The 144,179-nt window shown below is 44.6% G+C and overlaps 1 protein-coding gene across 1 annotated transcript; it reads right to left on the bottom strand.

Moving 5' to 3' along the window:
- Positions 1-78,393: 78,393 nt before the first annotated feature.
- On the bottom strand, positions 78,394-139,504 carry LOC122546659 (adhesion G protein-coupled receptor E3-like). The gene is made up of 19 exons (XM_087983467.1): positions 139,384-139,504; positions 137,169-137,237; positions 129,654-129,698; positions 122,991-123,308; positions 121,977-122,096; positions 120,265-120,384; positions 119,015-119,067; positions 113,195-113,290; positions 112,185-112,362; positions 107,475-107,594; positions 104,881-105,080; positions 99,876-100,046; positions 97,257-97,460; positions 95,090-95,325; positions 90,658-90,724; positions 84,360-84,451; positions 83,044-83,212; positions 80,798-80,899; positions 78,394-79,605 (listed from the first exon to the last, which is right to left on the bottom strand). Exons 2-19 carry the CDS (start codon positions 137,197-137,199, stop codon positions 79,489-79,491), a joined length of 2,439 nt encoding a protein of 812 aa, XP_087839593.1. The 5' UTR covers positions 137,200-137,237; positions 139,384-139,504; the 3' UTR covers positions 78,394-79,488.
- Positions 139,505-144,179: the final 4,675 nt, after the last annotated feature.

The raw sequence follows: 144,179 nt of genomic DNA, 5'->3' as shown, positions 1-144,179 counted from the left end.
ACAGATTGCACATTGTCCAGGCTAACCTCCTCCCTGACCATTGTGTTAATCTCCCTTTCCTTTCCGTCTATCTATCCTGAAAATTGAACAGCCTGGATATTGAGTTCCCATCCTTTTGGTCACCCTGGTGTCGGATTTCTGTGATCCCCAATTACAACATACCCATTAACAACTGTCTGCCCAGTTAATTCATCCACTTTATTATAAATATTCTTCACATTGAGACACACAGCCTTCCGGCTCATTCTTTTTCGTCAATTATTGCCTTTTTAGAATTAGGATATATATAGAACATAGAACATTATAACACAATACAGGCCTTTCAGCCCACAATGTTGCGCCAACCTATGGAAACAATCTGAAGCCCATCGATCCTGCATTGTTCCACTTTCATCCATATGTCTATCCAATGACCATTTAAATGCCCTTAAAGTTGGAGAGTCTACTACTGTTGCAGGAAGTGCGGTTCACACCCCTCCTACACTCTGAGTAAAGAAAATACCTCTGACATCTGTCCTCTATCTATCACCCCTCAATTTAAAGCTATGTCCCCTCATGCTAGCCATCAGTATTCGAGGAAAAGGGCTCTCACTGTCCACCCTATCTAACCCTCTGATTATCTTATATGTCTCATTAAGTCACCTCTCAACCTTATTCTCTCTCACGAAAACAGCCTCAAGTCCCTCAGCCTTTCCATGTAAGACCTTCCCTCCATACCGGGCAACATCCTAGTAAGTCTCCTCTGAACCCTTTCCAAAGCTTCCACATCCTCCCTGTAATGCGGTGACCAGAACTGTACACAATACTCCAAGTGCAGTCGCACCAGAGTTTTGTACAGCTGCAGCATGGCTCCGAAACTCAATCCCTCTACCAATAAAAGCTAACACACCGTATGTCTTCTTAACAACCCTATCAACCTGGGTGGCAACTTTCAGGGATCTATATACATGTTCATCAATATCTCTCTGCTTATCCGCACTACCAAGAATCTTACCATTAGCCGAGTACTCTGTATTCCTGTTGCTCCTTTCATAGTGAATCACCTCACACTTTTCCACATTAAACTCCATTTGCAACCTCTCAACCCAGCTCTGCAGCTTATCTATGTCCCTCTGTAACCTGCAATCCTTCAGCAATATCCACAAATCCACTGACCTTAGTGTATCTGCAAATTTACTAACCCATCCTTCTCATCAAAGCCATTTTAAAAAGTGACAAATAGCAGTGACCCAAAACAGATCCTTGCCGTACCCAACTAGTAACTGAACTCTAGGATGAACATTTCCCATCAATCATCACCCTCTGTCTTCTGATACAAACCCCTAAATCGCCCTCAATCCCATGCGTCCATATTTTCTGCAATAGTCTACCTTGGAGAACTTCATCAAATGCTTTACTGAAATCCATATACACCACATCAACCACTTTACCCTCATCGACCTGTTTGGTCAACATCTCAAAGAACTCAATACGGTTTTTGAGACACAACCTCCCCTTCACAATACCATGTTGACTATCCCTAATCAACTTATTCCTCTCAAGATGATCAGAAATCCTATCTCTTAGAACCTTTTCCAACACTTTACCCATAACCAAAGTAAGGCTCACTGGTCCATAAAATTACCTGGGTTGACTCTACTCACCTTCTTGAACAAGGGGACAACATTTGCAATCCTCCAGTCTTCTGGGTCTATTCCTGTAGACAATGATGACATAAAGATCAAAGCCAAAGATTCTGCAATCTTCTGCCTGGCTTCCCAGAGAATGCGAGGATAAATCCCGTCCAGCCCATGGGACTTATCTGTTTTCACACTTTCCAGAAATGCTAACACCTCCTCCTTATGAACTTCAATCCCATCTTGTCTAATAGCCTGTATTTCAGCATTCTCCTCAACAACATTGTCTTTTTCTAGTGTGAATACTGACGAAAAATATTCACTCATCCCTTCTCCTATCTCTTCGGAGTCCAGACACAACTTTCCACTACTATCCTTGACTGACCCTAATTTTTTTTCTGGTCATTCTTTTATTCCTGATCTACCAATAGAAAGCTTTAGGGTTTTCCTTGATCCTACCTGCCAATGACTTCTTATGTTACCTCCTGGCTCTCCTAGGTCTTTCCTGGATAACGTGCAACTCCCAAGACCCTAACTGAGCCTTCACGTCGCATCCTAACATAAGCGTCTTCTTCCTCTTGACACGAGATTCAACTTCTTTAGTAAACCACTGCTCCCTCGCTCGATCACTTCCTCCCTGCCTGACAGGTACACACTTATCAAGCTGTTGCTTGAACAAGCTCCACATTTCAGTTGTGCCCATCCCCTGCAGTTTGAACTATATTCTTAGTTAGGGTATTGATAATGCTTTTATCTTCTCCTACCTTTTATCTTCTCCTGCTGAACACTCTCTGCTCATTCCTGAAGAAGGGCATGTGCCCGAAACGTCGAATCTCCTGTTCCCTGGATGCTGCCTGACCTGCTGTGCTGTTCCAGCAATAAAGTTTCAGCTATTGATAATGCTAACAAGCTCATGTCTGGATTGAATAAGTGCCTGTCAGCTCACAGTTTGCTACAAAAATTCATTTCAAAGTCCTACTATGGTCTTCGGGCATGTTGGGATACAAAATTTGGTCAATTTCTTATGGTTGCTAAATTTGCAAAACTGACTCAGCTGTTTAACCTTTGAACTCAGATTGCTCTCACTCCAGGACTGACCGCGATTCTCCAACCTGATGTCAACTTCAGTGTGGTGTAAAATCATTATTTTTCACAATCCCGCCTAATGAAATAGTTCCATCTTTATACTGTCAATATTCAGCAGGAGGTTAATATGGCTTTAATTATTAAAACGTCTTACCTTATTCTTCTTCAATTAAATGTTGGGCTGGACACTAGATGAAAATAGAAATTGCTGGATAAGATGAGCAGGTCTTGCAGCATCTGTGAAGAGAAATCAGAGTTAATGTTTCGGGTTGAGTGACCCTTCCTCAGAACCTGAGTTCTGAGAAATGTTCATTTGAACCGAAACATTAACTCTAATTTCTCTCTACAGATGATGCCAAACCTGCTGAGCTTTTCCAGCAATTTCTACTTTTGTCTCTGATTTACAGCATCCGCAACTCTTTTGGTTTTTATCTGGACACCGGATCTTTACTTCAGCCATCTAGCTCCTCAGCTCTGAATCTCTCTTCCTCAAACCTCTCCACCACTCTGAATTCCTTTATAATGGACCTCAAAACATAGAACATAGGAACAGGCCCTTTGGCCCATGATGTTGTGCCGAAAATGACGTCACGTTAAACTAATCCCTTCTGCCTGTCGTTGGTCCATTTCCCTCCATTCCTTGTGTATTCATGTCTAAAAGCCCCTTAAACAACCCTATCATATCTGCCTCCACCATCACCATTGGCAGCGCGTTCCAGACTCCTCCCACTCCCTATGTAAAACACATGCCCCTCATATCTCCTTTGACCATGCCCCCCTCACCTTAAATTCATGCTCCTTAGTATGAGACATTTCAACTCTGGGAAAAAGATTCTGACCGTCAACCCTGGATAAGCAGCTTATAACTTTATAGAATTCCATCAAGTCTCCCCTCAGCCTCTGCTGCTCCAGAGAAAACAACCCGAGCTTTTCTCGCCTCTCCTTATAGCTCATACCCTGTAAATCAGGCAGCATCCTGCTAAACCTCTTCTGCACCGTCTCCAAAGCCTCCACATTCTTCCTGTAACATGTGACCAGAAATGAACGTAATACTCCAAATGTGGCCTAACCAAAGTCTTATAAAGCTGCAACATCACTTCCTGACTCTTGCACTCAATGCCCTGACCAATAAAGGTAAGCATGCCTTACGCCTTCTTTACCACCCTATCGTCTTGCATGGCCACTTTCAGGGATCGATCTCTACCTCTTTGACCAAGAATTTGCTCATCAGTGTCAAAAGACTCTTCAATGGTGAAAATTTGGTTTGATAACACTTCTGTGAATCAGCCTGGGAAGGTTAACTATCTGGCTGGCGCTACATAAATGCATAGTTGCTGAGACGTACAGGGCAACTTTCCATGAGTATGATTTGCAAGTGATCTGTTAGTCAGAGACGGTAGAAGGTAGCTCAAAGCCAAGAAAGGTTAATGCTGAAGGATTCTGGCGGATTTGCATGATTTTTTAACCCAGTTGGAGCTGTACAGTGGATTTCAGTGATTCTTGGGCATTTTCCTCTGTCTGTGAGTTCATCCAGAAGATCTCTGACTTAGTTACAGGTTCATTCACCGTGTTAAGTATCTATGGCAACAAAATATGAGAGAATTTCAGATCTGCGCTCTCCTCACCTTGGAGCATCTAATCAATGAAGCACCATCGTTAATGCTCACTCAAGTTACATTCCTGCTTTAGTCTGGGGTCGACTGGTGAGGATAATCTCAGGCCGAGCATCAAACTGTTTCATTAAATCTTCACCATCGAGGGCTATCCTCCTGATTCTGGGGCTGCATGGTGGCTCAGTGGTTAGCACTGCTGCCTCACAGTGCCAGGGACCCGGGTTCAAATCCCATTCTTGGGTAACTGACTGTTGGAGTTTGCACATTCTCCCCATGTCTGGGTGGGTTTCCTCTGGGTACTTTGGTTTCCTCTTACAATCCAAAGATGTGCAGGTTAGGTGAATTGGCTATGGGAAATTGCCCATAGTGTCCAGGGATATATAGTTTGGGATATATAGGTTATCCATGAGGGTTACAGGGTGGGGGTGGGTCTGGGTGGGATGCTCTTTGCTGGGACAGAGTGGACGTGATGGGCTGAACGGCCACTTCCACACTGTAGGGATTCAATGATGGAGGTAAAGGATATGAAAGCAGAATTAGATGATTAAAGAAAAGTTGTTTTGAGCTTGTATCTGTTAATCTGAATTGTCTATTTCTCTTCTTCAAATAAGGGTAAAGTTGCCATTAGATTACCTGACTGTAGAATTGCTCTCTCATGAGAAAGAAAGATGACTGGTGGTGTTTTGACATATTGGTCAACCTTTACTTCAAATACAATATAAGAAAAGAACAGGTTGTTCCCATGGTTACTCACCATGACATTGGATGTATTCATGGTATAAGAGCTTGATTGTGGCATTTCTTGTTTCTGTGGGCTGTAAATTCTCTTTAACAACTTGTGGTATTCTCTCCTTATCTGGTAATGTGAGACAATGTGGAATATACCTGGTATTAATTCGGCCAAAAGAAACACGAAACTGAAAGGCAAAACCAGCCGCTAATGCACATGAAGGTGAAAGTCAATGTTTAACATCAACCTGCAAGATGTGAGATTGGATAGCACTACATGTTGAACTTTGACCTCCATTTGTGTATGTCAACAACAACCACAGACTGTCAATAGGAGAGTCCCAGGTTCTATTCTCCAGCAATGCACACATATTCAGACTGTGTTGAATGCTAAATCAATGTGTGGGGACTTATATTTACCAAAGAAAGGGAACATAGAGTCAGAGGCTGCATACCACAGAAACGGTCCCTTCGGTCCAACTCATCCACGCTGACCAGATATCCCAAATGAATCAAATTCCATTTGCCCAGCATTTGGGCCATATCCCACTAAACTCTTCCTATTCATATACCCACACAGTTGCCTTTTAAATGCTGTAATTAGATTAGATTACATTACAATGTGGAAACAGGCCCTTCGGCCCAACAAGTCCACACCGATTGTACCAGCCTCCACCACTTCCTCTGGCAGCTCATTCCACAAATGCACCACCCTCTGTGTGAAAAAGTTGCCCCTTAGGTCCTCTTTAAATCTTTCCCCTCTCACCTTAAACCTTTGCCCTCCAGTGTGGGACTCCCCTACCCTGGGGAAAAAGGTCTTGGCACTTTATCCTATCTGTGCCCCGCAATCTATTACAGGGGGCAAACCATACTGTGCTCAAATGCAGCCTGCCAAAAAAGGGTGGCCCTATTGGGATGGCCAATGTATAATTCTTGGCAAGAAAGTGATATCCAAATGCAATTGCAATGGAGGAGCAGAAACTTTCCGACAATGGGTCATGGAGATCCATAATTCTGCTCCCCAAAAGATTGTGTGTATTGCTGGGCATTTGGAAGTTTGAAGACTGATCGTGATAGACGTCTTTTTTGGGGGTATTAGGGAATAAAGAGCAAAGACACCTGAACAGAGCTGACATGCAGATTAGTCGTGATCAGACTGAATGGCAAGAACAGGCAAAAGGGGCTGAATGGCCTCCTCCTCTTCTTAATATTGCTAAAACAAATAAGTGTGGCAAATGCACAGACACAGCTTTGTCCTTGGTTATGGTTTACTCCATCAGGGTCAGCTTCATTCCGTCCTGTCCTGTGAAGATTTTTAAAAGTTTCTTCATGAGTAGCTATCACTGGCTGGGCCAGCATTATTGTTCCTAGTTGCTCCTTGAGAAGGTGAGAACGAGCTTCCTTTTTGAACTGCTGCAGTCCAGGTGCTGTACGTTGACTCACAATGTCCTGAGGGAGGGATTTCCAGGATTTTGACCCAGCGTTATATTTCTAAGTCAGGATGGTGAGTGGCTTGGGGGGGAACTTGCTTGTGGATGTGATGCCAATCAAGCAGGCTGCTTTGTCCTGGATGGTGTCAAGCTTCTTGAGTGTTGTTGGAGCTGCACTCAGCCAGGCAAGTGGGAAGTTTCCATCACACTCCTCACTTTTGCCTTGGAGGTGCTGGACAGGCTTTGTTGAGTTACTCGCTACAGGATTCCTAGCCTCTGACCTGCTCTTGTAGTCTGTATATTTATGTGGCTAGTCCAGTTCATTTTCTCATCAATGGTAACTCGCAGAATGTTGATAATGGGGAATTCAGTGACGGTAATGCCACTGAAGGGAATGGCTGGATTCTCTGTTGTTGGAGATGGTCATTACCTGGCACTTGCAACAAAGTAGGTCGACTGAAACCTCTGTAAAGAATAGAAGTATTCACTTTGTGGTACAGATGACCAAGAAATATTTTCTCATCTTATGTTATAGGGTCTGTGTTTCAGAGACTTGAGCTAATAATTCAGAACCATAAGTTCAAAACCCACCACAGCAATGGGGAAATTAAATTCAGTGAAGAAATAAATAAGAAGATCCATTCAATGATAGTAACCATAGAAGTTATGCTTAGTCATACGCAGCCATTAACATGCACGCATTCACATGCACAGACATGCTCACATTCGCGCATACATAGACACAACCATTAACATACACTCTCTCACACACATGTACACACACACACTCCTACAAACACACAGGCACGTGAACAAACACATACCCACATTCACATATACACACACACACACCCACAAACACACTCTCACTTACACACCCACACACACACTCACATATACACACAAATACACACCCACATGAACACACACCCACAAACACATTCTCACTCACACACAGACACGAGCACATCAATATGCACCACATATAGACCATACATGTGTAACAGTGCACACACACACTTGTAAATACAAATACACACACAAACACATGCTTACACACACACATACACACACACCCACACACACACCCACTCACACACACACACCCACACACACACCCACTCACACACATGCACACACCCACGCACACACACTCACACACCCACACACACACACCCACACATACCCACACACACACACCCACACCCACATACACACACCCACTCACACCCACGCGCACACACACACCCACTCACACACCCCCCCACACACACACACACACCCACTCTCACCCACGCACACACACACACCCACACACACACACCCACACACACACACCCTTCACAGTAATCCACAATTGCAACCATACACAGACACAGACATACATTTCTACTGAATTACGCCTATATGCATTGCCTCATAAATCTAACCCGGAATGACTGGAAATGTATCTGCGAATATCTATTCAGAGCAAACCATGGAAGAAAATTCAAAGTTGTCTACCTGTTTGTTTAGCAAGCAGTAAACGCAGAAAATGAATATGCCCTGGAGAACATTTAATATGGTGAACAGGTAGGTCATACCAATGGTCCCCTCCTTAAACTGAAACAAGCCGAAGACCCAGAAACAGCCGAGCAGAATAAACTGGGCCATTGCTTTGAACGTGAGTACCCTGTGAAGAGACAGGAGTAGACTTTGGGTTAGAGCTTCTCGTTGATCCTTCTAGATGTTGAAAGAAATTTTTCCATTCCATCCTAAAAATGCCGAATTGCAGAGGAGCACAGATTTAGCAATAACAATCACTCCCCAAAGTCACGCTGAAATGACTTTATTCCCCTGATTTGGACAGGCCATTTGACTATGACAGGCAATCCCAACGAGACAATGTCACACATATAGATACAAAACAAGAAACTGTGAATTGCTGGAGATCTGAAATGAAAACAGAAACTGCTGGAGAAATCTGAAGAAGGGAACGTAGAAATCAAAATATATAAAGAGCTGTGTTTGAGTTTTTCAGCTTCTATGGTGAGATGCGATCTCGTGTATCTGGAGAATTCAGTCAGTATCAGAATCATAACCAGTACACTTCTGAAGAAAAGTCATATCAGACATAAGAAATTCACTCTCTTTCTGTCCTTCCACAGATTTTACCAGACCTGCAGAGTTTCTCCAGCATTCTCTGTAAGTGCTTCTTTTAGTCTGACTGGTGTTTGATATTTAATTATCGTCACGGATTACTGGACAAAGATTCTGAGGTGAAACCCTCCAAAGGCTCCTTTCCCACCTGATTAAATACTTTCCCCAGCTTCAAATGGAATGGGAATTACTTTCTTCCTCATTTCCCTGAAATGTTATCAAGTCCCTTCAGCATTAAAGCAGGCCATTCAGCCAATTGGGCCCATTACTGACCTTCCAAAGAGCATCCTATCTGGACTCAGCTCCTACCCTATCCTTGTAACCTCTGCATTTACCATGGCTCATCCACCAAGCCTGCACATCCCTGGACTGTAGGAGGAAATTCAGGCAGACCCAGGGAGAATGTGCAAACTCTACACAGTCGCCCGAAGGTGGAATCGAACCCGGGTCCCAAGCGCTGTGAGGCAGCAGTGCTAACCGTTGAGCCCATTATGTCACAGCCTATGTCATGCACTGTCATGGACAGATCATGTTGGACAATTGCTGAAACCAAAAGAGAAAATGCTGGAAAATCTCAGCAGATCTGGCAGCAGCTGTAAGGAGAGAAAAGAGCTGACGTTTTGAGTCTAACTGATCCTTTGTCAAAGCTAAAAAAAGGGAAGAAATAGAGAGGTATTTATACGAGTCCTCAATTTTGGACAATTGCTGATCTGTGCTAAGAATGAACATGATCTCAAGGAACACTCAATCCTGGGATGGGTAAATAATGCTTTGTCCATTTTCCCGTGGGGTGTTAACACCTACCTGGATTCCTTAATAGTTGAAACATCCGCATTCAGACTGGAAATCTTCTCTCTCAGGATCCAGAGTGATAGTGACAACAGAATGAAATTCACCTGCAAAATAGGATTGTTCAGTTCACCCCGATAATCCTTTCTCAGAGGCATGGTGATAAAATTCACGTATCAACACGTCATACGCTGCAGACAATGTGGAAGAAAAGATTTGATTGGTGTGGGACTCAGTCTGAGTCCTCAATTTTTGTTTTACTCATTCACAGGATGTGAGCGTCACTGACGAGGCCTACATCATATTTCCCATTCCCGAATACCCTTGAGAAGGCCACGATTCATCACAGCCATCTAAAGTGGTTTACTGGGCCTTTTCAAAGTCAAATGGCACAACAAAAACAGAGATACACTGGAGAAACTCAGCAAGTCTGGCAGCATCTGTGGAGAGAGAAACAGAGTTACAGTCTCGAGTCCGGTATGATTCATCTTCAGAATTACTGCTCTACTTCAGTTCTGAAGAAGGGCCTCTGGACTCAAAATGCTAATTCGGCCTCTCTGTCTCTCTCTCTCTCTCTCTCTCTCTCTCCACAGACGCTACCAGACCTGCTGTGTTTCTCCAGAAATTTCTGTTTTGATCTCAGATCTCCAGCATTTGCAGAGTCTTGCTTTCATACACATGGAAGCCAGACCAGGTAAGATCCGTAGATTTTCTTCCCTTAAAGACATCAGTAAAATAATTGCTTGCTTTTTTAACAGCAGTCTGATATCCTCATATCCATGCTATACATAAACTTTTTTTTAATTCCAGATTTATTCAACTGAATTTACATTCCCCAAATGTCAGCATTTATGGCTGTCTGTTGATGGGCTTGGATGCAGGGGGTTAGAGGGCTGGAAGAGTAGTTGGAATTTGGGTTGGGATAACTATAATAGGATACTAGTGATGCACCACAAAGATCTGTCTTAGGGCCAGTGCTGTTTGTCATTTTTATAAATGACCTGGATGAGGGCATAGAAGATTGGGTTAATAGATTTGTGGACAACTCTAAGGTCAGTAAAGCTGTGGACAGTGCTGAATGGTGTTGCAGGTTACAGAGGGACATAGATAAACTGCAGAGCTTGACTCAGAGATGGCAAAGGGAGGTTAATGCAGTAAAGTGTGAGGTAATTCACTTTGGAAGGAGTAACAGAAATACAGAGTGCTGGGCAAATGGTAAGACTCTTGGCAGTGTGGATGAGCAGAAAGATCTTGGTGCCTATGCACATAGATCCCTGAAAGTCGTCACCGAGGCTGATCGGGTTGTTAAGAAGGCATATGGTGTGGTAGCTCTTATCGGGAGAAGGATTGTGTTTCGGAGTCAGAAGGCCATGCTGCAGCTGTACAAAACTCTGGTGCAGCTGCAGTTGGAGTATTGTGCACAGTTCTGGTCACTGCATGAAAGGAAGGATGTGGAAGCTTTGGAAAGGGTTCAGAGGAGATTTTCTAGGATATTGGGATGGAGGGAAGGACTTATGAGGAAAGGCTGAGGGACATGAGGCTGTTTTCATTGGAGGTTGGCAGGCCACTTATTTGAGACAAATAAGATAATCAGAGGGTTAGATAGAGTGGACAGTGAGTGCCTTTTTCCTCGAATGGTGATGGCTAGCATGAGGGGACATAGTTCTAAATTGAGGGGTAATAAATTCAGGATAGATGTCAGAGGTAGTTTCTTTATTCAGAGTGTAGTGGAACGCACTGCCTGCAACAGTATTAGACTCGCCAACTTTATGATCATTGGATAAACATATGGATGAAAATGGAATAATGTCAGAAAGATATGCTTCAGATTGGTTACCCAGGTCGGTGCAACATTGAGGGCCAAAGGGCCTGTACTGTGCTGTAACGTTCTATGTTCTATGTCATCGTGGTTAGCACTGCTGCCTCAGTTTTGATTCCACTATCGGACGACTGTCTGTGTAGAGTTTGCATATTCTCCCAATTCTGAGTGGGTTTCCTCTGGGTGCTCTAGTTTCCTCCCACAGTTCAAAGATGTTCAGGTGAAGTGAATAAGCAATGGGAAATGCTGGGTTACAGGGATAGGGTAGAGGGTCTGGGTGGGATGCTCTTCGGACTGTTGGTGTGGACTCGCTTGGCTGAATGGCCTGCTTTTGCACTGCAGGGATTTTATTTTTCTGTCAAGGGCATGTAGAATGGCTATCCCTGAAGGGACAACTGCAATAATCAAGACCCTCATTCATAATGAGTTTACGCTTCCAGCATTCTGGAGCCTTGCCAACTTAGGGAGAGTGCCTGCTCCACAGAGCCAAGATGGCAAGGGCAGGGGGAGGTATCCAGACCAGAGGCTCCTGTTCCCAATGAGCAAGCCCCAGCAGCAGCAGCATGTTCTGAGTCTGAGACCCAAACACCGACAGAGCTTCCACTCCACTCCCTGGGACTGCTGTGTCAGCATTTCATAGTTGGCGGCTGACGCCTCCATGTCGAGGGTTTCCCAGCATGCCTCAGCAGCGCCCTTCTCTCCCCGTGGGGATGTCCAGGTTCTTGAGCGGCCAGCACTGCCTTATTGGGGATAGCAAAGGCAGCTCCCACTACCCGCTCCCCCAACATCCCACACCAGTTTACCTCCCAGAAAAGCATGGCTCAGGATCACTATGTGGTTTTGACATTGAAGCTCCTTAGAATGATAGAATTCCTATAGTGTGAAAAGAGGCCATTTGGCCCATAAAGTCATTACCAACCCTCTGAAGGGGATCCCATCTGAAGGCGATGAGCTGGATAGAGGGGAGTGTCATAGTTCAATCCACTGAAGTGTGGGAATTAGTTTTCTGTATAGTTCGATATTTTCAGGGAGTCAAAACAGATTTTTTATGGGATTCATTTATCTTAAGATGGTATTTCCATTTTGCTATATTTCATTTGATTCCATCCATCTTTCCTCGTGCACAAAGCCATGGGAGAGTCCAAATCCATGACTTGGCTCACTGGCTGCATTATCTGTGAGATACCAGTTGAAGTGTTCGATTGCTCTGTGCTCAATTATGTGGGTTGGATCACTATTGATGCTCACTGGGCTTGATTGGTCAAGCCTGGGTGTGGACTTGGAGAAAAATAAGCAAAGCTGCAAAAAGATTTGGAAGTCTGAGCTGGAAGCAAGGGTACAGGAGGAGATATTTAATACCCTGCAAAGGAAGATCTTTCATACATCCAGAAGGACAACACTTCTGCTTAGATCTGAGATATAACAAGTACAACAACGACCTCTCCAAGAGCTGAAGCTTAATCCTTGGAACTGTGTAGTGGGCAGCTCAGGAGAAAAAAACAATGATCCAAATGGGAAAGGACAAAGGGGGGATGAAATTGGAGGTAGGGAGTCACCCAATGCAGCCCCCAGGAGTCAATGTGACCAGGGTTAACAAGGCTCGGTGCCACATTATTGCCAAGGCCTTGGTAAATGCTAGTTTTGGGAAGGTAGTTGGCATGACTGTCATTCTGAAAGGCTGAGTAACCAAGGGGACACAGATCTTCATTCACCCAAACCTCTCCTGTGATCTCAGTTCACAGGACAGGGAGCCATTCTGTTAGCAGCATTCCCTGGGGCTCCCAGAAACATTGAGGAATCAACATCAAACCAGGGTATGTGTGAAATTCCCTGGATGAAAGGAACAGAATATATCACGGCTCAAACCTAGATAACTTGGGCAAGAAGCATGAAGATAAATTGTCAAAGAATTAGAGTGGGTGCAGACGAGAATGGCAAAGATGTTGCCAAGATGGAGAATTTCATTTAAGAGGAACGATTGGATAGGCTGTTTGATTTGGAACAGAGGAAGCTGAGGGGAGATCTAACTGAATGCATTAAAGTTATGACCATCCAGTATAACAGAAAGGAGGTTGCCTATCCCCTGGATTGAGAGGTTCATAACCAGGGCAGAGTAGATTTAGGATAAGAGGCAGGCAGTTCAGTGGGGTTCTGAGGAGAGATACCTCATCCAGTGGTCGGTTGGAATCTGGAATTCTCTGTCTGAAAGAACAGGGGGGAGGAACAGGAACCCCCGCTACATTTCAAACAACGTACTTGAATTTTGTACTTGAACTGTCATAACCTGCAAGATGGTAGACCAAGCACAGCTAAGTGCTGTTTGATCACTTTTGTTGAGGTCTGTTAACATCTTTATTGAAGATGAAGAGAAACAAGTGGAGGTTGTTAATTAGTTGAGCACCCATTGGTTGCAGCATGCGAGAGGTAAGACTGAGCAAGTCAATCAACTCTCGCCATAAAGGAAAGGTCTGCCAGTCTTAGTTTTAATGTTACCTACTGCCTTACATTCTGTTCACAAATGGGATTCTGCTGGAGGGCTATCTGTTGGTCTAGCCTGGCAACATGGGCCAAATGGATACCTTCCATCAATGTGTCTGCTTTCCAAGCTGATGGTAGATGATTGTTCAGCAAACCTTGAAAAGGTAGCTTAAAAAAACTAAGTTTCCATGATTTTTGCTTTGAACAAATCTGCTTAACCTGATGTAATAATACAGACAATAAGATGAGGGAAGCACTCATTAAGGATTGAACGATCCTTAAGAATTAAAAGAGTTAAATGGGTACTTCAGATCTGTGTTCACTGGGGAAGACACAAGCAATCTCCCTGAGGTAACAGTGGCTGAAGGACCTGAACTTAAGGGAATTTATATTTGCCAGGATTTGGTGTTGGAGAGACTGTTAGGTCTGAAGGTTGATAAGTCCCCGGGGCCTGATGGTCTACATCCCAGGGTACTGAAGGAGGTGGCTCGGGAAATCGTGGATGCGTTGGTGATTATTTTCCAGACTTCGATAGATTCGGGGTCGGTTCCTGAGGATTGGAGGGTGGCTAGTGTTATACCACATTTTAAGAAAGGTGTGAGAGAGAAAGCAGGAAATTATAGACCAGTTAGTCTGACCTCAGCGGTGGGAAAGATGCTGGAGCCTATTATAAAGGATGAAATTACGGCACATCTGGATAGTAGTAACAGGATAGGACAGAGTCAGCCTGGATTTATGAAGGGGAAATCATGCTTGACTAATCTTCTTGAATTTTTTGAGGATGTAACTCTGAAGATGGACGAGGGAGATTCAGTAGATGTAGTGTACCTGGACTTTCAGAAAGCTTTTGATAAAGTCCCACACAGGAGGTTAGTGAGTCAAATTAGGGCGCATGGTATTGGGGGCAAAGTAGTAGATTGGATTGAAAATTAGTTGGTTGATAGGAAACAAAGGGTAGTGATAAACGGCTCCATTTCGGAATGGCAGGCAGTGACCTGTGGGGTACCGCAGGGATCCGTGCTGGGACCGTAGCTTTTTACAATATATGTTAATGATATAGAAGATGGTATCAGCAATAACATTAGCAAATTTGCTGATGATACAAAGCTGGGTGGCAGGGTGAAATGTGATGAGGATGTTAGGAGATTACAGGGTGACCTGGACAAGTTAGGTGAGTGGGCAGATTCATGGCAGATGCAGTTTAATGTGGATAAATGTATGGTTATCCACTTTGGTGGCAAGAACAGGAAGGCAGATTACTACCTCAATGGAATCAATTTAGGTAAAGGGGCAGTACAGAGAGATCTGGGTGTTCTTGTACACCAGTCAATGAAGGCAAGCATGCAGGTACAGCAGGTAGTGAAGAAGGCTAATAGCATGCTGGCCTTCATAACAAGAGGAATTGAGTATAGAAGCAAAGAGATTCTTCTGCAGCTGTACAGGGCCCTGGTGAGACCACACCTGGAGTAGTGTGTGCAGTTCTGGTCTCCAAATCTGAGGAAAGACATTCTGGCTATTGAGGGAGTGCAGCGTAGGTTCACGAGGTCAGTTCGTGGAATGGCGGGATTACCTTACATGGAAAGACTGAAGCGACTGGGCTTGTATACTCTTGAGTTTAGAAGACTGAGAGGGGATCTGATTGAGACATATAAGATTATGAAAGGATTGGACACTCTGACAGCAGGATACATGATGAATGTGAGCACTCTGGGAAGCACAGAGGGTTAGAGGGACCTTAGTGACCATGTCCCTTAATGTATCGGGACAGGTGGGTAGTTAAGAAGGTGTTTGGGATACATGCCTTTATTATCTAAGCCATAGAGTTTAAGAGCAGGAAGGTGATGCTAGAACTGTATCAAGTTTGGTTAGGCCACAGCAAGAGTATTGTGTGCAGTTCTGGAATCCACATTATAGGAGGGACTGGAGAGGGTGCAGAGGGAGATTTACTGGTATGTTGCCTGGGCTGGAGAGTTTCAGTGAGTTTGGACAGACTGTGCTTGTTTTCCTAAGAGCAGAGGAGACTGAGAGAGGATGTGATTGAGATGTGCAAACATATGTGGGACATGTATAGGGTAGAGAGGTAGGAACTTTTCTCCTTGATGGAGGGATTAGTGACCAAGGGGCATAGATTTATGTACTGGACAGGAGGTTTAGAGGGGGATGTGAGGTTATTTTTCACCCAGATGGGAATGGGAATCTGGAACTGTCAGGGTGGGAGATGCAGAAATCCCTATCACAGCGAAGAAGTAATTAATTGCAATTCCAAAGCAAGCAAGGTTCTGAGCCATAGTCCAGTGGCTATTTTAGACTAGCAGAGACTGGAGGGGTCATTGAGCCGGATGGGATCTATCCTAGGATCCCCTGGGAAGCAAGGGAAGAGATTGCCGAGCCTTTGGCATTGATCTTCAAATCATCATTGTCTACAGGAATAGTGCCTGAGGACTGGAGGATAGCAAATGTGGTTCCCCTGTTCAAAAAGGGTAGTAGAGACAACCCTGGTAATTACAGACCAGTGAGTCTCACTTCAGTTGTTGGTAAAGTGTTGGAAAAGGTTATAAGAGAGATAGGATTTATAACCATCTAGAAAAGAATAATCTGATCAGGGACAGTCAACACGGTTTTGTGAAGTGTAAGTCGTGCCTAACGAATCTTATTGAGTTTTTTGACAAAGTGACCAAACAGGTAGATGAGAGTAAACCGGTTGATGTGGTGATTATGGATTTCAGCAAGGCATTCGATAAGGTTCCCCACAGTAGGCTATTGTACAAAATGCAGAGGAATGGGATTGTGGGAGACATAGCAGTTTGGATCAGTAATTGGCTTGATGAAAGAAAACAGAGGGTTGTAGTTGATGGAACATGGTCATCTTGGTGTCCGGTTACTAGCGGCGTACTGCAAGAGTCGGTGTTGGGTCCACTGCTGTTCATCATTTTTATAAATGACCTGGATGAGGGCTTAGAAGGGTGGGTTAGTAAATTTGCGGACGACACTAAGGCCGGTGGAGTTGTGGATAGTGACGAAGGATGTAATAGGTTGCAGAGAGACATAGATAGGATGCAGAGCTGAGCTGAGAGGTGGCAAATAGAGTTTAACGTGGACAAGTGTGAGGTGATACACTTTGGACGGAGTAATCGGAATGCAAAGTACTGGGTTAATGGTAAGATTCTTGGGAGTGCAGATGAGCAGAAAGATCTCAGTGTCCATGTACACAGATCCCTGAAAGTTGCCACCCAGATTGACAGGGTTGTTAAGAAGGCATACAGTGTTTTGGCCTTTATTAATAGAGGGATTGAGTTCTGGAACCAGGAGGTTATGCTGCAGCTGGACAAAGCTCTGGTACAGTCTCACTTGGAGTATTGTGTACAGTTCTGGTCACCGCATTATAAGAAGGATGTGGAAGCTTTGGAAAGGATGCAGAGGAGATTTACTAGGATGTTGCCTGGTATGGAAGGAATGTCTTATGAGGAAAGGCTGAGGGCCTTGAGGCTGTTCTCGTTAGAGAGAAGAACGTTGAGAGGTGACTTAATAGAGACATACAAGATAATCAGAGGGTTAGATAGGGTGGACAGGGAGAGCCTTTTTCCAATTTTGGGGACGGCAAACACGAGGGGACACAACTTTTAAGTGAGGGGAGATAGGTATAAGATAGATGTCAGAGGTAGTTTCTTTACTCAGAGAGTAGTAAGGGTATGGAATGCTTTGCCTGCAACGGTAGTAGATTCGCCAACTTTAAGTGCGTTTAAGTCGTCATTGGACAGGCATATGGACGTATATGGAATAGTGTAGGTGGGATAGGCCTCAGATTAGTATGACAGGGCAGCGCAACATCGAGGGTCGAAGGGCCTGTACTGCGTTGTAATGTTCTATGTTCTATGTTCTATGTTTTCCGTGCTGTAGATCTCGATTATTACCAAGGACGGGCTGTCGCACTGTAATTCCACCTCCCTGCCATCAGGAGGAGGCATTTGCCAAACATTTCTGACTTTTATAATGAGAGCTGAATCTGCCCATGCGGCACAATCCCAGCACCATCACTCCTCGAAGCTTCCTCCATCTGATGGCGTGCTGCCAACAACTTCATTTATATAGCACCTTCATTGTGGCAAGGCATTCCCATGGATGGCACTGAGATACGTCAGGAGAACTTTGTGCAGACCATCGGCATGGCCAAAGAGGTTGGTTTTAAACAACATGTTCAGGACGGAGAGCCAAGCAAAACGTGATCTCCAGAGCTTTGAGATGTTCCTGCCGATGGCATGGCCACCCATTGGTGGAACGGAGAACATTCAGGATGCAAAAGGGATCCACACTTCAAGGGGGCACAGAGATTTTGGGAGATTATACACTTGGAAGAGGCGGGTGGGACAGGGAGGACTGACAACCTAGCGGAAGGGAACACATGGGGAATGATATTTTTGACATTGCTGGACTCAGAACCAACCGAGGCGGGGTGAAGACAGGGCAGTGGGAGAACTGGGCACGGTGCAACTTAGAATATAGGCGACAGTGATTTCAATTAACAACTCGTTATCACTAGTGTAGTCTTATGAACCCCCCCTCAAAATATATGAAGGAGAGATTCTCGACCCTAACTTTTTCTTGTTTTAAAGGCACTGTGTTCTGAAAGCAATTTGATTAATCAAATAACCAGATTTGAAGCAAAACACAGTTTTTCCTTAAGCTACAGTTAAAATGCAACAGAACAAAGAAGAAATTGGAATAACTTAACTCTGTTGGAAAGCTTAACCAAATAGTAGATTATTTAACTACTGAACTGTAATTGTTCATTAAGTTGGGATAATCTGTCGGGATTTCGGATGGGATAAGTTATTCCGTATTCTGTTTTCTGTGGTTTGTGTTTCATTCAGTAATGTTGTAGATAAATTCCATTTTGTTTAAAACAAAATGATTTGACCAGCTGATCCTCTCCTGGAATATCCACTTTACACCTACTTAAAAAAATTGGCAAAGTTAGGGTCTGGGCTACTTTCTTGAAATGTTTTTGAGAGGTCTGGCCTGGTCCATAACACCTATCACTGATAAACCCATTTTCTTCCAAATGTAAATAGATCCTATCCCGCAGTACCTTCCCCAGCAGCTTCCCTACCACTGACGTCAGGCTCACTGGTCTATAATTACCTGGAATATACCTGATACCCTTCTTAAACAAGGGAACAACATTAGAAATGTTCCAGTCCTCCGGGACCTCACCCATGTTCAAGGATACAGCAAAGATATCTGTTAAGATCCCAACTATTTCCTCCCTCATTTCCCTCAGTAACCTGGGATAAATCCCATCCAGACCCGGGGATCTGTCCACCTTAATGCCTTTTAGAATACCCAACACTTCCTTCCTCCTTTGACCTAGAGTAATCAAACTTCCAACGCAGAGTCGAGGCAAGATTCACACCATTCTCCTTCCGCCATCTTCACACAATCAAAGATGGAGCAATTAAACACTGCAGCCCATAAATATAATTGTTATATAAATGCAGGTGATAGGCTTCATTTGCCACTGACCAAATTGAAGTATCCATGGTGCTCCAATCAGTGATTAAACCATGCATTGACCATGACTGATTCTCAGATTCCAGATTCACTCGCTCCTTAGTCGTCAAAGACACCTCCTACCCCAGTTATAATCTTGCCCCATTAAGTGGAAGGTACACATCCCAACAGATTCAAGAACAGCTTCTTCCCCACTGTTATTCAACTTCTGAATGGACCTCTCAAATATAATAAGGTAAAAACAATGACTGCAGATGCTGGAAACCAGATTCTGGATCAATGGTGCTGGAAGAGCACAGCAGTTCAGGCAGCATCGAGGAGCTTCAGCAAAATCGAAGTTTCGGGCAAAAGCCCTTCATCAGGAATAAAGGCAGGGAGCCTGAAGCGTGGAGAGATCTAAATATATTGAAAACTGAGACAGACAGATTGATTATCTCAATTAATATTGGGGAAGTTGAGGTTGGGTCTTCCCTGCTTTTTCCCTCTAACCCCTGATTCCATCAATCTGTCTGTCTCAGCCTTCAATATATTTACTGACCCAGCCTCAACAGCTCTCTGCGGTAAATAATTCCATGGAATCTCTACCCTCTGAGTGATGTAATTCCTTCTCATTTCTGAATTAAATAGGTGACCCCTTACATTAAGATTGTGCCCTTGAGGTTTGAGAATGAAGGCTAATGTCATGGAATTCGGCAGTATGGAAGTGAATCCGGATTTTAGGAATGACCATTGATAAGACAGCGTCATCAGGGTGTAGGGGGTCAAAGCAGCTTTACCGTGCTTTTGTTAACGGAGCTTGCTACCAGGAATAGCAGTTCTGCCAGGAACAGACTCAGACACAAGTGTGCCTTGATGGTGGTATTGATGTTTTGAATGGCCTGGCAGCCGAAGAAGGTCACAATTGACACCAGGAGGCACAGCAAGGATAGAGACAATCCAAAATAGGTGATCCAGCTGAGAATGGAGAGGTGCAGCTGGTCCTGAGAAACAATGGATGCAATTGAAGACAAGTTAAATACAAGACATCGGGTTGCATCATCCCACATGGCTGAAGGCAAACTTGGTTGTGGGACAGTTTCTGAATTTGTAACCCTGTGATATTGTATTCCAAAGAAGAAGAGCAGTATAGCACAGGAACAGACCGTTCGGCCCATCAACTCTGAGCTGACACATGATGCTTTTCTAAACTTGTGTCTCTACATGGTCTGTATTCCTCTGTTCCCTGCCTGTTCATATCTGTGAAGATGCCCCTTAAACATTGTTATTGTACCTGCTTCCATCACCTCCTCTGGCAGCACATTTCAGGGACTTACCACCCACTGTGGGAAAACATTGCCTCTCACATCTCCTTTAAATTTTCCCCTTTAGCCTTCACCTGATGTCCCCCAGTAATTGAACATTTCTATCCTGGGAAAAATACTTTATCCAGCTGCAAGATGACTCGCCAATTTTTATACTCCATGCCCCGACCAATGAAGACAAGCAAGCCATTTGGCTTCCTGACCACCCTGTGCACTTGTATTACCACTTTCAGGGAACTGAAATGTTGATACTGCTAAGGGTGTTTACTGTATACATCCCCCCTGAATTAGATCTTCCAAAATGCATTTCCTTGACAGGATAGACCAAATGGAGTGCTTCAGATGGTTAAAGGATTTGACAGGATGAATATTGAAATAATTCCTCTCTTGGGTGGTGTCTAGAAAAAGGGACTATGACATTAAAATTAGAGACAGGCGATTCGAAATGTGATCCCCTTCTTTCCCCCAAAAACCTTTTGATGGAGTTTCGACAACACTAGCATTTGACACCAGCAGTGCTGGGTCCACTGTTGTTCATCATTTATAGAAATGATTTGGATGGGAACATCAGAGAAAAAGGCTTGCAACTTTGAAGATGACACCAAAATTGGTGGTGGGGTGGAGAGTGAAGGAGGTTATCTCAGAGTTCAATGGGACCTTGATCAGATGGGCCAATGAACTGAGGAGTGGCACATGGGACTTTAATTGAAATAAATGTGTTGCCTTTTGGAAAGGTGAATCAGGCAGGACTTATAAACTAAATGGTAAGGTCCTGGGGAGTGTTGCTGAATAAAGAGACCTTGGAGTTCCTTGAAGATAGAGTCACAGCTAGATAGGATAGTGAAGACGGCGTTTGGTACGCTTCCCTTTATTGGTCAGTGCATTGAATATAGGAGTTGGGGGATCATGTGGCAACTGTACAGGACATTGGTAACGCTACTTTCTGAATTCTGTGTTCGATTCTGGTCTCCCTGATATAGGAATGATGTTGTTAAACTTTAAATGGTGCAGAAATAATTTAGAAGGATGTTGCGAAGGTTGGAGGGTTTGAGCTGTAGGCTGGGCCTGTTTTCCCTGGAGCTTTGGAGACCGAGGGGTGACCTTATGGAGGTTTATAAAATCATGAGGAGCATGGATCGGGTAAATGGTCAGGGTAGGGATGTCCCAAACTAGAGGGAGTAGGTTTAAGGTGAGAGGGGAAAGGTTTATGGGGCAATTTTATTACATCCCATGATCCTAGACTTCCTGGCCCATCAGTGCCTTCATCCCCTGCCTGTTCTTAACTCCACCCATATAGATCCTCTGAGCCAAGCTTGTTCTTTCCTGTTGGAGCATAGAACAGTACAGCACAGTACAGGCCCTTCAGTCTGTTATGCTGACCTTTTACCCTACTCTAAGAACAAAATAATCTATATATCCTACATTTTACTATCACCATGTGCCAATCCAAGAGTTGTTTAAATGTCCCTAATGTATCTGATTCTACTACCAAGTCTGGCAGTGCATTCCATGCACCCACCACTCTCTGCGTAAAGAAACCAACCTCTGACATCTCCCCTAAACCTTCCACCAAAACACCTTAAAAATATGTCCCCTCATGATTGTCATTTCTACCCTGGGTAAAAGTCTTTGGCTATCCACTCCATTCACACCACTCATCATCTTGTACACCTCTTTCAAGTCACCTCTCATCCTTCTTCGCTCCAAAGCCCTAGCTCTCTCAACATTTCTTCATAAGATATGCCCTCAAGTCCTGGAAGTATCCTGGTATATCTTGACTGCACCCTTTCTGAAGCTTCCATATCCCCACTATAATGAGGTGACCAGAACTGAATACAATGTTCCAAGTGTGGTCCAGCCAAAGATTTACAGATCAGCAACATACCTCCTGGCTATGAAACTCAATCCCCCTGTCAATGAAAGCTAACACACCACATGCCTTCTTTATAACCCTATCAACTTGGGTGGCAACTTTGATGGATCTATGGACGTGGACCCCAAGATCACTCTGTTCCTCCACACTGCCAAGAATCCTGCCTTTAACCCTCTAATCTGCATTCAAATTCAACCTTCCAAAATGAATCACTTCCCATTTTGTCCAGGTTGAATTCCATCTGCCACTTCTCATCCTGTCAATGTCCCGTTGCAACCTGCAACAGCCCTCCACACTATCCACAACTCCACCAACCTACATGTCATTGGCAAACTTACTAACCCACCTTTCCACTTCCTCATCCAAGTCATTTATAAAAATCACAAAGAGCAGAGATCCCAGAACAAATCACAGAACCCTGAAGATTACCACTTGTCACCAAGCTCCAGGCTGAATACTTTCCATCCACTATCACCCTCTGTCTTCTATATGCCAGCCAATCCTGTATCCAGGCAGCCAAATTTCCCTGGATCCCATGTTTCCTTACTTTCCGAATGAGTCTACCATGGGGAACCTTATTAAATGCCTTGCTAAAATCCAAATGCGTCTCATCCACTGCTCTACGTTCATCAATGTGTTTTGTCACATTCTCAAGAATTCAATAAGGCTTGTGAGGCATGACCTGCCCCTCACAAAGCCATGCTGGCTATGTCTAATCAAAATATAATTTTCCAAATAATCATCAATCCTGTCTCTCGGAATCCTCTCCAATAATTTCCCCACCTCGGATGTAAGTCTGTAATTCCCAGGGTATTCCCTGTTCCATTTCTTGAACAATGAAATACGATTTGCCACCCTCCAATCATCTGGTATTACTCCAGTTGTCAGTGAGGATGTAAAGATCATCCCTCATTCCCTGAGGATGTAAAGTCTCATCCCTCGTTTCCCGTAGTAACCTTGGGTACAAAGGTGTAAATTGTTCTTTGCCATCCTTCCTTTTAAATATCTTCTCTGCAATGTGGAACCAGGCCATTTAGCCCATTGAGTTTACACTGACCATCCAACAGCATCCCACCCTATCCCTGTAACCCTGCAATTCCCTTGGTTGACCCACCTAACCTGCACAGCCCTGGACACTATCGGCAATTTAGCACATCCAATCCAGCTCACTTGCACATCCCTGGACACATTGGGTAATTTAGCATGGCCAATCCACCCTCATCTGCACATCTTTGAACTGTGGGATAAAACTGGATCACCCGGAGGAAATCCAAGCAGACACATGGAGAATGCTTACACTCCACACAGGCAGTCACCTGAGGGTGGAATTGAGCCCCGGTCCCTGGTGCTGTGAGGCAGCGCTGCTGACCACAGAGCCACCATGCCACCCCTATCCTACATTAGCAAAGCCAGCCCAACACATTCCATTCCTGCCTGTCCTTTCAAAAAGTCACAGAATCCTGAATGTTTAGTTTTTGACTTTGACTGCCCTGCAACTATGTCGATGATGGCCATAAGCTCATATCTGGGCAAAAGTGAGGACTGCAGGTGCTGGAGATCAGAGGTCAAGTTTAGAGTGGTGCTGGAAAAGCACAGCAGGTCAGGCAGCATCCGAGGAGGAGGACAATCGATGTTTCAGGCAGGAGTCCTTCATCAGGAATGTGCTTTTCCAGCACCACTCTAATCTTGAGTAAGATCATATCAATTAACCTCAATCTGTGTTGCCAATTCACTTACTGCCCCTGTTCTCAGACCAAACTTGAATTGCCCCATCTGATTGATGTGACTGTCTCCAGGAATAAAATGTCTGAGTCACGTTGCTCCTCCCTGATGTTAGAAAGGTTCTCGAGCTCAGACTTTAGTTCCTTTATTCAGTTCCTGGAGCTGCAAACACAAAATACAAACGTGTTCTTCTGGATCACTTTGGTGTCCAGCAGCTCTTACGTACTGCTGCAGCAACGCATCACCCATCACTATCATTTCATTACTCTAGATCCCTGCTGTTTATACTTTATTGTAATTTGCTTGGAACAAAATCAAGAATATATGAAACAGATTCTTTTTTTAAAAATGGAGAGCAAAAAAAGGACATGACTTAAATGAAAGATCTTACTGTAAAACTCATAAATGCCAATCTTACTCACCAGCCAGCTTTATTCCCTGCACTTGCATCACACTGAGGTTCATCATTTCACCACTGGCTTTATTCCAGGTAACCTCTGTATCTTCTATCTTCTGCTCACCTCTCATTCTTTACTTTTGGCAATTAAGCTGAATTGAAGCACCTCTTTCCCCCCTACACAAATTTCCACTTTGAACTAAATATCTGGATATACTCTGCAGAGATTGTAACAAGGTCAGTCAGGTGGTCCTCATAGAATCTGAGTTCCCTGATTGGGACTGTTGACCAGGTCCAATCAGGGAGCCCAGGCTGACAGATAGGAACAGGAATATCATGACTTGGGGTGTTGGGATACTGGCCGCTGTGCAGTTATTTCAATCTCTGAACAGATTGACAGTAAAAATAGGTGAAATAAAAAATAAACAAAATTTGAGCTGAGGGCCCTCTTATGTCACAGTGGTAGTGCCCCCATTCCTGCACTAGGAGGCATGGGTTCAAGTCCCGGCTGCTCCAGATGTGTGTAAAAACATCTCTGAACAGGTTCACTAGAAAAATATGTCAATTTTTGTAAAAGTTAAAGCTGTATTTCTGTGCATCTTATTTAACCATGTTGGATGGAAGTGAGAACAAAAACAAAACATCAGGAGAGGAAGCGGCCCTCTTATGGAACAGAAGTAGAGTCTCTATCTCTGAACTGAGAGACTTGGGTTCAAGTCCCAGATGCTCCAGATCTGTGTAAAAACATCTCTGAACAGATTAGAAAAATAGGTTAAATTAAAAAGAAAGATGAATGGGGCCCTCTTGTGGAACAGTGGTAGTGTCCCTAGTAATGAGCCTGGAGGTTCAGGTTCCACCTGCTCCTGAAGCATGTTGCAACAAGAAATAAACAGGAGTGTCAGACATCCTGTTTCACTCTGAGAGAGGACTCTGACGGAGTGAATCAGTGTCAAGGACTCTCTACATTTAAATCAAGGGTGACTCAGTGATGGGGAATACCAGTCTCTGTGGAGTTATTTCATTCTCACTTGGTCTCTTTTTCACTCAGGTAACTGACTGCGCACCTTTACAGCTGAAGTATGAATTCTACCCCCTTGTACATAGAAAAGCTTAGCTATTGTGAACCTTTCCTGCTTAGTTTCTATATCTGTTCATGACATCACTATGATTCATGAAGCAGGAAGCTCAAAGACCTCTTGGGCCTTGACTTTCCAGATTTACATCATTTCAGTAGTACCTTGTTCTGTCCTAATTGACCACACCTTCACCAATTCACTCGACCTAACAAAGCCGTCTGTGTTTTTTATAACACAGCTCATCTTTTTTGATCTTCAAATTTGGGTATTTGCCTTTTACACCATTACAAAGGATGTTAGAGTCATAGAGTCCTACAGCACTGAAACAGACTCTTCCAGACCATGTCGTCCACAATCCCAATCGAGTCCCACCTGCCTGCTCCTGGCCCATATGCCTCCAAACATTTCTTGTTCATGTACTTAGCTAAATGTTTTTTAAACCCACATCCAGCACTTACTCAGGAAGTTCAATCCACACACAAACCACCCACCCATTTGCCCCTCAAGTCTTTCTTTAGGTCTCTCTTCCTCTCAATGCCCCCTGGTCTGAAATCCCCCATCTTAGGGAAAAGACAAATACCATTAACTTTATCTAAGTCTGTTCATTATTTTATAAACTTCTATCAGGTCGCTTCACAACCTCCTACGCTCGAGTGAAAAAAATCCCAGCCTTTCTTCATAACTCAAACCTGCCATACCAGGCAACATCCTGGTAAATCTCTTCAGTATCCTCTACCGCTTAACATTTTGCTTCCTATAACTGGGCGACCAGAACTGGACATCGTCCTCCAAAAGAGGCCTCAGCAAAGTCCTGTACAACCTCAAAATGACATCCCAACTCTGAGACTCAAAGGTGAAGGCAATGTAGGCAAATTTGCCAAACGCCTTTTTAACCACTCTGTCTATATGCAATGCAAACTTCAAACAATTATGTACATGCACTCCTATGTCTCTCTATTTTACAACACTTCCTGAGGCTCTACCATTAATTCTATAAGCCCAATCTTCAACACACTGATTACTTGAGGCTCCAACACATACTTTCACAGGGTGTAGGCAGTGTTGCTCTGCCGATATGATTCCACGCACAATGACCATATTCTCTGTCTCCTTCCACCATTTATTGCAAACTTCTGCCACATCGATACATTGTGGTTGCAAGTATAAAATAACTGATACAGTCGTATGCTTTAGCACTGCGTAAAAGGAGTGGGTACTATTGACAAAAGGACTCCAAACTGAAGAAGAAACTAAAAGTTTCATGTCTTACCATATCCGTCAGTGCTTTCATTCCAGATAGTCCAAAACAGCAATGCTAGGAAACAAAAAAATATATAGTTCCTAATTATATGGGAACAGATTTTGGAAAATACACTAATAAGGGAGTGAATCAGGAAATGAGATTTCTTGTGGTGCACTGAGTTGTTTAGTTTACGTGGGCTTCATGATTCTTTTCCTTTTACACAGTGGGTGGAATAATTAGATCAAACAACAACAACTGCAACTTGCATTCACGTAGCAGCTTTGACAGCCCCCAAACCATGTCATGGGTGCAGGCACAGAAAGAGATAGCAAGATGGATGAGTTTTAAGGAGATTTGGAAAATGAGAAGAGAAAGGTAGAGAGACAAAGATGGAAGCATTCCACACTATTCAGCCTATTCCTGAAAGGGCTTTTTAAAATTTTTTACACAGGATGTAGCTGTCACTGGCAAGGCCAGCATTTGATGCCCATCCCTAACTGCCCTTGAACTGAGTGGCTTGCTCGGCATCCAGGAGAATTGTGAAAAACCAAACATTTTGCAGTGCATCTGGCATCACATTTAGGCCACTCCAGCAGGTTTCATTCCTGCAAGGACACCAGCGATCAAAAGAATTATGCGTTTAACCAGAGGCACAATTAGTTGGACTTACTTTCAATAGTCCCTTGAAAATGGAGTTGCAGGTAGACAGGGTGGTGGAGAAGCATTTGGCATGCTCCTCTTCATTGGTCAGTGCATTGAGTAGAGAAATTGGAACATCATGTTGTGGCTGTACAGGACATTGGTGATGCCACTTTGAGAATATAGCGTACACTTCTAGTCTTTCTGCTAAAGTAAGGATGTTGTTAACTGGAAAGAGTACAGAGAAAGTTTACAAGGTGGTTTCCAGGTTGGAGGGTTTGAGCTACAGGGAGAGGCTGAATAGGCTGGGGCTTTTTCCCTGGAGCGTCGGAGGCTGAGGGGTGACCTTAAAGAGTTTCATAAAATCATGAGAGGCATGGAGGAGGTAAATAAGCAAAGTCTTTATCCCAAGGTGGGTGAGTCCAAAACCAGAGGGCATAGGTTTAAAGTGAGAGGGAAAGGATATAAAAGATATCTGAGGGGCCACTGTTTTATGCAAACAGTGGTGCATGTGTGGATGAGCTACCAGAGGAAGTGTTGGAGGCTGGTATAATTCCACATTTAAAAGGCATCTGGATAAGTATATGAAGAGGAAGAGTTTAGGGTGATCACCCTCGCTGCAGAGTCAGTTTCTGCGGGTTGATTTACCTTTGGTATGTCGTGGCCCAAACATATGACATGAAACGTTCCCGAACAGGGACCAGGGGGCTGCCGAGAAGGTAAATTTCCCATTTAAATAAAAGGGTTCACTACTATCCACGGTTTCGGTCTTCCATGGTAGGTCTCGGAACATATACCCCACAGATATGGGGGCGGGGGGGGGGGGGGGGGGGGGGAGGGGGGATTACTGAACTGCATTCAATTCTGGCCGCCCTGATACAGGAGTGATGTTGAGAAACTTGAAAGGGTTCATCAAAGATTTACACTGGATGTTGCCGGGAATGAAGGATTTGAGTTATAAGGAAAGGTTGGAAAGGCTGGGACTGCTTTCCCAGGAGTGTCGGAGGCTGAGGGGTGACCTTAGAGAGGTTTATAAAATCACAAGGGGCATGAATAGGGTAAATAGACAAGGTATTTTTCCCAGGATAGGGGATTCCAGAACATAGGTTTAAAGTGAAAGGGGAAAGATTTAAAAGGGACCAAAGGGGCAATTTGTTCGTGCAGAGGGTGGTGTGTGTATGGAATGAGCTGCCAGACGAAGTGGTGGAGGTTTCAAACACTTCCTCTGAACATTCATTCCTTACACAAACTATTCCCTGTGCAAACAAAATTGCCCCCCCAAGTCTTTTTAAATCTTTCTCCTATCACCTTAAAAAATGTCCCCTTGTCTTGAAATCCCCCACCCTAGGGGAAAGACACATATCATTCATTTTATCTATACTCCTTATGATTTTATAAACCTCTGTAAGGTCACCCCTCAGCTTCCCAGGGAAAACAATCCCATCCTATCCAACCTCTCCTTTTAACTCAAATCCTTCATTCCCAGCAACATCCTGGTAAATCTTTTCTGAACTCTCTCCGTTAATAATATCATTCCTATAACAGGGCGGCCAGAACTGGATACGGTTCCCCAGAAGAGGTCTCACTAACATTCTGTCCATCCTCAACAACATCCCAAATCATATACTCAAAGAACTGACCAATGAAGGCAAGCTTGCTAAATATTTTTGAAGTTACCTTGTCTACCTGTGATACAAACTTCAAAGATTAATGCACATGAACCCCTAGATCTCTCTGTTCTACAACACTACCCAATGTCCCATTGTACCCTTTTGTTTTCAGATGGTTGTTAATGCCGATGATTCTGCTGTTCTTATTTACACCTTCTCCAGATCGTTTTTAAAATTCCTTTACTTTTCCCTTTAAAACCTCTTTTTACTCTTGCTGAAGCTGAATGGATATTTCATCCCTCTCAACTTCCCCCCTCATCACAGAACTTCCATTTTGCTCATTGCCACTCCTGAACATCAACCAATCTGTCCTGACTCAAAACCTACTTCGTCTCAGACCTTTCCAGTTCTGGCAAGAGGTTATTGACCTGCATTGTTAACACTCACTGCGTTTTGGTTCGAACACTCCCATCTCTTTTCTCAAATTCTTCTGTGGTCCTGCCATTCCCTCTCTCTCCACAATGTCCTCCAGACCCATAGGCCTCTCAGTCCTATCCAATAGTCTCCAGTGCATTTCCATTTTAACCACCCTCATCCCTCTGAGTTGTCAGCTCTGGAATGACCTCCGTAAATGTCACCACCTCTCCATCTCTCTCATCTCCTGTGAGATGCACCTTTGCTGCATTGAATGTGGCACATAAACCTGAAGTTGCTGTTGTCCCTAGTTCAACCCCTCTTCCCTGAAGAATGTAGATTCAGAAGTCAAATGTAATTGTATATACATTCCAGAAAATGTATATTTACAAGCATTTCATTGACATTAGGTTAATTGCCCAGAACATTTGACATTTGGATTATAAGTAGTTGTTGTCTGAAATATGCTATTAGTTGAAGGAATAAGTTAAACTGGAAGAAATTTTCAAGGATGCTACCTGAACTCAATGGTCTGAGTTATAGGGAGAGGTTGGACCTTTTTCTTTAGAGAGTAGGAGATGGAGGGAGCACCTTATAGAAGTTGTTGGGTTCTGTTCACCGAGCTGGGAATTTGTGTTGCAGACATTTTGTCCCCTGTCCGGGTGACATCCTCAGTGCTTGGGAGCCTCCTGTGAAGCGCTTCACAGGAGGCTCCCAAGCACTGAGGATGTCACCTAGACAGGGGACGAAACGTCCGCAACACAAATTCCCAGCTCGGCGAACAGAACCACAACAACGAGTACCCGAGCTACAAATCTTCTCCCAAACTTTGAACCTTATAGAAGTGCATAAGGTAATGAAAGGCATGGATAGGGTCAATGCACTCAGTCTTTTTCCCAGGGTTGGGGAATTGACCACTAGAGGGCATCAGTTTACGGTTAGAGGGGAAAGAATAAAAGGGAACCTGAGGGGCAACTTTTTTATAAAGAGGGTGGTACCCATATGGACTGAGCTGCCAGTGGGAGTAGTTGAGGTGGGTACATTAACAACATTTAAAAGGCATTCGGACAACTACATAGATAGGGAAGATTTAGAAAGATACGGGCCAAGTGCAGGGAAATGGGGTTAGCATGGATGGACATTTTGGTCAGCATGGCCTAGTTTGAGCCGAAGGGCCTGTTTCTGTGCTGTAAGACTCTACGACTCTGTGACTTTGTTTGTGATTTCCAGCATCCACATTTCTTTTTGTGTTTACTTACTCACAAGGTGATTTACACATTCCTGTGGATGTTCCTATGGCTTAATGTCTCAAACATCTTGGATCACTGTCTCCTAATAGATTAGGCAGATGTTTGATGACCAACACAGATACGATGGGCCGCAGGGCCTCTTTCCCAGCTGTAAAGACTCAAAAATCTTCTATGACTCTGAACTACAGGTCAGTATTAGTTGAAGGGTTTATGCGGTGGCAAATATTATCCCCACTGTACCGTGGCTGGTTATCAAATTGTGATTTGAACTGATTGACAGATGGCAGCAAATGAACTAATTATTGTTATGGGGTCCTCAGAAGCAGAGTCAGGCAGCATGTGGCATGGTGGCTCAGTGGGTAACACTACTGTCTCACAACACCAGGGTTCTGAGTTCAATTCCACCCATGGGCAGCTGTTTGTGTGGAGTTTGCACATTCTCCCCGTGTCTGTGTGGGTTTGCTCTGGGTGCTCCAGCTCCCTCCGGCAGTCCAAAGATGTGCAGGTTAAGTAGATTGGCTATGCTAAATTGTGTCCAGGGATGTGCTGGCTAGTGGGTGGGCTGAATGGCCTGTTTCCTCACTGCCGGGATTTTATGCTGCAGTGTTTCAAGAAGCTATCCCCTGTTATGATGGACTGCAATAAATGTTGGACTTGCTAGCTCTCTCTCTATTGCAGAATTGAGGAAAAGGGATAAATCAATTCAAATCCATGGCTTCAGCATCTGCCATCTACAAAGCGGATGACAGCAACCTGCCAAAGCTTCATTTAAGGAGAGCCTTTCAAGCTTGCTCAGAGGGGCAAGGGCAGCAGATACATGGGAACACCACCACTAAGTTCCCCTCTGATCCACATAGCATCCTGACTTGGAAATATATCACCGTTCCTTCATCAAGTCACTGAGTCAAACGTTTGAACCTTCGCTCCACATCCCCCTTGGCCCACAACCCAAGTATTACAGCAGTTGAAGAAGGCAGCTTTCCATCACCTCCCGAAGGGCAGTTAGGGATAGGCAATAGACACAGCACTTGTCAGTGTTACCACCATACCACGAAGGGGAAACAAAAAATAACCATTTGCCTGTGTAGGGAATACACTGAAGGACAAGGTTAATGGCTCTTACATTCCAACACTGTGTAACATTGTAAAACGGACATGCATCATCTTGCAGGTAATATCAGACAATGGAAGTAATTGGACCAAACATACCATGAGATGCAAAACAATACCAGCTCTTCATCTTCCTTGTCCTCCTCGCACTGAAACACCCTCACAGATCTGCAGATATTTCAGAACAGTCATCAGGCAGCTCACATTTCACAAGTGCAATTGCAGCAACATCGAGGTGTATTGATAATATTAATTCAATTGCAGTTGGCTGTTTCTGTCTCGTCCCAGGTTTGGAAGTTCAAATCCCTCTCATTTATGTCACTCCAGCATTGCACAGGGGGAATTCTGCTGTTGGAATTGTCTCTTGGATGTGATGTCACATTAATTAATTGATCGACCATCTCAGCTCAGCATGGAGTAGGCTCTACCCGCTGTCCCAGCTCGGGGTAGAGTGAGCATCTTCTCACACATCATGGCTCAGTATAGAGTGAGAATCTACTCACCATCTCAGCCCAGTATAGTGTAGGCTCTACCCACTGTCTTGGCTCAGTATAGAGTGTTCCCAGGGCAACATTTAAAACAGAAGGTTCCCACTGGTACCCTGGACAATCGTTGTCCCTTAACCAATGCCAACAACTGGTGATTGCCGCATGACGGGATCTGAGTGAATCATAGAATAGAATCCTTACCTTTAGAATCATTGAATCCCTACAGTGTGGAAACAGGCCCTTTGGCCCAACAAGTCCATACCGATCCTCCGAAGAGTAATCCACCCAGACCCATTCCCCTATTACTAATGCACCCAACCTACACATGCCCGAACACCATGGGCAATTCAGCTTGGTCAATTCACGTTACCTGCACATCTTTGGATTCTGGGAGGAAACCGGTGCACCCGGAGAAAATGCATGCAGACACAAGGAGAATGTCCAAACTCTACACAGACAGTCACCCGAGGCTGGAATCGTACCCGTGTCCCTGGTGCTGTAGTGGCTAGCCACTGAGCCACCGAGCTGTCCTGAAGCATCCCACTGAGACCCACCTTCCCTACCCTATAACTCTGCATCTCCCATGGCTAAACCACATAGCCTGCACATCCCTGGACATTATGGGCAACTTAAAGACAGCCAGTCCACCTAACCTACACATCTCTGGGCTGTGGGAGGAAACTGGAAGGAGACACAGCGAGAATGTGCAAATTCCACACAGACAGTCACCCAAGGCTGGGATTGAACCCAGGCCGCTGGGGCTGAAAGGGAAGTTTTCTGCATTACAGCTGTATTGCAGAAAGCAAGAGGAATTTGAGGGGAAACAGCAGTGTTGTCCGTTCAAGGATGTGCTGGGTTCAAGTCTCACCTGACGACCAGACAAAATGTGTCACAGCATGGCCAAGCTAGTTCGCTTCTCAACCTGTAAATTGATCTGATGTGCTCCACACAGCAAGACTGGGAGGGGTTCCTGGTTAGTGCTGAAACTGTGTTGCTGGAAAAGCGCAGCAGATCAGGCAGCATCCAAGGAGCAGGAGAATCGACGTTTCGGGCATGAGCCCTTTTTCAGGATGCTGCCCGAAACATCGATTCTCCTGCTCCTTGGATGCTGCCTGACCTGCTGCGCTTTTCCAGCAACACATTTTCAGCTCTGATCTCCAGCATCTGCAGTCCTCACTTTCTCCTCGAGTTTCCTGGACTGTCTGCAAGTTCTAGGGAGGCCTCAAATCCCACGGCACACATTAACTGACAGGATGTTCTAAGGGACTTTACCACCTGCAAAACACTTCAGGACTTCCTGGAGTGGTGAAAAGTGCTTTACAAATGCAATAACCACCATTTAAAAATAATATATAAAGATTTGTTATTCACATCACCATGTGAGCCAACACACACATTCACACACTGTAAGCCAACGTATTATTTACTCCTGTATCACAGTAATCAGCTTGAATCTTAGAACCATGCTTTTATTTCGAATCTTTTCAGCCTGGATGTCGGCCATTCAGCCATACCAACCTTCCAAACAGCACCCACCTCCCTTCCCCAATAACAATGCATATCCCATGGATATTCCAACGAGCCTGTGCATCACTGGACATGATGGGCAATTTGAGCACGGCCAGTCCATCCAAACTGCACATCTCTGGCAGGAAACTGACACAGGGAGAACATGCAAACTCCACATAGACAGCCCCCAAGGCTGCAATTGAACCCAGGTTGCTGGCACTGAAAAGCAGCAGTGCTAACCACTGAACCACCATGCAATCACATTTCTTTCCTGTTCAAGCATCGATGAAGGTATTAGTTTCCTGAGAAACTGCATCAGGGAAGGGAAACTACACAGGTCTGCAAAGTAATTGCATTGAAACACTGCATTGGAGCGACTGTGGCCCACTGTTTGTATGAGTCGAAAAATCAGCGGGGGTCAGAGAGGACACTCTCCAGATACCTGTTTGTGTTTTTTTCAGCAGAAACTTGGGGTGAAGCTCAGAGATTGATGGCATTGAATAGTACAGTAGTGGTATTTTTTAAAAAAACTGTTTAAAGGGACTATAAATCTCATTGAAACATGTCAGATTGTTGAAGGGATTGACAGGGTCAACGCTGGGAGGATATGCCTCTCATGGGAGAGTCTCGGGCCAGAGGATACAGTCTCAGAATTAAAGGGCTTCAATCTAAGACTGAGATGAGGAGGAATCTCTTTTTTCAGTGGGTTGTAAGTCTTTAGAATTCCTGGGTGCGCAGAGACCTTGTGTATATTTAAGGTTGAGATTGAGAGATTCTCGATCAGTCGGGGAATCAAGTGCCACAGGGCAGTGAACATGAGGTTAGGATCAGATGTTTTGGGCCACAGCCCTTTATCATTCCTGATGAAGCGATCTGGCCTGAAACGTCGATTCCCCTGCTCCTCGGATGCTGCCTGACCTGCTGCGCTTTTCCAGCAGCACACTCTCGACTCTGATCTCCAGCATCTGCAGACCTCACTTTCTCCCATGAGGTTAGGACCAGCCAGTTGAATGGCGGAGCAGGCTCAAGGGGCTGAACAGCCTACTCTTATTCCTATTTCTAAAAATATTGTCTTAAAAATATGTGGCACCCAAAACAACACACAATCAGCAGCACAGAAGACTTATAAAGAAGAGGCATTGTAATTGACCTGATGTTGGAGCAGTCCTGTGAGCTGAAATCATGCCAAGAGATGGATTGAGAGTGACCCTGATTTGTGGGACTTCTAAGCAACCATCATCATTATAAATGTGTTGCTTACTTCAGTCAGAATGGAGGGCCATGTTAAGTCCAACTGTGTGCAGTTCGTTGTGTGCCATTGATATTTGGTCAACACCTTCAGATGCAAAAGGGTTATCTTTGACATTCCACAGAGTACAAACCTGTCTGCTCCATGTGGGCAATTTTAATATTCAGTGAAGTTAGCAGTTCACTTATTTTAGTGCAGTTAATCTATACAAAGTATTCTTCCTCAATTTGCGTGACAAACTGAATATGCATCATGACCCCAGTTCTCTGATCTGTAGGAGGAAGGGATCAAATGATCAGCAACCAAACTTACAGTTTTGTAGAAAATATGAGTTTTCAGAGTGGGTAGTGTAATCAATCGATCTTGCAGTCTTGCAAACTCTTCTGGGAAGAGATCCCGTCTTCAATGCCACTTGTGACAGTGAAGATGTGAGGGTATCTGCAAATTCATTCTGTGTAATGCATTCTATGCAATAAGAATATCAGTCTGAGAGTCACATGATAGGTGTTTGTGATGTGATCATAATCTGTCCAACTCAGATAAGAATAGAAGTCAGCTGTGATACAAGATTGTTTGTGAGTTGATACAGTATTTGTTATCTAAAGGGAAATGCTTTTTTTGTCCAATGACAAAAGTCTAATGAAGATAATTGTCGGCAGATATTATGTATGTGGGACGCAAAGTTCCCATAATCAAAAGCACCTACATCCATCTTCTGTTGCAGAGCCATATTCTGTACTGCAGCACAGAAAAATGCCTTTCAGCTCATCAAGTCTGCTCCAGTCAAAACAGCAACAGAAATATTCTCATCCCATTTCCCAGCACTTAGCCCACAGCCTTGACATCACAAGCACACATCTAAATCCTTCTTCAATGTGATGGGGGTCTCTGCCTCTCCCACCCTGACAGGCAGTGAGTTCCAGATTCCCACCACCCTCTGGGTGAAGAACATTCCTCACATCCCCTCTGTGCCTCCTGCCCAATCCCTTAAACCTATACCCCCCTGATCATTGATCCCTCCAACAATGGGATACATTTCTTCCTATCTGCTCTATCTATACCCCTCATAATCCCATACATTTCCCCTCTCAATCTCCTTTGCTCCATGGAAAACAGCACCAGTCCGTCCAATCTCTCTTCATCACTGAAATTCTCCAGCTCAGGCAACATCCTGTTCTAAAATCATAATGAGCTTTTCATTCTGTGAGACTTCAGTCAAAATGCTTCTTACAATGTTTTAAAACTTGCATTCTTTTTTAACGGACGCTGATGAACAATTTCAGATATGGCTACCAAGTAGGATCAGTTGACGTTCACAAATTCAGTGCGGACTTATGGGTCACTTTTGAACAACAGCAAAAGAAATCTCTTGGCAGCATAGTGGCTCAGTGGTTAGTACTGCTGCCTCACAGCACAAGAGGGCCAGGTTCGATTCCAGTCTCAGGCTACTGTCCGTGTGGAGTTTGCACATTTTCCCTGTGTCTGTGTGGGTGTGCTCTGGTTTCCTCCCACAATCAAGCTTGTGTAGGTTGGGTGATTTGGCAATGCTAAATTGTGCAGAGTGTTCATGAATGTTGAGGTTAGGTGCATTAGGCGGGGTAAATGTAGGGAAATAGATCGGATGGGACGCTTTTGGAGGGTCGGTGTGGACTCGTTGGGCCAAATGACCTGCTTTCACACTGCAGGGATTCTATGAAAAATGCGGGGAGAAACTCTGATCTCCACTCAGCCTTCTTCTCGCTGAGGAGAACAATCCGAAATTCTTCAGTCTATTCTCATCACCAAAGTTCCTCATCCCTGGAACCAACTCCTTCTGCACTCTCACACATGTTCATATCACGCCTATAAAGTGCCTCTCGGTACTGTGCAGAGATGTGGTCTGACAAATGTCTAACACAAGATCAGCATCGCTTCCTTCTCTTGTATCTATGACCCTATTAATAAAACTGAGAACAATGTGTGTAACCTGACATTCCAGTATAAATGTACTTGCCTCATCTTCAGTCTCTCTCTCTCACTTTGTATAATAGAGTCAGGACAGTTGGTCAGCTATGTTTGGGTAATATATAGTAACATTAGTAAGGAAGGAAACCAGACTAGGTTTCTGTTGTGTGGTTGCAGATCCATGCAAATAATTAATCTTGTAAATATACTTCAATTATCCAAATGATAAGAACCTATTTCTGGTATATGTTACTTGGGCGACCATGTAGTAAACCTGAATGCCATCAGCTGGGAATCCTCCCCCAGAAATTACAAGAAGCTGTCACTATCACAGAGTGAGCTGGCTAAGGCTTAGGTAATTTACATGTGACAATGAGGTGGCTCATCTCCAACCCAGAATTGTAAAGGTACAAGCACTCGGACAGTGTCTCAGCCTCAACGCAAAATGTGGAATGATGAGATTTTTAGGTGTGTTGGGAGGTTTTTAGTTGATCATGATCTTCAATGTTCTGGGTCCCCTGCTTACTGCAGAAGAAAGGAAAGGTGGTATGGGCCAAGAAACACAATTCAGTTTTTGAGAAACTGAAAGTCTTTTAGAACAAAAGGACTAGGAGCAGGAGTAGGCCATTCGGCCCCTCGAGCCTACTCTGCCATTTAATTCTGATCGTAGCTCATCTCACCTCAGCCTCAATTTCTACTTTCCTGCTCAGTCTTCATAACCTTTCAATAAGACCGTAAGACACAGGAGCAGAATTAGGCTATTCGGCCCACTGAGTCTGCTCCACCATTCGATCATGGCTGATATGTTTCTCATCTCTATTCTCCTGCCTTCTCCCCGTAACCTTTCATCCCCTTTCCAATCAACAAACTGTCTATCTCTGTCTTAAAGGCACTTAGTGGTCTGCCTCTGCAGCCCTCTGCAGCGATGAGTTTCACAGAGTCACCACCCTCTGGGCTGAAGAGATTCCTCCCCATCTCAGTTCTAAATGGTCGCCCCTTCACCCTCAGGCTGTGTCCTTGGGTCCTAGTTTCTCCTATTAGTGGAAACATCTTCTCCACATCCACTCCATTCCAGCTTCTCAGTATTTTCTTAAGTTTCAATCAGATCCCAACCCTTCCTTTTAAACTCCATTGAGTACGGACCCAGAGCCCTCAACTGTTTCTCACATGACAAGCCCTTCATCACCGGAATCAGTCTTGAAAATCTCCTCTGGACCTCCCCAACGCCAGTATATCCCCTCCTCAGACATGGAGCCTAAAACTGCTCACAATAATCATATACAGTGTGTCCTGAGCCTTATACAGCCTCAGCAGTACACCTCAGTTCTTGGTCTCTAGCCCTCTTGAAATTAATACTAACATTGTATTTGGAACTAACCTCCAATTGAACCTACAAGTTAACCTTAAAATAATCCAGAACTAGGATTCCCAATCCCATTGTGTTTAGGATTTCCAAAGCCTTCCCCATTTAGAAAATAGTCTATGCCTCTGTTCCTCCGACCAAAATGTATAACTCCACACTTTGCCAAATTATATTCCATGTGCCACTTATTTGTCTACTCTCCTAGCCTGTCCAATTTCTTCTGCAGCACCCCTACCCCTTCCCCCGCCCTCCGCACTTCCTCAACACTACCTGTCCTTCCCCCTTTGTGTCATCTGCAAACTTTGCACCAATGGCCTCAGTTCCTTTGTCCAGGTTGGTGATGTATAATATGAATAGTTGTGGTCCCAACACTCAAACCCTGCAGAAATCCACAAATCACTGGCTGCCATCTGAAAACCTATTTCTCTCTACTCTCTGCCTTCTGCCAGTCAGCCAATCCTCTATTCATGCCAGTATCTTGCCCCTAACACCATGTGCTCTTATATTATTTAGCAGCCTCATGTGTGGCACCTTGTGAAAGGCCTCTGGAAATCCAAATCATGTCCATTGTCTCTCCTTTGTCTAACTGGTTTGGAACCTCCTCAAAGACTTCTAACAGATTTGTCAGGCATGACCTCCCCTTGATGAAACTATGCTGATTCAGCCCTATTTTACAATGCACTTCCAAGTACTCCACTATCTCATCCTTAATAATGGACTCTAAAAATCTTACCAACTGCCAAGTTCAGGCTAATTGACCTCGAGTTTCTTCTGCCTTCCTCCCTCCCTTATTAAACAATGATGTTACATTAGCCATATTGCAGTCCTGTGGCATCCTTCCTGACTCCCCTCCCAATTCCTGAAAGATCACCACCAATTCCTCTGCAATCTTCTCAGCTATTTCCTTCAGATCTCTGGGTGTAGTCCATTGAAATGGATGATTTCTCCACCTTCAGACCTTACAGCTTCCCCAACACCTTCTCGGTAGTGATGGCCATGATACACACTTCTGCCCTCTGATTCTCTCAAAGTTCTGATTTGCTGCTTGTGTCTTCCAAAGATGCAAAGTACCTCAGTTTCTCTGCCATTTCTTTGTTCCCCATTACTACATCTCCAGCCTCATTTTCCAGTGGTCCATTATCCACTCTTGCCTCTTTCTTATCTTTTAGATATCTAAAAAATCTCTTGTGACCTTCTTTCATATCACTAGTGAGCTTACTCTCATATTTCATCTTCTCCCCTCTTATTGCTTTTTTAGTTAATCTGCTCATTTTTAAAGACTTTCCAATCCTTTGGCTTCCCACTAATCTTCACCAGATTATATGCTTTTTTTAATGCAGACTCTACTTTCCTTTGTCAGCTCCGGTTATCTCCTCCTCCCCTTACTATGTTTCTTCTTCCTTGGGTGGAGTTTCTGCTGTGTCTCCTGAATTACCTCCAGCAACTCCCAGCATTGCTGCTCCACTGTCTTCCCTACTCTGCTCCCTTTCCATTCAATTCTGGCCACTTCCTCCCTCATGTCTTGTAATTATGTTTGCTCACTTCTAATACTGTTACATTTGATTCCAACTCCTCCCCTTCAAACTGCAGAGTGAATTCTATCATTTTATGGTCACTGCCCCCTTGTGATTCCTTCACCTTCTGCTCCCAATCCAGAATTGTCTGTTCCCTCGAAGGGTCAACCACAAGCTGCTCCAAAAAAATCTCATAGACATTCCACAAATTCCTTTTCTTGAGATCAGCTCCCAACCTGATTTTTCCAGCCCACTTGCATAATGAAGACCTACATGATGATTATAATGGTATTTTCTTACATGCCTTTTCTATCTCCTTCTCACATCCTTCCTACTGCTCGGAGATTTGGATCACACTCCCATTTTGTCTCTTTTGCGGTTCCTTAACACTACCCGTGCAGATTCTATGTCTCCTGACTTTATATCAATTCTTGCTGTTGATTTAATTTAATTTCTTACTAACAAGGTAACCCTAGCCTGTTATGGACCAGACCAAACGCCCTCCAAATATATTAAGAACATAGCCGAGACCCTAACCTTTTCTTATTTTGATGGCAAGTGCATGGTGTTGCATTCTGTATGCAATGTAATTGGTCAGACTTGCTGATCTGAAGCAAGACACACTTTATTCATACACTATCAACTGCTTCTATTGTTCCAACTTTTAAATAAAAGGCCTCATAAGCTGTTCACTTTATGGGCTCTGAGTAGACCGCTCAACACCTCTGTCTCAAACTTTCTTCATTCAAAGAGAACAGGATAAATGCACCTCTCCAAGCCATTAGTATTGTAACAAGCCATACCCTCATCGACCTATGCTTTTGATAGGACACATATCCTTGGATATTTAGTTCCTGGTTCTGATTCCCTTGAAGCCACGTCTCTGTGATACCCACAAAATCATACTTGCCAATTTCAATTCCGCTACAATCTCATTTACTTTGTTTTGTATACTATGTGGATTTAAGTGAAACACCCTCAGTCCTGTATTGACTACCTACGGTCTTACGCTGTCCCCAACTGCTGTGCCTGAAGTTAGATCTCCGGCACTTCCCATACTCTCCGTCTTATGACTTTTCCTGCTGAATCTTCTCCCCCATAACTCTTTCCATAATTTTCCATTCAGTTGAAACTGGCCTTGTACCCAATATTTAGTTTAAAGACCTTCAAACTCCTCCTTAAATTCATTCAGCGTCCCAGCAACCACCGCTCTCTGGGGCAATGAATTCCACAGATTCATGACTCTTTGGGAGAAGTAATTTCTTCTCATCTCTGTTTTGAATCTGTTGCTCCCTACCTTAAAACAGTGACATCTTGTCCTAGGTTTCCCTACAAGAGGAAACATCTTCTCTACGGCAACGTTGTCAATCCTCTTTCACACCGGAACGTAGGAATTAGGAGTGGGAGTAGGCAATCCAGCCCTTTGAGTCAAGATTAGAGTGGTGCTGGAAAAGCACAGCAGGTCAGGCAGCATCTGAGGAGCAGGAGAGTCAACCTTTCTGCCCAAAGCTCTTCATCAGGAATAAGAGGGCTTTTGCCTGAAATGTCGATTTTCCTGCTCCTCGGATGCTGCCTGACCTGCTGAGCTTTTCCAGCACCACTCTAATCTTGACGTTCATCTCCAGGATCTGCGGTCCTCACTTTCACCTAATTCAGCCCTTTGAGCCCAATCTGCCATTTAACATGATCAAGATTGACCCTATCCTGGTCACACCTCCACTCTCCTGCCTGTTCCCCTTCGCCCTTTATTTCGCTTTATATCAGAAACATATTGATTTTTTTCCTGAATCTGTTGATTGATTCTGTCTCCACTGCACTGTGGGGCATTGAGTTCCACAGTTTCACAACCCTCTTAGAGACGTAATTTCTCCTCATCTCGGTTTTGAACCGACCTCATTTCACTCGATATCTATGACCTCTTGTTTGAGACTTTCCCACAGGAGACGTACTCCATGGAATCAGACTCTTTGGACTAACATGTCCGTTTTGACCAGACATCCCAATCTGACCCAGTCCCACCTGCCAGCATTTGGCCCATATCCCAACAAACCCTTCCTATTCATATACCCATCCAGATACCTTTCAAATGTTGTAATTGTACCAGCTTCAACCACTTCCTCTGGCAGCTCATTTCATACTCGCACCACCCTCTGCATGAAAAAGTTGCCTCAAAAGTCCTTTTAAAATCTTTTCCCTCTCACCTTAAACCTATGCTCTCTAGTTTTAGAATCCTCTACCCAGGGTTATTCCCCCTACCCATGCTCCTCATGCTTTTATAAACCTCTATAATGTCACCCCCTCAGCCTCCGACGCTCCAGGGAAAACAGCCCCAGCCTATTCAGCCTCTCCCTATAGCTCAAAACCTCCAAGACTGGCAACATCCTTGTAAATCTTTTCTGAACCTTCTCAGGTTTAACAACATTGGTTTAGTGGAAGGGTGACCAGAACTGTACACATTATTCTCGAAGTGACCTCACTAATGTCCTGTACAGCCGCAACATGATGTCCCAACTCCTGTACTCAGTGCTCTGACCAATGAAAGCAAGTGTACCAAAGGCCTACTTCAACACCCTGTCTTTCCACCTGTGATTCCACTTTCAAAGAGCTATGCACCTGTACTCCAAGTCTTTGTGATCAGCAACATTCCCTCGGGCTCTACCATTAACTGTATAAGTCCTGCTCTGATTTGCCTGACCAAAATGCAACACCTTACATTTATCTAAATTAAACTCCATCTGCCACCCCTCGTCCATTTGGCCCATCTGATCAAGGTCCCATTGTACTCTGAGATAATCTTCTTCACTGTCCACTGCACCAGCTATTTTGGTGTCATCTGTAAACTTACTAACCATACATCCTATATGACAAAAAGTAGTGGACCCAGTGCCAATCCTTGTGGTATTAGGCTTCCAGTCTAAACAGCAACCCTCTACCATCACCTTCTGTCTCCTACTTTCAAGGCAATTTTGTATCCAATTGGCTAACTCCCCTTGGATCCATGGGATCGAACCCTATTAACCAGACAACCCATGCGGAACCTTGTCCCATGGCCCACGGGGTTGTGACAATATTAAAATGAATTTTGTTTACCATCGGAACTGTTGGACTTACAACTACCTAAAAAGAGTTGTTGACAGGGCTCTTGACAGCGTGCAGTCCATCTCCCGCGCCACACCCCTCACCCCCTCCCTCACCTCCCAGAACAAGGATAGGGTCCCTCTTGTTCTCACCTTTCACCCCACCAGCCTTCACATGAAAAGAATAATCCTCCACCATTTTCACCAAATCCAACACGACGCCACCACGAAACACATATACTTCCCTCCCCCTGTCTGCATTACGCAGAGACCGTTTCTTCCGGGAAAACCAAGTGCACTCCTTCATCACACCTAACACCTCTCCCATCACACACAGCACCTTCCCATCAAACCTAACACCTCTCCCATCACACACGGCACCTTCCCATCACACCCGGAACCTTCTCATCACACCTAACACCTCTCCCATCACACACGGCGCCTTCCCATCACACCTAACACCTCTCCCATCACACACGGCGCCTTCCCATCACACCTAACACTTCTCCCATCACACACGGCACCTTCCCATCACATCCAGAACCTTCTCATCACACCTAACACCTCTCCCATCACACACGGCACCTTCCCATCACATCCAGAACCTTCCCATCACACCTAACACCTCTCCCATCACACACAGCACCTTCCCATCAAAGCTAACACCTCTCCCATCACACACAGCACCTTCCCATCACACCCGGAACCTTCTCATCACACCTAACACCTCTCCCATCACACACGGCGCCTTCCCATCACACCTAACACCTCTCCCATTACACAGGGCATCTTCCCATCACACCCAGCTCCTCTCCCATCACACACGGCACCTTCCCATCACACACGGCACCTTCCCATCACACCCGGCACCTTCCCATCACACCCGGCACCTTCCCATCACACACGGCACCTTCCCATCACACCTAGCACCTCTCACATCACACATGGCACCTTCCCATCACACCTAACACCTCTCCCATCACACACGGCACCTTCCCATCACACCTAACACCTCTCACATCACACACGGCATCTTCCCATCACACCTAACACCTCTCCCATCACACACGGCACCTTCCCATCACACCTAACACCTCTCCCATCACACACGGCACCTTCCCATCACACCTAACACCTCTCCCATCACACACGTCACCTTCCCATCGCACCTAACACCTCTCCCATCACACACGGCACCTTCCCATCACACCTAACACTTCTCCCATCACACACGACACCTTCCCATCACACCTAACACCTCTCCCATCACACCCGTCACCTTCCCATCACACCTAACACCTCTCCCATCACACCTAACACCTCTCCCATAACATACGGCACCTTCCCATCACACTTAACACCTCTCCCATCACACACGGCACCTTCCCATCACACCTAACACCTCTCCCATAACATACGGCACCTTCCCATCACACCTAACACCTCTCCCATCACACACGGAACCTTCCCATCACACCTAACACCTCTCACATCACACACGGCATCTTCCCATCACACCTAACACCTCTCCCATCACACACGGCACCTTCCCATCACACCTAACACCTCTCCCATCACACACGGCACCTTCCCATCACACCTGACACCTCTCCCATCACACACGGCACCTTCCCATCACACCTAACACCTCTCACATCACACACGGCATCTTCCCATCACACCTAACACCTCTCCCATCACACACGGCACCTTCCCATCACACCTAACACTTCTCCCATCACACACGGCACCTTCCCATCACATCCGGAACCTTCTCATCACACCTAACACCTCTCCCATCACACACGGCACCTTCCCATCACATCCAGAACCTTCCCATCACACCTAACACCTCTCCCATCACACACAGCACCTTCCCATCAAACCTAACACCTCTCCCATCACACACAGCACCTTCCCATCACACCCGGAACCTTCTCATCACACCTAACACCTCTCCCATCACACACGGCGCCTTCCCATCACACCTAACACCTCTCCCATTACACAGGGCATCTTCCCATCACACCCAGCTCCTCTCCCATCACACACGGCACCTTCCCATCACACACGGCACCTTCCCATCACACCCGGCACCTTCCCATCACACCCGGCACCTTCCCATCACACACGGCACCTTCCCATCGCACCTAACACCTCTCCCATCACACACGGCACCTTCCCATCACACCTAACACCTCTCCCATCACACACGGCACCTTCCCATCACACCTAACACCTCTCCCATCACACACGGCACCTTCCCATCACACCTAACACCTCTCCCATCACACACGTCACCTTCCCATCGCACCTAACACCTCTCCCATCACACACGGCACCTTCCCATCACACCTAACACTTCTCCCATCACACACGACACCTTCCCATCACACCTAACACCTCTCCCATCACACCCGTCTCCTTCCCATCACACCTAACACCTCTCCCATCACACACGGCACCTTCCCATCACACCTAACACCTCTCCCATCACACACGGCACCTTCCCATCACACTTAACACCTCTCCCATCACACACGGCATCTTCCCATCACACCTAACACCTCTCCCATCACACATGGCATCTTCCCATCACACCTAACACCTCTCCCATCACACCTAACACCTCTCCCATAACATACGGCACCTTCCCATCACATCTAACACCTCTCCCATCACACACAGCACCTTCCCATGCAATCGCAGAAGGTGCAACACCTGCCCCTTTACCTCTTCTGTGCCCTCCATCCAAGGCCCCAAACACTCTTTTCAGATTACGCAGCGTTTCACTTGTACCTCTTTCAATTTAGTCTATTGCATTCATTGTTCCCAATATGATCTCCTCTATATCGGAGAGACAAAACGCCGACTGGGTGATCGCTTTGCTGAGCACCTTCAGTCTGTACGCCATCAGGTCCCAGACCTTCCCGTGGCTTGCCACTTCAACACACAATCCTGCTCCCATGCCCACATGTTTGTCCTTGGCCGGCTGCAATGTTTCAGTGAAGCTCAACGCAAACTGGAGGAACAGCATCTCATCTCCCGACTAGGCCCGTGACAGCCGGCCGGTCGCAACATTGAATTCAACAACTTCAGATGATTATCCCATCTCAACCCCTCTGTTTTCATTCTGCTCCGTAATTTTATTTCATTTACTTTATTTACCTTTTTGTATATATTTCTTTCACTGTTCTGTACCTCTTATTTCTTGATTGTCTCTCTCTCTCTTTCTCTAGCTCCCTACACTCTCATCACCTTTTTCCTCTTCCCCCTTTGCGACCCTTCTCCCCTGTTGTCCAATTTTTGCCTCTGCTTCACCCATCCCCCCCATCTCCCACATATTTTGTCACATAGCACTGGTTTCAGCCTTGGTCATTCACAGCTCCTAATCTCCCTATAATCTCTCTATGCACTGTCATTATCATCTCTTTATTGCTACCTTTGGTTCTGGAGCCATGACTCACCTTCTCTCAGCCGAGTATAAATACCTCCCTATTTCTCCCTTTTTTTTAGCTTTGACAAAGGGTCAGTTAGACTCGAAACGTCAGCTCTTTTCTCTCCTTACAGATGCTGCAAGACTTGCTGAGATTTTCCTGCATTTTCTCTTCTTTGGTTTAAGATTCCTTCTAACACATCTAAGTGCTAATTAAATTGCCAGTTTAGGATTATTTAATAGCAGGAGTATTACCTGAAATTCGACAAAATCCATTTTATCATTATTTCATAAGCTGTGTCGCATATTAATTAAATCATTGCAATCATGAAGAGACTACATTTTTATTAATTTGACCGCTTGATCCAGTTTAGTATGAGATCGTTTTATGAGAGAACAGGCAGTAGATAGTTTAAATTCTGGTTATGTGAACAACATCTAGATATAGCAAACCTTTAAATTTGTATTTATCGTCATAGAGTTGTACAGCACAGAAACAAAACCTTCGGTCCAACTCGTCCATGCCGACCAAATATCCTCAATTAATCTAGTCCCATTTGCCAGCACTCGGCTCATATCCGTCTCAACCCTTCCTATTCATGTCCCCATCCAGGTGCCTTTTAAATGTTGTAATTGTACCAGCCTCCACCACTTCCTCTGGCAGCTCATTTGATACATGCACCATCCTCTGTGTGAAAAGGTTGCCTCTTAAGTCTCTTTTAAGTCTTTCACCTCTCATCTTAAACCTATGCCCACTAGCTTTGGACTCCACTACCCTGGGAATTTCCCTGCAGCTCAAACCCTCCGATCCTGGCAACATCCTTGTAAATGTTTTCTTATGTTCATTACAATAACTCCAATGAAAGGTTACAGCCAAAACTTTAAAACTTGTTTTTTTTTTCTCCATAGAAACCTGCTGAGTACTTGCAGATTAAGTTTCATTTATTACTTTTGTCCCTCAAGGTGGGCAATTATAACATATTTACCCATCTGTTTGTAAATAAACTATCTCAAAACCTATGTGACGGATTTCAATAAAACCTGGAACACAGTTACCACATAGCCCAAGAAAAATCTGATGAGCACTTTCAGATCCTCCAACCTTTCGAAAGGATCCTTTGGAAAATATGACAAATTGACTGGGGAATGTTGCGAAACAAAGAGACCTTGGAGTGCAGGTTCATAGCTCCTCGAAAGTGGAGTCACAGGCAGATAGGAGAGTGAAGAAGGCATTTGGTTTGCTTTCCTTTATTGGTCAGAGCATTGAGTATAGGAGTTGGGAGGTCATGTTGCGGCTGTACAGGACATTGGTTAGGTCACTTTTGGAATCCTGCCATCAGCTCTGGTGTCCCTACTACAGGAAAGATGTTGTTAAACTTGAAAGAGTCAGAAAAGATTTACAAGGATGTTGCCAGGGTTACAGCGTTTGAACTTTTGGGAGAGGTTGAAGAGGCCAGGACTGTTTTCCCGAGAGCATCAGAGGCTGAGGGATGCCCTGATAGAGGTTTATAAAATCATGAGGGGCACGGATTGTGTGAATAGTCAAAGTCTTTTCCTCAGAGTAAGGGAATCCAAAATTAGAGAAAATAAGTTTAGAGTGAGAGGGGACAGATTTAAAAGGCATCTCAGGAACATTTTCATGCAGAGGGTGGTATGTGTATGGAATCAGCTGCCCAAGGAGGTGATGGAGGCTGGTTCAATTACAGCATTTAAAATGCAAGGGTTCATGAATAGGAAGCGTTTAGAGGAATAAGAGCCAAATGCTGGCAATTGGGACTAGATTCATGCAGGAAATCTGATCAATATGGGTGAGTTAGATCAAAGGGTTTATTTCTGTGCTGTACATCTCTGTGACTGTGACTCTATGATATTTTCCTTTTAGAATATTATGGGTTGTTTCAGCTGCTGTGGTGCAATTTGCCAGAACATGATCTGAGATTTCCAGATGCGAATTGGCCTGAACCCATCACAATGAAATGGAACCTCTCAAAAATATATTCATTTTGTTTCAATGTTGCAGTTACAGGTTAGCTCAGACAGCCGGACGGCTGGTTTTGATGCAAATAGAAAGAGTTCATTTCCCACATCGACTGAGATCAACAAGAAAATCCCACCATCTCAACCTCACCACTTGCGTGAGACATTGTGACCCTGAGGGTAAACTCACCACCAGTTACTTCTCTCTGGGACTATGGCAACTTTACAAGTAACAGAGTTTCAATCAGGCACAGGGAAAGCCTCAAGAAACAGCTGGAGTATTGTAATAGCGTTGGGTGAACAGCATTGTGGAGCTATGCCCAGAGTGACTTCAACTTATTATACCACACTGTCACACCTTGTATTGCCATTTCAATTTATTGACTTTGCGCATTTCTGCAGCAAAGCATAGAATTATGCTGCTCATTCACATTGTTATTAATTTGGGAAAGCCACCCTCCCTCTGAGATGTAACAAAAACAAAGTGCAGGAGAAACTCTCCATGTCCATCATATCAATCTCCTTTAGCATTTTCTTTACCTCAATTCGATACCCCCATCATTCCTCTGCACTCTAGCGAGTATAAGCCCAGGATATTAAACAGCTCCTTGTACAACAGCCCTTTCATTCCTGGAATCAAATTGGTAAACCTCCTCTGAACTGCTTCCAGTAACACCACATCCTTCCTCAAGTAAGGAGACTGGATCTGAACACAATATTCCAAATGCTGTCTCGCCAACGCCTTATATGATTGTAACTGCACATAGAGTCATAGAGTAATTGAGATGTACAGCACGGAAATAGACCCTTCGGTCCAACTCGTCCATGCTGACCAGATATCCCAACCCAATCTATTCCCACATGCCAGCACCTGGCCCTCTGCGCGAAAAAGTTGCCCCTTAGGTCCCTTTTATATCATTCCCCTCTTACCCTAAACCTATGCCCTCTAGTTCTGGACTCCCCCACTCCAGAGAAAACACTTTGTCTACTTATCCTATCCAAGCCTCTCATGATTTTATAAACCTCTATAAAGTCGCCACTCAGCCTCCAACGCTCCAGGGAAAACAGCCCTAGCCTATCCAACCTTTCCCTGTAGCTCAGATCCTCCAACCCTGGCAACATCCTTGTTAATCTTTTCTGAACCCTTTCAAGTTTCACAATATCTTTCCGATAGGAAGGAGACCAGAATTATATGTAATATTCCAACAGTGGCCTAACCAATGTCCTTTACAGCTGCAACATGACCTCTCAACTCCTGTACTCAATACTCTGACCAATAAAGGAAAGCATACCAAACACCTTCTTTACTATCCTAACTACCTGCGACTCCACTTTCAAGGAGCTAGGAAGCTGCACTCCAAGGTCTCTTTGTTCAGCAACACTCCCTAGGACCTTACCACTACGTGTATAAGTCCTGCTGAGATTTGCTTTCCCAAAATGCAGCACCTCACATTTATCTAAATTAAACTCCATCTGTCATTTCTCAGCCCATTGCCCATCTGATAAGATCCTATTGTAAACTGAGCTAACCTTCTTCGCTGTCCACTACACCTCCAATTTTGGTATCATCTGCAAACTTACTAACTATACCTCTTATGCTCACATCCAAATCATTTATATAAATGATGAAAAGTAGAGGACCCAGCACTGATCCTTGTAGTACTCCACTGGTCACAGATCTCCAGTCTGAAAAACAACCCTCCACCACCACCCTCTGTCTTCTACCTTTGAGCCAGTTCTGTATCCAAATGATTAGTTCTCCCTGTATTCCATGAGATCTAACCTTGCTCACCAGTCTCCCATGGGGAACCTTGTTGAATGCCTCACTGAAGTCCATATAGATCATATCTACTGCTCTTCTCATCAATCCTCTTTGTTACTTCTTCAACAAAACTCAATCCAGTTTGTGAGACATGATTTCCCACGCACAAAGCCATGTTGACTATCCCGAATCAGTCCTTGCCTTTCCAAATACACGTACATCCTGTCCCTCAGGATTCCCTCCAACAACTTGCCCACTACCGATGTCAGGCTCACTGGTCTATAGTTCCCTGGCTTGTCCTTACCATCTTTCTTAAACAATGGCACCACGTTTGCCAACCTCCAGTCTTCCGGCACCTCACCTATGACTATCGATGATACAAATATCTCAGCAAGAGGCCCAGCAATTACTTCTCTGGCTTCCCACACAGAGTTCTAGAGTATACCTGATCAGGTCCTAGTGTTTTATCCACTTTTATGGGTTTCAAGAGATCCAGCACTTCCTCTTCTGTAATATTGACATTTTTCAAGATGTCACCATCTATTTCCCTACATTCTATATGTTCACTTTTACAATCTAGTCCTTTTGCAATAAATGTCAGGATTCCATTTGCCTTTCTTATTATATGCTGTATCTGCATGCACACTTTCTGCGATTCATGCACAAAGTTTGGTGGCACGGTGGCTCAGTGCTGAGCATTGATACCTCACAGCGCCAGGTACCCCAACTTGATTTCAACCACGGGTGACTGTGTGGAGTTTGCACATTATCCCCATGTCTGCATGTGTTTCCTCCAGGCACTCTGGTTTCCTTCCACAGTCCAAAGATGTGCAAGTTAGGTGGTTTGGCAATGCCAAATTCTCCATAGTGTCCAGCAAAGTGCAGGCTAGGTGAGTTAGCCTTGGGAAATGCAGGGATATAAGATAGGGGAAGTGAGTCTGGGTTGGATGCTCTTCAGAGGGTCAGTGCGGACTTGATGCGCTGAATGGTCCGCTTCCACACTGTAGAGATTCTATGATTTTAACTGGAGATGTCCAGGTCCCTCTGCACTGACGCATTTTGAATCTGTTTCCCATTTAACGAATAATTTGCACTTTTATTGAATCTTGTAAACTCTACAAGTATACGCCCAAACTGTTCAAACTCTCTTCAAAAGACAAATCAATAATCTCTGGCATCAATCGAGAAAACCTCCACTGAACTGCCTACATCCCTCCTTAAGTAATGGGACCAAAACTATTTGCAATACTCTATGTGCTCCCTTATGCCTTGGACATTTGTGGCAATATTTCCAGACATTTATCTGAATAAATTATATTTAGATAATATTATTTATCTCGATGGAGATGAAGTCAATGGATGGAAGTTTGGTTTGTGTGATGAACTGGCCTGTGTTTACAACTCTCCACGGTTTCTTACAGTCGTGGGTAGAACGGTTGCTACACCAAGTGTGATGTATCCAGATGAGAATGCTTTCTGTGGTGCATCTATTAAAACTGATAAGAGTCTTTATGGACATGCCAAATTTTCTGAGCCTGCTAAGGTAGTATAGGCATTGTTGTGCTTTCTTGAACGTCAATCTGGGTGATCCAGGACAGATTGTTCGTGATCGTCATTTCGACAAACGTGTTGCTTTCCACCCTCTCCACCTCAGCTCCATTGATGTAGAGAGGGGCATGCCCTCCACCTTGCTTCCTGAAGTCAATGACCAGTTCTTTGGTTTTGCTTACATTGACGGAGAGATTGATATGCTTACACGATGCCAACAAGCACTCTTTCTTTCCTGTATTCCATCTCCATCATTGTTTGCAATCCAGCCTGCAGTGGTGCCATCAGTGAACATGTAGATGGAGTTAGGATGAAACTTGGGTGCACAGTCACGAGTGTACAGGGAGTACAGTAAGGAGCTGAGGACACAGCCTTGTGGGGCGGCGGTGTTGACCTTTGTGGAGAAACTCAAAACTGAGAGTGCACATTTATCCAATTGGAGTTTATTTCTCCAGACATCTAATCTAAAAATAATCTCTTTACAAATTAAATCATCCGATTTTAATTAATGTACGTTTGGGGGAAGATTGACACTGTTGTGTCAGTTTTGGCTCAATGAGTTTCACTCTCACCTTGGGGTCCACAAAGTCGGGGGCTCAAGTCCCACTGCAGGGTTTGAGTGAATCACTGCTGCAAAGGGAGAGGTGGAGGTGCTGTCTTTCAGATGCAGTGTTACCCTGAGGGCCTTCCCCAGCTCTCAGACATATCTGAAAGATCCCATGATGTTATTTTGGCCGAAGAGCAGACTTTCATCCCTGGAATCAAACTGGTGAACTTCCTCTGAACTGCTTCCAGTGCCACCACTTCCTTCCTCAAGTAAGGAGCCTGGAAGTGAACACAATATTCCAGATGCTGTCTCACCAATGCCTTATACAATTGTAACAGTATGTCTTTACTTTTACAATCCAGTCCTTTTCCAATAAATGCCAGGATTTCATTTGCTTTTCTTATTCAATGCTGTACCTGCACACCCACATCGAACTCTCAACCAATGTCACACAAAAACGAATCAGGCTCTCTGATCATGATCACAAAGTTAGCCACATTCTCAAACTTGTTTAGTTTGTGAAGCCGGCATAAGCAAAGTTGAAGCGTCTCTCAGCCTGAGTGTGGCTTTGTAGATGTTTGCTGCACACCCCTCGACTTCCTGAGGGGTCAGCACTTGCTACACTTCACACAGCAACACATCCTGAAACAGAAACAGCGTGGGCAAGTACCAAATGCCAGATACAGCTCATCCACAAGCTACTAAACACAAGCACTCCCTGCACTCCCCAACACAATCATCTCACAAACCTTATAGCCACCAGCCCAACATCAATCTTCCTTTCACCAATCTTCTTCTAGGCCAACATAAAGGATCTTGACTACACTTGAAGTGAAACTATTAACTCTTCAACCATGTCAATAAACAATTTTGTGGCCAAGATGGTCAAGTTCCGAGGTGTGACAATAATCTACAATCTGTCATTGATGCAACAGGCAGGAAGGTACAACAACACCTCTGCTTCCTCAGGAGGCCAAGGAAATTCAGCAGGCCCAAGAAAACTCTCACCAATTTTTACAGATGCGCCATAGAACGCATTCTATCTGGAGACGTCATGGCTTGGGATGGTAACTGCTCTGCCCAGGGCTGTATGAAACTACAGAGAGTTGTGAACACAGCCCAGTCCATCATGCAAGCCAGCCTCCCATCCACTGACACCATCCATACTTCCCACTGCCTCGGGAATGCAGCCAACATCATTAAAGACCCCTCCCACTCCGGTTACAATCTCTTCCAATCTCTTCTGACAGGCAGAATATAAAAAAGCTAAAACACACGTACCAACAGGTTCAAGAACAGCTTCTTCCCTGTTGTTATTAGACTTCTGAATGGACCTCTCAAATTTCAAATCTAATGCTGATGTTATTCTTGTGCACTTTCTTTGCAGCGTAACTGCGTATTCCTCGCTCTGTTCTGTCACCTTCTGATATTGTACGGTATGATCTGCCTGTACTGTACGCAAAACAAAACCTTTCACTGTACCTAGGTACATGACAATGATAAATCAAATCAAGTCAACTTGTCCACTCATTTAGTTCCAAATATCGTGAAGATATAACAGAAATAACTCATGGAGCATCTTCATATAATCCCTTCATACCTGCCCACTCCTTTACAGCGAGGTAAAAACAATGACTGCAGATGCTGGAAACCAGATTCTGGATCAGTGGTGCTGGAAGAGCACAGCAGTTCAGGCAGCATCCGACGAGAGACTCCTTTACAGCAACCAGCCAATGTATTGTCTCAGTGAAATGTGTTGCTGGAAAACACATTTCACTGTGTTGCTGGAAAAGCGCAGCAGGTCAGGCAGCATCTAGGGAACAGGAGAATCGACGTTTCGGGCATTAGCCCTTCTTCAGTGAAACAAGGGTCCAGGCCAGAACACAGTAAACAAACTTGTGAATGTCAAACCATATCCTTGACTGTTAAAAAAAGTCACAAACAAATTTGTGGAGTTCCTTTCCAATTGCTGTGCTGGTAATGAATTTCTGAGAAATATAGGGGCAGGAGAGGGTGGGTCAGTCCCTTGATCAATTAAATTAAGCCATGTTTGGATCTCCATCTTCACTCCATCCCTTTGCATCAGTTTCATATACTTTAATATCCTGCCTAATAAAAGTCTGCAAATCTCAGTTTTTAAATTTTCCATTGACTCTGAACCTTAATAGCTTTCTTTGTCGAGTTATATAGCCATACAACACAGGAACAGACCCTTCAGTCCAACTTGTCCATGCTGGTCAGGTTTCCCAAACTCAACCAAGTCCCATTTGCCTGTATTTGACCCACATCTCTCCAAACGTTTCCTATTCATATTCCCGTGCAAATGTCTTTTAAATGTTGTAACTGTATCTGAATGCACCACTTCCTCTGGCTATTCACTCCATTTACGTACCACCCTTTGCATGAAAAAGTTGCTCCTCAGGTTCCTTTTAAATCTTGCCCCTCTCACCTGAAACCTATACTCTCCACTTTTGAATTCAGATTCCAGGTTTCGTGTCTTGAAGAGATGTCACATTTAAGGACTCTCGGTGTGTTGCATATCTTCTGATCAATCTGTTTGCTGCTGGGAGGTTTGCTTTTGCTGTTGTTAAGTTAACCAGCCACAGAGTTCATCAACAGAAAAAGGGTCACTGCACCCAGAATGTTAACTCTGTTTCTCTCTTCACAGATGCTGCCAGACCTGCTGTGTTTCTCCAGCAATTTCTGCTTTTATTTCAAATCTCCAGCATTCACAGTGTGTTGCTGTTATTTGAGTCTTAACTCAGTCACCCTTTGAAATTTCCAGCCTGAAGGGACTACAAGTCCAGTGTAGGCAAGGTGATCCTCGGAAGTGAGCCCTTTAATCCTCAGGATTGTTCTTGTGAATCTTCACAACACTCCGATCTTCCCCAGAATGGAGCATAGTATTCCCAATCATATCTAACCAGAGACTACTGTAACATAACTCCCACAGTTCTGTTATTCAGCCTAACAGAGACAAAGACTAACATTCCATTCACCTTTAAAAGTCTTCATTCTACTTGTTCACTGCCTTTAGACGATTTCTTTGCCTAAACCTTACTGCTCATTCTCAGTTTCAAACCTTTCACTACTTAGAAAATGCCCTCAATTATGCCTTTACCCACAATGAATTCCACATCTTCTCTGTTAATCTATAAATGTGCTAAGAAGTCTACATTAAGACTGAAGAGAGGAGGTAGATGTAAATAAAAATGTTTTTTTGGTCCATCATTGCTAATGCTGATTCACTGGAAAAGCTGTTTGACATGCAGGGATTTTTCTCCACCTTGTAAAAGACACAATTGAATGCATTTCCAGCATCTTCCTACCAGTGAAAATATTAAAAAATATATTCTTCATCCCCTGCTTGGATCTTTTGGTCATCATCTTCAATCTATGTCCTCGATCTGCAACCATTTTCCCAGGGGTAATCGTTCCTGAATCAAAATCCTTCACCACTCTGATTATAACTCCCCGTAATCTTGTCTACTTTAAAGAGAACAATTCCTGCTTTACTAATCTCACCACGTAACTGCGTTCTGTCAGCCCCGCTCTAATTCTGGAAAGGTCCCTCTGTAAGGTCTCTAAGTTCTTCACGTCACCGTAGTCTGTAGTGTTCAGTGTTTGACAATGATACTCCAGCTAATGCCTAACGTGACAACACTGTGGCTTTCAGTGGTGTATTTAGTTCTGTATTTTTAATGAAGAAATGTTTTAAGACAGTGGTAATGATCTACTTGCATCCAATAAAATAAACAGCTTGTGAAGCCTTGGTGTATTTTTAAATGTTGCAACAATAGAAACAGCCTGAATGAGTGGGGTCAATTCAGAACCAGGATTTTCCATTGTAGTTTTTCGGCAGGAGTTGCTGGGGTCTTGAAGCTGGGTTTGGAAACTGCAATCCATCTCTCTCTGCTCTCTCAGAGATTTCTCTTGATGGTTTTCCTCCTATTGCTTATGAGACAATCTATTTTACTGAATTGGCCTTTGCCAAGGGTGTGTTTTTGGGATGTTTCTGTACTGGAGCAGTTAAATAATATATTAGATTAGATTCCCTATAGTGTGGAAATAGGCCCTTTGGCCCAACTAGCTCACACCGACCCTCTGAAGAGTAACCCATCCAGACCCATTCCCCCTGAATGATGCACCTAACTCCATGGGCAATTTAGCATGACCAATTCACCTAACCTGCACACCTTTGGACTATGGGAGGAAAAAAGAGCACCCCGAGGGAGAATGTGCAAACTCCACACAGTCAGTCGCCCAAAGCTGGAATCGAACGCAGGTCCTTGGCACTGCAGTGCTAACCACTGAGTCCCAGTGCCACCCCCACGGTGGCTCAGTGGTTAGCACTGTTAATATTATTCTGTTAAGTTTTCCAGAAGTGTGAAGTTATTCCAATTTCTTCTTTCTTTTGTGAAATTTTAATTATAGTGTATGAATAAAGTCTGTTTTGCTTCGAATCTGGTAGTTTGACAATCAAATTGTATCCAGAATGCAAAGTTTAGCAATTGCTTTTAAAATAAGATAAAGTTAAGATCGAGACTGTCTTCTTAATATATTTTGAGGGGGTTGGTTTCGCCCATAACACTAACCAATGATTTACAAAGAGCTAGTCAATTTTCTGGTTGAATGACAGAATTGTTGCCGTGCAGAAGGTGGCTGTTCGGCCCATCCACTCTGTACCATCTGTCTGGATGAACCACTATAATCCATTTTGTGCCACCATGACCTCTTTTTCTTCTAGGCCTCCTCTCCATGTCTATGTCTGTTCTTCTTCTCCGATTGTCTTCAAATTTCCTTTTTCAATGTCTTGATTGAACCTGCCTCCACCACAGTCTCAGGCAAAGCATTCCAGATCCTAGTCACTCACTGCTCATAGGATCCTGATGGAGCAGAAAGAGACCATTCAGCCCATCGGGTCTGCACCGATGCTCTGAACAGCATCAGATTCACACCCACTCCCAACCAATCTCCGTAAACCTGCACTGGGGTTTTTACTATGGCTAATCCACCGAACCTACACATCCCTGGACACTATGGGGTAATATTGAACATGGCCAACACATCTAACCCGTAAATCTTTGGATTTGGATTGAAAACTTTTCTTGCCATTTTCCTTAGACTAACTACTTCTCATTCACGAAGTAACGTGTGTCCCGTTTCTGACCTGACTGAGGTTCCTATGAAGGACTTTCCTTCCCAATCTCTCCCCTTGCCTGAGCTGTATTGACCCTCAGGTTAAACCACCATGCTAGTTGTGCCTCTCTAATGGGAGAGTGGGGCAATAGTAACTTTATACTTAGTTTTCACTTATCCACATTGAATTCTATTTGTCCAGGACCTGACTATGTCACTATGAACAGTGATTTAGCGTTTCTACTTTCAACCCTATGGCGCTACTGTTGCATCAGAGTGCAAGGGCTTGAAAGAGTTAATCCTGAAGAGTGCACTGCCCACTATGATAATATCACCCACATTCAGGAGACTGTGGTGCAGTGGTACTATCACCAAGCTCATAACCCAAAGACCCAACGAATGCTCTTGGGTTCAAATCCCACCATGGAGAGCGGTAGAATTTACTATTGAAGGAGTAGACACCTGATATTGATAAACAGTCTCCAAAGCCATCACTGATTGCAGTAAAAACCCACCTGATTCACTAATGCCCTTTATGGAAGAGAAAATGTGTTGTTACCCCATCTGTGTAACTCCAGATCCACACCAAAGCCTCTTCACTATTCTGTAAAGTGGCCTAACCAAGTCATTCAAAAGTAATGAATCCCACATCCCATGAAAAAATAGATTTTTGGATCGAAGGGTCTGTTTCCATGCTGTACATCTCTATGACTCTATGACTCATTTGGGGAACAACTTGAAGGAGCCTTTACATCAAGGTCTCCTCATAATCTCTCACAATGTCCCTCAGATTGGCCTAACTTGTACCTAGTTGCTAATATCAAATTAACAACATGTTGTTAAGGTAACAGCCTCTTCTTGTTATAGTACCAGGTGGTTTTCCTTTACAACACTGGACCAAAGAAGCTCAAGTGGGAGTGAAGATGGTGGCTGCAAACATACATTGTACATCCCGATGAGCACTGGTGAGGACCCATTTTACAAAAAACACCACTGTGTATTTCCCTTCAGTCTGTAAAACAATGGTTCACCACTGCTCTCTATCTCTTCCTGTGCCTTGGCCAGGCCCATACTCAACGTGCCTTTGCCCAGCAATCCCAAGGACTTGCACTTTGCTAACAAATCGAACAGTGTCACTTTAACAAATGGCTTTCGCAAAATTGGTTCATGGGATGCGAGCATCACTGAGCTTTCAATCTCCATCTCTAGCTGCCTTTGGGATGATGGTGAGCCACCTTCTGCATCACCATAGTCCATTTCTAAATGCTACATTGGATACACAATCCTCATTGTTGCGTATTTCGGATACTTCATAGGTGAGACTTGGATTTCCGAATTAAAAGTCACAATGTTAGGCTCCTTCCAGAATGTTGGTCTCCATTTTTACCTATCATGGCACCCCCCACACCTTTTCCACTGTGCATCGATATCCAAGTTCAATAAGCCTCTTAAACTACATGTTCTAACTCTCGTCCTGACCATCGACTGTCCACTGTCCATGACAGATTCCCTGGTTCTTAAACATCTGCCCCGTTCCTAACTGAGTTCTCCATTTCTGCAGCAAAATGCAAATGAGTGCAGAAATAAAATCCAAGTAAAGAAGTTTCATTTTGACCAGGACTCTCAGTAAGTCATGACTGAATAAATATCCAGCATTGCAGTCTCTGGGAGAAGGCGGAACACATGCGAACAAATCACAAGCTGAGAGATTGAAAAGGACAAAAGCACTTCAGCAGAATGTGTTGGGCTAACTTTCTGGGTAAGTCATTAATATCTGTTGACCAATATACCTGATGTAATTGCTTGATATACAGTTCTGATGTAAAATATTCCCACAACATTATCCTTTCTAAGTTCCTGCTGCAGATTTGCAGCATTGTTTTCTTTTCTGAATCTATCAATAGCTTTTGTTTTAAGTATGGAAACAGGCCACCTTGGCCCAACATGTCCACACTGACTCTCCGAAGAGTAACCCACCCAGACCTCTAGTTTCTAAACTCCCTGGGAAAAACACCTTGGCTATTCATCCAAACCATGCCGCCCATGATTTTAAAAATCTCTACGAGGTAACCCCTCAGCTTCCAATGCTCCAGGGAAACAGCCCCAGCCTATTCAGCCTTTCCCTATAGCTCAAATCCTGCAAATCTGGCACCATCCTTATAAATCTTTTCTGCACCCTTTGAAGTTTCACAAAATCCTTCCTAAAGCAGGGAGACCAGAATTGAACACAGTATTCCAAAGGTGGCTGAACCAATGTCCTGTACAGCAACATGACATCCTATACTCATCCTACCCTCCCACAGTACTGCATTGGGAAACATCAGCTTAGCTTTCAGTGCACTAGTCTCAAAAGACTGGGGCCAAAACCTGACTTTCTGTCTCAGAGTCAAAGGTGTGTATCACCGAGACAGAATGGACACTTCTAACCACTTTAGACAGACTTTTGTTTGTACTAAAAATAGACATTATCTCAAGAACTTGCTTTGTCTAACTCACTGGAGGAGAAAATGAGGACTGCAGATGCTGGAGATCAGAGCTGAAAATGTGTTGCTGGAAAAGCGCAGCAGGTCAGGCAGCATCCAAGGAACAGGAGAATCGACGTTTCGAGCAAAAGCCTTCCTGAACAAGGGCATATGCCCGAAACGTCGATTCTCCTGTTCCTTGGATGCTGCCTGACCTGCTGCGCTTTTCCAGCAATACATTTTCAGCTCTTGTCTAACTCACTGTTTGTCTCATCCTTTTTGAAGGGGCGGAGAAGAGTCCAGGAGACAGAATTGACATCCAGTGCAGTTCATTGACATAGTTGTGAATTTGTTGCGCTATAACGTCTTGCTGTACCTCAGTTATTGTGGCTTCTGGTTTTACCACTTGCTGCTATGCACTCATCAAGCCCCAGGCAGCCTGGTTTATAACTGTTATGAAGATGTGGGCGAACTGTACCTTTAGGAAAGTTAAAAGCTAGCAGAACTATCTGACAGCACCAAGTGTTCGTTCTCAACAAGATACAATGTGGCATGTGGTCCAGCAGTTCAGGTAGCTGGTTGCCTGGAGACAAAAACAGATTCGAATTAGGCCAATCAGTTTAAATTATACCCTGGAAAATATTAAATTCCAATCAAGATTGAATTTAGTATATTCACAATCTGAAAAGCCAATGACACAATCCAATGTTTTGGGGGTAAAAGATCGGGGAAAATTGAACAGTTGAGAGGAAAACTGCCATGCCGCCAGCATGTAGAATAGCTGCCCAGAGAATTGCTCTCTTAAAGGTACCTGTATCGATCAGTAACCTGTGAAGCAGAAATCCCTAAGAAGAAGAAAAGAAGATTTGGTATCTAGCTGGTTTTGAAATTTGAATTTTTTTCAGTAAATCATAATCAGCAGGGGGTGGGGGGGTGGTTTATCACGCTACTGTTGTAGAAGGGGAAGGTATTTGGATTGGTTCGAGGACCGAGTTGTAAATAGTTGTTAGTTAATTATTCTCTGTTACACTTCAAGATAAAAAATTGTTACTTTGACTTTAACTAGTTCTTGGCCTCTCGAATTTTCACAGATGACTGCATGGGATAAATCTCTTCTGTGTTGCAGGTTTAAATTAAGCAGGAGGGATTACCTCATGTTGTAACAGCTTGGAGACTTGTCACTGGGATTTGAGTGGTTTGAGGGGTTTTTGTCTGCGATTTAAAACTTTGCATCTTGGACTTTGGATTTGAACTAGTTTAAACAGATTTGAAGGTACAAATGTTCCCAGCAGATTTTAACACTTGCAGGTTAATGTCCGAGATCCTTAAATAAAACAGAGGTGAGACAATTTGTTTAATTTCAGTGACTTGTGGTTGATAAAATTAAAAGTGAGAGAAATCGCTCTTAAAGCTGCTAAAGAGGTTTTGGGATTTGAAGATGATTCTCAAATTTGTCAAGAAAGTGTAGAAGGAATGAAAAAGGCCACACTTTTAGAATTAGGAAATTAATTTAGTTTGGGTTTAACCAAGGACAAAAGTAAAGCTGTAATTGTAAGGGAATTACTCAAACACTTAGGTATGTCAGAGAAACAGACAAGTGCAGGGGAGGTAACAAAACTGAAATTACAATTGAAGAGAGAGAGAGGAAAAAGAGAGAGAAGGTTCTTACCTGAACAAAGAGAGAGGAGAAAGGAAAAGACAAAAAAAGAGATAATTTGAACTTGAGATGTTGTGACTGAGCAAAGTCAAGTTAACAGGATGGAGGTTAAAAGAGAAGGTAGCGATCTGTACAAATATGTCAAAACTCTGCCACATTTTGATAAAATGATGTTGAAGCCTTCTTTATTTTATTTGAAAACTTGGCTAGGCAGATAGAGTGGCCCAAGGATTTATGGGTAATGCTAGTTCAGACTAAACTGGTCGGCAGAGTTAGTGAGGTATTTGCCGCGCTGTCAGATGAGGGGTCAAGAGATTATGAAGAGGTTCAATAGGCTATTTTATGTGCTTATGAATTGGTACCAAAAGCATATAGACAGCGGTTCAGAAACACAAAGAAGGAACCAGGTCAGACTTATGTTGCTGTGGGAAAAGAAGCTAAGCCAGTGGCATTAGTGAAGGTAGTGAAGGAGACCCCAAGAAGAGCCGAGGAGATGAAGGAGAGTGCACAGCCTAGGCAGGAGCTGGGTACGGTGTTAGTACTTGATCTCTACAAAGAATTTGCCTCTGTGGGTAAAGTTTAATCAGAAAGAAAGGGGGAGAAGGACAAGAAGTTATAATTTTGAGAGGTACAGGATCTAACCAGTCGCTAATAGTAAGGGATAAGCGAATCTGTCACCTGAGAGTGTGGTAATTTGTGGGATATATGGACAGAAATGTAGAGTTCCCCGATGTAAGACAGGTTGGAGTGCAAACTCAAGATTGGGAGAGTAACAGTGAGAGTGATTGACAGAATGTCAATTCCAGGAATTCAGTTTGTTCTTGGGAATGATTTGGCAGGATCCAAGGTTGGAGTGACACCCCTTGTTGTGGAGAAGTCCAAGGAAGTGAGTAGTTAAAACAGAAATATCCTAGTATTTTCCCAGACTGTGTGGTAACCAGATCCCATTATCATAAGTCACAGCACGAAGTGGAGGTGGAGGCCATGCTCAACGAGGACATCATCAAACCAGGCCGGAGCGAGTTAGTTCACCAATCGTCTTAGTTCCCAAACCGGATAGGACTGAACGATTCTGCGTGGAGTACTGGAAGGTCAACACCATTACAAAATTGGACTCATATCCAATTCCTAGATTGGGGGAATGTATAGAGAAAGTCAGACAAGCCAGTTACATTACCAAGTTGGACTTAATGTGTGGTTATTGGCAGGTACCTTTATCAGAATCGGTGAGAGAAATTTCTGCGTTTGTAACGCCAAATGGGCTATATCAATTTAAAGTGACGCCTTTTGGAATGAAGAACGTACCTGCCACATTTTAAGGAACCATGAACAAGAGTTGTGGCTGGGTGAACAACTGTGCAGTTTATTTGGACAATGTTGTGATTTTTAGTGCATTCTGGAAAGATCACATGGTACAGTTGCCAGAGCTCCTTGAATGACTCCAAGAAGGAAAATGGTGCTGAACTTAAATAAAACTGAATTCGCGAAAGCAGAGGTAACATTTTTGGGACATAACATCGGTCTTAGAAGGTTGACCCCACGGACTGCAAAGATGACAGCCATCGAAGAATTTCCACGACTGACCTCGAAGAAAGAGATGCTTCAATTCTTAGGACTCAGCGGATTCTATCGAAAGTTTATTCTAAACTTCAGCAGGGTAGTGGCACTGTTAACCAACTTGCAGAAGAAGAACACAAAGTTTCGGTGGACAGAACCACGCCAGGAGGCATTTGACCATTTGAAAGCCATATTAACCACCAAACCAGTTGTAGCTACACCAAACTTTTCAAAACCTTTTAAAGTCGCCATCGATGCTCGTGACGTTGGAGTTGGAGTTGTACTCCTACAGGAAGATGAGGGTAGGATTAAACTGCCAGTTGGTTACTTTTCAAAGAAGATCACCATCCACTAGAGGAAAAAGTCCACATCAAAAAAGAACTATTGAGTTTGATACTGGCCTCACAACATTTCAATGCGTATGTCATGAACAATGTGTCAGAGGTGGTTGTGTACATAGGTCACAATCCATTTACGTGCTTAGAACGCTTTAAAGACAAGATTATGAGACTATTTCATTGTAGTCTTATGTTACAGACTTTTAATTTAAAAATCGTCCATGTTGCGGATCATAAGAATATAATCACGGATGTGCTACGTGGAGTTAACTGATAAAGTTTAGATGGGAAGAAGTTAAAATGAACTTAGATTAAGGTTACCTGCATGTTAGGGTCATGTACTTAAGCATTAGAGAAAAGAAAAGCCATCTTTTCATTCTGATTGTTCATTTTTTTCTTAAGGGGGAGGGGTTATGAAGATATGGGTGTACTGTACCTTTAAGAAAGTTAAAAGCGAGCAGAATTACCTGACAGCACCAAGTGTTCTGAGCAAGATACAATGGAGTATGTGGTGCAGCAGTTAAGGTAGCTGGTTGCTTGGAGACCAAAACATATTCAAATTAGGCCAATCAGTTTAAATTAAACCCCAAATAATGCCAAATTCCAAACAAGTTGAAATTTAGTATATTGACAATCTTAAAAGCCGATGCCACAATCTGATACTTTAGGGGGGTATAAGATGAGGAAAAATTGAACAGTTGAGAAGAGAACTGCCACTCCACCAGCATGTAGTGACTGCCCAGAGAATAGCTCTCTCAAAGATACCTTTATTGATTACTAACATAGAACATAGAAAAGTACAGCACAACACAGGCCCTTCACCCCACAAAGTTGTGCCGAGGATTATTCCTAATCTAAAATAAAATAACCTGATATACTCACCCCTCAACTCACTGCTATCCATGTGCATGTGCAGCAATCGCTTAAATGTCCCCAATGACTCTGCTTCCACCACCACAGCTGGCAATGCATTCCATGCATTCACAACTCTCTGCATAAAGAATATACCTCTAACGTCTCCTCTATACCTCCCTCCTAATATCTTAAAACTATGAACCCATCGTGCCAATCAATCCTGCCCTGGGAAAAATCTCAGGCTATTGACTCTATCCATGTTTCTCATTACCTTGTATACTTCGATCAGGTCACCTCTCTTCCTCCTTCTCTCCAAAGAGAAAAGTCCGAGCTTAGTCAACCTCTCTTCGGAAGACAAGCCCTCCTGTCCAGGCAGCATCCTGGTAAATCTTCTTTGCACCTTCTCCAAAGCCTCTGTATCTTTCCTATAGTAGGACGACCAGACTGGACACAATATTCCAAGTGTGGTCTCACTAGAGTCTTGTGGAGCTGCAGCAAAACATCGCGGGTCTTAAACGCGATCCCTCTGTTAATGAAAGTTAAAACACCATTTGCTTTCTTAACAACTCTATCCACTTGGGTGGCAACTTTGAGGAATCTATGCACTCGAACGCCAAGATCCCTCTGTTCCTACACACTGCCAAGAATCCTGTCTTTAATCCTATATTCAGCATTCAAGTTCAACCTTCCAAAATGCATTACTTTGCATTTATCTAGTTTGAACTCCATCTACCATTTCTCAGCCCAGCTCTGCATCCTGTCTATGTCGTGGTGCAGCCTGCAATAGCCCTCAATACTATCAAGGGCACCTCCAACCTTTGCGTCATCAGCAAATTTATTAACCCACCCCTCAACCTCCTCATCCAAGTCATTTATAAAAACTACAAAGAGCAGAGGCCCAAGAACAGAGCCCTGCAGGACACCACTCACCACTGGCCTCCAGACAGAATACTTTCCAACTACAACCACTCTCTGCCTTCTGTCAGCCAGCTAATTCTGCATCCAGACAGCCAAATCTCCCTGCATCCCATACCTCCTGACTTTATAAATGATTTTACTGCTCCTCGGATGCTGCCTGAACTGCTGTGCTCTTCCAGCACCACGAATCCAAAATCTAGTTTCCAGCATCTGCAGTCATTGTTTTTAAACTTTATGAATGAGCCTAACATGAGGAACCTTATCAAATGCTGAAGTCCATATACACCACATCCACTGCTCGACCTTCATCGACCTGTCTTGTCACCTCCTTAAAGAACTCAATAAGATTAGTTAGGCATGACAAAGAAGATTGATGAGGGCAGAGCAGTAGATGTGATCTATATGGACTTCAGTAAGGCATTCGGCAAGGTTCCCCATGGGAGACTGATTAGCAAGGTTAGATCTCACGGAATACAGTGAGAACTAGCCATTTGGATACAGAACTGGCTCAAAGGTAGAAGACAGAGGGTGGTGGTGGAAGGTTGTTTTTCAGACTGGAGGCCTGTGACCAGTGGAGTGCCACAAGGATCGGTGTTGGGCCCTCTACTTTTTGTCATTTACATAAATGATTTGGATGCGAGCATAAGAGGTACAGTTAGTAAGTTTGCAAATGACACCAAATTTGGAGGTGTAGCGGGCAGCGAAGAGGGTTACCTCAGATTACAACAGGATCTGGACCAGATGGGCCAATGGGCTGAGAAGTGGCAGATGGAATTTAATTCAGATAAATGCGAGGTGCTGCATTTTGGGAAAGCAAATCTTAGTAGATCTTATACACTTAATGGTAAGGTCCAAGGGAGTGTTGCTGAACAAAGAGACCTTGGAGTGCAGGTTCATAGCTCCTTGAAAGTGGTGTCGCAGGTAGATAGGATAGTGAAGAAGGCATTTGTTATGCTTTCCTTTATTGTTCAGAGTATTTAGTACAGGAGTTGGGAGGTCATGTTGCGGCTGTACAGGACATTGGTTAGGCCACTGTTGGAATATTGCATGCAATTCTGGTCTCCTTCCTATCGGAAAGATGTTGTGAAACTTGAAAGGGTTCAGAAAAGATTTACAAGGATGTTGCCAGGGTTGGACGATCTGAGCTACAGGGAAAGGCTGAACAGGCTGGGGCTGTTTTCCCTCGAGCGTCAGAGGCTGAGGGGTGACCTTATAGAGGTTTACAGAATTATGAGGAGCATGGATAGGATAAATAGGCTAAGTCTTTTCCCTGGGATTGGGGAGTCCAGAACCCGAGGGCATAGATTTAGGGTTAGAGGGAAAGGATATAAAACAGACCTAAGCGGCAACTTTTTCACGCAGAGGATGGTACTCGTATGGAATGAGCTGCCAGAGGATGTGGTGGAGGCTGGTACAATTGCAACATTTAAGAGGCATTTGGATGGGTATATGAATAGGAAGGGTTTGGAGGGATATAGGCCGGGTGCTGGCAGGTGGGACTAGATTGGGTTGGGATATCTGGTCGGTATGGACGGGTTGGACCGAAGGGTCTGTTTCCGTGCTGTACATCTCTATGACTCTATGACCTGCCCCTCACAAAGCCATGCTGACTGCCTTTAATCACTCTATGCTTTTCCAAATAGTCATAAATTCTATCCCTCAGAATTCTTTCCAAAACTTTGCTGACCACAGATATAAGACCACAGATTATAGACCAACTGGTCGAGAATTGCCAGGGATTTCCCTATTCCCCTTCTTGAAAAGAGGAACAACATTTGCCTCCCTCCAATCCTCTGGTACGTTTCCCGTGGAGAGTGAGGAAGCAAAATCTTTGCCAGCCGCTTAGCAAACTCCTTTCTTGGTTCCCAGAGCAGCCGAGGATAAATCTGGTCTGGCCCTGGGGACTTACCAATTTTAATGTTTGCCAAAATTTCCAGCACATCAACTTCATCAATCTTGATCTGGTCAAGACTGTATCCCAGCTCCTCAAAGTTCTCATTCACAACAAGATTCCTTTCCTCAGTGAAAACCGAAGCAAAAAACTCATTTTGGGCTTCCCCTAGCTGCTCAGATTCCATGCACAAGTTCCCTACGCTATCCCTGACCGGCCCTACCTTCTCCCTGATCATTCTCTTATTCCTCACGTATGAGTAAAATGCCTTTGGGTTCTCCCTAATCCTTCCTGCTAAGCTTCTTTCCTGCCCCCTCCTGGCTCTCCTCAGTCAATTTCTGAGCTTCTTTCTCATAAATCCTCTAAAGCTGTGCGAGATCCTTGCTTCCTCCACCTTACATAAGCTGCCTTCTTCCTTTTGATGAGAAGCTTCTCTGTTCTTGTCATCCAAGGCTCCTTATCCTTACCCCTTCATGCCTGTCTCAGAGGAACAAATTTGTGCATCACTTGCAACAACTGCTTCACATGTCTGTTGTGCCTTTTCTGTGGAACAATTGCTCCCAATCTGTACTTCCCAACTCCTGTCTGATAGTGTCATAATTTCCTTTTCCCCAATTAAGTGTCTTCCCTTGGTAACTGCTCCTTTCCCTCTCCAAAGCTATGTTAAATGTTAGGCAGTTGTAGTCACTGTCACCAAAGCATTCTCTCACCACAAGATCTGACACCTGTCCTGGCTCATTGCCAAGCACCAAATCCAAAATGGCCTCTCCCCTCATCGACCTGTCTACATACTCAGTAAGGAAACCCTTCTGAACACACCTGCTGCTGTGTCATCTAAAGCATAACCTGTGAAGAATAAATCCCGAAGAGGAAGAAAAGAAGATTCGAAATCTGGTTGGTTTTGAAATTTGAATTTTTTCAGTAAATCTTAACTGGGGGGTTTCATTGTACTAGTATTGTAGAAGAGGAGGGTAAAAGATAGGTCAGAGGAAGGAGTTGTAAATATTTGTCATTTCATTATTCTCTGTTACACTTTAAGAAACAAATTTGTGCTTTGACTTGAACTAGTTCTTGGCCGCTTGAATTTTCACAGATGACTACACAAGATAAATCTCTTCTCTGTTGCTGGTTTAAATTAAGCAAGAGGGTTTACCCCATGTCATAACATAACAGACCAGGGCTACACAGGAACACTTTCTCTCTCTATTGTAATTTGGCACTTCTCATTCTCAAACACTGGGAATTCCCAAAAATGGGTAACAATTTGGGGAATATAACATGGGACTAGCTGCCAATAGGCATTCTCCCTGGTTTATCTAGGTTAACACTTGTCACTCATCCAATATCTACAAACAAATTTTAGTTCATTGTTGCTTTAGGGACCTTGTGGTATCCAAATGGGTTACTGTGTTTCCTTCACTCTGTTGGTGACTGCACTTTGAAAAGTACTTTATTAGCTGCAAAGCATTCTGGGGTATCAGTAGATTATCAAATGCAACTTCTTTCTTTAAATGAAGTTTAAAAATTGTCAACATCTGTACTATAACCTGGTAGGCTCATTCAGAAGGTCAGGAGGAATGGGATACAGGGGAACTTAGCTGTCTGGATGCAGAATTGGCTGGCCAACAGAAGACAGCGAGTGGTAGTAGAAGGAAAATATTCTGCCTGGAAGTCAATGGTGAGTGGTGTTCCACAGGGCTCCGTCCTTGGGCCTCTACTGTTTGTAAATTTTATTAATGACTTGGATGAGGGGATTGAAGGATGGGTCAGCAAGTTTGCAGATGACACAAAGGTTGGAGGTGTTGTTGACAGTATAGAGGGCTGCAGCGGGACATTGGCAGAATGCAGAGATGGGCTGAGAGGTGGCAGATGGAATTCAACCTGGATAAATGCGAGGTAATGAATTTTGGAAGGTTGAATTTGAAAGCTGAGTACAGGATTAAGGATAGGATTCTTGGCAGTGTGGAGGAACAGAGGGATCTTGGTGTGCAGGTACATAGATCCCTTAAAAAGGCCACCCAAGTGGACAGGGTTGTTAAGAAAGCATATGGTGTTTTGGCTTTCATTAACAGGGGGATTGAGTTTAAGAGTCGTGAGATCTTGTTGCAGCTCTATAAAACTTTGGTTAGACCGCACTTGGAATACTGCGTCCAGTTCTGGTCGCCCTATTATAGGAAAGATGTGGATGCTTTGGAGAGGGTTCAGAGGAGGTTTACCAGGATGCTGCCTGGACTGGAGGGCTTACCTTATGAGGAGAGGTTGACTGAGCTCGGACTTTTTTCATTGGAGAAAAGGAGGAGGAGAGGGGACCGAATTGAGGTGTACAAGATAATGAGAGGCATAGGTAGAGTCGATAGCCAGAGACTGTTTCCCAGGGCAAAAATGACTAATATGAGGGGTCATAGTTTTAAGCTGGTTGGAGGAAAGTATAGAGGGGATGTCAGAGGCAGGTTCTTTACACAGAGAGTTGTGAGAACATGGAATGCATTGCCAGCAGCAGTTGTGGAAGCAAGGTCATTGGGGACATTTAAGAGATGACTGGACATACATATGGTCACAGAAATTTGAGGGTGCACACATGAGGATCAGTGGTTGGCACAACATCGTGGGCTGAAGGGCCTGTTCTGTACAGTACTGTTCTATGTTCTGTGTTCTACATTAGAATCTGTAACATATAGCTCTGATTTGCCTCTTTTGTTAAATGATATTTTCACAGTGGAGATGCTAGTTTTGGAGATCTGTAGGCACAGAAGGGATATGAACATAAAGAATCTAAGTGGTGCATTTATCTCCCCAGGTTAAAGTCTATCATTCTGTTGCTGTTAATTCAGATTCCCAGGAGGTAATGGTGTTTTAGACAGAACAGACATTAAAGGACACATAATTCTCACAATATGATCACTGATTACCCTCCGTCCAGGCAGCATGATTTCAAATCCTACCATGGCATGTTTGAGAACTTGAAATTGGCTTAATCAAAAAAAAAGGAATAACCACAAACTTATGTAAATTGTCGTAAAACCCCAACTCGTCCATTGAAGGCTTCCTCCCCCAATCCTATCTGTACATGAATTCAGAAAACTAACAGTGGGCTGCATTGAATGGTCCACCACCCTTCTCTCAGATCAACTGGATGTGGCAGCTTCCTAAAGATGTTCAGATCTGAGGGTAAAAAAGTTCTTTATTTCAGCACTTGCTCAGAAATCTCGACACCATCCAGGACAAAGCATCTCGCTCGCTCAGCACTCCATCCACCACTGCCAATAGTCGCTCCCTCCACCACCGACGCTCACTATCAGCAGTGTGTACCACCTGAAGGATGGACTGCAGCAACTCACCTTTGACAGCTTCCAAATACCACCACCACTTGAAAGGACAAGGGCATCGGATACATGGGAACACCACCCCCCTGCAAGTTCCGCTCCAAGACACTCACCATCCTGACTTGGAAATGTATCACCATACCTTCACTGTCACGAGGTCAAAAGCCTGGAATTCACTCCCTGATTGCATTCAGAGTTGACCTACAGCACGTGGACTGCAGAGGTTCAAGAAGGCACCACTTTGTTGAGGATAATTAAAGTTAGGCAAACATGCTGGCCCAGCCAGTGATGCCGACACTCAATGAACAGATATATAGAGAAACGCTCATGTGGACTGCAAGTGCTATAGGAACAAGTACCCCCCCATAATTCACCCAAACAGCCAGAGTAAGCTGAAAGAAAAGAATAACATGTGTGGGCTATTTACCTCTCAAACCTGATGCGTCATTAAGTTCAATCTTGATGAGTGGCAGTCCAACTCCATTTACTCACATGGGCTCTGTAACACTTACAGAAAAACTCGGAGAATGTGAGGAGTGCAGGTGCTGGTGATCAAGTAGGTAGCATCCGAGGAGCAGCAGAATCGACATTTCGGGCATAAGCCCTTCATCAGGAGTGAGGCTTCTGGGACGGGGCTGAGAGATAAATGGGAGGGGGAGGGGTTTGGGGGAAGGTAGCTGAGAAAGCGATAGATGGATGAAGGTGAGAGAGAAAGAGATACGTTGGGGGGGTGATGCACTGGTCTGGAGTGTGGTGCCGAGTTGGAGCCTTGGGACTAGGATAATATGGAGGGAGAGAAAATGAGGAAGCTGTTGAAATTCACAATTATCTCATGTGGTTGCAGGATCCCAAGGTGATTGGTCCCAAGGCAAGTTCCTTCTCCAATTGTTGGGTGGGAACAGTTTGGTGGTGGAAGAGGCCCAGGGCCGGCATGTCCTTGATGGAGTGGGAGGGGGAGTTGAAGTGTTCAGCCATCGGGCGGTGGAGGTTGGTGGGTGCGGGTGTCCCAGAGATGTTCTCTGAAATGACCCACAAGAAGGCGTCCTGTCTCCCTGATGTCGAGGAGTCCACACCAGGTGCAATGGATGCAGCAGGTGACATTGATAGAAACACGGGTAAATTTCTGACGGATGTGGAAGAATCCCTTGGGGCCTTGGACAGAGGCGTGGGGAGTGGTGTGGGGGCAGGTTTTGCACTTCATTTGGTGGTGGGGAAAGTTGCCAGGAGTGGGCTGTGGGCTGATGTGGGGTGTGGACCTGACGAGGGAATTGCAGAGGGAATGATTTTTTTCGGAATGCTGATTGGGGTGGGGAAAGAAATATATCTCTGGTGATAGGGTCCGTTTGGAGGTGGCGGAAGTAACGGAGGATGATGTGTTATATAAGGAGGTTGGTGGGGTGGAAGGTGAGGATCAGGGGGGTTCTGTCCTTGTTGCGTTGGGAGGGGTGGGTGTTCAAGGACAGTGGTGTGTGAAGTGGAGGAGATGTGCTGGAGGGCATTGTCAACCACGTGGGAAGGGGAGTTGCAATCATGGAAGGAGGAGGACAGCTGGGACTTTCTGAGGTGGAATTGGTCATCCTGCAAACTGATGCAGTGGAGGTGGAGGAATTGGGAATAAGGGATGGCGTTTTTATAGGAGGAAGGGTGGGAGGATGTATAGTCTCGGTAGCTGTGGGAGTTGGTGGGCTTGTAGTATATGTCTGTGGTTAGTCAGTCACCAGAGACAGTGATGGAGAGGTCCAGGAAGCGGAGGGAGGTCTCTGAGATGGTCCAGGTGAATTGAGGTCGGGGTGGAAGGTGTTGGTAAAGTTGATGAATTGTTCAACCTCCTCGTGGGAGTGTGAGGCAGCCCTTTAGTCATCAAACTAAAGAGTGTCTCACAGTTAGTTCCTAAATCTTTCTTCAAGTCACAGTCGCATTTCTAACTGTGTGACGAGAGTTTGGGATGTAAACAGACCATGGCCTGAGTTGATGTAACTCTCTCTAGAAATGAGAATTGCTACAGAGATGTCTGCTGATCTTTATGTGGAGGACACAGTGTTTAATGAATACCAAAACGAAGAGACATGGAAAGGGAGGGATAGCAGGGTGGGGGCGATTAAGTGAATCATCTTCGCTTGAAGCTACTTTAGTCATTTATGTGTTAACATCTGAAAATAGAGAAGTGATGGATAGTTTGGCACCAAGACTACAGCCTGAGGTCGGGACAGCTGAGCTTGTTCCATGATTTGGAGATGCCAGTGTTGCTAGTGCTTCCAATTAAACCTGTTGGACTATAACCTGGTGTTGTGTGATTTTTAACTTTGAGCTTGTTCCAGATAGACATGCTCACCGTGACTGAGATTAGCTTTCAATTCCAATTTTTAGTTCATTGAATTAAATTTGCCATATTGAACCCAGTTCCCACAGCATTAGCCTGGAGCTACTGGATTACTAATCCAGTGACACTATCACTTCACCAGCATCACTATCAACTACTAGCCTAAGTGAAAACTATATTACCATTTCCAACAGGATGAACCAGAAACCCAGTGGAACCTTGGATGGGAGTTATTGTGTTGACATCCTGTTAACTAGTTGACCACAAGAGTGAATATACAGACAGTCATAGAACCATAGAAAATAGGAGCAAGAGTGGGCCATTCAGCCCTTCAAGCCCGCTCTACCATTCAATATGATTATGGGTGATCCTGCAATCTCAGTATCCCATTGCCTCCCTCTCCCCATACCCCTTGTTCCTTTTAGCTGCAAGGACCACATTGAGCTCTCTTTTGGATATATCTATTGAACTGGCCACAACAACTTCTTGTGATAGAGAATTCCAGAGGTTCACAACACTGCGAGTAAAGAAATTCTTCCTCATCTCAGTCCTGAATGGCTTACCCCTATTTGTCTGTGACCCCAGTTCTGGACTTCCCCAACATCAGGAACATTCTTCCCGCATCGAGCCGATTCAGTCCTATCAGGAGTTTACATGTTTCTATGAGATTCCCTCTCACTTATTTAAATTCCAGTAAATCCAAGCCCAGTCATATGTCAGTCCTGCCATCATGGGAATCAGTCTGGTGAACTTTCACTGGACTCCCTCAATAGCAAGAATGTCTTTTCTCAGAATGGGAGACTAAAACTTTCCACAATACTCAAGATGTGGCCTCACCAAGGCCCTGTATAACTGCAGCAAGCCATCCTTACTCCTATATTCAAATCCTCTCGCTATGAAGGCCAGCATGCAATTAGCTTTCCTCATCGCCTGCTGCCCCTGCATGCCAACCTTCAGCGACTGTTCCATCATGACACCCAGGTCTCGTTACACCCCTTTTCCTAAACTGTCACCTTTCAGATAATACCCTACCTTCCTGTTTTTGTCATCAAAGTGGATAACCTCACAGTTATCTACATTATATTGCATTTACCAAGTACTGGTGTACTCAGCCAGTCTGTCCAAGTCACCCTGCAGCCTCCCAGTATCCTCCTCACAGCACTCACTGCCACCCAGCTCAGTGTCATCTGCAATTTTGGAGATATTGCAATCAATTCCTTCATCCAAATTGTGAATGTATATTGTGAAGAGCTAGGGTCCTATGAAGTGTGGGGCACTCCACTCATCACTGCCTGCCACCCTGAAAAAGGACTCATTTATTCCAACTCTCCACTTCCTGTCTGACAGCCATTACCTCCGGTACCATGAGCTTTCATTTTCCTTATTAATCTCTTGTGTAGAACCTTGTCAGAAGTCTTCTGAAAGCCCAAATACACAACATCCACTGATTCACCCTTGTCCACTCTACTAGTCACACCCCCAAATAATTCCAGAAGACTTGTCAAGCATGGTTTCCCTTGGTGAATCCATGCTGGTTCGGATGATTCTGTTATCGCTTTCCAAATGCTAAGATATTACACCCTTAATAATTAACTCCAACATTTTCCCCACTTTCAATATATGGCTAAACAGTCCATAGTTCCCACTTTTCTCTCTCCCTCCTTTTTTTTAAAAAGCGGGGCTACATTAGCTACCCTCTAGTCTATTAGAACTCTTCCAGAGTCTCTAGAATGCTGGAAAATGATCACCAATGCACCCACTATTTAGAGAGCCACTTCCTTAAGTACTCTGGGGTTCTCATCAGGTCCTGGGGACAATCGGGGTTGTACTCCCATCAATTTCCCCAATACCATTTCATGACTAATAAGGATTGCCTTCAGTTGCTCCTTCATGCTTGGCTCTCTGTTCCCTAGCATTTTGCGAAGGCTATTTGTGCCCTCCTGAGTGAAGACAGATCCAAAGTATTTGTTCAACTGGCCGGCCAATGCTTTATTGTCCAAAATAAATTCACCTGATTCTGATTACAAGGGAAATTTGTCTTCATCAGTCTTTTTCACTTCACATAATGCAAGAAGCTTTTACAGTCAGTTCTTATGTTTTCTGCAAGTATTCTACTTTCCCCTTCCGAATTAAACTCTTCGTCCTCCTTTGCTAAATTTTAATTTCTCCCCGTACTCAGGACTTTGTCTGGCCAATTTATGTGCCTGCTCTTTGGCTTTAACACTATCCCTGATTTCCCTTGTTAACCATGGGTGAGCTATCTCCCCTGTTTTAACCTTACACCAGCTAGGGATGTACTATTGTTGAAGTCAATCATGTGTTCTTTCAATGACTGCCTTTCCCTATCCACTATCAACCCCTGAGGTATTCTTGGCCACCTTATCCTCGCCAATTCATGTCTCATACCATCAAAGTTAGCCTTCTTTAACTTCAGGACCCGAGTCTCGGATTTAACTGTGTCACTCTCTACCTTAATGAAGAATTCGACCATATTATGGTCACTCTTCCCCAAAGGAGCTCACACCACAATGTTGCTAATTAATCCTCTCTCATTACACAATACCCAGTCTAGAATGGCCTGTTGTCTAGTTGGTTCATTGACATAAATTGGTCAATGAAACCATCCTTCATACATTCCAGGAAATCCTCCTCCATTGTATTACTCTCAGTTTGGTTTGCCCAATCAGTATGTGGATTGAAGTCACCCATAATAACTGCTACACCCTTACTGTACCCCTACTGCATCTCTAATTTCCTGTTTGATACAATCCCCAACCTAACTACAGTTTGGTGACCTGTACACAGCTCCCATTAACATTGATTTCCCTATTGTGTTCTGCAGCTCCACCCATACAGATTGCACATTGTCCAGACTAACCTCCTTTCTTACTATTGTGTTAGTCTCCCTTTCCTTTCTGTCTACCTATCCTGAAGATTGAATAGCCTGGATGTTGAGTTCCCATCCTCTTGGTTACCCTAGAGCTCGGTTTCCATGATCCCCAATGAATAACATACCCACTAGCAACCGTCTGCGCAGTTAATTCATCCACCTTATTACAAATACTCCTCCCATTGAGACACAGAGCTTTCTGGCTCATTTTGTTTTTGGCAATTATTGCCCTTTTAGAATTAGTAAAAATAAGATGGCCCTTTCTGATTTTGGTCTTTGGTTTCTCTGCTTTCCATTTTCAGTTTTCCCCTTACCGCTTTTTCTTTCTGTCCCCAACTTTAATTCCCCCCAACCTCCTGCATTGGTTCCCATAGAGTCACAGAGATGTGCAGCACAGAAACAGATCCTTCTGTCCAACTTTCCCATGCCGACCAGATATCTTAATCTAATCTCATCCCATTTGCCAGCACTTGCCCATATCCTGCCCAAAACTTTGATTTTCCTGCTCCTTGGATGCTGCCTGACCTGCTGTGCTTTTCCAGCACCACCCTAATCATGACCCCTGTATTCCTCTAACCCTTCCCTATTCATATACCCTTCTAAATTTTGCAATTGGACCAGTCTCAACCACTTCCTCTGGCAGCTTATTCCATACACTTACCATCCTCTACATGAAAAAGTTGCCCCTTCGGTCCCTTTTATGTCTTTCCTCTCTCACCCTAAACCTATGCCCTCTAGTTCTCGGCTCCCCCACCCCAGGGAAAAGACTTTGTCTACTTATCCTATCCATGCCCCTCATAATTTTATAAACCTCTATAAGGTCACCCCTCAGCCCCTGACCCTCCAGAGTAAACAACCCCAGCCTGTTTAGCCTCTCCCTATAGCTCAAATCCTCCAACCCTGGCAACATCCTTGTAAATCTTTTCTGAACCCTTTCAAGTTTCACAATATCCTTCTGATAGGAAGGAGACCAGAATTGCATGCAATATTCCAGAACAATGTCCTGTACAGCCGCAACATAGCATCCCAACTCCACAATACTCAATGCTCCGACCAAAAACGGAAAACATACTAAACACCAACTTCACTCTCCTATCTACCTGCAACTCCATTTTCAAGGAACTATGAACCTGCACTCCAAGGTCTCTTTGTTCTGCAACACTCCCAGAGACCACTGAGTGTGTAAGTCCTGCTCTGATTTGCTTTTCCAAACTGTAGCACCTCGCTTTTATCTAAATTGAACTCCATCTGCCATTCTTCAGCCCATTGGCTCATATGATCAAGATCCTCTTGTACTCTGAGGTAGCCTTCTTCACTGTCCACTACACCTCCAATTTTGGTGTCATCTGCAAACTTACTAACTATCTGCTTCCTATCACATCCAAATTATTTATATAAATGACAAAAAGCAGTGGACTCAGCACTGATCCTTGTGGCACTCCACTGGTCACAGGCCTCCAGTTGAAAAGGAACCTTCCACCACTACTCCGTGTCTGCTACCTTTGAGCCAGTTCTGTATCCAAATGGCTAGTTCTCCCTGTATTCCATGAGGCCTAATCTTGCTAACCAGTCTCCCATGGGGAACCTTGTCAAACTCCTTATGAAGTCCATAAAGATCACGTCCACTGCTCTGCCCTCATCAATCCTCTTTGTTATTTCTACAAAAACCTCAATACAACTGAGGTATGACTTCCAACGCACAAAGCCATGCTTACTATTCCTAATCAGTCCTTGCCTTTCCAAATACATGTAAATCCTGTCCCTCTGGATTCCCTCCAATAACTTGCCTACCACCGATGTCAGGCTCACTGGTCTTTAGTTCCCTGGCTTTTCCTTACCATCTTTCTTTAGTCATGGCACCGCGTTAGCCAACCTCCAGGCTTCTGGCACCTCACCTGTGACTATCAATGATATAAGTATCTCAGCAAGGAGCCCAGTGATCACTTCCCACGGAGTTCTAGGGTACGCTTGATCAGGTCCTCGGGATTTATCCACTTTAAGCATTTAAAGACATCCAACATTCCCGCCTGTGAAATATGGACATTTTTCAAGATGTCACCATCTATTTCCCCACATGCCATCTCTTCCATGTCCTTTACCACAGTAAATACTGAAGCAAAGTAGTCATTTAGTATCGCCTCCCATCTCCTGTGGCTCGACACATAGGAAATGTCAGTTAAATTTAACCAGAAAATCCAAGTATGTGGCCTGAGCTATTTTCTTGGTTAGAGAATTGACAGAGCTAACAAGCTCATGGTTGGATTGAATAAGTTTCTGTCAACTCACAATTTGCAACAAAACCTTCTTTCAAAGTCCTGCTGGTGTCTTGGGTCATGATGGGATGCAAATTTGGTCAATTTCTTATGGTTGACAAATTTATGAAACTGACTGAGCTGTTTAACCTTTGAGCTCAGATGTGTTCTCACTCCAGGACTGGCCTTGATTCTCCAACATGATGTCAACGTCAGTGAGGTGTAAAATCATTATTATTCACAATCCTGCTGAACAACATTACACCACCTTTATACTGTCAGTGTTCAGCAGGAGGTTAATATGGCTTTAATTATTAAAAGGTCTGACCTTACAACTCTTCAGTTAAATGTTGGACTGGACACGAGATGAAAATAGAAATCGCTGGATAAGATGAGTAGGTCTGGCAGCATCTGTGAAGAGAAATCAGAGTTAATGTTTCGGGTCAAGTGACCCTTCCTCAGAACTCTAGTTCTGAGAAAGGTTGACTTGAACCAAAATGTTAACTCTGATTTCTCTCCAAAGGTGCTGCCAGACCTGTTGAGCTTTTCCAGCAACTTCTACTTTTGTCTCTGATTTACAGCATCCGCAGCTCTTTTGGTTTTTATCTGGACACCGGATCTTTACTTCAGCCATCTAGCTCCTCAGCTCTGAATCTCTCCTCCTCAAACCTCTCCACCACTCTGAATTCCTTTATAATGGACCTCAAAACATAGAACATAGGAACAGGCCCTTTGGACCATGATGTTGTGCTGAACATGACGTCACGTTAAGCTAATCACTTCTGCCCGTCCTTGTTCCATATCCCTCCATTCCTTGTGTATTCATGTGCTTATCTGAAAGCTCCTTAAACACCCCTGCCTCCACCACAATCCCTGGCAGCGTGTTCCAGACTCCTCCCACTCCATATATAAAAACAAACGGCCGTCACATCTCCTTTGAACTTGCCCCCTCTCACCTTAAATTCAAGCTTCTTATATTGGACATTTCAACTCTGGGAAAAAGATTCTGACCGTCAACCCTGGATAAGCAGCTCATAATTTTCCAGAATTCTATCAAGTCTCCCCTCAACTTTCGCTGCTCCAGAGAAAATAACCCAAGCTTCTCTCGCCTCTCCTTGTAACTCATACCCTCCAATCAAGGCAGCATTCTACTAAACCCCTTCTGCATCCTCTTCAAAGCATCCACAACCTTCCTGTAATATGTGACCAGAAATAATACTCCAAATGTGGCCTAACTAAAGTCTTATAAAGCTGCAACATCACTTCCTGACTCTTGCACTCAATGCCCCAACCAATAAAGGTAAGCATGCCTTACGCCTTCTTTACCACCCTATCGTCTTGCATGGCCACTTTCAGGGAGTTATCTCTACCTCGTTGACCAAGGATTTGCTCACCAATGTTGAAAGAATCCTCAAGTGGCTAAAATTTGATTTGATAATACTGTCGTGAATCAGCCTGGGAAGGTTAACTATGTGACTGGCGCTACATAAACACACAAATTTGTTGAGACTTTCCACGAGTCTTTCCATGAGTAGTATTTGCAAGTGATCTGTTAGTCAGAGACGGTAGAAGGTAGCTTAAAGCCAAGAAAGGTTAATGCTGAAGGGTTCTGGCGGATTTGCATGATTTTTTAACCCAGTTGGAGCTGTACAGTGGATTTCAGTGATTCTTGGGCATTTTCCTCTGTCTGTGAGTTCATCCAGAAGATCTCTGACTTAGGTACAGGTTCATTCACCGTGTTGAGTATCTAGGACAACAAAATATGAGAGAATTTCAGATCTGCGCTCTCCTCACCTTGGAGCATCTAATCAATGAAGCACCATCGTTAATGCTCACTCAAGTTACATTCCTGTTTTAGTCTGGGGTCGACTGATGAGGATAATCTCAGGCCGAGCATAAAACTGTTTCTTTAAATCTTCATCATCGTGGGTTATCCTCCTGATTCTGGGACTGCATGTTGGCTCAGTGGTAGTACTGCTGCCTCACAGCGCCAGGGACCTGGGTTCAAATCCCATCCTCGGCTGAGTATCTGTGTGGAGTTTGCACGTTCTCCCCATGTCTGGGTGGGTTTCTGCCATGTGCTCTGTCAGTCCAACAATGTGCAGGATTAGGTGGATTGGCCATGCTAAATTGTCCGTAGTGTCCAGGGATGTACAGGATAAGTGAGTTAGCGATGGGGATTGCAGATTTGCAGGGATCGGGTGGGGTGATAGGTTTGGGTGGAATACTCTTCAGAGGGTTGTTACAAGTTCGACGGGCCAAATGGCCTCTTTCTGCACTGTACGGATTCTAAGATTGAGCTGCAAGTATCTGTACCAAGAGTTGCTCCAGCAGAGTCTCTATCCCAAGATGATGATGACGATGTATGCCCATTAAACCCTATCTCAACAACTCTCCCAGGACCTGGGTTCAAATCCACCCTTGGGCAATTATCGGTGTGGAGTTGGCATGTTTCCCCTGTGTCTGCGTGGGTTTCCTTCAGGTGCCCCAGTTTCCTCCCACAGTCCAAAGATGTGCACGTTAGGTGGATTGGCCATGGGAAATTTCCCATTAGTGTCCAGGGATGTGTAGGTTGGATGGGTTACCCATGGGGAATACAGGGTTACAGGGTAGGAGTGGGTCTGGGTGGGATGCTCTTTGCCAGGTCAGTGTGGACTTGATGGATTGAATGGTCTGCTTCCACACTGTAGGGATTCTATGATGGAGGTAAAGGATATGAAAGGGGAGTTAGATGATGAAAGAAATCTTGTTTTGAGCTTGTATCTGTTAATCTGAATTGTCTATCTCTCTACTTCAAATAAGGGTAATGTTGCCTTAAAGTTACCTGACTGCAGAGTTGTTCTCTCATGAGAGAGAGATGACTGGTGGTGTTTTGACATATAGGTCACCCTTGACTCAAATACAATGTAAAAGAACAAGTTGTTCCCATGGTTACTCACCGTGACATTGGAAGTATTCATGGTATAAGAGCTTGACTGTGGCATTTCTTGTTTCTGTGGGCTGTAAATTCTCTGCAACAACTTGTGGTATTCTCTCCTTATCTGGTAATGTGAGACAATGCGGGAAATGCCTGGTGTTAATTAGACCAAAAGAAACACGAAACTGGAAGACAAAACTGGCCGCTAATGTATATGAACGTTAAAGGCCATGTTTAATTGTACATCAACCTGTAAAATGTCAGATTGGATGTCATGACGTGTTGAACTTTGACTTCCATTTCGATCACAACAAGCACAGACTATCAACAGGAGAGTCCCAGGTTCAGTTCTCCAGTGATGCACACACATTCAGACCATGTTGAATGCTAAATCAGTGGGTGGGAACTTTTATTTACCAAGAAAGGGGTCATGTAGTCATAAAGCCATGGCAACAGACCCTTCGGTCTACCTCATCCATGCAGACCAGACAACCTAAATTAATCTAGTTCCATTTGCCAGCATTTGGCCCATATCCCGTTAAACCTTTTATCTGTGTGGAGTTGCCTTTTTAATGTTGTAATTGTTCCAGCCTCCACCACTTCCTCAGGCAGCTCATTCCATACACGCAGTGCCCTCTGTGTGAAAAAGTTGCCCCTTCGGTCCCTTTTAAATTTTTCCCCTCTCATCTGGAACCTATGCCCTCCAATTTTGGATTCCCCTACCCTGGGGAAAAGACTTTACCTGATCTATGCCCCTCAATCTATTACGGGGTCAAACCATTCTGTGCTCAAATGCAGGCTGCTGAAAAGGGGTGACAAAATTGCGATGGCCGATGTATAATTCTTGGCAAGAAAGTGATATCCAAATGCAATTGCAATGGAGGAGCTGAACGATGGGTCATGGAGATCCATAATTCTGCTCCCCAAAAAGATTGTGAATGTTGCTGGGCATTTGGAAGTTTGAAGACTGATCGTGATAGACATCTTTTTTGGGGGCGTAAGGATACGAAGGAATAAGAAGCAAAGGCACCGGAACAGAGCTGACATACAGATTAGTCGTGATCAGACTGAATGGCAAGAACAGGCAAAAGGGGCTGAATGGCCTCCTCCTCTTCTTAATATTGCTAAAACAAATAAGTGTGGCAAATGCACAGACACAGCTTTGTCCTTGGTTATGGTTTACTCCATCAGGGTCAGCTTCATTCCGTCCTGTCCTGTGAAGATTTTAAAAAATTTCTTCATGAGTAGCTATCACTGGCTGGGCCAGCATTATTGTTCCTAGTTGCTCCTTGAGAAGGTGAGAACGAGCTTCCTTTTTGAACTGCTGCAGTCCAGGTGCTGTACGTTGACTCACAATGTCCTGAGGGAGGGATTTCCAGGATTTTGATCCAGCGTTATATTTCTAAGTCAGGATGGTGAGTGGCTTGGAGGGGAACTTGCTTGTGGATGTGATGCCAATCAAGCAGGCTGCTTTGTCCTGGATGGTGTCAAGCTTCTTGAGTGTTGTTGGAGCTGCACTCAGCCAGGCAAGTGACGGTAATGCCACTGAAGGCATTCACTTTGTGGCACAGATGACCGAGAAATATTTTCTCATATTATGTTACAGGGCTTGTATTCCAGAGGCTTGAGCTAATAATTCAGAGCTGTGAGTTCAAAGCCCACCACAACGACGGGGAAAATTAAATTCGGCTCAGAAATAAATTTTAAACAAAGAAGGTCCATTCAATGATAGTGACCATAGAACTTATGCTTGGTCATATGCACAGACACGCTCACACTCACGCAGACATAGACACAGGCACACACAAACATTAACGTAAACTCACACACATGCACACACACACGCACGCACACGTGAACACACACACAAATGTTAACGTTCACACACACACGCACATGCACACAAACACATAAACACTCTTACACATTCACACACACACAACCATGCACACACACTCTTACACACACAAACACGAACACAAACATGCACATACACTCTTACACACACTACGCGAACATGCCCACACAAGCATGCACACACACTCTTACACACACACACACATGAACACAAACACATACCCACACAAGCATGCACACACACACATTCACATTAATCCACAATTTCAACAATGTACAGGCACATAGAATACATTTTCACCAAAAAATGCCAATGTGCATTGCCACATAAATCTAACCAGGAATGACTAGAAATGTATCTGCGACTATCTATTCAGAGCAAGTCACGTAAGAAAATTCGAAGTTGTCTACCTGTTTGTTTAGCAAGCAGTAAACACAGAAAATGAATACGCCCTGGAGAACATTCAATATGGTGAACAGGTAGGACATAACAATGGTCCCCTCCTTCAACTGAAACAAGCCGAAGACCCAGAAACAGCCGAGCAGAATAAACTGGGCCATTGCTTTGAACGTGAGTACCCTGTGAAGAGACAGGAGTAGACTTTGGGTTAGAGCTTCTCGTTAAGCCTTCCAGATATTGATAGAAATTTTTCCATTCCATCCTGAAAATGCCGATTTGCAGAGGAGCATGGTTTTAGTAATAACAATCGTTAAGGTCATGCTGAAATGACCTTATTCCCCTAACTTGGACAGGCTATTTGACAATGACAGGCACTCCCAACGAGACAATGTCACACATATAGAAACAAAACTAGGAACTGTGAATTGCTGGAGATCTGAAACAAAAACAGAAACTGTTGGAGAAATCTGAAGAAGGGACGCAGAAATCGAAATACATATAATGAGCTGTGTTTCAGCTTTCCAGCTTCTGTGGTGAGATGTGATCTTGAAGATCTAGAGAATTTAGTCAGAATCAGAATCATAACCAGTACGCTTCTGAAGAAAAGTCACATTAGGCATGGGAAATTCACTCTCTTTCTCTCTCTCCACAGATTTTATAAAGACATGCAGAGTTTCTCCAGTATTCTCTGTTTTTGTTTCTTTCAGTTCTTCTAGCATTTGATATCCAATTATCATCACGATTGCTGGACAAAGATTCAGAGGTGAAACCCTCCACTGGCCCTTTTCCCACCTGATTAAGTACCTTCCCCCCCAGCTTCAAGTAGAAAGGGAATTAATTTCTACCCCATCTCCCTGGGTCTTCACATAATCTTCCTATAGATTGGAAGCAGGCCATTCAGCCCACTGGGTCCAGACTGACCTTCCAAAGAGGATCCTATCCAGACCCAACCCCTACCCTATCACATAACCCTGCATTTCCCATGGCTGAACCACCTAGTCTCCATATACCTGCTCGCTGGGTAATTTAGCTTAACCAATCCACCTAATCTGCACATCTTTGGACTGTGTTCCAAAAACACGGGGAGCATGTGGAAACTCCATACAGTCACCCAAGGGTAGAATCGAACCTGGGTCCTATTGCTATGAGGCAGCAGTGCTAATCACTGAGCCCATTATGTCATGGGCGATGTCATAGACCATCATGGACAGACTATGCTGGACAATTATTGATCTGTGCTGAGAATGAACATGATCTCACTGAACACTCAATCCTGGGATGGGTAAATAATGCTTTGTCCATTTTCCCGTGGGGTGTTAACACCTACCTGGATTCCTTAATAGTTGAAACATCCGCATTCAGACTGGAAATCTTCTCTTTCAGGATCCAGAGTGATATTGACAACAGAATGAAATTCACCTGCAAAATAGGATCGTTCAGTTCACCCCGATAATCCTTTCTCAGAGGCATGGTGATAAAATTCACGTATCAACACGTCATACGCTGCAGACAATGTTGAAGAAAAGATTCGATTGGTGTGGGACTCAGTCTGAGTCCTCAATTTTTGTTTTACTCATTCACAGGATGTGAACATCACTGATGAGGCCTAAATTGTACTTCCCATCCCTGAGAAGGCCACGACTCATCACAGCCATCTAAAGTGGTTTACTGGGTCTTTTCAGAGGGCAATTAAGAGTCAAATGTCACAACAGAACAGAGATCCACTGGAGAAACTCAGCAGGTCCAGCAGCATCTGTGGAGAGAGAAACAGAGTTACAGTCCCGAGTCCGGTATGATTCATCTTCAGAATTACTGCTCTACTTCAGTTCTGAAGAAGGGCCTCTGGACTCAAAATGCTAACTCTGCTTCTCTCTCTCGCTCCACAGATGCTACCATCACAGGATGTGAACATCACTGATGAGGCCTAAATTGGGGCGGCACGGTGGCACAGTGGTTAGCACTGCTGCCTCACAGCGCCAGAGACCCGGGTTCAATTCCCACCTCAGGCGACTGACTGTGTGGAGTTTGCACGTTCTCCCCGTGTCTGCGTGGGTTTCCTCCGGATGCTCCGGTTTCCTCCCACAGTCCAAAGATGTGCAGGTCAGGTGAATTGGCCAAGCTAAATTGCCTGTAGTGTTAGGTAAGGGGTAAATGTAAGGGTATGGGTGGGTTGCGCTTTGGCGGGTCGGTGTGGACTTGTTGGGCCGAAGGGCCTGTTTCCACACTGTAATGTAATCTAACCAGACCTGCTGTGTTTCTCCAGAAATTTCTGTTTTGATCTCAGATCTCCAGCATTCACAGAGTCCTGCTTTCATACACGCGTAAACCAAACCAGGTAAGAACTGCAGATTTCCTTCCCTTAAAGACATCAGTGAAATAACTGCTTTCTTTTTTAATGGCAGTGTGGTATCCTCATGCCTGTGCGATACAGAGGTTTTTTTTTAATTCCAGATTTATTCAACTGAATTTGAGTCCCCCAAGTATCAACATTTATGCATGTCTGTTCATAAGCTTGAATGCAGGGGGATATAAGGCTGGAAGAGCAGTTGGAATTCGTATTGGGATAACTATCATAGGATGTCACAGTGGTTAGCACTGCTGCCTCACAGTGCCAGGGACCTGGGTTTGATTTCAGCCTCAGGCGACTGTGTGGAGTTTACACATTTCCTCGTGTCTGCATGAGTTTCCTCCAAGTGCTCTGGCTTCCTCCCACAGTCCAAAGGTGTGCAAGTTAGGTGGATTGGCCATGGGAGATGCACAGTTACAGGGGGTGGTTCTGAATGGAATGCGCCCCAGAGGGTTGGTGTGGTCTTGATGGGTTGAATAGCCTGTTTCGAACAGTAGGGACTTTATATTTCTGACAACGGCATGTAGAATGGCTACCCCTGAAAGGGCAACTGCAATAATTAAGACTGTCATTCATAATGAGTTTACGTTTTCAGTATTCTCGCACCTTGCCAACTCAGGGCAACGTCCTTTGGTGCAGGAAGACTGCCAGCTCCACAGAGCCAAGTTGGCAAGGGTGGGGGGAGGGGGGGGGAGGCATCCAGATCAGAGGCTCCTTTTCACAATGAGCAAGCCCTAGCAGCATCACGTCCCAAGTCTGAGACTCAAACACTGACAGAGCTTCCCCTCCGCTCCCTTGGACTGCCCTCTTGGCACTTTCTTAGTTGGCAGCTGATGCCTCCATGTCAAGGGTTTCCCAGCATTCCTCAGCAGCACCCTCCTCTCCCCATAGGGATGCCCAGGTTCTTGAGTGGCCAGCACTGCCTTATTGGTGATGGTGAAGGCAGTTCCCCATCTCCACCGACCCCCAACCGCCAATTTACCTCATGGAAAAGCATATGCTCAGGACCAGTATTTGGTTTTGACATTGAAGCTCCTGGGAATGATAGAATCCCTACAGTGTGAAAAGAGACCATTGGCCCACCAAGTCAGTACCAACCCTCTGAAGGGAATCCCAACATGGATGATCCATCTAATTTACACCTCCCTGGACACTACAGGGCAATTTGCCTAACAAATAGACAATTTATAATGGAAAATCCACCTAACCTGCACACCTACGGACTGTGGGGGGGAATCCAGAGCACCTGGAGGGAACTCACACAGACACGGTTAGAATGTGCAAACTCCACACAGACAGTCATCCGAGGGTGGAATCAAACTTGATCCCTGGTGCTGTGAGGCAGCAGTGCTAACAGTGCTATCTGCTGGATAAATCCTACCCTATGAATCCAAATCATTTGTCCAAGTGATCAGTTACATAGGATAACCACTGTGCTACAACAATAAACACACACGAAGAGATGACAGTGGAGAGAAGTGGAGATATTATAATGAGAGTGAACTAGGAAAGCAGAGCTCCAAGCAAATCCTCTGAGGGCGTGGGTACAAATCCCATCACAGTAGCTATTGGAATTGAAATGTAATTGATGCATCTAAAATATAAAGGTACTCCCAGTAATATCACCATGCCAATGATCGCTGATGGTTGTGAAAACTCATCTGGTTTGCTTAAGCCACTTCAGGGAAGGAAATCTACCATCCTTACCTGGTCTGGCTGGCACATGACTCTAGCCCCAAAGCAACAGCATTGACTCTTAAGTGCCCGTGTTCAATGGCAGACCAAGCCACTCAGTTTCAAAGGGAATTAGGGAAATAAATACTGGCCTTGCCAGCAACCTTACAGGAGAATGTAATGTTCTAAAGCAATTCTGAAGGCGATGAGCTGCACGGAGGGGAGTGTCATAGTTCAATCCACTGAAGTGTGGGAATTAGTTTTCTGTATGGTTCCAAATTTTGAGGGAGTCAAACCATACATCAAAAAATTTTGTGGGATTCATTTATCTTAAGATGGTATTTCCATTTTGCTATATTTCATTTGATTCCATCCATCTTTCCTCATGCATAAAGCCGTGAGCGAATCCAAATCCATGACTTGGCTCACTGGCTGCATTATCTGTGAGATGCCAACTGAAGTGTTTGATTGCTCTGTGCTCAATTATGTGGGTTGGATCACTATTGATGCTCACTGGGCTTGACTGGTCAAGCCTGGGTGTGGATTTGGAGAAAAATAAGCAAAGCTGCAAAAAGATTTGGAGGTCTGAGCTGGAAGCAAGGGTACAGGAGGAGATATTTCAATGCCATGGAAAGGAAGATCTTTCATACATCCAGACGGATATCACTTCTGCTTAGATCTGAGATATAACAAATACAACAACAACCTCTCCAAGAACTGAAGGTTAATCCTTGGAACTGTGTAGTGGGCAGCTCAGGAGAAAAAAACAATGATCCAAATGGGAAAGAGCAAAGGGGGGATGAAATTGGAGGTAGGGAGTCACCCAATGCAGCCCCAGGAGTCAATGTGACCAGGGTTAACAAGACTCGGTGCCACATTATTGCCAAGGCCTTGGTAAATGCTCGTTTTGCGAAGGTAGTTGGCATGACTGTCATTCTGAAAGGCTGAGTAACCAAGGGGACACAGATCCTCGTTCACCCAAACCTCTCCTGTGATCTCAGTTCACAGGACAGGGAGCCATTCTGTTAGCAGCATTCCCTGGGACCCCAGAAACATTGAGGAATCTTTCTGCAGCTTTGCTTATTTTTCTGGAACGGCCGAAAATGCGCTGCTGGAAAAGCGCAGCAGGTCAGGCAGCATCCAAGGAACAGGAGAATCGACGTTTCGGGCATAAGCCCTTCTTCAGGAATGAGGAAAGTGTGTCCAGCAGGCTAAGATAAAAGGTAGGGAGGAGGGACTTGGGGGAGGGGCGATAGGTGGAGGGAGGTCAAGGTGAGGGTGATAGGCCGGAGTGGGGTGGGGGCGGAGAGGTCAGGAAGAAGATTGCAGGCTAGGAAGGCGGTGCTGAGTTCGAAGGATTTGACTGAGACAAGGTGGGGGGAGGGGAAATGAGGAAACTGGAGAAATCTGAGTTCATGCCTTGTGGTTGGAGGGTTCCCAGGCAGAAGATGAGGCACTCTTCCTCCAACCGTCGTGTTGCCATGGTCTGGCGATGGAGGAGTCCAAGGACCTGCATGTCCTTGGTGGAGTGGGAGGGGGAGTTAAAGTGTTGGGCTACGGGGTGGTTGGGTTGGTTGGTCCAGGTGTCCCAGAGGTGTTCTCTGAAACGTTCCGCAAGTAGGCGGCCTGTCTCCCCAATATAGAGGAGGCCACATCGGGTGCAGCGGATGCAATAGATGATGTGTGTGGAGGTGCAGGTGAATTTGTGTCGGATATGGAAGTGTCCCTTGGGGCCTTGGAGGGAAGTAAGGGGGGAGGTGTAGGCGCAAGTTTTGCATTTCCTGCGGTTGCAGGGGAAGGTGCCGGGAGTGGAGGTTGGGTTGGTGGGGGGGTGTAGACCTGAAGAGGGAGTCACGGAGGGAGTGGTCTTTTTGGAATGCTGATAGGGGAGGGGAGGGACCCCTGGTGGTGGGGTCCGTTTGGAGGTGGCGGAAATGACGGCGGATGATACATTGTACATGGAGGTTGGTGGGGTGGTAGGTGAGGACCAGTGGGGTTCTGTCCTTGTGGCGGTTGGAGGAGCGGGGCTCAAGGACGGAGAAGCGGGAAGTGGAAAAGATGCGGTGAAGGGCATCGTCGACTACGTCTGGCGGGAAATTGCGGTCCCTGAAGAAGGAGGCCATCTGGGTTGTACGGTTTTGGAACTGGTCCTCCTGGGAGCAGATGCGGCGGAGACGCAATATGGGATGGCGTTTTTACAGGGGGCAGGGTGGGAGGAGGTGTAGTCTAGGTAGCTGTGGGAGTCGGTCGGTTTATAGTAAATGTCCGTGTCGATTCGGTCACCCGAGATTGAAATGGAAAGGTCTAGGAAGGGGAGGGAGGAATCTGAGACGGTCCAGGTGAATTTGAGGTCGGGGTGGAAGGTGTTGGTAAAGTGGATGAACTGTTCAACCTCCTCATGGGAGCACAAAGCAGCGCCGATACAGTCATCGATGTAGCGGATCACACCCAGGTTTGGTCAATCAAGCACAGTGAGCATCAATTGTGATCCGACCCGCACAATTGAGCACAGAACATTGAACCAGGGATGCATGTGAAATGTCCTTAGCAGAGGGAACAGCTACGGACTGTGGAGGGGAGTCCAGAGCACCTGGAGGGAACTCACACAGACACGGTTAGAATGTGCAAACTCCACACAGACAGTCATCCGAGGGAGGAATCAAACACTTTCTAAAGATAACTTGGACAAGAAGTATGAAAATAAAGTGTCAAAGAATTAGAGCAGGTGCGGAGGAGACTGGCAAGGATGTTGCTGAAATGGAGAATTTAATTTAAGAGGAACTTCTCAATCGGCTTTTTAATTTGGAACAGAGGAAGCTGAGGGGAGATCTAACTGAGTGTATTAAAGTTATAACCATCCAGTATAACAGAAAGGAGGCTGCCTATCCCCTGGATTGAGAGGTTCATAACCAGGGCAGAGTAGATTTAGGATAAGAGGCAGACAGTTCAGTGGGGTTCTGAGGAGAGATACCTCATCCAGTGGTTGGTTGGAATCTGGAATTCTCTGCCTGAAAGAACAGGGGGGAGGAACAGGGACCCCTGCTACATTTCAAACAACGTACTTGAATTTTGTACTTGAACTGTCATAATCTGCAAGATGGTAGACCAAGCACAGCTAAGTGCTGTTTGATCACTTTTGTTGAGGTCTGTTAACATCTTTACTGAGGATGAAGAGAAACAAGTGGAGGTTGTTAATTAGTTGAGCACCCATTGGTTGCAGCATGAGAGAGGTAAGACTGAGCAAGTCAATCAACTCTCGCCATAAAGGAAAGGTCTGCCAGTCTTAGTTGTAATGTTACCTACTGCCTTACATTCTGTTCACAAATGGGATTCTGCTGAAGGGCTATCTGTTGGTCTAGCCTGGCAACATGGGCCAAATGGATACCTTCCATCAATGTGTCTGCTTTCCAAGCTGATGGTAGATGATTGTTCAGCAGACTTTGCAAAAGGTAGCTTTGAAAACAACCCCAGTTTCCATGATTTTTGCTTTGAACAAACCTGCCTATGCCTGACATAATAATACAGACAATAAGATGAGGGAAGCATTCATTAAGGATTTAACGCTCAGTTTTGTCTCCACAACTTCCATCAGCTGAGCCCTTACCAAAAGGATGAAGCAGAGAGGTCCCAGGAAACTCCATATAAAGCCTCTTTCCAGATTTAACCAACAGCTGGAATTAAAGGAACAGTTTCAATCCAGTATTACAATTTAAATTAGAATCCCAACACTGTAGAAGCAGGCCATTTGGCCCATCAAATGCACACCGACCCCCTGAAAACCATTTCACCCAGACCTACCCTTTCACCCTAACCCCCTGCATTTTCCATGGCCAATTCATCTCACCTGCACACCTTTGGAAAGTGGGAAGAAACCAGAGCACCCAGAGGAAATGCACACAGACATAGTGAGACCATACCAACTCCACACAGACAGACACCCAAGGGTGGAATTGAACCCAGGTCCCTAGCACTGTGAGACACCACTGAACCACTGTGCCACCCACAATGAGTCACACAGTTTTTAAAAAAACTTCTTGGATCTATCAGTCTTTCCCACTGGAAATTCCTGCATGCAAGTTCAAATATACATATATATTCTACACACAAATGATTTATACTTGAATGTGGGAGGGTTGATCAGTAAGTTTGGAAATGATGTAAAAATTGATGGGGTGAGGAGGATAGCCTCAGATTACAGAAGGATATAGACGGGCTGATCGGATGGATTGATCAATACCAAATGGAATTCAAGCTGGATCAATGTGAGATGATGCACTTGGGCAGGTCAAACAGGGCAATGGGATACATGATGAATGTGAGCACTCTGGGAAGCACAGAGGGTTAGAGGGACCTTGGTGACCATGTCCCTTAATGTATCGGGACAGGTGGGTAAAGTAGTTAAGAAGGTGTTTGGGATACATGCCTTTATTATCTAAGCCATAGAGTTTAAAAGCAGGAAGGTGATGCTGGAACTGTATCAAGTTTGGTTAGGCCACAGCAAGAGTATTGTGTGCAGTTCTGGAATCCACATTATAGGAGGGACTGGAGAGGGTGCAGAGGGAGATTTATTGGTATGTTGCCTGGGCTGGAGAGTTTCAGTGAGTTTGGACAGACTGGGCTTGTTTTCCTAAGAGCAGAGGAGACTGAGAGAGGATGTGATTGAGATGTGCAAATTTATGTGGGACATATATAGGGTATGGAGGAAGGAACCTTTCCCCTTGATGGAGGGATCAGTGACCAAGGGGCATAGATGTATGGTACTGGACAGGAGGTTTAGAGAGAGATGTGAGGTTATTTTTCACCCAGAGAGGAATGGGAATCTGGAACTCACTGCCTGTCAGGGTGGGAGATGCAGAAATCCCCACCACATCAAAGAAGTAATTAATTGTGAAGCCAAGGCAAGCAAGGTTCTGAGCCAAGTACTGGAAAATGGGATTTGAATAGTCCGGTGGCTATTTTAGACTCGCAGAGATTGGATGGGTCAAAGAGCCTTTTTCTCCATGCTCCACAATTATTACCAAGGTCGGGCTGTCGCACTGTAATTCCACCTTCCTGCCATCAGGAGGAGGCATTTGCCAAACATTTCTGACTTTTATAATGAGAGCCGAATATGCCCATGCGGCACAATCCCAGCACCATCCCTCCTCGAAGCTTAGTCCATGTGACCGTGTGGTGCCAACAACTGCATTTATATAGCACCTTCACTGTGGCAACGCATTTCCAAGGGTGGCACTGAGCCACGTCAGGAGAACTTTGTGTAGACCATCAACACGGCCAACCAGATTGGTTTTGAACAACACGTTAAGGACGGAGAGGGACTAGAGCAAGGTAGAACATGAGCTCCAGAGGTTCAGGATGTTTGTGCTGATGGCACGGCCAGCCACTGGTGGAATGGTGACCATTCAGGATGCAAAAACGTCCATATTTCAAGGGGGCACAGAGATTTTGGGAGGTTAAACACCTGGAAGAGGCGAGTGGAATAGGGAAGACTTACAACCTAGAGGAAGGGAACATGTGGGGAATGCTAGTTTTGACATTGTTGGAGTCAGAACCAGTAGAGGGGGAGTGAAGACAATGCCGTGAGAGAATTGGACACAGTGCAATTTAGAACATAGGCTGCAGCAATTTCAATTAACAACTCGTTTTCACTAGTGTCGTGGTATGGCCCAAACCAACCCCCTCAAAATAGTTTAAGGAGACAGCTTCAACCCTATTTTTTTTCTTATTTCAAAGGCAAGTGCCAGGCGTTTGTTCCGAAAGCAAATTGATGAGTCAAACTACTGGATTTGAAGCAAAGCACATTTTTTCCCTTACATAATAGTTAAAATGCAATAAAAGAAAGAAGTTGGAATAAGTTTGTGAGAAGATTTGTAGCTCGTTGTTGTGGTTCTGTTCACCGAGCTGGGAATTTGTGTTGCAGACGTTTCGTCCCCTGTCTCGGTGACATCCTCAGTGCTTGGGAGCCTCCTGTGAAGAGCTTCTGTGATGTTTCCTCCAGCATTTATAGTGGTTTGTCTCTGCCGCTTCCAGTTGTCAGTTCCAGCTGTCTGCTGCAGTGGCCGGTATATTGGGTCCAGGTCGATGTGCTTATTGATTGAATCTGTGGATGAGTGCCATGCCTCTAGGAATTCCCTGGCTGTTCTCTGTTTGGCTTGTCCTATAATAGTAGTGTTGTCCCAGTCTGAGTGTGTGGTTACGAAGGATAGCTGGTCGTGTCGTTTCGTGGCTAGTTGGTGTTCATGGATGCGGATCGTTAGCTGTCTTCCAGTTTGTCCTATGTAGTGTTTTGTGCAGTCCTTGCATGGGATTTTGTACACTACATTCGTCTTGCTCATGCTGGGTATCGGGTCCCTCGTCCTGGTGAGTTGATGTCTGAGAGTGGCTGTTGGTTTGTGTGCTGTTATGAGTCCTAGTGGTCGCAGTAGTCTGGCTGTCAGTTCAGAAATGTTTTTGATTTATGGTAGTGTGGCTAGTCCTTTGGGTTGTGGCATGTCCTCATTCCGTTGTCTTTCCCTTAGGCATCTGTTGATGAAATTGCGGGGGTATCCGTTTTTGGCGAATACATTGTATAGATGTTCTTCCTCTTTTTGCAGTTCTGGTGTGCTGCAGTGTGTTGTGGCCCTTTTGAACAGTGTCTTGATGCAACTTCTTTTGTGTGTGTTGGGGTGGTTGCTTTTGTGAGTTTTAAAATATGTAAGTTTACTTACTCTCACACATCTATCCCAAATGTAAATGTGATGTCTCACAGACTTATCCCACACACAGGGACAGGGAGGCAGTGGTGAGAATGTACTGGAACATTCATCCACAATCTCCAGGGTGATGTCCTGAGGATCCTTCAGCGCAAATTGTCCATGCCAACCATAATCCTAAATTAAACTCGTCTCACTTTCCCACATTTGGCCCATATCGCTCCAAATCTTTTCTATCCACATAACTGTCTGAGCATAGGCCTCAACAAGTACGTGGACAGGCCTCTACCAAACTCAGTGTACCTCTACCAAACTCAGTGTAATCCAATCTCTCCTTCCTCACTGTTTTTTGCGCTTTAAAGTTCTCCAAATAATTTTAAGTGAACTTTATTTTTGCTTCTGCTCTAGAAAATACAGGGAAAAACTGCAAAAGAAAACTCCAATGCAGAGCAGAGGCAAGATTCACACCATTCTCCTTCCGCTACCTTCACACAATCAAAGATGGAACAATTAAACACTGCAGCCCAAGGATGCTATATAAATGCAGGTGATAGGTTTCATTTTGCCCACTGACCAAATTGAAGCATCCATGGTGCTCCAATCAGTGATTAAAATGTTCAACGTACACTGACCACGATTGATTCTCACATTCCAGATCCACACACTCCCATGTCATCAAAGACCCTTCCCGCCCCGGTCAGAATCTCTCCCACAATTTTCCGTCAAGCAGAAGATACAAAAGCTTAAAAACACGTCCCAACAGATTTAAGAACAGCTTCTTCCCCACTGTTACTGGACTTCTAAATGAACTTCTCAAATATAATGTTGATCTTGCTCTCTGTGTACCTTCACTGCAGCCATAACATTGTATTCCTCGCTCTGTTCTCTGACCCGAATGCACTTTGTATGGTATGACCTGCCTGCACTGCACGCAAAACAAAACTTTTCACTGTATATGGGTACATGTGATATTAATAACTCAAATCAAAATCAGTCTATGCATCGAAACTGATCCTTGACCTGTGCAATGATTAAACCTTCCCTCCACAGCGCCTTAACTTCAATGCACATTGTCAAAAGACACACCACACAAGGTTATAGTCCAATGCGTTTATTTGAAATCACAAGCTTTCAGAGCGCTGTTCCTTCGTCAGATGAAGGTCACTTCACCTGAAGAAGAAGCACTGCTCTGAAAGCTTGTGACATCAACTGACCCATTGGAGTAAAATCTGGTGTGGTGCATCTTTCGGTTGTGTCCACCCCAGTCCAACACCGGCACCTCCACATCAATGCATATTCACTCAGCTCAGGCACAGAAGATGTCGGGATAGTCTCTGTACTCACATTCGGTCGGTCCCGTAGCCTTTGGCATTGACCGCGGCAGTCACGATCACGATGACTGCCGGGCACCCGTAGCCGATGGGGTACATCAGTCTCCGGGGAATGACACGGGTACGGGAGAAGTTCACCACTTTGAGATTGAGCACCATGAGGCAGAGCTGGACGGCTTCCAGACACATCCAAAAGAAGGCAGCCAAGAACAAATAGTGTAATCCGCCGGCAACGGTGGCACATAAAACCTAGAGAGAAGCAACGTTAACTCAGTTCGATTGATCAGGGGTAATGAGCTCGTCCCTTTGACTCTTGCCATCCTGTGATGCCCACATTACCTCCGACGGGTATGATGGGAATTACAGCCGACAGACAAATACAGCTGGTGTGCCACTCTACACTGGGTGCCTGAAATAAAACGTGGTTACGGAACAGCTTTTCTCACCCAGCAGGTGGTTAGGGTCGACAGTACAGCGGCTCTATTGAAGTGCTGAAGAGGAAATTAAGGGTCTGAAAGGGTTAATTAATTGTCAGATAATTAAATGGGTGGCGCAGTGGTTCAGTGGTGAGTACCACTGCCTGACAGCGGCAGGGACCCAGGTTCGATTGCAGCCTTGGGCGACCGTCTGTATGGAGTTTGCACATTCTCCATGTGTCTCGTGGGTTTCATCCCGAGGGGTCCGGTTACCTCCACAGTCCAAAGATAGACAGGTTAGGTGGATTGGCCATGCTAAATTGCCCACAGTGTTCAGGGATGTGCAGGTTCGGCTGATTAGTCATGGGAAATGCAGGGTTAGTGAGGGTTGAGTCTGGTTGGGATGTTCTGGGGAGAGTCAGTGAGGACTTGTTGGGCTGAAAGGCGTGATTTCACACTGGAGGGATTCTGTGAAAATGGGCTTTGACAACCATAATCACGCCAGGCGACTTCAGTGTCTCAGTGCTTTCCTTCAGAAAGTAGTGTGTAATTAAATGCAAAACATGAAAGCATCTAGAATTGAGGGGTCAAACATGTGCTGGTCCATCACCCTAGTTCCACATGCAGGCTGACTCAAACATCTTAATTGGACACTTCACATCTCTCACTACATTCCCAATGGAACTTCCTTTTTCTTTATTCATGGGATGATTACATCACTGGCTAAGCAGCATTCATTGTCCATCCCTAATTGAGCAGTAACCACATTGCTCTGGGTCTGGAGTCACATGTAGGCCAGACCAGGTAAGGATGGCAGATTTCCCTTCTGCAAAGGACGTAAGTGAAGCAGATGGGTTTTCCTGACCATCGACAATGGATTTAGGGTCATCCTTAGATTTTTCATTCCAGATTTTGTTTTAATTGAATTCAAATTCCGCCATCTGCCTTGGCACGATTGCAGGGAAATACTCTGGAAAATTCCTCTCGGACATCCTCAAGTGAGAGGAAGCAGGACCAAGTGTCATGATAGAGACCCCTGGTCCTTCCCAATCTGTCCAGATATATTTATAATCCGGGAATTCCCTCTCTAATCGCACTGTGGATGTACCTCCACCATATGGACTTCAAGGGTTCAAGGTGGAGTCTCATCATCACCTTGTGAAGGGAAACTGAGCAACGGGCCATAAAGATTCTTGAGAGGACTTGACAGTGTAGATGTGGAAAAGTTGTTTCCTCTTGTGGGAGAGTCTAAGACCAGAGGGCATCATCTCAGAGTTGGGGGTGGGGGAGTCACCCACTGAAGAGTTAAGGAGGATTTCTTTACTCTCAGAGGAAAGGGAAGCTGTAGAATCCTTTGCTGCAGGGAGCTGTTGAGGTTGGGTCACTAAATATATTGAAGGCTGAGACAGACAGATTGATTATCTCAATTAAAATGGGGGTAGTTGAGGTTGGGCCTTCCCTGCTTTTTCCCTCTAACCCTTGATTCCCTCAATCTGTCTGTCCTAGCCTTCAATATGTTGAGTGACCCAGCCTTAACAGCTCTCTGCGGTAGAGAATTCCACGGAATCTCTACCCACCGAGTGATGTAATTCCTCCTCATTTCTGTATTAAATGGGTGACCCCTTACATTAAGATTGTGCCCTTGAGGTTTGAGAATGAAGGTTAATGTCATGGAATTCGGCAGTATGGAAGTGAATCCGGATTTTAGGAATGACCATTGATAAGACAGCGTCATCAGGGTGTAGGGGGTCAAAGCAGCTTTACCGTGCTTTTGTTAACGGAGCTTGCTACCAGGAATAGCAGTTCTGCCAGGAACAGACTCAGACACAAGTGTGCCTTGATGGTGGTATTGATGTTTTGAATGGCCTGGCAGCCGAAGAAGGTCACAATTGACACCAGGAGGCACAGCAAGGATAGAGACAATCCAAAATAGGTGATCCAGCTGAGAATGGAGAGGTGCAGCTGGTCCTGAGAAACAATGGATGCAATGGAAGACAAATTAAATACAAGACATCGGGTTGCATCATCCCACATGGCTGAAGGCAAACTTGGTTGTGGGACAGTTTCTGAATTTGTAACCTAGTGATATTATATTCCAAAGAAGAAGAGCAGTATAGCACAGGAACAGACCCTTCGGCCCATCAACTCTGAGCTGACACATGATGCCTTTCTAAACTTGTGTCTCTACATGGTCTGTATTCCTCTGTTCCCTGCCTGTTCATATCTGTGAAGATGCCCCTTAAACATTGTTATTGTACCTGCTTCCATCAACTCCACTGGCAGCACATTCCAGAGACTTACCACCCACTGTTGGGAAAATATTGCCTCTCACATCTCCTTTAAATTTTCAACTTTTGCCAGTATCTGATGCCCCCAATCATTGAACATTTCTATCCTGGGAAAAATACTTCACCCAGTCTAACCGTGCCTCTCATAATTTTGCAGATCACCCCTCACCCTTCAAATGAAAACAAACCAAGTTTGCCCAATTTCTCCTCCTGCCGAAAATCGTCCCCACCAAGCAACATCCTGGTAAACCTTTTCTGTACCCTCTCCAAAGCCTCCACGTCCCTCTGTTCGTGTGGCAACCAGAACTGGCCACAATATTCCAAATGTGGCCTAACTAAAGTTGAATACAGCTGCAAGATGACTTGCCAATTTTTATACTCCATGCCCAGACCAATGAAGGTAAGCATGCCATCTGGCTTCCTGACCACCCTGTGCACTTGTATTACCACTTTCAGAGAACTGCAGACGAGATTTCCTCTGAATGTTGATACTGCTAAGGGTTCTGGTGTTTACTGTATACATCCCCCCTGAATTAGATCTTCCAAAATGCATTTCCTTGACAGGATAGACCAAATGGAGTGCTTAAGATGGTTAAAGGATTTGACAGGATGAATATAGAAAGAATTCCTTTGTTGAGTGGTGTCTGGAACAAGGAGACTATGCCATTAAAATTAGAGATCAACGATTCATAATGTGATCCCCTTCTTTACCAAAGGATATTGTAAATCAGCCTCCTTTCCCGAAAATCTTTCTGATGGAGTTTGTGCAATACGAGCATTTGACACCACAGTTCCCTTTGAACTGAGTGGCTTGTCCTGCCTTTCCAGAGGACAATTTATATTCAACGACATTGCTGTGGGTCTGGAGTCATGTGTTAGACAGACTGGGTAAGGATGGCAGTTTCCAGATGGGTTTTTTCGGCAAATTGTTATTATCTCTGAGACTAACTTCAAGTACATTCTAAACTACCTGCACTGGGGAGTTATTACACACCTCAAGAGCATGTGGAACATGAACTCAGACCTCCGGAGTCAGAGGTAGGGATACTATCCCAATGCCCACAAGTGCTCCCTCCAGTCTAGCGAAATTGCTGAGTTACTTATTGAATACAAATTGCACCAACTATCCAACAGGAGATGGGCGAGATTTATACAAGGAATTGAGTTCACACAAAGGCACAACACTTCCAAGTTCCCCAATCACAGTAAGATGCGGAAATATGGCTCGAGAGAGAGTCACCTTGGGAACCTTGCTGCTTTTTCAATAAGCAGGTGAAACCTCCAATAATATCAGAAGATCCTGGCCGTCACTTCTGTTAAGGTTACAGGACCCTGGAGCAACCTTGTGACGATGTCACAGAGGTGCACATCATTGTGCATAAATAGTACATTGTGGGTGGAGTTTGAACACTGTAGGAGAATAGCAGACTACACAATACTACACCAGACCAGAACATTCGAGATTATATATACATGAACATAGGAGAAGATGGATTCATCATCATGCAATGTCACTGTAAGTTAGACACTGGAATATCTATGATGTTCCCAGTAACCAGAACCAAGGATCACAGTCTAAGGGTATAGGGTAAGCTAATTAGGACTAAGATGAGGAGAAATGTCTTCACCCAAAGACTGGGGAGACTGTGGAATTCACTGCAATAGAAAGCGATTGAGGCCGAAACATTGAATGTTTTCAAGAAGGAGTTAGATATAGCTCTTTGGGCTAAAGGGATCAAAGGGGAAACGCGGGAACAGGGGACTGATGTGGATGGTCAGCAACGACCACATTGAATGGCACAGCAGGCTCGAAGGGCTGAATGGCCTACTCTTGCTCCTGTTTTCTATGTTTCTGTGTTCAAGTCTCAGCTTGAAGACAATTCTTGACTTTGCCTTCTCCTCAGACAGTTTGTTAATAGTGTGGCATCAAACCCACACAATAAAAGAATTGCATGGCGGTATCTGCGGGTCGTGATGGTTCCACAATAAATCAGTCTCCCTGCCGCCTCTGCCCTGTGCTATTGACAGTAACTGGACACGGACACGGCTCAATGACCGGCATGTGGTTCAGTAGCAATGGGAGTTCAGTTCCTACCGTGATCTCATATTGAGCCAGGAGCACTGCAAAGCTGGAGAGGACACTGCATCTGCACTCCGTGTGAGTCGCATTCATGGCCACGAGGAAACAACTTGATGGAGACCAGTTGCCGCCTTCCCCAGAAGATTTCCAAGCGACGCAAACTTTATGCCCTCGGGCAATACCTTCCTGCAAGAAAGCATCAGTTCTCATTCAGTGTTGCAGAAGCAAAGAATGTAATTGGCCAAGGCTCCCATGAGAGCATCCTTCAGGCTGCAGAGCTCTCACTGCTGTCAAGGGCAAGGGGGTGTACATTCATGGAAGCTCCTGCAAGGTCCCCACTCACATAGACTCATCCAATACCGAAAAGGCCCTTTGGCCCATCGAGGCTGTACTGCCAAATATACAGACTGTGCATTTCAACCACCAAAGCCTGCTATCCATCCTTTTAAAATGAAGCCCCCCTTCCCCCCCCCCACCTTGCTATTGACCCTTTGACTGAGGGGAATATCTGCTTCCTATCTCCCCGTCCATAATCTTACACACCTCTCTATCAGGTGCCCCCTCCACTTTCTCTGTTCCAAAGAAACAACCCGAGCTAAGTCAGCCTCTCTCCATCGCTGAAATGCTCCAATCCAGGGACCGTCCTGGTGAATCTCCTCTGCACCCTGTCCAGTGCAATCACATCCTTCCTGTAGTGTGGGGACCAGAACTGCACACAGTACACCAGCTGTGGCCTCACCAATGTTCCCGTACAACTCCAACATAAACTTCCCGCTCTCATAATCTGTACCACAAATGATAAAGGCAAGTGTCCTTCTGCCCTATTAACCTGTCCTCCCACCTTTGGGGATAGGTTGACAAATGCCCCAAGATCCCTCTGTTCCTCTGAACTTCCTCATTTCCTGTCATTCATTGAGTTGGCTTAAAGGGAGGAGACAGAGGGTGGTGATTAGATTAGATTAGATTACAGTGTGGAAACAGGCCCTTCGGCCCAACAAGTCCACACCGACCCGCCGAAGCGAAACCCACCCATACCCCTACCTTTACCCCTTACCTAACACTACGGACAATTTAGCATGGCCAATTCACCTGACCCTGCACATCTTTGGACTGTGGGAGGAAACCGGAGCACCCGGAGGAAACCCACGCAGACACAGGGAGAATGTGCAAACTCCACACAGTCGCCTGAGGTGGGAATTGAACCCGGGTCTCTAGGGCTGTGAGGCAGCAGTGCTAACCACTGTGCCGGTGGCGGAATGTTGTTTTTTTGTCAGACTGGGGGCCTGTGACCAGTGGTGTGCTGCAAGGAGCAGTGCTGGATCCACTGTTGTTCATCATTTATATCAATTATTTGGATGGGAACATAGGAGAAAAGGCTTGCAATTTGAAGATGACACCAAAATTGGTGGTGGAGTGGAGAATGAAGGAGGTTATCTCAGAGTTCAATGGGACCTTGATCAGATGGGCCATTGGATGGATGACTGGCACATGGAGTTTAATTTAAATAAATGCGTTGCTTTTTGGAAGGGGGAATCAGGCATGACTTACACTTAAGGTCCTTGGCATAGTTCATAGTTCCTTCAAGGTGGAGTCACAGCTAAATAGGATGTGAAGACGGTGTTTGGTACACTTTCCTTTATTGGTCAGTGCACTGAGTATAGGAGTTGGGGGATCATGTGGCAACTGTACAAGACATTGGTAAGACCACTTTTGGAATTCTGTGTTTGATTCTGGTCTCCGTGCGACAGGAATGATGTTGTTAAACTTGAAAGAGTGCAGAAAAATTGACAAGGGTGTGACCATGGTTGGAGGGTTTGAGCTAAAGGGAGAGGCTGAATAGGCTGGGGCTGTTTTCCCAGAGCTACAGAGTGAGGGGTGACCTTATGGAGGTTTATAACATCATGAGGGGCATGGATATGGTGGATAGTCAGGGTAGGGATGTCCTAAAAGAGGGCATAGGTTTAAGTTGAGAGGGGAAACACTTAAGGCACAACTTTTTCACACAGACAATGATACATGTATGGAACGAGATACCAGTGGAAGCGCTGGAGGCTGCTACAATTAGAACAATAAAAGGGATCTGGATGGGTATATGAACAGGAAAGATTGACAGAGATATGGGTCAAATGCTGGCAAATTGTACCAGATTAGTTTAGGATATCTGGTCAGCATGGAGGAGTTGGACCGAAGGGTCATGTTGCTATAGAACTCATCCAAAGTGCATTACCTCACATTTCTCAGGGTGAAATTCCACCTGCCATTGATCTGCTGTTCTGACTAATCCGTTTCTATCCTCCTGTAAGTTAACACCTTCCTCTTCACCATCAACCACCCGAGTAATCTTTGTATCATTCTCAAACTTACTTATCATTCTCCCCCAAATTCTCACCTATGGACCCAGTGCTGATCCCTTTGTTATACCACTGCACACTGGGCTCCATTAACACAAACAGCTGCCTATCACCCACACTCTGTCTCCTATCAATAAGTCAGTTTTGCATCCAACTTGCCAAGTTAGTCTCGGTCCCACCTGTTTTTACCGTCTTTATCAGTTTCCGTGTGGGACCTTGTCAAAGGCCTTGCTGAAACCCATATTAACTCCATCAAACACCCTCCCCTCATCTACACAGCTGGGCACCTCCCCGAAACATTCCATTTGATTTGTCAAGCATGACCTCCTTCTGACAAAGCCATGCTCATTATCTCTGATCAAACCTTGCATCTCTAAATGGAAATTTCCTCCTTCACCATTTCTCCAGTAGTTTCCCTATCATTGATGTGAGATTTACTCATCTATAGTTCCCTGGCTTATCTCTATCATTCTTCTGGTAAACTGGGAAACACATTAGCTGTCCTCCAGTCCTCTGGCACCTCTCCTGTGGCCAGAGGCAATTTAACAATTTGGGTCAGAGCCTCTGTTATTTCCTTCCTTACCCCCACAGCAGCCTGGAATAGAACTCACCCAGCCCTGGGGATTTGTCCACTTCTACACCTGCGAAATCCTCCATTATCTCCTCGTTTCTTATATTCATCTGCTGAAGAACCTCACAGTCCACCTTCTCAAATTCTGTCCTTGTATCCTCCTTCGCCCGGGTATAGACAGATGAGAGGTATTTGCTTCACGCTCCACCAAAATTCTTTGGCTTCACATACAGATTGCTCCCTTGATCCCAGACTTTACAAACTTTACTCTTTCCCTGGTAATTCATTTCCCCTTGATATACTTGTGGAATATTTTAGGAATCTCCTGCATTTCACTTGCCAGTGTTTTCTCATGGCCCCTCTTTGCTTCCCAGTCAGGATTTTGTGGGCAGCATGATGGCTCAGTGGTTGGATCAAAGCACCAGGGACTCAGGTTTGATTTGGGTGACTGTCTGTGTGGAGTTTGCACATTCTCCCCGTGTCTGTCTGGGTTTCCTCTGGGTGCTCCGGTTTCCTCCCACAGTCCAGATGAGGTGGATTGGCCATGCCAAATTGCACCGTAGTGTCTCAGGACAGGTGGGTTAGCCAGTAGGGAAAGCCGTGGTAGGCTGGGTCTGGGTGGGATGCTCTTCAGAGATGGTGGAGACACAATGGGCTGAGTGGCCTCTATCTGTACTATAGGGATTCTATGATTGATCCCATGTAACCCCACCAGATTGCTTTCTTAAATTTCTTCCCTGCACTTTTGATATTCCTCTTAGATCTTCATTGATTTGCTGTGTTTGTACATGTTACACATCTCTCTTTTCCTTTCCAACGGGTCCTGAATATTCCTCGATATCCAGGGTTTTCTGGGTTTGAATTTCACCCTAAAAGGAACATGTTGAGCCTGTACTCTTGCTATGTTCTTCATGAACTCCTCCCACTCTTCTGCTGTGGAATTACCCTCAACTCGCTGTTCTTAGACTGCTTTAGCCCGTTCCTGTCCAATTCTAATCAAATTGGCCTTACCCCAATCCAAAACCCTTTTTTGCAGACCACCTTTCTCCATAAGAAACTTTAAACTTATAGCGTTGTAATCATTCGCATTAAAATGCTCCCCCGTCACTTCAAACATCTTCATTGCCTAGAATTCGGTGCAGCACTGCACTGTCCCTGGTCAGACCATCTACATGTTGATATCAAAAGCTCTACTGCGCACATTTCAAGAAACCAGTCTCTCACAACTCTGAGTACTGTGATTATCTCAATTAATATTGGGGCAGCTGAAATCCCTTCATATAACAGATAATAAACAGGGGGTATGTGTCGATGGGCATTTCGCACGCTGGAAATGAGTTGAAAGTAATGTTCTGCAGGGGTCGCGGTGTTGGGACCCTTGCTTTTTCTTCTTTACAGGTCATTCTGCGCGTTTCACTAATGCAAATTTGCTAGAACATGATTGACAAATCGGGGATACTGTTTCAATAGCAGAAACTTTTAAAGCATGTCTCAGTTATTACGCGATTCCAGCCCCATTAGTGTAAATAGAACTGCTATTACGCGATTTTCTTATAGCCACAGATTGCACGAGAACGGAACAATCGTGTGGCAGCAGAATCGACTTTATCTAAATCATACAATCCTGACAAGTGTGGAATCAGGCCATTTGGCCCATTGAGTCGTCAACAACCTCCAAGGAGCACCCCACCCTAAAATGCCCATGTCTAATCCACCTAGCCTGCACATCCCAAGGTACCATATGCACTTTAGCATATGGTCAATCCACCTAACCTGCACATCATTGAACATCGGGAGGAAACCAGAGCACCCAGAAGAAACCTGTGCAGACCCAGGGGAATGTGTAAACTCCACAGAAAGAGCAGTCCGAGGCTGGAACCAAACCCGGGTCGCTGGCACTGTGAGGCAGCAGTGCTAACCACTGAGACACCGTGTCGCCACAAGCGATTTGGAGATGAGGGTTGATGGAAAAATCTCTAAACTTGCCGATGATGCCAAACTAGGGAGAACAGGGATTTGTGAAGATGATGATTGACAGCAACTGGTTAATGATCGACAGAAATCGTGTTGATCTGTTAAAAAAATTCCAATCACTGACCTGTTTCCCTTGAATTCTGCTGAAAGTAATGCTCACATTTCCACTCAGATTTTGGATTCCTCTGTTCCCTTTCGTCACAGTTACCACACTTGAATAAAACTCGCTGGGCTGTAGATTCTTCGACACATTGCTTTCATCATCCACTAGCTCTGGACCGATGACGGAGTCCAAATTACTGTAGGAGATAAAGGCGAGTGTAGCTTCCAGGACAGAAAAGATAAGGAAGTAAGTCAGATCACTCAGCCACTCTAAGTATGAAGAGATCATGCAGAGTGTTATTACGGAGCTGAGGGTTATTGGGGGGGAGAGATTACAGAGAGGCAAAAGGACAACCAGGATCTCATTGAATGGTGGAGCAGATTCAAAGAGCCGAATGGTCTACTCCTACCGCTGTGTTATAATCTAAACCTCAGCTGCTGTACTTGCTGGCCTATTTTCACTTCAGCTCTGAGCAACGTTTCAATCTTCAACCCCAGCCTTACACTCATGTCATTCTCACCTCTGTAATCCCATAAGATATAGGAGCAAAACGAGGCCATTCAGCCCGTTGAGTCTGCTCCACCGTTCGATCATGGCTGGTAGGTTTCTCGGCCTCATTCTCCTACCTTCTCCCTTTACTAATCAAGAACCTGTCTCTATCCATCATAAATACATTTGCCTTCTGGGGCAATGGGTTCCACAGATTCACCATCCTCTGGCTGAAGAAACTTCTCCTCATTGCAACCAACTCAAAACCTCTTGAGATCTCTGCGCTCCCCCTTATTTTAATCATGCCACAATTAGCAGGCACACCTTCAGGAACTGTTAGCTCCAAATGCTGGAATTCAACCATATTCATAGCTCTCCTCCTCTCTGCTCCTTTAAGGCACTCTTTCAAACCAAGCCATTTGGCCACCTGTCCTACCTGTCAAAGTACACTCATGCAAAGCATTTTGGGATAGATTACAAATTTAAAGGTGCTGTATAAATGCTGTTGGTGCCATGAACATGTTAATTTGGCACAGATTTACTCACAAAATTGACTCACTTGTTTCTCAAAGGGCTTCCAGGAGGTCATTGATCATGGTATGGAAGCAGACCATTTGGCCCATTCCGACCCTCTGAAGAGTAACCCACCCAAACCCATTCCCCCGCCCTATTATCCTATATTTACTCCTGACTAACTCATAGATACCGGAACACGAGGGTCAAGGTCACATGGCCAATCCACCTAATCTCCACATCTTTGCACTGTGGGAGGAAACCAGAGCACCCAGAGGAAACTCCGCACAGACAGTCACCCAAGGCTAGAATCAAACCGAGAGATGAAGCCTGGTGCTGTGGGACAACAGTGCTAACCACTGAGCCCAAGGGATGTCTGATTGATAGGATGTCATGATGTGTGGCTGTTTACAATGGGTTCCATGGTGTTTTATCAACATGTACACAATGTTACGTTTGGTCACTTATTACAACAGTCTCTTGTTAAGTGTCATTGTTGGCAAACATTCGCCACGGGCTAAGTTTTAAAAGTGATTTTTGTTATTCACTCAGGTGCACAGGTGTTAAAAAGATGTGGGTGTACTGTACCTTTAAGAGAGTTAAAATCTATGTGGGCGGCACGGTGGCACAGTGGTTAGCACTGCTGCCTCGCAGCGTCAGAGACCCGGGTTCAATTCCCGCCTCAGGCGACTGACTGTGTGGAGTTTGCACGTTCTCCCCGTGTCTGCGTGGGTTTCCTCCGGGTGCTCCGGTTTCCTCCCACAGTCCAAAGATGTGCAGGTCAGGTGAATTGGCCATGCTAAATTGCCCGTAGTGTTAGGTAAGGGGTAAATGTAGGGGTATGGGTGGGTTGCACTTCGGCGGGGCGGTGTGGAATTGTTGGGCCGAAGGGCCTGTTTCCACACTGTAAGTAATCTAATCTAATCTAATCTATCAGAACTACCTTACACAGCACCAAGTGTTCTGAAAAAAGTCACAATGTAACGCTTGCTCGAAAGCTAGATTAGCTGGGTTGCCTGAAGATGAAAAAAACAAATTCAAATTCGGCCAATCAGTTTATGCCCCAAAAATACCAAACTCCAATCAAGTCTGAATTCAGTATATTGGCATTCTTCAAAGCCACTGATACAATCCGATGCTTTGGAGGTATAAGACTGGGAAAACCTGAACAATTGAAGGAGAACTGCCAAGCCACCAGCATCAACAGACTGCCAGAGAATAGCGCTCTTAATGGTACTTTTATCGATCAGTGACCTATAAAACATAAATCCCAAAGGAGACAAAAAGAAGACAGAGGAAGAGAAGATTTGACATCTGGCTGGTCTTGAAAACTTGAATTTTTAGTAAATCTTAATTGGGGGTTTTATCAGACTAGTATTATAGAAGGGAAGGTAAAAGATAGGTTAGAGGAAGGAGTTGTAAATAGTTGTTAGTTAATTATTCTCTGTTATACTTTAAGAAATAAAGTTGTTAATTTTTACTTTGAATAGTTCTTGGTGTCTTGAATTTTCACAGATTACTGCATGGGAAAAATCTCTTCTGTGTTGCTGGTTTAAATTAAGCAGGAAGGTTTACCCCATGACGTAACGAAGGTGAATAAAGCAGAGACATACCAGAGTCTTTGTCACCTAAAACCGTGTAAGGGTCAACGTTCAGAGTGTCTCCTTTGGCTTCTAATGTCACAGTTTTGTTCCCAGTGATGTTGTGCCTTTCAATGAAACTTATTTCAAGACCTGATGGGAAGAAGGGAAGATGATTTTAATATTGCATATCTATTTTGGTGATGCTATGCTTAAACTGGACAGGTTACACACAATAATACAGACGTGCAGCTGCTCCTAGTCTGATAGATTCAGAAATAATGAGCCAAAGTGAGATCCCACCATTTTCATGTCTAGCCCTTGAGTCAATTATGGCATCGTTATCCCAGCACCAGAAGTCAGTATGAGAGATCCCACTCAGTAACCTCACCCATAAATTGAGGATGCAATTTGGCCCATCTTGTCTATGTCAACCCAAAGGCACCCCACCATCATGACTGCTCCAGTGAGCTCCACTAAACTCTGCAGGTCACTGTGGTCATAAGAACATGTGCCCCTTTTCCTTTCAGGTGGTCAATGCCAGGGGTTTTGGCAGATGCTGCTGAATGAGAGTTGTGCGCTGCCACAAGGTATTTTGTAGGTGAAACGCACTCCGACTGTATTGGGCCTTCAGTAGAGGAAGTGGGGTTTTCCAAATAGTGTATCATCTACCAAGCAAACAGGCCACCCACCCATGAATGCTGACAAACCAATGGAGAGTTGCTGTGGCCTCAGTCAAACCATGCATTTGGAGTATATTGTACAAGGTAGCGGGGCTGAAGGAGTTAACATCGGAGTTACATTAGCTTCCCCCCAACCTGCTCATGACAACCAGCCTTGGGAGTAGAAACAGTTTGTCTTGCATCGGATCCTGATCAGATGTGACATACCTGGCTCCTGATGCCTAACACTCTCATGTTAACTGTTCCTGTTGCAATCATGCAATAAACTACACTTGTAGGAGTGAACTATACCTTGTAGCTGTGGGAGTGAATTACGCCATGTAAATGCTTCTCCTTGACAAACATCTCCGAGACACCCGCACCAATCAACCAAACCACCCCGTGGCTCAACATTTCAACTCCCCCTCCCACTCTGCCGAGGATATGGAGGTGCTGGGCCTCGTCCACCACCGCTCCCTCATCACCAGACGCATGGAAGAAGAACGCCTCATCTTCCGCCTCGGAACACTTCAACCCCAGGGCATCAATGTGGATTTCAACAGCTTCCACATTTCCCTTTCCCCCACCTCATCCTAGTTTCTAACCTCCAGCAACATGATCCCCTTGACTTGTCCGGACTTGTCCGACCTGCCCAGCTCCTTTTCCACCTATCCACTCCACCCTCTCCTCCCTGACCTATCACCTTCATCTCCTCCCCCACTGACCTATTGTACTCTATGCTACTCTATCCCCACCCCCACCCTCCTCTAGCTTAACTCTCCACGCTTCAGGCTCTCTGCCTTTATTCCTGATGAAGGGCTTTTGCCCGAAACGTCGATTTTGCTGCTTGTCGGATGCTGCCTGAATTGCTGTGCTCTTCCAGCACCACTGATCCAGAATCTGGTTTCCAGCATCTGCAGTCATTGTTTTTACCTCTAAGAATCTCGAATGGTCTATCCTGTACAAATATTAGACATGCCTTTCGCACCCAAAATGATATTTTAATTAGAATTTGATTAGCTTCCTTTGAAATTTTGACCTTGGAGTTAGTTGGCAATGGTTCTGGGGTTTTTAATTTTCACCACTTGATTATTTATAAATTATAGAAAGGGCATTTGTTGGCAGCTTGTGGCTGGCACACAGAATGCAATACAACAGACAGTATTCTGCCATATTCCTGATCTGTGCCTTGTAGATGGTGGACAGGCTGTGGGGAGTCAGGAGCTGAGTTACTCACTGCAGGGTTCCAGGTCTCTGACCTAATCCTGTAGGTGGAGCATTTATGTGCATTTTTTTCATTTAATAAGGTATTTCATTATTAATTAGGAATTGAAAATGAAAGGCAAGATATAATTTGGGTTGAAAAGAGCTATGGAAAGAGATGAGACATTAAGAAGCGGTAGTGATACGGTATTAAGTATCCGTTCCAAATCCTGTTGGTCAACAAGCTATGGGTTTTGTGGATCATATATTTGGGTCACATGAGCACTGCGGTTGACACTTAATGTTTAAATTCCTGTTGCCATTTCACAAACTGAAGTGAAGAGACCTTAGTTTTTAATGTCAGGTTTATCCATCAATGAAGCAATTATACCAATGGAGCAATTATATCAAATTCTCATGACATCCCAACAAAAGAATGTTGGTGGGTAGGAACTTTTGTCACAACTTCAGGACCCAAAGCACATTTTGCTGTCAATAAAACACTTTTGAAGTGATAATGTGGGAAATTATCACACATTATCACAGTTGCACTCCAATGTTGCAGCTAAACTAAACCTTCAGACAGCCTCCACTGACACCATGTTGGATAGACTAACTAGAGTGTTGGTCATCCTGGTGAAGCAGCATTTCACCTCTACCTCCTCCAATCTGGTCTATTGCATTCACCACTCCCAGTGGGGCCTACTCTACGTTGGAGAAACCAAATGCAGATTGCAAGACCACTTTCGAGGCAAAAGTGAGGACTACAGATAGAGTCATAGAGACGTATAGAATGGAAACAGACCATTCGGTCCAACCCGTCCATGCCGACCAGATATCCCAACCCAAGCTAGTCCCACCTGCCAGCACCTGGCCCATATCCCTCCAAACCCTTCCTATTCATATACCCATCCAAATGCCTCTTAAATGTTGCAATTGTACCAGCCTCCACCACTTCCTCTGGCAGCTCATTCCATACCCGTACCACTCTCTGTGTGAAAAAGTTGCCCCGTAGGTGTCTTTTATATATTTCCCCTCTCACCCTAAATCTATGCTCTCTAGTTCTGGACCCCCCAGCCCCAGGGAAAAGACTTTGCCTAATTACCCTATCCATGCTCCTCATAATTTTGTAAACCTCTATAAGGTCACCCCTCAGCCTCCGATGCTCCAGGGAAAACAGCCCCAGCCTGTTCAGCCTCTCCCTATAGCTCAAATTCTCCAACCCTCGCAACATGCTTGCAAATCGTTTCTGAACCCTTTCAATTTTCACATCTTTCCGATAGGAAGGAGACCAGAATTGCATACAATATTCCAACAGTGGCCTAACCAATGTCCTGGACAGCTGCAACATGCCCTCCCAACTCCTGTACTCAACAGAGTTTCAATCAGAGTGGTGCTGCAAAAGCACAGCTGGTCAGGCAACATCCGAGGAGCTGGAAAATTGACATTTCGGGCAAAAGACCTTCATCAGGAATAGAAGCAGAGAGCCTACAGGGCGGAGAGATAAATGGGTGACCGCTTTCGCAGATCACTTCCAGTCCCAGCATTCCTGGTCATTTTAACCCAGCATCCTGCTCACATGCCCACTTGTCCGTCCTTGATATGCTGCAGTGTTCCATTGAATCACAGCACTAACTGGAGGACCAACATCTCATCTTCAGATTGGCACTTTCCAGCCTTCTGAACTTAATATTGAGTTCAACACCTTCAGGTGTGAACCCACTCCCATTCCTTCCCTTTCTTTCAGTTGTATCTGTTACATTCTCTGTCACCATGTCCTCTCTCCCCTCCACCCAACCCAGTTGGACTGTTTGCTCTTTCCAGTCTGGCAGTTAGACACATCCATTGTTCTGTCATTCTCACATTCCCATCACTTAATCTGAACGATCAATATCCTTCCTCCCCCAGCACTCCAACCCCCCACCTCGTATGATTGTATAAATGCTGGCTCCTCCACTTCTCACATCAGATCTGGTAACAAGTCATCTAGACTTGAAAAGTTAGCTTGCTCTCTCCCCATGGATGTTGCCTGACCTGCTGTGATCGCCAACATTTTTTCAGACTTTGCCCCTCATTTCAGTTTGAAATCCACAGCGTCCACTTGGTCGAGTCAAGTAGAGGAGAGTCATTTGGTTTTTGAACAAGGTCAGCCTCTTACCTTAAGCAAGATCACATGATAGAAACTAGATACAAGTTACCTCGGTCTATTGGACATTGTAACAGAGAAAATGAGGAGCCCAAGATGGCTGACCCGACACCATTAATATCCAACATTGCTCTGTTATTGTCCTTATGACATCTGCAGATTAACTGAGAACGAATGCGCTGACCCTGTTCAGAATCACTACAACAGCAGCAAACTCATCACAGGCAGCGATGAGATAATAGTCTGGATATTTCATAAGCTGGTGTCTTTAATGGTAGGGGTCATGGAGCGTAAGTCGGAGCATATAAAAATAGATTGAATTTCCAGCCTTCCTCAGCTCACTCTGATAAGATTGAGAGTGGATGGAGGCCAATGTTGATGGTGGGATTACCATGGGAACAATTATCAGGAAACTGCTGCCCATACCTGGTTTGGCCTACGTGTGACCCACTGCAGTGTGGCTGACTCTTACCCACCCTCCAGCCCCAGTCAGCTCCTCATTTCAAGCAGATTTAGGGATGGGCATTGAACACTGACCTCACCATCACCACCCATATCTGATGAACTAGAGGGGAAGAATTTTGAGAGGCCAAATGGACTGCTACAGTTCCTGTTTCTCGTGCAGACTCTAGAAATGGAGGAATGACTAATTATAAGTGAAGTAGGTTCTTCGTGTATGATGTGCAGTACACTTGGGGTAGTCCTTACTGAGAGGTAAAACTGGCCTTTTACCTAAAGTGGGCTTTGACAATTTTATGTTTTCCTTCTTCTGGCTACGTTGAGTGGCCGCAATGACAGCATTTCCCATCACCTGCAGGAAACTGTTGGCTACTTTCCGCCGCTCTGTAACGTCCAGACCCTTCCAAATGGAACGATTGCCGAGCAGATGCTGTGAAAATTCCATGGCCCTCTGTCGAGAAAACCAGCACATTAGATAGCAAGGACTACTTTTGTGTTTTTCAGAGCATTCAAGGGGTGACGGGTTTACTCTTTCTCTTGAACAATACTTAGGAATCATGTGAAGAAAGATCCCTGGAATCAAACTCCGAATATCCACACAACAGGCTGAGTCTCAATCAGGATAGGAGCGGCGAACTGATCCTGAGCAGAACTAAAAACGATAACATGGCAAAATTGTGTGATAGACCTCCAGACAGGGGTTCAACAGATCTGTTAAAGTGACTGCCACAACTTGCATTTGTATGGCGCCTTTGTCAGGGTGGAACAGTGTCTCCGTGGTTAGCACTGCTGCGTGACAGTGCCAGGGACCAGGATTCAATTCCAGCCTCTGTATGGACTTAGCATGTTCTCCGTGCCAGTGTGAGTTTCCTCCGGGTGGTCCAGTTTCCTCCCACGGTCCAAAGATGAGCAGGCTAATTGAATGGGCCATGCTAAATTGCCCATAGTGTGCATCGGAGGTGTGTAGGTTAGGCATATTAGTCAGGGGTAAATGTGGAGTAATACGTGGGTGACTCTTCAGAGGGTCAGTGTGAACTCGTTGGGCCAAAGAGCCTGTTTCCACACTGCATGGATTATATGACATCAAAGAAGGTGCTGTACCAACAGACCATAAAAAGACACTTCAAGCTGAGGAAGACTGAATGTTTTGGCCTTGCCAACGGATTGTAAGGAAGGCTAGTGGGCACTTTCACATTGCGATATTCTTTCAATTGAAGCTGTCCTGGGAAGATGTGTCTGACACATTTGCCACTGAGTATTCTGTGTGGTAAAGGAGCGCTCACCTGCACTGTAACGTCAGCCTGAGAGCTGTGGTTGTGTATCTCCCGGTCGAAGGCTTTAGTCCAATTCATCAAGTGATAAAAAACAGAGGCTGCTTTCTGATTGTCAAAACAAAGAATTGAACACCTTAAGAAATGATGGAATGCTCACAATAGTGTATCACCAGTTTCCTTATGTCCCTTCCTGCCACCTCATCCGACCCAACATTCCAGCTCGGCACTGCCCTCTTGATCTGTCCTACCTGTCCATCTACCTTCCCACCTATCTGCTCCACCTTCCCCTCCAACCTAACACTATCACCCCCACATGCATCAACCTGTCACCCTCCCAGCAACCTTCCCTACACTCACTCTCCTATTTATCCCTCAGCCCCCTTTTACCCCTCCCGCACATTCCTGATGAAGGGCTTATACCCGAAATGTCGATTGTCCTGCACCTCAGATGCTACCTGACCTGCTGTGCTTTTCCAGCACCATGCTTTTCAACTATCGCTCTTATAGTAGATTTAAATGGTGGGGACATCTGCAAAATATTCATCAGGATGGGTCACTTTTCGCTCCTCATTTCCACTATCCCCTCCACCAAATACACCTGCAGGGGCACCTTGGTGGAAGTGGTGACATAATGGAAATGTCAGTGGGTTGGTAATTTTGAGATTAATATTCTGGAGCCATGGATTCAAGTGCCACCAAATGATGTCTAATTTCAAGCAATGATTTTGGAGTTGAAAAGCTTTCTCAGTAATGGTGGTTGTGAAGGTATCAGCAATTTATTTGTAACTTGTTATCCAGACTGACTCCAGAATCACAGCAATGACTTGAAACTGCCCTCTAAAATAGCCAAAGGAACCCCTACTCTGTTCAAGGGCAATTAAGGATGGGCAGTGAATGCTGACCTTGTCCATTATGGCGACAGCCAAGAAAAAAATGTTTTCTTTTTAAATTGGTGGGATGAGAGGAGAGGCATTAATTCTTCAGCAGAAGAGAAGTAAAGCACATTTCAATGTACCACAATGAGATGGGTTGAACAAATACAACAAGCATCTCAGACTGCATGGCATGGTGGCTCAGTGGTTCGCACTGTTGCCTCACAGCACCAGGGACCTAAGTTCAATTCTACATTCAGCCAACTGTCTGTGTGGTGTTTGCACATTCTCCCTGTGTCTGCGATGGTTGCCTCTGGGTGCTCCACTTTCCTCCCATAGTCCAACGATGTGCAGGTTAGGTGGATTGGCCATACTAATTTGCCCATAGTATTCAGGGAAGTGAAGGCTAGGTGGGTTAGCCATGGGGAATGCAGGTTTACAGGGATAGGGTAGGTGTGGGGGGTGGGGGGGGGGGGGAGATCGGATGCTCTTTGGGGTTTCGCTGTGGACTTGATGGGACAAATGGCCTGTGTCTACATTGTAGGGGATTCTATGACTAGGGCTTGAACTCTCAACTGTCAAAGCGAAACACAAATTGATCAAATTAGCATGAAAGAACAAGTGGTTTGGTAGGGAGTCTTAGAAAAGACAGGGAAGAGACCTACAACATAACTTGGGGAAGAATTCCACATGAAAACTTCCTGGAACTAAAAGTAAGACATGTATTAGAAAGAATTGTCAAAAGTTAGTGGAACAATAAAGCAAAATCAATGACCTGAAATGCTTAGCACCGTGTGGTAAAGTGCTCTCCATGTAGAGGTAGGGTATAGCACACATTTAGACACCTCTGAGGTAAGCAGTGATGTAACTGTGACCTCATGGGTCTTGTGATTGTACTCTGCTAGGAGCTTGGAAAACGTACAGCTCAGACTATGTTGCTCTGTAGCTTCACTGCCATGAGCAGGTTATTTGAAAGCATCCCAGAAAGTTGGCCTGACCTCTACAAAGAATTGAGCCAGCAATACTAAAAACACCTCACAGGAACACTACCATCTAAAAGCCCGGTCTCAGCACAGGCTCAGACTCTTCGCCTCAGCACTGACCCTGTATAACAGTTTCTTGGCATGACGTGGCAATCTCTCAATGGCCTGTGGCAATGTATCAGCCTGGTATGGCCTTCCAGTCCCAAGAAGTTGAAGGCCCGATATGATGATGCTGCTCCTTCAACAAGGGTTATGTTGTCCTTGGTTTATTTTTTTCAGAGGGGTCATAAAGTCATGGGTTCTGAGATATCTGGGTTTATCTACTTGAAGAAGCTTTTAAGTTTAAAGAAAAACACTTGTACAATGAAATGGGAGTACCCAGTTCTCCCAGCTCAGCTCTTCTCTGGTTTGTTTAGGATTTAGCAGTCTGGCTGTTCAGGAACTGCTGGTCAGATTAAGCTGGGGAAGCCAAAGAAACAACTACAGTGGAAGGAGGTTCCGTGTTAAATTTCTCTGCCATCTCTCTCTCCTGTAAGAATCTGTGTCTGATGTTACCTTTTTGCCAAGAGCAATTGTTACAAACAGTTGGACTAGCATCATTAAGTGGGGTTAGCGTATCGGTTTTTCGAATACGTTAAGTTGCTGGAACAGATGAAGTGCTGGAAGACTGCAGATAATGTGGTGCCACTATTTACAAAAGGTGGTAAGGACAAGCCAGGGAACTATAGACCAGTGAGCCTGATGTCGGTGGTGGGCAAGTTGTTGGAGGGAATCCTGAGGGAAAGGATATACATTTATTTCAAAAGGCAAGGACTGATTAGGGATAGTCAACATGGGTTTGTGCGTGGGAAATCATGTCTCACAAACTTGATTGAGTTTTTTGAAGAAGTAACAAAGAGCAGTAGACATGATCTATATGGACTTCAGTTAGGCATTCGTAAAGGTTCCCTGTGGGAGACTGGTGAGCAAGGTTACATCTCATGGAATACAGGGAGAACTAGCCATTTGGACATCGAACTGGTGCAAAGGTAGAAGACAGAGGGTGGTGGTGGAGGGTTGTTTTTTAGACTGGAGGCCTGTGGCCAGTGGAGTGCCACAAAGATCAGTGCTAGGTCCACTACTTTTTGTCATTTATGTTAATGATTTGGATGTGAGCTTAAGAGGTATAGATAATAAGTTTGCAGATGACACCAAAATTGGAGGTGTAGTGGACAGCAAAGAAGGTTACCTTAGATTACAACAGGACCTTGATCAGATGAGCCAATGGGCTGAGGAGTGGCAGATGGAGTTTAATTCAGATAAATGCGAGGTACTGCATTTTGGGAAAGCAAATCTTAGCACTTAATGGTAAGGTCCTAGGGAGTATTGCTGAGCAAAGAGTCCTTGGAGTGCTGGTTTATAGCTCCTTGAAAGTAGGGTCACAGGTAGATAGGATAGTGAAGATGGCGTTTGGTATGCTTTCCTTTATTGGTCAGAGTATTGAGTACAGGAGTTGGGAGGTCTTGTTGTATCTATACAGGACATTGATTAAGCCACTGTTGGAATATTACATGTAATTCTGGTCTCCTTCCTATCAGAAGGATGTTGTGAAACTTGAAAGGATTCAGAAAAGATTTACAAGGATGTTGCCAGGGTCGGAGGGTTTGAGCTATAGGGAGAGGTTGAATAGGCCATGGCTGTTTTCCATGGAGTGTTGGAGTCTGAGGGGTGACCTTATGGAGGCATATAAGATCATGAAGGGCATGGATAAGGTAAATAGACCAGGTCTTTTCCCTGGGGTGGAGGAGTCTGGAACCAGACAGCATAGGTTTAGGGTGAAGGGGGGAAATATATAAAAGTGACCTCAGGGGCAACCTTTTCATGCAGAGGGTGGTGCATGTGTGGAGGCGAGTACAATTGCAACCTTTAAAAGGCATCTGGATGGGTATATGAATAGGAAGGGCTTAGAGGAATATGGGCTAGGTGCTGGCAGGTGAAAGTAGATTGGGTTGGGATATCTGATCAGCATGGACGAGTTGGAGCGAAGGGTCTGTTTCTGCGCTGTACATCTCTATGGCTCTATGACTCTATAAGTTATTTGGTATTCTGTTCTCTTTTGTTTGCGTATCATTCAGTACTCTGTAAATAAATTCTGTTTTGTTAAAATCCAAGGGGTTTTGACCAGCTGCATCACTCTTGTTTAAAACAACTCGCACAGTTCAGGTCTGGGCTACCTCGTCAAATATTTTGAGGAGGTCTGGCCTGGTCCATAACACCAGTGTGGACTGGAGGCAAGGTGATGGCATGGATCGGGTTGGCATGACTGTTGTTCTGAACATTTGAACACTGGGTAACACAGTGACTCAGTGGTTAGCACTGCTGTCTCACGGTGCCAGTAAGCGGGTTCAATTCCAGTCTTGGGCGACTGTCTATGGGGAGTTTGCACATTCTCCCCATGTCTCCTTGAGTGTGCTCCGGTTTCCTCGCACAGTCCAAAGATGTTCAGGTTAGGTGAATTGGCCATGCTAAATTATCCATAGTGTTCAGGGATATGTAGGTTGGTGCATTGGTCAGGGGAAGGGACTGGTGGGTTACCTTTTGGAGGGTCGGTGTGGACTTATTGGGCCAAGTGGCCTGTTTCCACACTGTAGGGATTCTATTTTACTTCTATATTTTTCTAATTTGTTCCTATGATCTGTAATGCTTGAATTTTTGTTTCTTTATTTTCCGAATTTTCTTTCCCTAAGAACTTGTGCTGAAGAATCTGTACCTAGGTAAGTTGTACCTCAGATGGCACTATAAGTGGTAACTTTTAACCTTTTCATTGTACTCAAGTGAGCGCATGTGACAATAAAGCATGAAAATGGATCTTTGCAGGTTAACGTCTGAGGGTAAAAGATGGACTGGGATCACAAGAGTTTCTCAGTTTGCATTGTATTGAGCACAGCATTGAGCATTGTAGGAAAGATGTGAACGTACTGGAGAGAGAGCACAGGAATGATTTACAAACACACTTCCAGGAATGAGGAACTTCAGTGATGAGGATAGATTGAAGAAGTTGGGTCTGTTCCCCTTGGAGAGAAGGACGCTGTGAGGAGACCTGATAGAGGTTTCCATCGTCATGGATCAGGTAGATAGGGAGAAGCAGTTCCTGCTTGCAATAGGTAACAAGAATGAGAGAGGGCATGGATTTAAAGTGATGTGCAAGTGAAGCAAGAGTGATATGAGAAAAAAAACTTTGCCACTCAGCAGCTGGTTAGGGAATGGAATGCACCGCCTGGAGGTGGATGCAGGTTCAACTGAAGCAGTCAAAAAGACATTGGATGGCTATTTGGATCAAAATGTTGGGCAAGAGTTGTCCAGGGAAAAGCCTGGAGTTTGGCACTCAGTAATCGTGTGCGTTTGAAGAACTATTGCAGGTACAATGGGCTGAAGGGCCTGCTTCTGTACCGTAACAATCCTCTGATTCTGCGGTTTGCACTCTGCACAAAATGAGACTTCAAGATAGAAACATAGAAACTAGGAGGAGGCCATTCAGCCCTTTGAGCCTGCTCCACCATTCAATATGATCATGGCTGATCATCCAACTCAGTCCCCTCAGTCTCTCTTTGATCCCTTCAGCCCAAAGAACTTTATCTAACCCCTTCTTGAAAAAATTCAATGTTTTGGCTTCAACCACTTTCTGTGGCAGAGAATTCCACAGATTCTGAGTGAAGAAATTTCTCTCTATCTCAGTCCTAAATTGCCCAGCCCATATACTTAGACCATGACCCCTCGGTTCTAGTCTCTGCAATCACTGGTAACATCCTTCCTGTGTTTACCCTGTCTAGTCCTGTTAGAATCTTATAGGTTTCAACAGATCTCCCCTCATTCCTCTAAACACCAGTGAAAATGGACCTAACTGATCCAGCCTCTCTTCATAAATCATTACTGCTATCCCAGGAATCAGCCTGGAGGGATATAGTACCTCAAACACGGCTGTGGGAATTTCTTACCCGTGATCCAGAGTCAGACTGGCTGTCTGCAGAAATATTTACTCCTTTCTCATCTGAAAGACATTTAAAAGGATGCTCTGAAGAACAAATAGGATATTTAAACTTCCAAATCTTCAGTCATCACAGCGTTAGGCATCTCATTCCACTTGAGAGAGAGAGACGACTCAGAATCTAGCCTGAGCAACCTTCCACCAACAGGAGGAAATGAACCACTACAGCCAGTATCGAGGTTCCATCCCCACCATTGATACCATGGCCAAGAGATCCAGGCAACTGAGCAATCCAATGCTCACATCATGGAGCACATTAGAAAGGACAGTGTTAATGGGAAAGGAGTTACTTTATATGTGATAATCTACACATTTTTGTTAAATCTCTTGCTAATAAGAATTGTTTTGATCATGTTTCACACTACTGCGAACTCCATTCAGTGAACATTTGGATGTTTGTGAAATTCTATAGCTCACTATTTCAGCAAACGTGGCAACCTGCGTACTGTGACCGATTACAAATGTTGCCTCTGGTGACCAATGGCCATGGTGCCCAAGTTTCCTGTGCCTTATGCCACCCTGCAGGGTAAAGCTGAAACATAAGAGCTGTTCACTATCTGCCTTCCTGAAAACAAAACATTGAGACTTTTGCCCAGGGCAATGGTATGGGGCAGTACAATGGTTAGCACTACTGCCTCACAGCACTGGAGACCTACATTTGGTTCCAGTCTCGGGTGACTGTTGGTGTGGTGTTTGCACATTCTCTCTGTGTCTGCATGGGTTTCATTCGGGGTCTCAAAATGGACTGGATGTGCCGAATAGCTTGATTCCACACTGTATCCCTGTAACTCTGTGTATCCCATGGTTAACCTACCCAAGCATCACATCCCTGAGCAATTTAGCATGGCCAATCCACCATAACCTGTACATCTTTGGATTGTGGGAGGAAACCCACGCAGGGACGGGGTGAGTGTGCAAACTCCACAGAGACAGTTGCCTGAGGGATGGAACTGAACTCCTGGCACTGTGAGGCAGCAGTGATAATTACTGAGAAACCCAAGAGATGTCCAACTGATGGGATGTCATGATGTGTTGCTGTTTGCAAGGCGGTTTATTAACATGCGGAGGAAGTTATGATTGGCCTCATATTATAGCGGTCACTTGTTAAGTGTCATTATTGGCGAACATTCCCAGGGGCAAGTTTTAAAAGTGATTTCTATCATTCAGTCAGGCATACAGATGAATAAAGCAGAGACCTACCAGAATCCTTGACACCTAAATTCTTGTTACGGCCAACGGTAGCTGTGGTTTCCTCAGCTTGGAGTGTCGTGATTTTACTCCAAGTGGCTTTATATCTTTCAGTGTAACCTATTTCAAGATCTGATGGGAATAAGGGAAGATGATTTTAACACCACATGTGTATTTTTGTGATACTATTCTTATAAAGACAGATTACACACAATAATACAGGCACATAGCTGCTCCCCCTCTGTGATGGATTTAGGAATAATGAACCAAATTGAGATCCCACCTCTCCAACAAGTCAGATCTCCATGCCTGATCCCACCTATCCTTGAGTAAATTGGGGATCGTTATCCCCCAGTGCTGGACGTCAGGTATGAGAGATCCTCCCCAACTTAGCACTCACACGCCCACACAGACAGTGGTCCGAGGGTGGAATTAAACCCAGTTCCCTGGCACCATGAGGCAGCAGTGCTAACCACTGAACAACTGTGTCACCCCAGCAGTCAATTCAATACTCTTGTGTATTATGCTGACAGTTGTCACTCCAAAAAGCAAGACTGATGATGATGTTCATTCTAAGGATTCTAGCATCTAGTATATTTATTTGGTGCCTTTATCAAGCCTGGATCCTCTATCATTGTTTATGATGTGGAAGTGCTGGTGTTGGGCTGGGGTGGACAAAGTTAAAAATCACACAGCTCCAGGTCATGGTTGAGCAGGTTCATTTGTTAGACTATAACTATTCACCTGTTAGACTAACCTGGTGTTGTGTGACTTTTGGACAGTGTTAATGGGAAAGGAGTTGATCGTACGACTCAACACATTTTTGTTAAATCTCTTGCTGATAGGAATTACTTTATTCATGTTTCACACTACTGCGAACTTCATTGAGTGGACATTTGGATGTTTGTGAAATCCTATAGCTCACTATTTCAACAAAGATGTCAACCAAATACAAATGTTGCCTCTGGTGACCAATAGCCATGGTGCCGTAGTTTCCCGTGCCTTATGCCACCCTGCAGGATAAAGCTGAAAAGAAAGAGTTGTTCACTATCTGCCCTTATTTAAAACAAAATTTTGGCACTTTTGCCCAGGGCACTGGTATGGGGCAGCACACTACTGCCTCACAGCACTGGAGACTCACATTAGATTCTAGCCTTGGGCGACTGTTGGTGTGGAGTTTGCACATTCTCCCTGTGTCTGCGTGGGTTTCTTCCAGGGTCTCACAATGGACTGGATGGGCCAAATGACTGGATTCCACACTCTGGGAATTCTATGATCCTGTTTACACCAACCCTGTAACTTTGCATTTCCCATGGCTCACCTACCAACCTGCACATCCCATGGCACTATGGGCAATTTAGCATGGCCAATCCACTGTAACCTGAACATCTTTGGATTGTGGGAGGAAACTCACACAGGGATGGGGAGAATGTGCAAACTCCACATCAACAGTTGCCTGAGGGTGGAATTGAACTCGAGTCCCTGGTACTGTGAGGAAACAGTACTAATCACTGAGACACCCAAGAGATATCCGATTGATGGGATGTCATGATGTGTTGCTGTTTGCAAGGTGTTTTACTGACATGTGAAGGAAGTTATGGTTGTCCACATATTACAGCGATCCCTTGTTAACTGTCATTGTTTGCAAACAGTCCCCGAAGTAAGCTTTAAAAGTGATTTCTGTCATTCACTCAGGCATGCAGGTGAATAAAGCAGAGACCTACCAGAGTCCTTGTCACCTATATCTGTGTAACCGTCAATGGTCGCTGTGGTTTCCTCAGCTTGTGATGTCGTGATTTTACTCCCAGTGGTTTTGTACCTTTCAGTGAAACCTATTTCACGATCTAATGGGAATAAGGGAAGAATATTTTGTATCTTTGTGATGTGATGCTTATAATACACAAATTACACACAAAAACACAGACACATAGCTGCTCCCCCTCTGTAATGGATTTTGGAATAATGAGCCAATTTGAGATCCCACCACTCCAGCACGTAGGATTTCCGAATCTGATCCCACCTATCCTTGATAGTTATCCCCAGTGCCAGACGTCAGTTATGATTGTTCCCATCCCACTTAGCACTCCCTCACCCACACACCCTTCAACCTTAAAAATGTGCCCCCTCGTCTTGAAATCTTGGGAAAAGACAATAACCATCAACCTTATCTTTCTATGAGGTTGCCTCTCAATCTCCTACAATCCAGTGAAAAAAGTCCCAAATATCCAGCCACTCTTTATCACTCAAACCTACCATACCTGGCAACGTCCTGGTAAATGTCTTCCAAACCTGATTAAATATCCTACTCAGTGCTAGGAACTACGAGAGAACCTTGCCTTTCGGGGGGGCAACACTAGCCCACTTCAAGTACTAATGGAATATCCCAGATTAGACTCAAGGTGAAACAAATCCTGTCTCTAAACCTTCGATGATGTGGCAAGGTTGCCCAACTTTCAACTGTGGTCCATCAGAATAGCAGTGTGAGGCTACTGCGGATATTTGCTCTGCTAAAGCAACACTTTGACCTTGTTAACTCAGTATATATCACCTCCATTTACTGCAAACAAAGAGTTCCAAAGAAGCTTACAGCACAAAAAGAGACCATTCGGCCCATCTTGTCTGTATAGTGGTGATGGCGCAGAGACCTGTTTCCTTGCTCTTTCTATGGTGGAGGTGATGGCACTACCTGCCCTTCAGATTGAGAACAGAAGATTATCTGATAATTAGCATGGACTCACCATCTGTAACGTTGAGGTCGATGATGACATGCTCGTTGTTGGAAGGCTCAGTATACTCTAAGCGGCAGCAATACTTGCCACTATCTCCCAAGCTCAAATTGTGTATGGTTAAGGACACCTTGCCTTTCTCTAGGTCACCAGTGAACTGGTATTTCGAATTCAGAGAGGTGGTGTGATTTCCTTTCATTAAAATCAACTGGGAGTTACAATAAGAAAGGGGACAGCTCTTCCGGTCACAGCATATTGCTGATGTATGATTAAAACCAATGAAATTCAGGGTGATGGAGGATCTCGCTTTCTTGAAGAAGTGGAAACTCCCTGTAAAGAGAATGAAAATTATGGTCTTGCACTGTGGAAGAGAGTGTATTATCAACACTGAGCAGCGACAATCAAACCAAATGGCTTTTAAGATCACAGTCTGCAGATTTAGCCAAAACAAATACTGTGATGTCAAACAATCCCTTGTGCTATCATGCAGTCTGGCAAAAAGGAACAAGGCAAGGCCATTGCTGGCTATAGCCAGTTATGGTGTTCAGTGATAACTTGAGAAGAGGGGGGAAAAAAGAACACGGTAAAACTGATGAATAAGGCACACTGGTCTCAATTCATCTTCAAAATGATGAGGAGGCGATACCCTAGTGGTATTATCATTGGACTGTTAATCCAGAGGCCCAAATAATTTTCCAGGTAATTTTCTGGTTTGAATCCCACCATGACAAATAGTGGAATTTGAATTTTTTAAAATCCTTTCACAGGATGAGGGCATCATTGGCCAGAGGGCAGTAAAGAGTCAACCACATCGCTGTGGGTCTGGAGTCACATTTAGGCCAGACCAGGTGAGGATAGCAGTTTCCTTCCCTAAAGGACATTAGTGACCCAGCTGGGTGTTTCCTGACAATTCACAATTGATACATGGTCATCATTAGAGTCTTAATTCGAGATAGTCATCAAATTCAAATTCCACCATCTGCCCTGATGGGATTCAAACCTGTGTGCACAGAACATTATCTGGGTCTATAGATTAACTGTCCAGTGATAATATCGTTAGGGCATTGCTTCCCAAATAAAACAGATTTCAAAATTAAAGGTCTAATGATGACTGTGAATCCATTACCAATTATTGGGAAATACCCATCTGGGTCACGAATGTCCTTTAGTGAATGAAATCTGCCGTCCTTACCTGGTCTGGCCGAGACCCACAGCAACATATAATTGGTTCTTAACTGCCCTCTGGGTAATTAGGGATGGGTAATAAATGCTGGTCTAGCCATGAATGAAATTTTGAAAAATCATATCCAAATCAAACTGGGGCTTCTAATCTCTGTTTTTCACCTCTGGTTTAGCTGATCTTCAGATTAATATGGTCATTGCTTTGTATTTATTAATACCGTTGGTTAGCAACAAATTTAATCAGTATCCGACTCAAAATTAACAACTGATCTGACATTGGACAAGAGAGTTCTCGATGTCTCCCACTCTGTGTTGGAGTGAAAGTGGTTCAATGTTGCACTCTTGGTTCGAGCGCTACATTTTAGATTACATCCAATGATCCTAGAATTCCTGGCCCATCAGTGCCTTCATCCCCTGCCTGTTCTTAACTCCACTCATATAGATCCTCTGAGCCAAGCTTGTTCTTTCCTATTGGAGCATAGAACAGTACAGCACAGTACAGGCCCTTCACCCCTCAATATTGTGCCAACCTTTTACCGTACTCTAAGAACAAACTAACCTACATACCTTATATTTTACTATCATTCATGTGCCTATTCAACGGTCCCTTAAATATCCCGATGTATCTGACTCTACTACCACTGCTGGCAGTGAATTCCATGCACTCACCACTCTTTGTGTAAAAAAAACTACCTCTGCCATCTCCCCGAAACCGTCCTCCAATCACCTTAAAATTATGCCCCTTCATGTTAGCCACTTCTGCCCTGGGAAAAAGGGCTATCCAATCTTTCTATGCCTCTCATCATCTTGTACACCTCGATCAAGTCACATCTCATCCTTCTTCACTCCAAAGCTCTAGATCCCTTAATCGTTTTTCCTAAATTATGCCCTCCAGTCCAGGCAGCATCCCAGTATATCTCCTCTGCATTCTTGCTGAAGCTTCAAAATCCTTACTATAATGAAGCAACCAGAACTGAATACAGTATTCCACGTGTGGTCCAGCCAAAGCTTTATAGAGTTGCAACATAGCCTTGCAGCTATTAAACTCAATCCCCCGTTATTGAAAACTAACAGATCATATGCCTTCTTAACAACCTGATCAACTTGGGTGGCAACTTTGAGAGATCTATGAATGTGCACCCCAAGTTCCCTCTGTTCCTCCACAGTGCCAAGAATCCTACCTTTAACCCTGTAATCTGCACTCAAATTCAAGCTTCCGAAATGAATCACTTCACACTTTTCCAGGTTGAACTCCATCAGCCATGTCTCAGCCCAGCTCAGTATCCTGTCAATGACCTGTTGCAAACTACAACAGCCCTCCACACTATTCACAACTCCACCAACCTTCAAGCCATTGGCAAGCTTGCTAACCCAACCTTACATTTCCTCATTATCGTAATTTATAAAAAATCACAAAGAGTAGAGGTCCCAGACCGATCCCTGAAGAAGACCACTGGTCACCGAGCTCCAGGAGGAATACTTTCCATCCACTACCACCACCTTCTGTCTTCTATGGACCAGCCAATCCTGTATTCAGACAGCCAAACTTCCTTGTATCCCATGCTTCCTTACTTTCTGAATGAGTCGGCCATAGGGAACCTTATCAAATGCTTTGCTAACATCCATATACACCGCATCCACTGCTCTACCTTCATCAATCTGTTTTGTCACATTCACAAAAATTCAATAAGGCTTGTGAGGTATGACCTGCCACTCACAGAGCCATGCTGACTGTCTCTAATCAAACTATGATTTTCCAAATAATAATCAATCCTGTCTCTCAGAATCCTCTCCAATAATTTGCCTACCTCAGATGGAAGACTGACTGATATGTAATTCTCAGGTTTATCCCTATTCTATTTCTTGAACAGGGGAATAACATTTGCTATCCTGAAATGACTTGGTATTACTTCAGTTGTCAGTGAGGACGCAAAGCTCATCACCAAAGGCGCAGTAATCTCTTCCCTCACTTCCCGTAGTAACCATGGGTATAAAGGTATCAATTGTTCTTATTCCAAATTCTCTTTAAACATAATCTCTGCAATATGGAAGCAAGACATTTAGCCCATTGAGTTGATACTGACCTTCCAAACAGCATTCCACCCTATCCTTGTAACCCCACAATTCCCATGGCTGACCCACCTAGCCTGCACATCCCTGGACACTATCGGCGATTTACCATGGCCAATCCACTGAAACCGCACATTCTTGAACAATTTTCCATGGCTACCCCACCTCATCAGCACATCCCTGGACACAATGGGTAATTTAGCATAACCAATCCACCCCAACCTGCACATCTTTGGACTGTGGGATAAAAATGGAGTATCCGGAGGAAACTCACAGACACAGGGAGAATGTTCAAACTCCATATAGACAGTCACCTGAGGGTGGAATGAACCCAGGTCGCTGGTGCTGTGAGACAGCAATGCTGACCATTGGTCACTGTGCCACACTTATCTTACATTAGCAAAGCCAGCCCAACACCTTCCATTCCTGCCTGTCCTTTCAAAGAAATCGCAGAATCCTGAATGTTTATGTCTTGACTTGACCGCCTTGCAACTATGTCGATGACAACTATAACATCATATGTATTAACCCCTATTTGTATCGCTAATTCATTTACTGTCCCTGATCTCAGACCAAACTTGAATTACCTCATCTGATTGGTGTGACTGCCTCCTGAAAAAAAAAGCGTCATTTGGAGGCTGACTGAAGATGTGACTTAGTATGGTGACGAAACGTCTGAAAATGAACCTTCCAGCTCAGCGAGCAAACCTACATACAGAACCCTAACCTGAGCTACAAATCTTCTCAAAACTCGCTGGATCAAAATGTCCGAGTAATGTTCCTCCTCCCTGATATTGGAAAAATTCTGTAGCTCAGACTCGAGTTCCTCAATTCAGTTCCTTGAGCTGCAAACATTCAATACGAATGTGTTCTTCTGGATCACTTTGGTGTCCAGTAGTTCTTACATACTGCTGCAGCAACACATCACCCATCACTATAATTTAATTTCTCTAGCTCTCTGCTGTTTATACTTTATTGTAATTTGCTCACAACAAAGTCAAGAATATATGAAACAGCTCTTTTTTTCAAACATAGAGAGCAAAAAAAATGACTTAAATGAAAGATCTTACTGTAAAGATCATAAATGCCAATCTTACTCACCAGCCAGCTTCTTTCCCTGCACTTGCATCACACTGAGGTTCATCATTTCACCACTGGCCTTACTCCAGGTAACCTCTGTGTCTTCTATCTTCTGCTCACCTCCCATTCTTTACTTTTTGCAATTAATCTGAATTGAAGCACCTTTTCCCCCCCCTACACAAATTTCCCCTTTGAACTAAATATCCAGATATACTTTGTAGAGATTGTAACAAGGTCAGTCAGGTGGTCCTCATAGAATCTGAATTCCCTGATTAGGGCTGTTAACCTGATCCAATCAGGGAGCCCAGGCTGACAGATAGGAACAGGAATGTCATGACTTGGTGTTGGGATACTGGTCGTTGTGCAGTTATTTCAATCTCTGAACAGATTGGCAGTAAAAATAGTTTTTATTTTAATTTTGAGCTGAGGGTCCTCTTGTGTCACAGTGGTTGTGTTCCTACTCCTGCAAAGGGAGGCCTGGGTTCAAGTCTTGACTGCTCCAGATGTGTGTAATAACATCTCTGAACAGGCTTTTTAGAAAAATATATCAATTGTTGTAAAAATTAAAGCTCTACTTCTACACGTCTTATTTAACCATGTTGGATGGAAGTGAAAACAAAACAAATAAATCAGGAGATGAAGCAGTCCTCTTATGATACAGAAGTAGAGTCTCTATCTCTGAACTGAGAGACTGGGGTTCAAGTGCCACCTGCTCCAGAGCTGCAAAAACATCTCTGAACAGGTTGATTAGAAAAATAGGTTAAATTAAAAAGAAAGATGAATGGGGTCCTCTTGTGGAACAGTGGTAGTATCCCTAGCAATGAGCCTGAAGGTTCAATAAATAAACAGGAGTGTCAGACATCCTGTTTCACTCTGAGAGTGGGCTCTGATGGAGCTGAGTCAGTGTCAAGGATTCTCTACATTTAAATCAAGGGTGACTCAGTGATGGGGAATACCAGTCTCTGTGGAGTTATTTCATTCTCACTTGGTCTCTTTTTCACTCAGGTAACTGACTGTGCACCTTTACAGCTGAAGTCTGAATTCTACCCATTTGTGCATAGAAAGGCTTGTCTATTGTGAACCTTTTCTGCTTAGTTTCTATATCTGTTCGTGACATCACTATGATTCATGAAGTAGGAAGCTCAAAGACCTCTTGGGCCTTGACTTTCCAGATTTACATCATTTCAGTAGTACCTTGTTCTGTCCTAATTGACCATGCCTTCACCAATTCACTCGACCTAACAAAGTGCCTTTGCAATTTCACACTACCATCTTTGTTTTTACAATACAGCCCATCTTTTCTGATCTTCAAATTTGTGTATTTGCCTTTTATACCATTATAGAGGATTTTAGAGTCATAGAGTCCAACAGCACAGAAACAGACGCTTCAGTCCAACGGGTCCATGCCGACCATAATTCCAAACTAAACTAGTCCCACCTGCCTGCTCCTGGCCCATATGCCTCCAAACCTTTCCTGTTCATACACTTATCTAAATGCTTTTTAAGCCCACATCCACCACTTCCTCAGGAAGTTTATTCCACAGACAAACCGCTCATCTGCTTGCCCCTCATGTCTTTTTTAAAATCTTTCTCCTCTCACCTTAAAAGTGTACCCCATCGTCTTGAAATCCCCCATCTTAGGGAAAAGACAACTACCACTAACTCTATCTATACCCCCTCATTATTTTATTAACCTCTGTCAGGTCACTTCTCAACCTCCTATGCTCTAGTGAAAAAAGTCCCAGCCTATTTTTATAACTCAAACCATACCAGGCAACATCCTGGTAAATCTCTTCTGTATCCTCTCCAGCTTTGCTTTTGCTTCTATAACTGGGCGACCAGAACTGGACATCGTCCTCCAAAAGAGGCCTCAGCAAAGTCCTGTACAACCTCAACATGACATAGCAAATCCTAAACCCAAAGGTGAAGGCAATGTAAGCAAGCATGCCACATGTATTTTTAACCACCACACTTCAAAGAATTATGTACCTGCACTCCTAAGTCTCTCTATTTTACAACACTACCCAAGGCTCTACCATTAATTGTGTAAGCCCTACCCTTCAACACAGTGATTACTTGAGGCTCCAACACAGACTTTCACAGGATGTAAGCAGTGTTGCTCTGCTGATATGATTCCACGCCCAATGACCATATTCTCTGTCTCCTTCCACCGTTTATTGCAAACTTCCACCACATCGATACATTGTGATTGCAAGCATAAAATAACTGATACAGTCGCATCCATTAGCACTGTTTCCACTGCGTAAAAGGAGTGGGCACTATGGACAAAAGGATTCCAAACTAAAAGAGCAAAAAGCTAAGACTAAAAGTATCATGACTTACTATATCCATCAGTGCTTTCATTCCAGATAATCCAAAACAGCAATGCTAGGAAACAAAAAATATATATTTCCTAATTATATGGGAACAGTTTTTGGAGAATACATTAATAAGGGAGTGCATCAGGAAATGAGATTTCTTGTGGTGCACTGAGTTGTTTAGTTTACGTGGGCTTTGTGATTTTTTTTCCTTTTACACAGCAGGTGGAATAATTTAATCAAACAACAACAACTGCAACTTGCATTCACGTGGCAGCTTTGACAGCCCCCAAACTATATCATGGGTGCAGGCACAGAAAGAGATATCAGGATGGATGAGATTTAAGGAGATTTGGAAAATGAGAAGAGAAAGGTAGAGAGACAAAGATGGAAGCATTCCACAAAAAGTCAAACGTTTTGCTGTGCGTCTGCCGTCACAGCAGGTTTCATTCCTGAAAGGACACTTGTGATCCAAAGAGTTATTGGTTTAACCAAAGTCACAATTAGTTGGACTTACTTTCAATAGACCCTTGAAGGTGGAGTTGCAGGTAGACAAGGTGGTGGAGAAGGCATTTGGCACGTTCACCTTCATTGGTCAGTGCACTGAGTATAGGAATTGGGATGTCATGTTGCAGCTGTACAGGACATTGGTGAGGCCACTTTTAAAATGCAGCGTACACTTCTGGTCTCTCTGCTATAACAATCATGTTGTGAAACTTGAAAGGGGGTAGAAAAAGATTTACAAAGATGCTGCCCTGGGTTGGAGGGTTTGAGCTGTAGGGAGTGGCTGAATAGGCTGGGGCTTTTTTCCCTGGATCGTCAGAGGGTAAGAGGTCACCTTACAGAATTTCATAAAATCATGAGGGACATGGATAAGGTAAATAGGCAAAGTCTTTATCCCAAGGTGAGTGAGTTCAAAACTCGAGGGCATTTGTTTTAATGCAAAGGGTGGCGCATGTATGGAATGAGCTACCAAAAGCAGTGGGAGAGGGGTTACAATTATAACATTTAAAAGGATCTGAATAGGAGGAGTTTCGAGAGATATTCAGGCAAATGGGACTAGTTCAGTATAGGATATCTGGTCACCATGGATAAGTTGGACCAAAAGGTCTATTTCTGTGCTGTATTACTTTGTGACTGAATTAATTCAGGGATATAGACTCATAGAGCGAGAAAGATATACAGCATGGAAACAGAGCCTTGGGTCCAACCCGTCCATGCTGACCAGATATCCCAACCCAATCTAGTCCCACCTGCCAGCACCCGGCCCATATCCCTCCAAACCCTTCCTATTCATATACCCATCCAAATGCCTTTTAAATGTTGCAATTGTACCAGCCTCCACCACTTCCTCTGGCATCTCATTCCATACATGTATCACCCTCTGCGTGAAGAAGTTGCCCCTTAGGTCTCTTTTATATCTTTCCCTTCTCACCCTAAACCTATATCCTCCTCCATTCCAGGGAAAGGACTTTGTCTATTTATCCTATCCATGCCCCTCATGATGGAACTTTTGATTGCTTCATGACCATTATCGAGCTTTAGTTAGGTTAGTCGAACTTCAGTTCTAGCAACAGTTCAAGTGGAATTTGAATCCATTTTGATTCATCTGAATCTCTGCACCACTAACACAGAAATATTAACACAATGTCACCACCTCCTCTCATTTATGTTACAATGTGGCGATTTATGAAATCAACAATTTTGATCAAATTCCTGATAAAACTATGTATCTGTTCTTTTCAGCACTTAGGAACAATGTGCAATCTTAAGTTTAATTTACGTTTTATATTGTGCATGTTAGGAAGAGGGATGAAAGGCTTTTTGCCCGAAATGTCGATTTTCCTGCTCCTCTGATGCTGCCTGACATGCTGTGCTTTTCCAGCACCATTCTCATCTTGACTCAAGTTTCCAGCATCTGCAGTACCTACCTTCACCCGGGGGAAACATAGTTTATATTTCATGCTTTAACATTGGTCTTCTGAGCTTGATGCCAGGAGAGCTGGAGGTTATTCACATACAGGACATTGTTAATGCAACCCTGGATGTGAAAAGATGGGGCTTCAGTAGTTTTGAGCATTCAATAAAGATAGTAAATAAACTCTACTGTTGTCTAGCGACAAGGATCTAGGAACATATAGGTAAATACAAAATTGAGTCAGTCTGTCATAGAAACATAGCAAATAGGTGCAGGAGTAAGCCATTCAGCCCTTTGAGCCTACCCCACCATTCAATATGATCATGGCTGCTCATCCAACTCCCTTGTGCATTTTTCCTCCCATACACCCTTTGGTCCTAAAGAACTCCATCTAACTCCCTCTTGAAAACATTCAATGTTTTGGCATCAACCACTTTCTGTGGCAGAGAATTCCACAGGTTCCCCACCCTCTAGGCAAAGACACTTCTCCTCATCTTCATTCCTAAATGACCTACCCTGTCTCCTGAGACTGTGACCTCCTGGTTCCAGACTCATCAGGAACATCCTTCCTTTGTTCACCCCTGCCTAGTTCTGTTAGAATGTTATCAGCCCCTTTGACATCCCCCTCACCCTTCTAAACCTCAATGAATAAAATCGCAATCGTTCAATCACTCTTCATACACATGTCCTGCCATTCCAGGAATCGGTCTGATGGGCGGCACGGTGGCACAGTGGTTAGCACTACTGCCTCACAGCGCTAGAGACCTGGGTTCAATTCCCGCCTCAGGTGACTGACTGTGTGGAGTTTGCACGTTCTCCCCGTGTCTGCGTGGGTTTCCTCCGGATTCTCCGGTTTCCTCCCACAATCCAAAGATGTGCAGGTCAGGTGAATTGGCCATGCTAAATTGCCCGTAGTGTTAGGTAAGGGGTAAATGTAGGGGAATGGGTGGGTTGCGCTTCGGAGGGTCGGTGTGGACTTGTTGGGCCGAACAAGACACAGGGAGAATGTGCAAACTCCACACAGACAGTCACCCGAGGCTGGAATTTGAACACAGGTTTCTGTGGGGATTCTATGATTCTTAATCCACTGATAATATCACTAGGCCATTGTCTCCCCTTATCATCCTTTTTACGCTGATCTGAGGGCTGTCAGTAGCAGGTGGTGGAGAATGGAGCACAAATAATTACCACAGATGAACCTGACTTGGTGTTAGTTAGTTAGTTGATAGTTCAATCTCAGTAACTATGGGTTATATTTACTGTTAGATATGTTAACAGGAGTTAGAGAAATCTCATGTGTCTCCAATAGAAGACTGTACCAGAGTCCTCTGGCTATGGTGTGGTCTCTACTCTGAAATCTGAGAGCTAGCCATTGAATATTAACCCAATGTATCAGTTTCATGCTAAGGCTGCAGTGAATGGTTTCTGTTTGAGGACACTCAGTTCACCATTAGAATCCTAGGCAGCTCCACGTTTTTAAAAGTGGGAAAGTGAAATCACAGCTGAAGCAGTCCATTCAACATCTGTACCGCTTGTCTGCTGGAGGCGCACAGTCACTCCCTGCCCCCTCTGTTCCCCTTTAACTTACGCGAGGGGACAACAAACAGCTAGTGTCTCTGTTGAAAATGGACAGAAAATGCAAGAGCAAGAGCTTGAACTTGTATAGTGCCTTTCATGACTTCGAAGAATCCCGAAATGTTTTGCAGCCAAGGGTGTGCTTTTGAAGTGAGAGAGAAAGCGAAAGAGTGAGAGAGAGAGAGAGAGAGAGAGAGAGAATATAATGCACAGCAAAGTTCCTCAGTCGTCCACAACTGGACCTGGAGTTGCTGGCTGAGGGTGAACAGATTTGCTGTGTAAAATTCATGGTAAATACCAGAGAGAATTATACCCTGCACGGAGCGGCGCATGAACCTCGACAGAAAGCCAGGAGGCAGTCACCTTTGAACTCATCCTACACTGAGGTCCCATTCACCAATCACCCTTGTGTTCACTGACCTTTGGTCCCCCGCTGAAATAACACCTCAGTTTTAAAACTGTCAAATAAAACCAGCAAATGCATTATGTATCGTCAAACAACGCCTGTGGAGGGAGGGAGGAACAACTAAGGTTCCAGGTGGACAACCTCTCAGGGGAAATGAAAAGCTTTAAGTATAGATTTTACCAGGGAAAGGGGTGGGGAGGGATTTGAATGAAAAAGTGGGACAGTGATGGAGTGGAGGAAAGACAGAGCCAATGATAAAAAGACGGTGGTCGTGCAGTTTGGTCGACCTAGAGGACGTCCAAGTGGGAAAAGTAGATAACACGACAATTCTCTGAAAACTGGCAACAGTGAAATTTGTAAACTGGATATTGTGCCTGGAAATTGCAAGTTCAGTTTGAACTTCACTGGGACAGTGGGTAAGAGGCTGAGGGACAGAGAGGTGACCAGAAACCAGAGAGGCTTGTACCTGGCCAAAACCATTCGCAAATTGAACAACTTCTCCTCTGACGTCACTCACTTCCTCCACGTAGTTAAAAATCACACAACACCATATTATAGTCCAACAGATTTATTTGGAAAAACTAGCTTTCGGAGCGCTGCTCCTTTGTAATCCTTCAGCTGATGAAGAGCTACCTGATCAAGGAGCAGTGCTCCAAAAGCCAGTGCTTCCAAATAAACTTGTTGGACTATAACCTGATGTTGTGCAATCTTTAACTTTGTCCACATCATTCCTCCATGTAGAAGGTGTTACTTTAGGAACCTGTATTCTAGCTATGCCAGCCTTCTTGCAGGGTCTGCAGTCCATTCTTTGTCAGGCTTAAGGTGTCCTCCCTCACCAATTCCAGTTGGCACTTTTAAAAGCCCTCACTTCCAACTGGAAAATTTCGCCAACATTACTTCAAATTGCAACGATTCCCTTCCCTTTTGCACGATCCGTCTCTAATTCTTCCCTCTATTTCCTTCACTTCTTTGACACCATTTCTGTGTTTGGGCAATCAATGGATGATCAGTGTTGACCCATTGATTCACACAGGGAGCTTGATGGCACTTCCTCACACCCTCTGGCTTCCTGTAAGGTCTGTTTCTCTGTCTCCATCATATCTGGTTTGACGATCCCAATGTCTATATTGCTGCTTTGAAAAACTCTCCACATTCCCTGACCGAAGACCTCTGTCTGACTCAGCCCCCGATTGTGGCCATTCCAACTCCCGCACTGCTGTTCCCACTTACTTTCCCAGAAAGACACACGGGTAACCTTGGTCCCCACCAGCCTCTTTATGAAAGGAATCGTCCTGTGTTATCTGAGTGGGGCCAGCACCAAATGTATCTGCTCTTCCGTTCCTCCTTTCAGTATCCCAACACCATTCCCATGCATCCTTCTCAGGCTTGTGTAGACAGGCTACTAAAGAAGCCATTGGGTACACTTGCCTTTATCGGTCAGTGCATTAAGTATAAGAGTTGGGTGATCATGTTGTGGCTGTACAAGGCAATGGTTAGCAATTTTTGGAATACGGCATTCAATTCTGACTGCCCTGCTATGAGAAAGATGTTGTGAAATTTGAAAGGGTTCAGAAAAGCTTTACCAGGATGTTGCCAGGAATGAAGGATTTGAACAATAGGTAGAGGCTGGATTGAATTAGAATTCCCACAGTGTGGAAACAGGCCCTTCAACCCAACAAGTCCACACCAATCCTCCGAAGAGTAACCCATTCCCCTACCCTATATTTGCCCTTGACTAATGTGCCTAACCTACACATACCTTTGAACAATTTAGCATGGCCAATTGACCTAACCTGGTCATCTTTGGACTGTGGGAGGAAGCTGGAGCCCCTGGAGGAATCCTGCACAGACATGGGGAGAGTGTGCAAACTCCACACAGACAGTCACTTGAGGCTGGAATCAAACCCAGGTTCCTGGTGCTGTTAGGCAGCAGCGTTAACCACTGAGCAACTGTGCCTCCCAAGGCTGGGGCTTTTTTTCACTGGAGCATATGAGGCTAAGGGGTGACCTTATAGAGGTATGTAAAATCATGAGGGGCATGGATAGGGTCAATAAGCAAGGTCTTTATCCCAGGATAGGAGAGTCCAAAGCTAGAGGGCATAGGTTTAGGGTGACCACCACTTCCTCTGGAAATTCATTCAACACATGAACTCTTCCCTGTGCAAAACAATTGTCCACCAAGTCCTTTTTTAAATCTTTTTCTTCTCACCTTAAAAATATGCCCCTGTTTTGAAATCCCCCACCCGAGGGAAAAGACATCTGCCATTCATCTTATCCATGCCTCTCATGATTTTACAAACCTCTATAAGGTCCCCCCCTTCGCCTTCTACACTCTAAAGAAAAACCTCTCACTATAGCTCAGACCATTGAGTCTTTTCCCAGGGCTGGGGAGTCAAGGACGAGATGGCATCAGTTTAAGATTAGAGGGAAAAGAATAAAAGAGAACCCGAGGGGCAACTTTTTTTACACAGAGAGTGGAATGCATACGGAACGAGCTGCCTGCAGAATCGGTTGTGGGGGGGGGGGGTGCATTAACAATATTTAAAAGGCATTCGAACAAATACATGGCTAGGAAAGGTTTAGAAGGACATGGGCCAAGTGCAGGGAAATGGGGATAGTGTGGTTGGACGTTTTGTTCGGCATGGACCAGTTCGGGCCAACGGGCCTGGTTCTGTGCTGTAGAACTCGATGACTCTGTGACTCTATGACCTTGGGACTTATTACTAACTCACAGAATTGCTGGAAAAACTCAGCAGGTCTGTGGAGAAAAGAGAAGGGTCACTGGCCATGAAACATTAACTCTGCTTATCTCTCCATAGATGCTGCCAGTCTTGCTGAGTTTTCACTGCGATTTCTGTTTTTGTTTCTGATTTCCAGCATCCACATTGCTTTTTGTGTTTGCTAACTCACAAGGTCATATATACACCCTGTGGATGTTCCTATGGCTTAATGTCTCAAACATCTCGTGGGCGGCACGGTGGCACAGTGGTTAGCACTGCTGCCTCACAGCGCCAGAGACCTGGGTTCAGTTCCCGCCTCAGGCGACTGACTGTGTGGAGTTTGCACATTCTCCCGTGTCTGCGTGGGTTTCCTCCGGGTGCTCCGGTTTCCTCCCACAGTCCAAAGATGTGCAGGTTAGGTGAATTGGCCATGTTAAATTGCCCGTAGTGTTAGGTGCAGGGGTATATGTAGGGGAATGGGTCTGGCTGGGTGCGCTTCGGCGGGTCGGTGTGGACTTGTTGGGCCGAAGGGCCTGTTTCCACACTGTAAGCAATCTAATCTAATGTTAAACATGTCAGCTTGCCTGTATCACAGAATTGAGGAAAAGGAATAAATCAATTTGAATCTGTGGTGATTTCTGAACCTTCGCTCCACATCTCTCTTGGCCTGAACCCCAGGGTATTGCAGCAGTTCAAGAAGGCAGCTTTCATCATCTCCTGAAGGGCAATAGACACTGCACTTGTCAGTGTTACCACCATATCGTGAATGGGGAAACAAAAATAACCATTTGCCTGTGTAGGGAATACACTGAAGGACAAGGTTAATGGCTCTTACATTCCAACATTATGTAACATTGTAAAACAGACATCCATCATTTTGCAGGTAGTCTCAGACAATGGAAGTAATTGGACCAAACATACCATGAGATGCAAAACAATACCAGCTCTTCATCTTCCTTGTCCTCCTCGCACTGAAACACCCTCACAGATCTGCAGATATTTGAGAACAGTCATCAGGCAGCTCACATTTCACAAGTGCGATTGCAGCAACATCGAGGTGTATTGATAATATTAATTCAATTGCAGTTGGCTGTTTCTGTCTCGCCCCAGAATCAGAGGTTTGTGAGTTCAAATCCCTCTCAATTACGTCACTCCAGCACAGCACAGAGGGAGTGGTACTGTCGGAATTGCCTCTTGGATGTGATGTCACATTAATTAATTGATCGACCATCTCAACTCAGCATGGAGTAGGCTCTACCCGCTGTCCCAGCTCGGGGTAGAGTAAGCATCTTCTCACCCAGCGTGGCTCAGTATACAGTGGGAATTTTCTCACCATCACAGCTCATTATGCAATGATAATCTACTCACAATCTCAGCTCATTATGCAGTGAGACTCTACTCACCATCTCAGCTCAGCATGGAGTAGGCTCTACCCGCTGTCCCAGCTCGGGGTAGAGTGAGCATCTTCTCACCCAGCGTGGCTCAGTATAGAGTGAGAATCTACTCACCATCTCAGCCCAGTATAGCGTAGGCTCTACCCACTGTCTTGGCTCAGTATAGAGTGTTCCCAGGGCAACATTTAAAGCAGAAGGTTCCCACTGGTACCCTGGACAATAGTTGTCCCTTAACCAATGCCAACAACTGGTGATTGCCGCATGACGGGATCTGAGTGAATCATAGAATAGAATCCTTATCTTTCGAATCATAGCATCCTTACAATGTGGATTCGGCCCAACAAGTCCACAACGACCCTCCGAAGAGTAACCCACCCAGACGCATTCCACCATTACTCTCCATTTACCCTTGACTAATGCACCTAACCTAGGTGCAAGTGAGGACTGCAGATGCTGGAGATCAGAGTCTAGATTAGTGTGGTGCTGGAAAAGCACAGCAGGTCAGGCAGCAGCTGAGGAGCAAGAAAATCGACAAAGGGCTTTTGCCCGAAAAATCAAGTTCCTGCTCGTCGGATGCAGCCTGACCTGCTGTGCTTTGCCAGCACCACTCTAATCTAGACTCTAACGCACCTAACCTACACATCCCAGAACACCATGGGCAATTTGGATTGGCCAATTCACCTAACCTGCACATCTTTGGATTGTGGGCAGAAAACAGAGCACCTGGAAGAAACCCACACAAACACGGGGAGAATGTGCAAACTCCACACAGACAGTCACCCAAGGCTGGATTCGTACCCATGTCCCTGGTGTTGTGAGGCAGCAGTGCTAACCACTGGGCACCATGCTGTCCTAAAGCATACCACCAAAACCGACCTCCCCTACCCTATAACCCTGCAGTTCCTATGGCTAACTCACATAGCCTGCACACCCTGGACACTATGGGCAATTTAAGCATGGCAGTCCACCTAACCTGCACATCTCTGGGCTGTGGAAGGAAACCGGAGCAAACCCATGGAGACACAGGGAGAATGTGCAACCACATTTCTTTGCTGTTCAGGCACTGATTAAGGTATTAGTTTCCCGAATGAGAAACTGCATCAGGGAAGGGAAACTACACAGATCTGCAAAGTAATTTCAGAACCACTGCATTGGAGTGACTGCACCCACCCCCCCCCCACCCCCTTGCTTCTATGAGTTGAATAATCAGTGGGGGTCAGAGAGAACACCCCCCAGATATCTGCTTGTGCTTCTATCAGGAGAATCTTGAGAGGAAGCCCAGAGGTTGATAGCATGATGAGGACAGTGATGAATTTTTTAAAAAATTGATGAAATAGACTTTAAATCTCATTGAAACATGTCGGATTGTTAAGGGGATTAATGCTGGGAGAATATTCCTCTCATGAGAGTGTCTAGGGCCAGAGGGTACACTCTCAGAATTACGTGGCTCTAATTAAAGGCTGGGATGATGAGGAAATTTCTTCTCTCAGTGGGTTGTGAGTCTTTGGAAATCCTGCAGGGGTAGGAGGATTTATCTTTTACATTCCAAAAAGCACAAACCTGTCCGCTTCATGAGGGTAATTTTAATATTCAGTGAAGTTAGCAGTTCACTTATCTTAGCGCAGTTAATCGACAGAAAGTATTCTTCCTCAATTTGTGGGACTACAAACTGAATATGCATCATGACCCCAGTTCTCTGACCTGTAGGAGGAAGGGGTCAAATGATCAGCAACCGAACTTACAGTTTAGTAGAAAATGTGAGTTTTCGGAGTCGGTAGTGTAATCAGTCGATTTCGCAGTCTCCCAAAATCTTCTGGGAAGAGATCCCCTCCTCGGTGCAACTTGTGACAGTGGAGATGTGAGGGTATCTGCAAATTCATTCTGTGTATTGCATACTGTGCAATAAGAATATCAGTCTGAGAGTCACATGATAGGTGCCTGTGATGTGATCATAATCTGTCCAACTCAGATAAGAATAAAAATCAGCTGTGATGCAAGATTACTTGTGAGTTGTTATAGTATTTGTTATGCAAAGGGAAATGAAAATGCTTTTTTTGTCCAGTTTTAACAAAGTCTAATGAAGATAATTGTCAGCAGATATTACATATATGGGATGCAGAGTTCCCATAATCAAAAGCACCTGCATCCAGCTTCTGTTGCAGAGTCATACAGAGATCTACAGCACAGAAAAATGCCTTTCAGCCCATCGAGTCTGTTCCAGTCAAAAATAGCAACCTAACTTTCTCATCCTATTTCCCAGCACTTGGCCCACAGCTTTGACATCACAAGCACACATCTAAATCCTTCTTCAATGTGATGGGGGTCTCTGCCTCTCCCACCCTGACAGGCAGTGAGTTCCAGATTCCCACCACCCTCTGGGTGAAAAACATTCCTCACATCCCCTCTGTGCCTCCTGCACAATCCCTTAAACCTATACCCCCCTGGTCATTGATCCCTCCAACAATGGGATACATTTCTTCCTGTCTGCTCTATCTATACCCCTCATGATCTCATACATCTCAGTCACGTCCCCTCTCAATCTCCTCTGCTCCATGGAAAACAACACCAGTCCGTCCAATCTCTCTTCATCACTGAATTTCTCCAGCTCAGACAACATCTGTTCTAAAGTTATACTGAGCTTTTCATTCTGTGAGACTTCAGTCAGAATGCTTCTTACAACATTTTAAAATTGCATTTTGTTTTAACGGACGCTGATGAACAATTTCAGATATGGCTACCAAGTAGGGGCAGCTGACATTCACAAATTCACTGCAGACTGTAATGATTTCTTTAAACTAACTTAGACCAGACTTATGGGTCACTTTTAAATAACAGCAACAGAGTTGCTCTTGGCAGCATGGTGGCTCAGTGATTCACACTCCTGCCTCACAACTTAAGGGGGCTGGGTTCGATTCCAGTCTCGGGCGACTGCCTGTGCGGACTTTGCACGTTCTCCCAGTGTCTGTGTGGGTTTCCCTCGGGTGCTCTGGTTTCCTCCCACAATCCAAAGACGTGCAGGTTAGATGAATTGGCCATGCTAAATTGTCCATAGTGTTCAGGGATATGGAGGCTAGGTGCATTAGTCAGGGGAAATGTCAAGTAATACTGTAGGGGAATATTTTTGGGTGGGATACTCTTCGTCGGGTCGGTGTGAACTTGTTGGATCAAATGATCTGTTTCCACACTGTAGGGATTCTATGAAACACTGCGGATACTGGAGATTTGAAATAAAAATAGAAAATGCAGAGAGAAACTGAAGTCGCCGCTTAGCACTCTCTATAAGGGGAACAATCTGAAATTCTTCAATCTATTCTCATCACCGAAGTTCCTCATCCTTGGAACCAACCACTTCTGCATTCTCACATATGTTCACATCACTCCGATAAAGTAGCTTCCAGTACTGTGCACATCTGTGGTCTGACAAATGTCTAATACAAGATCAGCATCACTTCCTTCTCTTGTATCTATGACCCTATTAATAAAACTGAGAACAATGTATGTAACCTGACATTCCAGTATAAATGTACTTGCCTCATCTTCAGTCTCTCTCTCTCTCACTTTGTATAATTTAATCAGTTATGTTTGTGTAATATACAGTAACATTAGTAAGGAAGGAAACTAGACTAGGTTTCTGTGTGTGGTTGCACATCCATGCAAATAATTAATCTTGTAAATATACTTCATTATCCAATTCAAGAAGAACCTATTTCTGGTATATGTTACTTGGGCGACCATGTAGTAAACCTGAATGCCATCAGCTGGGAATCCTCCCCCAGAAATTACAAGAAGCTGTCACTATCACAGAGTGAGCTGGCTAAGGCTCAGGTAATTTACATGTGACAATGAGGTGGCTCATCTCCAACCCAGAATTGTAAAGGTACAAGCACTCGGACAGTGTCTCAGCCTCAACGCAAAATGTGGAATGAGGAGATTTTTAGGTGAGTCGGGAGGTTTTTAGTTGATCATGATCTTCAATGTTGTTGGTCCCCTGCTTACTGCAGAAGAAAGGAAAGGTGGTATGGGCCAAGAAACACAATTCAGTTTTTGAGCAACTGAAAGGCATTTTAGAACAAAAGGACTAGGAGCAGGAGTAGGCCATTCGGCCCCTCGAGCCTACTCTGCCATTTAATTCTGATCGTAGCTCATCTCACCTCAGCCTCAATTTCTACTTTCCTGCTCAGTCTTCATAACCTTTCAATAAGACCATAAGACACAGGAGCAGAATTAGGCCATTCAGCCCACTGAGTCTGCTCCACCATTCGATCATGGCTGATATGTTTGTCATCTCCATTCTCCTGCCTTCTCCCTGTAACCTTTCATCCCCTTTCCAATCAACAAACTGTCTATCTCTGTCTTAAAGGCACTTAATGACCTAGCCTCCACAGCTCTCTGTAGCAATGAGGTCTAATTTCTTCTTCAGACCCCCTCCCCCCCCCCCCCCCCCCCATCACCACTTCATCAACGCTACCTGTCCCTCCCCCTTTGTGTCTGTCTGAAAACGTAGCACCAATGGCCTCAGTTCCTTTGTCCAGGTTGGTAATGTATAATATGAATAGTTGTGGTCCCAACACTCAAACCCTGTGGAACTCCACAAGTCACTGGCTGCCATCTGAAAACCTATTTCTCTCTACTCTCTGCCTTCTGCCAGTCAGCCAATCCTCTATTCATGCCAGTATCTTGCCCCTAACACTATGTGCTCTTATATTATTTAGCAGCCTCATGTGTGGCACCTTGTGAAAGGCCTCTGGAAATCCAAATCATGTCCATTGTCTCTCCTTTGTCTAACTGGTTTGGAACCTCCTCAAAGACTTCTAACAGATTTGTCAGGCATGACCTCCCCTTGATAAAGCCATGCTGACTCAGCCCTATTTTACAATGCACTTCCAAATACTCCACTATCTCATCCTTAATAATGGAATCTAAAAATCCTACCAACTGCCAAATTCAGGCTAAGTGACCAATAGTGTTTTCTGCCTTCCTCCCTCCCTTATTAAACAGGGGTGTTACATTAGCCATATTGCAGTCCTGTGGCATCCTTCCTGACTTCAGTGATTCCTGAAAGATCACCACCAACGCCTCTACAATCTCCTCAGCTATCTCCTTCAGAACTCTGGGTGTAGTCCATTGGTTTGGATGCAGTCCATTGGTCTGGAAAAGGAGTCGGGGAGTGGGAAGAGAGGTTATTTGAAATTGGAGAGCTCAATGTTGAGTTCATTCCAGCTCATTCCTTTCCCAGACCTTTCAGCTTCCCCAACACCTTTTCTGTAGTAACTGGCCACAACACTCAGTTGAGCTCCGAGTCTCTTAAAGTTCTGGTTTGCTGCTGGTGTCTTCACTGCAAAGTATCTATTCAGTTCCTCCACCATTTCTTTGCTCCCCATTACTAGTTCTGCAGCCTCATTTTCCAGTAGTCCATTGTCCGCTCTTGCCTCTGTCTTATATGATGGATTACTAAAAAGTCCTTTGTGATTTTCTTTCAGATCACGAACAAGCTTACTGTCATATTTCATCCTCTCCCCTCTGATTGCTTTTTAAATTACTCTTCTGGCTTTTAAAGGCTTCCCACATTTTGTTTTAATGCAGACTCTAGCTTCCTTTGTCAGCTCTGGTTACCTCTTCCTTCCCTTACTATGTTCCTTCTTCTTTGGGAGGAATTTCTGCTGTGCCTCCTGAATTACCTCCAGCAACTCCCACCATAGCTGTTCCACTGTCTTCCCTGCTCGGCTCCCCTCCCATTCAATTCTGGCCAGTTCCTCCCTCATGTCTTTGTAATTACTTTTACTCAATTGTAATACAATTATGTCTGATTCCAGATCCTCCCTCTCAAACTTCAGGGTGAATTCTAACATTTTATGGTCACTCAAACCGCAAATTGGAGGAGCAACACCCAATTTTCCACTTGGGCTGCCTAGTACCAATTTGCCAAAACATGATCAGAGTTTTCCAGCTACGAATTAGCCTGAATCCATCACAATGACATGGAAGCTCTTAAAAACATTTTCCTTTCATTTCAATGTTGTAGTTACAGGTTAGCTCAGCCAGCTGGATGGCTAGTTTGTGATGCAAACAGAAAGACATAATTTCCCACAACGGCTGAGATCATCAAGAAAATCTCACCATCTCAACCTCACCCCAATGTGACCCTCAGGTTAAACTCACCACCAGTTGTCTGTCTCCAAGTAGAAAGCAGCCCCGTGGGACAATGGCAATTTTACCTAATAACAAAGTCTCTATCAGGCACAGAAAAAGCCTCAAGGAACAGCTGGAGTATTGTAATAGCGTTGGGTTAACGGCATTGTGGAGCTATGCACAGAGTGACTTCAACTTATTATACCACACTGTCACACCTTGTATTGCCATTTTAATTTATTAACTTTGTGCATTTCTACAGTACAGTGTAGAATTATGCTGCTCATTCACATTGTTATTAATTTGGAGAAAGCAAGCCTACTTCTGATACGTAAAAAAAACAAGTGCAGGAGAAACTCTCCATGTCCATCATATCAATCCCATTTTCCATTTTAGATTCCCCCTCATT

The sequence above is a fragment of the Chiloscyllium plagiosum genome, unplaced genomic scaffold (assembly GCF_037043375.1).
Source record: "Chiloscyllium plagiosum isolate Xiang-an unplaced genomic scaffold, Cpla_swu_hap1 HiC_scaffold_45, whole genome shotgun sequence".
Lineage (NCBI taxonomy): Eukaryota > Metazoa > Chordata > Chondrichthyes > Orectolobiformes > Hemiscylliidae > Chiloscyllium > Chiloscyllium plagiosum.
Note: the sequence above shows the minus strand (reverse complement) of the source record. Positions and strands in the feature narration are given on the sequence as shown.

Excerpts from the sequence above, each read along its gene's own strand:
- LOC122546659 (XM_087983467.1), bottom strand. The coding sequence starts at position 137,199 with ATGAAGAGCTGGTATTGTTTTGCATCTCATG. Across the intron at positions 123,309-129,653 it reads TGAAAGCACTGATGGATATA|GGAGTTTCCACTTCTTCAAG; the intron begins GTAAGTCATGAT and ends TTCTCTTTACAG. Across the intron at positions 120,385-121,976 it reads TATAGGTGACAAGGACTCTG|ATCTTGAAATAGGTTACACT; the intron begins GTAGGTCTCTGC and ends TATTCCCATCAG.